Source organism: Pelobates fuscus, chromosome 3 (assembly GCF_036172605.1).
Source record: "Pelobates fuscus isolate aPelFus1 chromosome 3, aPelFus1.pri, whole genome shotgun sequence".
In the NCBI taxonomy this organism is placed as follows: Eukaryota; Metazoa; Chordata; class Amphibia; order Anura; family Pelobatidae; genus Pelobates; species Pelobates fuscus.
The window spans coordinates 333981939-334110135 of NC_086319.1; the positions used below are offsets into that span (position 1 = coordinate 333981939).

Here is a 128197-nt window from a genome sequence, read left to right on the forward strand (position 1 = left end):
CTGTGATCAAGCGCCGGATGCCGCCTCCTGCCCCTCCGCGTTGAGAAATGGGGAACATATGCAGTATTTACCATACTCCACCAATCCTGTGCTTCTTGTAGAGACGTATTGGATACGGTAGGTATCGTCATGCTGTGTGGGGTGATGTCAAACATGAACACATTATAAAAATTGAGGGTCTGAAGAAGGAAGGGACTGTCTAGACTAAAGGCATGCTCTTGGACAAATATAACCATTGACATTCTTAGATGATTACACGGTCCAAGGAAAGGTGTAACATATATGCACCAAAACATCTAGATTAAGGTGACCTTGCTGTCTCCTGGCTATTTGCTGTATGAATGGATAGATGTCAATTGATGGTTTGTCATTAAAGAGATACATCAATGCAAGTTCCAGCTATTTTCGAAATTAGGAATAAAACAAATACAATTTTAAATACCGTGTTGAAAAGGGTCTATAAAAGACCATAGGAAGGATTGTCTTCTAATAAGAATTTGAATATCCCTTATGTAGACTAGTACAGAATCTAGAAATGATTGTCCTTCACTTTACATAAAGCATAATGGACCTTGGAAATAGATGGCTTATAGAAAGAACTGTCCCCCCGGTACATTACTTGTGACAATCTATACATTTTCTAGCAACTGTATGTGCACATGGCAGTTGACAGACTTGTTTCATACACTGTCCTGTCTATTCCTGGTATGATGTACTGTTTTAGTAAAGGGATATTGAATATGTAATGATGATGCAAGGACTTCCCTGTCTCAAAAACACTTTGCCAAATTTGTTGCATCTGTAATCATACGGAAAGTTCTTATACCATGCTTGCCTTACCGCAGCATAGCTCGAAATATCTGAAATAATTATAAAAAAAAATGGAAAGAATCTATTTGCCAAACCCATAAGCTTTGGTGTGACTTCTATTTGCTTGCAGTGCAATTTCAAATACCTTCACCGTCTTGTCAGTAGCTTGGTACAAAACTCTAGCCACCGATATAAAAGTTCCAAGATGAGCACTCTCATAGGATTTACAATTCTTTGTTAAAGACAAAGTTACAGAGTGAAAAGTGCACTTGAACCTACTCACCTTCTTAAGTACTTTTCACTTTGTAAGTTTGTCTTGAAACATCGACTATTGTTTTCATGAATTTGCATCAACATCAACATCATACAGAAAAATAAACTAGCATTAGAGGAATCGTAAACCTCTGCTAAGCAGATGCTTATGGGTTGTCCATTTGACCACAATGGGGGCAGCAACACTGAGAACTCTGTCACTTCCTAACCCATGCATTAGTAGCAGAAAATTTGAGAACGCACAACGTGAATTTCATTTGTTTGTCCTTTTATTTTATTATTTTTAATTTAATTTTTGAATCCTCCCAATTGCTGGAGCCCAGTGTGTTCATTTACAATATATAAGGCAAAAGGTTTAAAAAAAACAAACACAATTCTCATTTGTCATGTAAGGTTTAAATAGTTGGTGTTTGTTTACACTGTTTGTATTGTTAATGGTCTTTTTAATCATGTGTTAGCCCCCTTGGGAACAATGATGTAATAAGTCATAACAAACCAGCTTTTAAAATTCATATATCAAAATAGAATGCCACACTTAACAAATGCATGACTGTACATATATGAAAAAGTAAAATAAACAGGACATTCTATACTTGCATAGGCTTTATACAGACCAGAATGTAGTCCTTAAATATTTCTGTATTTAGCTTTCAGTAACTGTCTGTATTTCGAACAAACACTTATAATTAACTGGGTGACGGTCTTTAAAATTTAATGCAAATATATCATTCTTAAACGTGGAAACTTAATACGTGAGCTGATACCAACCCATAAAAATATTAATAATTAACCCTTAGGCAGTCCTTCAAAAAGGTTCCATGCACTTAGTCAACACTGCTAGGAGCTATTGAGCTCTGTATGCCACACTGATCTATATACATAATTGATATCCTCTGTTCTTAGGCATATTAAAGGAGTCTGTGAGACCGGATCACTGACACTCCACATTTCAAAAGCACAAATACGTATAACTCGACCACTTCTACAAAACCCATCACTTAACAGAATATTTCTTCTCCACCCACTGTTTTTCTTCATTGATAGCCTGGAGTCAAAATACGTAGCGGAAACATGCTATTAAATGCTGAAATATAGTGACTAATTCCTTCCTAATTTACAGCACCTGTTTAATATAATTACCAGGGTTAGACAAGTTTGTGTGACAATTGTTAAAATAAATTGGTTCTGAATGAGGTTAATGACTTGTTTTTAACATAAATACAAAATAAGTTCACATATTCATGCATTTCTTGGCCTTTTCCATTCTAATCTTATATTTATTTCCTTAGAAGATACCATTTGCTGTTTCACATTGACTCATGCAGTTTCTGTAATGAGGCCTTAACACATTTTGCTTGTGGTTAAATTCTAGCAACGGGAATTGTAGATGTGAATTTATAGAAACCTACCTCAGACAATGCAGTTAAAACACACTTTGTTTACTGTAGCATTTAGACCATTAGGACTTAGAAATCAATAAGTCATTAAAGGACCATAACAACTACAACCTGGTCTAGTGGTTGTGGTTTTAGGAAGTTGCAGAGTGCTACAGAGGGTCCCCAAGATGTCACAGCCTGTGTTATTGCTTATGTGGAAGTTCCATTTCCACATTATTAGTCTCAGTTATGTCCAAATTCGGACAGCATTGATTGACTGAGTAGATCAGCTGACGCTCTCAGCCAATCAAAGGAGCCCACACATGCTCCACTTAAAAAAAGGAAGCACACGTACACCTGCAAGAACAAGGCATTGAACAACTACCAGCACAATACGAGTGGAGAAGTGAAACAAATCATAAGCAAGAAGGTAAAAAATACACATAAATCTGTAGATACTTTCCTGCAAACCTGATGACAATCAAAGGCTATCCCGAAAACCCCTTAATGATTTATAGAATGACTCAAAGTACAGCATAGGGGGCACCAGGGTATACACCTGTAAAGTTTCTGTTTACACTTGAAGTGAAAAATGTTCTAAGCTGGAGGACAGAATTCCAGAATGAATACTTTTGTTGTATAGGGGTCATTGTAAATCCTAAAACGAATCAAGTTACAATAAATTTCATTTTACTGTAATGCAATTTGATGTCTGCCAGCTCGGGGTTACAGAGTATGTTGAGAGTCTTTTCTTCCATATGCCTTCGCAGGAACAAGACCTTGTTGTCCCACTTTGTGAAGCATCTCATAACACCAGACGTATCCTAGACTTAATTGACCTAATGGAATTTAATCAGATATTGAAATTGACACAAGAGTGTGTTGGGTTAGAGGAATGAAAGGGTCCTCAGAAGTTGCCCCCCCAGTTGCCCCAGCCACGATATGTCAAAGGAGGATCATCTCTTCAGGAGAATGCAGATTTAAGATATTCTGACATGGCTTTCAGTTAAGGAGTCCCTGCCCCCAGCTATTTTAATGCCCAGGTATGTCTGGTGCTTAAAAATAATAATTTAGTGAGAGGTTTAAGAGTCAAAGGGGAATTGGTGGAAGGCAAATGGAAGTGTTTGAGTTTTACCGGTGTTGGTTTTATAAACGGAAATTCTGACATACTCATTTTTCAACGAGGAAGGAATGGACTCTTCACGTTTAGTTACAGTATACAGAGTGTTACGGAGGACCCAGAGTGGAAGTGAGGCAATGAACTTTCTGAGAGTTCAGTAACTTAAAAATGAGTTAAGCCAGTATGAAAATAAGTGATATTACTTGGTGAGAGCCAAGTGCTCTGAGAGGAACCCTGAGTTTAGTATTTTTTATGAGGAGGAAGTATATAAGCCGAGAAGGGCAAAAGGAAAAATATTTTTGTAGAAAGACAGTCTTTTTGGATTATGTCAATTAAGTCTGGGATACGTCTGGTGTTATGAGATGCTTCACAAAGTGGGACAACACGGTATTGTTCCCCAGAAGCTAATTGTGGTAAGGAGAGTGTTGACTATAGTTCAGGGTTCTTCAAATTCTGGACATCCAATTCTTGCTGAAACACAACTCCCATGATCTCTGGCTATCGAATTCACTAAAAGAATCATGAGAGTTGTAGTTCAGCAACATCTGGAGAGCCAGAGTTTGAAGAACCCTGTGCTAGATGCTAGCATTTTGACAAACATTTTCATATCCGAAAGAAGGTTTTGAAATTGGAGAAGAAGGTTGGGAGTTTTCCAAGTTTAGGGAGTTGTGTGTGGGCGGTTAGCATATTAGAGGGGATCATTCCAGTGACCTTAAACATATTAAAAGAGATGGGTAGCAAGGTGGTCAGTGACTATACTAGTAAATGTTTGACATGCCACCAAGCCGTGTGCTTGGGTAAGGATTGAATTGCTGGAAGGATTTCCTCTGAAGTGAACCGTGACTCTAAGAAACTAAAACATTAATTCAACTGCAAGAAACCTAGGAAAAAGAAGGCTACAAATAAAATGTTATATATATATATATATATATATATATATATATTCTTCATAGTAAATTTGTCATTCTATGTTTTTAACAAGATATTCCCCAATAAGTGGGATAACTGGGGCACAGGCTGTAGCCCCAATCAGTTATTATAACGGAAGAGCCCATATATGACCACCCACATAATGTGATACTAACAGAGTAATCGCTAATGTGAGAATTATCAGGAATTCAAAATGAATTTTAAATTCAAAGTCAAGCTTGCCAAAAATATAGCTGACTTCGAGATGGTGCAGAAATCTTTGTTGCATTTCACCATAGTTTCTGCCAACAGGGAAAGAAAGTTTGCGTGCAGCAAATATCACAAACTCCTTAAGAGCATCATAGCGAAGCCTTGTGATCACATCACAGGGAATATCAGAAGCAAGGTTAGGATATTCTGCAGGCTCTATGCAAGAGCCCGACTCAATCTTCCAGGCCAGCGTGAACTGCCTTGAAGGAGGACAATCGGTAAGAGGGTAGATCATCCTGGGAAACAGATTCTGGAACAACTCGATTGCAGACGTCCTTCTGCTAGGATCTATCCATGTCCACGACTCTCTGCACTAGGGCTAGATAGTTGGCCTCTAGAAAGGTGAGTTTGACCACCACTTTGTGGTGTGCTTCACATAGCTTGTCAAGCTTGGTTTGCAGATAATCCTGCAAATCTCATTGCAGATCAGTTGTGACTATGCAAAAACCCACCTGCAAAGTTGTACATGGCATGGATTTTATGTTCTAAAGCAGGGCAGGTCTCAGACAATTGAGCCAGGAGCTCTGATTCCAAAGCTGCAGCTGAATGCAGAGATACAACATTCATGTAAGCACCATCTTGGGTGTCCTCACAGACATTCTTTCCTGGGAGGAGTGGAGGTCCTCGCCGTCTATAATGTTCGGTGGAGTTTATCCAAACTCAGAACTATCATTACTTAATTGTAAATTGACCGATGAGCTCAGAACAGAAGCATTACATACGTCCGCTGTGTAATTTGTAGAACAGGCCCCCAACTTTTTTTTTTAATTGGTAGCAATGTGTAAAATGTACATGTAATGGTACACACTACTTTAGATAACATTAATTAATTTATGAATGGAAAGAAATGTATACATTGTGCTAGCATAATGTAGTTGTGACAATATAAACACGAAAGGTCTACATTGATGACAAGCATCTATGCTGACAGTGTGAGTGAAAAGCAGAATCCTTCTACAGGCAGATCTGACAGGTGACTCTCTGTTCAGACATTGGTGTGCTTGGGGTTTGAAAACAAATGATAAGTTTTCCCAAGCAAGGCCAGTCACATGGGAAGAAAAAGGGGCAGAAGTCCTCTCTCATGGCAGAGGTGTAAAAGCAGTAAGTACCAACATAAACAATCCTAAAATAATTATATATTTATAGCATTAAGACCAGTCAATCATAAAAGTAAAATTGTTTACTTTTTTGCCCATCATATGCTTGAATCCTGCACAAGCTGTTTTGTTTTCAGTCCTTTAAGCATATGAAGCACTACAAATTAGATTTACTACCCATTTGCTTAAAGGAACACAAATTAGATTCCTAACGCTATAGAGTCCTAGTCGCCCCATTCTGCAGCGAATAAATGGTTAACCATTTATTTGCTTACCTTAATCCAGCGCCGGGCTCACTCGGCACTGGTGATCTCTCCTCCTCCATCAACGTCAGCTTCGGAGTGGAGCCGAACGCGCACGTGTGGCCAGAGGCGCGTGCGCATTCAAACCCGCCCATAGGTGCGTGCGCATTCAAACCCACCCATAGGAAAGCATTACTGATTTCTAATGGGGATCTTTTTTGACACTGGACTCCGTGAGGTCGTTCAGCGTCAAATAAGTGCGATTTACCCCGTGTAATTTGCGGAATCGGCCTCTAGTGGCTGTCAGGGAGACAGCCTCTAAAGGCTGGAGTACTTCCAAATCTGATTGACAACTCAGTGTGTCAAGTAAAGCACTTTTTTAATTGTAATACGAAAGGCATCATATACCTATTGACCTGCATCTGTGGACTTAGGTATATTGGGAAAACCATACGCCCCTTCAAGAGGCGTGTTATGGAACATATACACTCAGTCAGGAACCTCAAAGACACCCCTGTTGCTAGACACATTAGGAACAATCATCAAGGCGACACAAGAGGGGTGAAATTTGCCGGGGTTGAGAAAGTGCTTTTGGGCCGGAGAGGTGGCGACCTAGATCGTACCCTCCTCAGAAGGGAATCCTTTTGGATATACAGTTTTAATACACTGGCCCCCAATGGTCTAAATGAGGGGTTTACATTCACTCCCTTCATCGAAAGATGAGTTACACTGGGAGCATTATTTTTCATCATCAGTAATGCATCTCGCCTTAGTTTGTATATACCTTGATTATTATTTTTGTAAATACTTTTGTTACAATTTAAATAACACTGATCACGAAAGTCTGTCCCTTTAAGAAGATCATACTACTGGTGAAGATTACCAGAAAAACTTTATTATACTCTTCCTAAGAGAATCAGATTGATTATGGACCTTATATATAAATATTTATTTATTTTTTTACTTTTTATATATAATTCTAGTTCATTTATTTTGATTTTTTCTTGTAGTTGTATATGACCTGGCTCTTTTTGTGTCAGTATCATCACCATAGAACGTTCATTATTCTTTACTATTTTACATTTGTAATCATTCAGGGTTTTGACGGTTCTTTAGTTCAACGTTTAGGTGATGAGACACTTTAGACAAATTAGCATGTCCTGTCAATCATTCAGTGACGAACCCAGAGGGGGCGGTACTGATTTGAACGCCGTTTTTCGGCGCGATCGAATCCGCCGGCTCGTCACATATAAAAGAGCCGTCAAGGGGACAGTCAGATGCTTTACCTCTGACGAAGGCGCATTTTAAAGCGCTGAAACGTACGTTAGGTAGTTGAGTCAGGAGTGGTTCCAGGTTTCGTTATCTTTAGTCAGCCTAGTTTATTTGCACTGATCCTGGGTTCTTCACAGTCTTTGGAGGTTTTTTTGCTGGGAGGGAACATATGGAGCTTATATTATTCAGCGTTTTCTTTTTCTAGTTCAACCATAATTCAAGTTTGAATCTTTTATTTGACGCTCTTTTGACAGCTGATTGAGATCATTTCCCCGCCTTAGGTGGGGGGGGGGGGGAGGGGGGGATTCCTGTATTTTATTATATATGGGAGGCTCGGCATTCTTTGGCTACATGATTTCATAGTGTTACTAGCTACCTGTGCAACATTGTAGCTTAAGAGCTACTTTCCAGCACTCCTATATAGATTTCTCCTTCCTTTCATGATATGTGAATGATCAGTGACTAGCTTTGACTTTAGATTTGAACCTTAGGTGGTTGTTAAGGACAACAAGTTGATTTTCTTCATTGGTGTAATTGTCCATTACCACAGCTATATAGGCACCACTCCTTATTATTTATTTTTTTATTTATTATTATTTTTTATTTTTTGTTTTCACTGTTATCACCATTATACATTTTTCTACAAGTATTTGCATTATTTTAATTTTACTTTATTAAAGGTTAAGTTTTAGCATTACAGCTAGGTAGGGGTGTCCAGTCCTGGTCGATCTGGAACAGAGATTAGGAGTACCCTATCTCTCTCTAGTTCTTCCTCCATTGTATTTTTCTCTATTCACGTATGTAAGGGTTACCCCCTTTTTTGGACTCCCTTGGACCCACTTATAGTCCGGTTGCCGTTGGCAACTGACTTTCTGTCTTTTTTCTAAAGGCTGGATTAACCCTGCAGTGTAAACATAGCAGTTTATCTAAAACTGTAATGTTTTCAGCTGCAGTTTTTTTAAACTAGGGAGACCTGGCACCCAGACCACTTCATTGAGCTGAAGTGGTATGGGTGCCTATAGTGGTCCTATAGGTCCAAAAAAATAAATAAATGAAAATTATGCAAAATATTAAAGGAACACTCCAAACGCCATGCCCTGTACCGCCCAATGGTTAGCACAGTTTGACATTTCACTTGGGTCCACACCGCATTTGCTCAAGTTGTGTGTCTCTACAGAATAAACCATGGGCAATTTAGCATCGCCCTATATGGCCCTGTACAGATAATCACATTCTTCTGCAGAAGAAGAAGCAGGGGCAATGGCCCATGATGCCCAGAGTAATTACCTGCATACTAAAAACTGTTTGACTACTTAACAAGACATAGTGCCAGGCCACCATAACCTCTACAGCGGTGTTCCTTTAAAATGAGACTCACCTCATCTCTGAGTTTACCATGGGATGGATCCACATCATCATACAGCAAGTGGATGGGCAATTGTATCCAATACATTTTTATTTATTTATTATTGCTATTTATAAAGCGCATTCAAACCCGCCCATAGGAAAGCATTACTGATTTCTAATGGGGATCTTTTTTGACACTGGACTCCGTGAGGTCGTTCAGCGTCAAATAAGTGCGATTTACCCCGTGTAATTTGCGGAATTTACGACTGGGGAGGGGAAAAGGAGAGTGGGGGGGGGGGGGGGAGGGGGCAGAGTAGGCATGTGTTATAGACTATTGAAAAGTTTAGCAACCAAATTCTATCACCCAAAATATTAATAACTGTCTACATGAAATATTGGTCGGAATCATTAAATGACAGTGGTACACACTGCATGCACATAACATTACAGTGGCAAACTACAGGTATAAATTGTAACAACTCTATAGTAACATATGAGAATATTGTAGCAATCCAGTAATACGGGGGGTGGAGTATCTTCCAAGCTTCAGTCAGTACCTGAGAGTGATGGGTGTTTCTGCAGGATGGTAAATGCAGTCTTCACTGAGTTGATTGTGAAGTAAGGCCTGAGAGTGATGGGTGTTTCTGCAGGATGGTAAATGCAGTCTTCACTGAGTTGATTGTGAAGTAAGGCCTGAGAGTGATGGGTGTTTCTGCAGGATGGTAAATGCAGTCTTCACTGAGTTGATTGTGAAGTAAGGCCTGAGAGTGATGGGTGTTTCTGCAGGATGGTAAATGCAGTCTTCACTGAGTTGATTGTGAAGTAAGGCCTGAGAGTGATGGGTGTTTCTGCAGGATGGTAAATGCAGTCTTCACTGAGTTGATTGTGAAGTAAGGCCTGAGAGTGATGGGTGTTTCTGCAGGATGGTAAATGCAGTCTTCACTGAGTTGATTGTGAAGTAAGGCCTGAGAGTGATGGGTGTTTCTGCAGGATGGTAAATGCAGTCTTCACTGAGTATGAACTGTACATGAACTTTATTCACTGAAGAAGCAGAATTAGTGAATGTACGTGCATGGCAGCACCTGTATAAATCCATACTAAGTCTAGATTTAGTGTAAATCCTTCATTACAACTTTTTTTTTTGTTAATAAATAGTATAATATATATTCTACACATAAAATGAGAAACACAAATACACACAAAAAAACATTCACTTCGATTATAGAATATTGTTACCTACCATGAATACCTACCTGCAAAATTAAAATCATTACAATTTTATGGAATGTTTGGGAAGATTATATTTATAGAGCTCATACGTTATATCTTCTGGTACAACATTTCAGACAAAAGACAAACTATTAACATATAAGCAGAAATACTTTATCTCCAACAGACAGTATATATGACAAAAATTGAAAAGTAAAAAATGGTCAAAAAAACCTTCATTTACTATTTTAAGCAATCGTGAAGGACTTCATTTTTGCTATGGAAATGCAGCTATGACTTAAAAAGACCATAGGAATATAAAAATATACTATATGTAACCATCATTAGTTTAAAAAATAAATAAAAAACAGTGCTTATATAGAAAATTGCAGGCAACTTGTCCATCAAATTTGAGTGGATCTAGGAAAATTATTAAAATATAAATTTTAAGACATTCATGAATAGATTGTCCCAACCATAGCTGTAAAAATTCTAAGCAATCTAAACGCAATGGTACTATCCGCAATTTGAAAAAAATGTGGCTAATTTTAAATGGCAACTCAATTCTTTTAAACAAATCATTTTCCATTCAGTGATTCACCATTTAATCCCTCGCCTCTGTAAGAAACATATAGCTTTTATTAAATATTAAATACACGCTTCCCTGTTTACATGTGTATATCATGTTACAGCTAGAAGAGAGGAAATATTGATGACTTGTTGATAATTTTGTTGATAATTTTCTGTGTGTAATATGTACCTTTTCCCCAAAAATATGATATTCATAAAGCTAGAAAGACTGGGAAAAAACAAACAAACAAATGAATCAAATTCATACACCGGAAACATACATCAATAATCTAGTACAAAATTATAGCTTTTTTTTTTCGCTCTTTAAAATAAAAAAAAAACAAACCAAAAAAAAAAAAACAGTTGTAGTGAAACGAAAACCAAACTGCACAATTAAGGCTAAAATATCCACTTTTGACTACAGCCGAGTTGAATAATATTTCCAGATGGCCGTTTTTTGCATAATTTCTGCAAAAGGTTTCTTTCTTACTTGCTAAATGACTTTGTATAAACACATACTAGCAGTAGATCAAATGTTCTAAGGCTAAAATGGGCAGTAATGACCATGTGCCTGCTGTTATGAAAACAAAGAGTTTCTGTTTATAGATCTGCAGAAGGTTCGACAATGTCCAAATAATTCTAATCATCATCTTGGACATCTTGGTCTAACTGGAACAGAAATTTAGAAATGTATCCAATCAGTTAACTACCCATAAAAGTGCAATGCAAAAATAAGGATAAAAAAATGGATGAAACCGTATTTACCCCTTTCACAATAAACTAAATAGATACAACAAGGATTCCTCAAAGTCCTCGAAAATTATAACAAACTCAAGGTATATCTATAAAAAAAAAAAAAGGGCAGACAAGCAAGTACAACAAATACGTGTAATTTAAGGATAAACTCACAAGTAATGGTGAGGTTATAAGGTGAAATTATATTGCATAAACCTCCGATATAAAAACCTCTCCTGAATGCTCAAAGGTGCATGTAAGGAGAATTCTAGAGATTTTAACTGTCCTGCATTTGCACTTTACCATCTGGACCAAATCCATCAGGCTTATGTTGATGGGCATTATCACCTTTTATCCTGTGTGTTACAATAAAGCAGTTATATGATTGTTTAATCGTGTTGCACTATGGATCTCTACTATTTTCCTTACACCCACCTCTGAGCATCCAGGAGACGTTTCATATCTGAGGTTTATGCAATATGAGGTGAGCCTACAATCTCACCATTGTGTGCTTAACCTTGAATTCCACATATTTTATGCACCTACTGTAGTGCCCCATTTGTTTTTGTTGTTTTAGTTTATTCTTTGTAGATGTACTTTTGAGTTTGTTTGTTAGATTTAGAAATGTGTTGCTAGTAAGTTATTGGTGCATATGAGTGGATAGAGCACAAACACTTATCAGGTATTTATGTGGATTGCTCCATATTTCTCCTAGCAAGAACTTTTGTGTGATGTGCTGATAAACATATGGAACATTGTATCCATGAGATATGTAGGACAATTGTGATAAAAGAATGCCTGTCCAAATACTATTTATAAGTTAACATATTTAATGCTGCATTTGCATCCAACATATCCAAATTATTGACTCAACTGATTTCACATGGGGATAAGTTTAGGCCAAAGTGGACAAAATTATTTTTAAACCTAGCTAATTTTTCAGTTTAGGTATTTTGAACCAAAGTGCCAATCCTTATCTGGTCCTGACAATTCCAGATTTGGTGAGTAATGCTCACATTTGTTTTTACATATTAATATGTAATATTTATATTCATATTTATACCGGTTAGCCTCTAAATTCTTGGCCTAAAATGCTCCTTTTTGTTCTCATAGTTGAAGACAATAAAACTATTAAACTACCGGTACCTTGAAACTATGTAGCGTTCAGTAGCTTTTATCGTAAACGGAAAGAAGCACTTCTTGAAAATTATTTATTATTATTAAAATTATTTATTTAGAAAAATATTTCACCAGGATGCAGTAATATTTCTCACGTTTTCAGATATGTTCTGGAAAGCCCATACAAATATATTGTTATATATAATAGGAAACATATGCAGTACAATCATATTATTACTGGCATTTATAAAGCGCCAACAAATTCCGCAGCGCTGTACAATTGGGAAAGAGACAAACACAATAAGAACAGACTGATTCAACTGGTAGAGGACCCTGATCATAGATATATTGTTACACTTGTAATATGCATATGCAATACAACTATTAAATTAGCAACGGGTGCAGTTACGTTTTAATTTAAGTTAGGTGGATGACATTTTTATGGTCTTCAAACTGGTGGCAAATGTGTTATTCTGGGACAGGTTATTCCATGTATATAGAAATCTATAGGAGAAAACGTTGGTCACCCACCCATTGGAGGTGGTGGATGCAAAGTATGGAACCAGAAGTAAAATGAAGGTCAGAAGGTGGACTTAGCAGGCTATGACCCAGACAAGAAAAAGGTGAAGTTAGCCAATTTGGTTGTTTAACAAATTACAATGATGGATGCTGTAGTTATGTTGAAGAAAATATTACACGTAACATTGTCTAAGTAACTCTTTTTAATGGATATGTATAAGTAAACTCTCAAGTGTATCTTGTGGCTTACCATTGCTTGCTGACTGAGTGGTGCTATCAGAAGACCATGCAAAGGTAGAATATATGAATCTGTAAAATAGTCCATTTGATTTAAATAGACTATGATTGTGCATGATGTCAAGGTTTGTTACTAGCTCTTGATGACCAGGCTAGTTTTTGGTCGATTACATGGGTTTTCTGACCCAAAAAGGACTTCGAGATTACCATCTGCCGGTACGGTAAGGGTACAGCAAGAAATGTAGTGAAAAGTATTTACATTTTGTGTAAGCATTATAAATTACACATCGTGGCTATGATAAAAATATATGACAGTTTTCCTCTACAGATGGGTTTACAATCATGTCACTTTGACTTAGTGCTTACGTAAATGGAAACAGTAATCCTAGCTTGTTAGTACTGATTAATGATCATATTGTAATTATCTTTTGTTTATATAACTACAATAGATTGTATAATGTTTGCATCAGTTAATTTTATCTTGCACTGAAGTATGTGGGAGGTAATTCTGCAAAACTCACAGGAAACTCTCATATATATATTTTTTGACATAAGCAAAGACTTTTTTTTAATAATATAGCTAAAGAAGATGGTAAAAGTATCACTCCTTCACTCGGTGTTCCATAACTATCAGCGTTATGGTTATTACTTTTGGTGGAGCTCAATTACTGGGTCATTTTCTATAGTGAGAATGTTTGGGTATTCCAAGTGAATTTCAAATTGAAAGGCAAATCGCTGAATAGGAAAAATTCTCCAATTTAGCTAAACTTTCAGTTCAAGTGGTCTACATTTTTAAATTTATTTTAAATGCCTACCAAATCTCGCTTTTGTGTAGATATATAAACTGAATGTATTTTGGAAGGAACAGGAGGGTGACCAACTTTACCTGCAAGTGGGTGGATTTAGCACCACAACAGTTACAATATACTGTATTAGTTATGTAGCTTGGAATATCCCTTTATCTATAGGTATCAAATGTTCGAGATTTCTGGTACTACATAAACCATAACAACAAAATAGAGCAATGGTGAAAAGCATCAGAAGATAATGTCAGATGGAAGCAGGAGCAGGTTGTATATCTGTATTTGTTATAAACATACATTCATCAAATTTTTGTTCTGTGGATTCCAGACAGAGCTTCGATATTTGTTGGATTATTAAATCACAAATAAATATGAGGTTTCCATGTAAAACAAAAATTACATTATGCGCCAACTTATTTTACAAGGTGGTAAATTAGTAGAATAAAAGGACTGTATAGCTGTGAATAAATCACAAGAAATACCAGGGGAGTGCAATGTAAATAGTAACAAAAAATAATACTTATAGCGTAGATTCAATGATTCCATGTATATCTATATAAAATACAATAAAAATACATACATAGGGCAATATTGTAAGAAATATCTATCAAATGAGTGTAATCTGCAATGGAACCACTCACATGAACCTTTAGCAGCATGTAGATACAATAGCTTGTGTCCTCTCAGGTAGTCTGGTCATCAATCCCAGGAAACAGACACGAGATGGCTTCTTGTAAGCAGAAAAAAACATTTTATTGGGTCACACAGCCATATTGTATTGTATACACAGAATCATTGAATGAACGCTATAAGTATTATTTATTGTTACTATTTATGTTGCACTCCCCTGGCATTTCTTGTTTACAGCTATACAGTCCTTTTATTCTATACATTTGTTTTGTTCTCCAGTGGGTGATCGGTGGCACTGGGGATTGTTGCATATATTTTGAAGCGCCAAGTCATACCTTATTGTTACGTGTATTTGGTAAATTAGTAGAATTGACATTGGCAACACTCATCTAAGTATAAGAATATCGATCAGTTTTGTTCCTGAATTAAAATTATCAAAACATGAGAGGCAACTAGCTTATACATCAAGAAGAACTACCTTGTTGTAGCAATTGCACAGAACAAAATATGTTTTTGTTGATATCTTTTTTTGGTGTGCAAAGTGCTGCATGCAATATACTGTAGGAGGCAGTTCGTATCCAATATCAAATAAAAAAATAAAAAACACTGTACTGTCTTAAAGTGTCACTATAAGCTTCATATCCACTACAACTCATTATGTTTATGGTGCTCAGACTCATGTGCTCCGAAGTTCTTATCAAATGGTTTTCGTGTGGCCCCTTATCTGTGGCACAGTTAATGCATAAAAGAACTTTCACATAAGCCCATCCATCTTTGGATAGCAGTAATAGGCTACAAGAGCAGATGGCGGTTAGCCCAGTACTCTCCCTGCTTATCGCTGTCAGCCAAATTTCCTGAAAGAAGGACTGTGCTTTATTCTCCTAAATACTGAATTAACATTAATCAAAGGGGAAGGACCTGTGGACATTTTGTACCATGAGCTGTAGTGGTTTTGGTACTGAGAGTGTCCTTTTAATTTCCGGAAAAGGTATACACAGAAAGATGCATCTTTTATACAGACCACATAACGCAAAACCAAACTATAACTTCCGCTTACACAATGGAGGGAATTTGTCAAAGTGTTGTCAACACTTTTACCTCTTTATAATCAGCAAATTATTGGTGCAATTTATTAAAGGAATACTTTAAGCACCATAACCACTGCACATAACACTGTAGTGGTTATGGGGCCAAGAATGTCATTGCAAAACCTTTTAACAATTTACCTGGAGTCTAGGTGCCAGTCGCCTCTACTGGTGAAGCCAGAAGCTCCTGTTAGCTTCACTGAGTTAATCCCTGCTGTGCATGGTTGGCTCAGAGGTGAACAGCACCGATCCTAGCCTAATCCTAGCTCAGTGCTGTAGCCTCTGAAGGAGGAGGCAAACAGTGCATTCAGGTCAGTTGTTAAAATGATTAAAATGGTTTGACTACTTCACCTCAGAGGGCACCAGGGCACTCAGGAGACTGTAGTGGTTATGAGGCTTGGAGTATTCCTTTAAATATGTTGCCTTTTTTTATACCAAGACCATTTTTATTTTTTTTTACATTTGGCATCTTTTTCGGTAATGCATTAGATTTATGAGATTTTCGGTGGACTGACTTTCTTTTTTCAGTTTTAAAACACTTTAATAAATACAAATCAAAATAATAATAACATTTAACCATCACTTTCAGAACCCTCTGATAAATATCCCCCCCATGTTTTGCGACCTGTACAAATAATCTCGAGTCAAAAGTAAACCGATTTAAACAGATCTCTCAATCATATATAGAGGTGCAGTCAGAGGCCATATTTCAGAAGCATTATCTTAATGCAAAGCAAATTGTAGCAAATGCACAACTATGTACTGTTTAATAAATCAACCTCTGGGTAATCATATATTTACATAGGAGATATGTGTTATATAGAATACAATATTGTGAGTATATAAACTATACTTCTCATGCCTAGTAACTGTTGTTACCAGAGTGATGACCCTCAGTGATAACTTGGGGCAGGAGTGCAGAACTAAAATTGGAAAAATTACTTTATGATAATGCACAGCAACATTCCACCATTGCTGACTGAACTGCTACTGTACAGCTGAATCATAAATCAGTGCAGCAATGACTGGAAATTTCCTGCAACATTAGAATACGTTTCAGGAAAATATTTCTCCACATTAAGTACATTTATAGATATTATTAAATGATACAAACTAAATATTAAAGTGGCACAGTGATATGAAAAGGCCTTTCCACTATAAAAAATAAAATTAAATATAAAATTAAACACTATAGCTTTAGGAATACAAATGTTTATTCCCAATGGTATAGTGCCATTTTAGCCATTCCAATCATTGGACTCCATCAGTAGGGTTGTAAAAAAAATAAAAATAAAAAATTAAATAGTTTGCTTATCTTTTCTCCTTCACAGCACTGGTCTGTGCACTGCCATCCCGCCTCCTCGATTGAGATCAAAATCGATGATTTCAGTCAATCCATAAGAAAGCATTGGGAGGCTATGGCGTGTGTGGCACAATGCTGCACCAGTCAGATGTTCTCTCTTAGATCATATAATTGAAATAGAGTTTTACTCTATATCTGAGGAAGCGTCCCTAGCGGCTGTCTGAGTGGCAGCCACTAAAGGTATTCAGACCCTGCAATGAAAATATTGCCGTACTGCAGAAGGCAATGTTTTCATTGCAGGGATTAAACTTGGAGTGGAGTCTGGTTACATATTGTGTCCCTTTAAGGCACAGATTAACAGGGTTTTAATCTACGCAAGCTATAGCAGGTTTAGTTAAAATTAATATCTTCAAGATCTATCAGTGTTTCAGTATAGTGAGGACATTTTCCATTACTCAGTAAAAGTTACTGACATAAGGGGCTATAGAAAACATGTGATGCCAGCAGCCAATTAAATTCCTTAATTTGCTAAACAGATCCCAGCTTTTCTAAAGAGACTTCTCTAAACGCTCAGATGTACACACACACACAAAAACAACAACCACGCACGAAAGAAATACGTAATTCTTTTAAAAATGATATATGCTAGTGAATATAATTTGTGATGACAAGGTTACTTTAAGTTTATATTTTAAAACTGAAAAAACTGAAAATAAAATTCCTTTGCAATGTACACAATAAGAAGATTTAAATAAGGCTGGTACAAGGGCTTTTGTTAGTGCATAAGACCTTAGCAGAGTTATTCAACTCTGTCCTTGAGTACCCCAAACAAGCATGGAGCCAACACACATGTTGGTCTATCCAAGGTACCTGGTAAACATGTCCTTATAAGAAGTGTACTATTGAGCATATATTTTGTCCAGAGCAAAAAAAAAAAAAAAATGCCAGTTATACTTTTACTGATGGACAAACATTATATTAAATTACTATATTCTATTAACCATTAGTGTAAAGGCATTGGGAAGACTGGAAAAAAAAAGATCTGGTGAGGCTAATGTAAACACATGACAAAGAAGTATGTCATCCCTGTTCAATATAGCCTATTCTTTTGAATTTCATGTACTATTTTATATTGCTGCAACTCAAGAGATTTAATCACACAATGTACATAGCAGGCCATGGACAATGCGAGTATCCCAGGTGCCACACAGCAGATGAATCAATGGTAGTTTCATTACAACTTTAAAAATGCAGTCTATCCCATTCGCTCACTTGTTCCTTTGCACAGCAATTGTAATACTAAAGAGGTCTGGTGCATAATCATGTATCAGTGCAGCAGGTCATCAAAGAGTACCCTCCATTAGGAGAATAACAAAAATAAAGTCGGTTACATTTATCTTACAGCAAAATATCAAAATAAAACCGCTCGTCTGTTTAAAAAACAAAACAAAACAGGAAAAAGTACTTCAATGAAAATCTGCAATCCACATTTCATCTTTGTTCGGAGTGTTTTTCATCCCGAACACGTTCTGGTTTGGGTCCAACCAAATATGCAGGGAGACTGCTTTATTGATGGTTTGGTGTGGTTTATCGATTGCAGTCGTCACTGTGGCACCCTGAACGATTCTAGTTCTCTTTGACACTGGTAGAGTAAACATTCTGGTAGATTAATACTTTGAGACCTGGACCACAAGGTCAATACTCCTTCCTGGAGGTGGCAGTGCAAAAGAGCAGGTAACGAGGGGAGCAGCTGGCAAGCAGCAAGTCCTTCATCACCTTCACACAAGGTTTAAAGAAAAAAAAAAAAAAAAAAAAAAAGAAGAATTATAGTAAACCTACAAGAAGTTATAAAATTCAACATAACAGCCAATATGCAGTGTAATGCCTGGTTTTATTTTTTACTCTGAAAGGTCTAAACAGCATCTCTCACAGTTCTACTTTTAGTATTTTATTTTATTGATGGTAGATACATTTCTGTTTTTGTCACGTCAGAATCAAAAGTTCTTTGATCTTAAGAAATATGATGCAATTATTTTTTTTCCTGGCTATTTCTACATCGTATAGCTGTACTATTTACAGTTTATCTGAAACTCATAAAATAACATTTGCAATTGTCAAAGCAGGAACTCTACCTGCAAAATCTACAAACATGGCATTTCTTTTAAACTACGTCAAATGTACATATTTCAGTGCTTTGTAGGTGTATTTAGCAACGCAACCTAGAGCTTTTGAGATTTTTAATTTAACGTAATTCTTCTTTATTCTTAATTTAGTGTATATGTTTAATGAAAGGGAGTGAATGGAGGAGAGGTTTCTTTATGTCACTACATTCCCACCACACCCCCTTTTAAAGTCATTACAATCAAATCAGATGCCTCAAAAAATAGCCAAACCTCATATAGGAAGAGAATAATGAAGTAGAACGTGTGACATAGATGGCAGCTTACGACGGGATACATATATTCTCTGAATTGAGGCTTCTTTATATTTAGGCAATCCAAAGCAAAACACGGTATACTTGGATTGCAGTCCATTGCTGTATATGTTTTATTGACACTGCAAGATCTATGCTACATTTCTTTACATACAACTATATATTTCAAAAGGAATTAGAGCAGCAGTTCTGCCCGTTTTGGAGTACAGACAGATTAAAACACAAGTTTCTGCTATCGAGTAAACTTAACAGGGCTTAGTACAAACAGTGTCTTGTTACTCCGGCAGCACATTTGCAGAGGAATTATGTAAGCAGGCAAAGCTGTATGTGTGCATGCATAGTAATTAGCTGACTGGCTACGTTGCATCGGCTTGTATGAGACTAAACACAAAGATAGTCATAAGTAATACACAGGGTAATCTTAATTATCTGCTTCCTGAATCACAACAAAAGTAGATGGAAAGGCATCAGTTGGAAAAGGATTTCAATAAAATGCAATCTGTCCAAACATGAATAGTGGTTTCATGCAGTATCTTTATAACATTCTACATGATAAAGTTTCCTCTAACCTAGGTTTAAAGAGTTAAATAGAAGTTCACTAGATTTGAGTTCATTTGTGTCTAGGCTCAATTCACTAAACATTTTATGGAGAAAACCCAGGGAAGTAATCCGCAGGAAAAAAATTAACCCAACAGAAAATGGTGCAAAGTACCCAACGTTTCAGAATCAGTGGTTCAGATTCTTGGAATTCTCCTTGAAAAAGCAAAAACTCAATAGAAATCCAAAACTTTGTCATTTATCCAAATCTGAATGGTCAGAAATTTGAAAATGTCAAAAACACTTACTAAGAGAATTTTTACCCCATTTCCTGAAAATGCACTCCAATGAAAAAGTTTAGACAAAGGTGCGACTGTAGTGAGTTACCCGAAGCGTTTTGGCACGGCCCAGGTCTAATTCCCAACCCAAATCCTTCTTTTAAAACATTGTAGCTGCAACAAATTCCTAAATCCAAGCCACTAGAGTTTACATTATTTTTTTTCAATTTGATTTTTATTTGGGGTTGTACACATAAGCATACATCCTTGTCAAAGTATGAAATATCAATTACATAAACATAAGGGCAAAGCACTACACGTGTTTGGAATTTTATAACCTAGGCGTTACTCAAATCATACTTATCACAAACCAAGATCCTCAAGCTCATAGGTTCAGCATGTTATAGTGCTCCTCAGTTAACACATGGTAAGGGTGATCTCTTACATCAACGGCAGGAGCTGCATAGGCTTATAGGCAGTTGGAAGGGACGGCAATACATTGGCCTGATACCCAAGTGGAGGGTCATCTGCAAAAGGCTGTAGCCTTGGGCAGCTTAGTGGAGGTCGAGATGTGCTTTCCCTCTGGTTTCTTTGTGGCATTTTTCTCCCCCTTTCAGTTTCGCACCCTCCCCCCCCCCTTGGGAATTTGGTAGGTTCAGCCTCCGCCATAGTATCTCCGGGTCTTCATTCGAGCATAGGGTAAGGACTAGGGATGTGCATGGGGTGAAATTTTGGTTCGGATCGGCATTCCGAAATTCGGGACTTCGGCAATTCGGAACTTTGACAACTTCAGAACTTATCTTGCAGCTGCTTAGTAGATAACTCCCTAATTCCCACGGTATTAGGGAGTTATCTACCAAAAGGCTGAAATACCTAAATTGGTCTTTCAGCCACATTTACTAATACTAAGTAAAAATTACTTAGTATTAGTACATTTTGCCCCTACTCGCTATACTGCGAGTAGGGGCATGTCATTTAAACAGTGAGCAGCCTGTGACCCATCGTCCTTCCCCCTGGCCCCCACCCCTGAGCGGCGGGTGGGGGCCCTAAATTAGAATAAGGGGGGGACCTATTGTCCTCCCCCCTGGCCCCCACCCCATAGCGTTTTTGTTTTGTTTGTTTTCTAACAGTGAGCAGCCACGGTATAGCAAGTAGGGGCATAATAATTTACTAATACTAAGTAACCCTTACTTAGTATTAGTAGATTTGGCTGAAAGACCAATTTAGATCTATAGGCCTTTTAGTAGATAGCTCCCTAATACCGTGGGAATTAGGGAGTTATCTAATTATTCATTCCTGTCATTCCATTGACAGGCTAAGTAACTTACATTTTATATGAATGTATGTTACTTGATTGTTGTAAGTGTTGCAAATGCTTACAGCTGAATCCTGGCTATGTTTGTATACTTTTTATTTAAACTTGTATACAGTGTAACATTCTTCATTCTTCCACTGGGTAAGTATATTAGTACTTAGGCAATACTGTGCTTAGGAACTTTGGCAATTCAGCTATTCGGACATTCGGATGTATCCGTATGTCCCAAATTACCCGAAATTCGTCCGAATTGCCATTCAGAACGAAACGAATTGCACATATCTAGTAAGGACTGCTTCTCCCTGTGGGACCACAAGTGCACCATCTGTATCCCAATGGTACCTGATGGAGTGATCTCTCAGCTTCTTGGCAACCGGGGCCAGCTTGTGTTTCTCCACCAGGACAGCAAAGGGTAGGTCCCTGAAAAGTGTTACTGAACTGCCTTAAAATGTTATGTTTCCCATCTCTTTGGAGTGTGCCATGATGGCGGAGCAAACCGTTATGTCTCTAGTTGCAATAATCGTGTCTCTGGGGGTTGCAGCTGGAGCCATAGCTGCTTTGCGCATTCAAAATGCTGATTGGCGCCACCTCTAAGGCCCATCTAGGAGTAAGGTAGAAGCATGTCCCCAATTACCTTCTCTGGTATTAAGCGCAGGTCGGATGTTCCGGCGCCTATGCCGTGATTCCATAGCGGTCATGGCTCGGTTTAGTTGTTTACCTGTTGGGTAAGTTCCCTCACTTGAGTCCTGGTATCCTGGAGCTGTTCGTCCCGTTCCCTCTCCTGCACTACTTTAATCTTCTGCTGGACCACTCGTAGATCACATTGAGTTTCCTGAAGATCTGCCTTCCACACTATCCAGAGGTCAAGTAGTAGCTTTTTTATATCTCCCTTGGTAGAGGGAGAAGAGTTTTCCTCCGGTTCAGAATCCTGAGATCTCTCACTCTGTTGAGGGGAGGAAAGTGACTCCACATCCTCCTGTGACTCCTCTAAGGCCTCTTCTTCAATCGGTGCCAGAGGCGCCATCTTAGGAGGCACATGCTGCCTAAGCCTCTTGAAGGAAAGCTGAATATCTGGCATTTTAGGGCTCTCTGGTGGGCAAAACATTTGTGCTTGTGCCCCATAATGTCATCTGGGGTGGGCTAGTTGGTAAGAGATTCTCCACAAAGCCTGCAGGAAGGGTAAAGTCGTCTTGTTTGCAAGTCAGGTGCAGAGCTCCACAGAATTGCGTCTATGCTGTAGCTTAGCCACGCCCCCAAAGTTTACATTTTTTTTAAAGTGCAAAAGCATATTTCCTTAATTAACAAGTACCTCATTTAATACTTTATGTGAATATGCATATTGATCCCAGATAAAGTGTATAGCACAGAATACAACTTACCTATGACTTCAACAATATAAAGGTTCAGTGTCTTCTGCAAACATTGAAGAATTCCCAGCAAGGCCTCGTCGGCACTATGAAGTTTTACTTTTTGTTTTGCATCATTAGAAAAAGACAGCCACATTTTGCCAAACTCATCTGTTGACATCCTCAATGGTCTGTATCAAAGAATGCAAAGTGTTCCATTTAGATTACCAAATATAGCTTGCAATTTCTTCAATTAATAATACCACACAATTAAAAAATGCATCATTTTTTTTGTCTTAAATTAACACAATACAATGAAGGTTAGAACACTGATGCAGCTGTAGTGGTTTTAAATGTTTGCCTAAATTAAACCACTTAGTCTAGCATTCTAACAAACTTTTTAAGTACGTGGTCACTGCCATCTTTACTGAAGTTCCAATTTGAGCAGTCATTCCCGACACAGGTCTATGGAAGAGACATGGGATTTTCCACGGAACTACTCATGCAATGCATGAGAAGAAGCATTTCCCACAGCCATCAATAGTGATGACTACTGGAAAAATCCCCTACTTGGCGAAACGTGTTATGTTTTAGATATTTGTTTTTAGCATTAAAAGTATATTTGGCATTTACATAATTTGTGTGCCTGACCATTTATTACACCTGGTGTGCTTTTAACACCCTTTTAACTTTATTGTTCCAAGCAGACCAATATCTTTGAAGAAATAATGTTACACCAACACCCTGGCCAGGGTCATTCCCTGGAGAACCTACTATACATTACATCCCTGGTCGGGTTCATACCACCCATATACTTGAGCAGTGCTACCAGTCTTTTAAATGTGAGTAGACTGTCATTTTTAATCTACTACTGTATTTATCACAGTGAGCATTATTGTCTGCTTTTATTTTTTTCTTACATATACATCAGTATGCTGAGAAACTGACTCATAGAGCTATATATCCATCACTGGGGATTGTACTGCTGTATACCGTTTTACTCAGAGCTGGTTTACAGCTCTATTAAATGTGAGTGCTAAATCCTATTTTTGTTGAGTGTCCTGTACCATAACTGGTTATTATGTGTTTTTTGCACATATCTTCAAATATCCAAAGTCTGGACGATTATCAGCAAGCAACTTCAAGAATTTTGGGATATATTGGACTTCATATTTGGCGGAACCCGTATTTGTGTTTTGTACAGTAAATATGTATATTTTGTAAAGATGTTATCTTTACAAAATACTCGAAAGTGACAGAGCAGCTTTAATAAATACTTGAATTTATAAACCCTATATTTAGCAAATAAACCCCTAGGTGCTCTTTGTAATTCCTTCAAAGTGACAGAAGGCTATAAGCATAGTACAACGCCATGCATGCAAGAGACTAGAACATACAGTTTCCGAGGTATCCGTCAATCAAACAGACATGTCATGGCACTTCTCTACTGCACCCCACTTAATTAATATAACTTGTAAACGTAAGATCATTTCCCCAAGAGTACAGTTTAATTAACTAGAACAAATTGGATATGTACTAGAACTGATTGTCTGTGGAAATATTTAAGATAAAGCAATTGTGAAACATCATAAAACCTTCAAAGCATTAAGCAGCGGGGGTGAAATTTGTAATGTACTAATTTGCAGTGACATTTGAATGATTACAGATACACACATATTTAAATAGACAGGCTTAAGGTTACATTTGTTTAAATAAAACTTGCACAAATTGTTGACAAGGTTTATATTATCCTAACAAATTAAAAGTGCTGCACTTTTTTTTCATGGGGGAGGCAAATGTAAGTTAAATACATATACAGCAGGAATGAACGGACTTTCATCAGGATTTAATGTAAAGAGGTCTCTGCAGATCTCAGACAGTCAGGTCATCATGGAAGATTTCCATCAGATCATATAACCTGTGGCCACATAACTGTAGTGAGTTTATCTGTAAATTCTACTTGAAGATCTGTAGCTCTTCAGTACAGAGATAGACTTCTACCATGTGTATCATAATTGTCAAGCTTTCAAGTTCTAAATCACATGAACATGTGATCATAGCAGCCATTAAAAACAGTTTAGCAGATTAACTCATAGGAAAGAAGTGCCGTGTTTTAACTGTCTTAGATACATAAATGAGAAAAGAAAAGTAAAACAAGGATTAGTTAGATTAAAAACAAAAGGAAGGAAGGTATGTAGAGGAGGATAAAGGTCTAGCTGACTGCCTCAATGAATATTTTTGTTCGGTATTTACAGATGAAAATGAAGGAAAGGGACCTCAGTTAAGAAAAAGGATAAATGAGTCATTTATTACACGTGAGTTTACAGAGGAAGAGGTTCTATTTCAACTGTCAAAAGTAAAGACAAATAAGTCAATGGGACCTGATGGAATACACCCAAAGCTATTAAAAGAGCTTAGTGGTGTACTAGCAAAGCCATTAACAGATTTATTTAACCAATCATTGATAACAGGAGTAGTCCCAGAAGATTGGAAGTTAGCGAATGTTGTGCCCATTCACAAGAAAGGTAATAGGGAGGAGTCGGGCAACTATAGGCCAGTAAGCCTTACTTCAGTAGTGGGGAAAGTGATGGAAACCATGTTAAAGGATAGGATTGTTGAACATCTAAAAACACATGGATTTCAAGATCAGAGACAACATGGGTTTACTTCAGGGAGATCATGCCAAACTAATCTTATTGATTTTTTTTGATTGGGTAACTAAAATTATAGATCAGGGTGGTGCAGTAGACATTGCTTACCTAGATTTCAATAAGGCTTTTGACACTGTTGCACATAGAAGGCTTATCAATAAACTACAATCTTTGAGTTTGGATTCCAATATTGTTGAATGGGTAAGGCAGTGGCTGAGTGACAGGCAACAGAGGGTTGTAGTCAATGGAGTATATTCATAGCTTGGGCTTGTCACCAGTGGGGTACCTCAGGGATGGGGTACCTCAGGGAATGGGTACTTGGACCCATTCTCTTTAATATTTTTATTAGTGATATTTCAGAAGGTCTTGATGGTAAGATGTGTCTTTTTGCTGATGATACTAAGATATGTAACAGGGTTGATGTTCAAGGAGGGATAAGCCAAATGGAAAATTATTTAGGTAAACTAGAAAAATGGTCAGAGTTGTGGCAACTGACATTTAATGTGGATAAGTGCAAGATAATGCATCTTGGACGTAAAAACCCAAGGGCAGAGTACAGAATATTTGATAGAGTCCTAACCTCAACATCTGAGGAACGGGATTTAGGGGTGATTATTTCTGAGGACTTAAAGGTAGGCAGACACTGTAATAGAGCAGCAGGAAATGCTAGCAGAATGCTGGGTTGTATAGGGAGAGGTATTAGCAGTAGAAAGAGGGAAGTGCTCATGCCATTGTACAGAACACTGGTGAGACCTCACTTGGAGTACTGTACACAGTACTGGAGACCCTATCTTCAGAAGGATATTGATACCTTAGAGAGAGTTCAAAGAAGGGCTACTAAACTGGTTCATGGATTGCAGGATAAAACTTACCAGGAAAGGTTAAAGGATCTTAACATGTATAGCTTGGAGGAAAGACGAGACAGGGGGGATATGATAGAAACATTTAAATACATAAAGGGAATCAACACAGTAAAGGAGGAGACTATATTTAAGCGAAGAAAAACTACCACAACAAGAGGACATAGTCTTAAAATAGAGGGACAAAGGTTTAAAAATAATATCAGGAAGTATTACTTTACTGAGAGGGTAGTGGATGCATGGAATAGCCTTCCAGCTGAAGTGGTAGAGGTTAACACAGTAAAGGAGTTTAAGCATGCGTGGGATAGGCATAAGGCTATCCTAACTATAAGATAAGGCCAGGGACTAATGAAAGTATTTAGACAACTGGGCAGACTAGATGGGCCGAATGGTTCTTATCTGCCGTCACATTCTATGTTTCTATGTCTGATGATGCACAATGGCAAGTGTATACAAATTAATTTAAGTAATTTTAAGCAGGACCGGCCTAGGGAATTTAAGTCCCAAGTGAAAAGTAGGAGTGACGCAACCTATTATGCCTGGTGTTATATTTTAATGTGAAAACAAATGAAGAATTGTGTTAATTGTAAAAGCCACTTATGACTTATACAGTAACTTTTAGACACACTTAAAATAAATTTATGTGAGAGTGTGTCTTAAGCATATGGATTAATAGTAGTTTATGAATTAATAAAAAATATTTGTAAATTCTTACTAAGACACACACACACCTTTGTGTAGTTTACGTAAACATTCACGGACACTCTTACAGACAGTTTCATAGTTGTACACACACTGCAATGTGTTTGCTCCCTTTGCAGTGCCATTTAAGTGGAAGAAATTGGGCTCAGATATCCGCTTATTCTGCAGATACCATCAGCAAAGTAAAAAATGTACAATACCTGATAAAATCCATCAGCACAAAATCGACAGAAAAGCCAAGTTGAAGAGACCTCTCTGGCTCAACGTCATAGGTGATGCAGCCAGTAAGTGCCCCTTTAGTGCATGGTTGGATCATCTGTATACTACCATTGCACTGATGCACACCATGTGCATCAAGATGTGAGATGTGACAAAGAAGATTCTGGGAAACCTAAAAGATACAGCAAATTAATACGTGACCACAAGAGGAAAAGAAAACTCTTGTACAGAAAAAAATGTAATCTTTACACAATGACTTACTGTAATGTTTTCACTGTCTTCCATTTTCAAGTTAATGTTTTTAATTCCACACGATTTCTTATTCACAAATGACAAGGAAAGTGTCAGGCTGTTGTCTTCCCATATTTTACATGAACACAGTCTTACAAAGTCACTGCCAGCAAGCTCTACGGTTGTCGAGTGAGGATACAGAGAAGTTATTGCAGGCATGGTTTCAAAAACAGGAGTAGTGATTTCTAATGGCAGAAAGACATCAAGGCTACTGTTTGCAAATATGGACTGAAGTTTACCATCATCTGTAACAGCCCCTGATGCGTCATGTTTTTGGGGAGAGTCTTTGGGGTCTAATACTAGTTTAGAACTTGCTGGGCGCATGCTATTCACAAGCATTTCTGACATGTTTTTCTCCCCAGCAGAGGAAGAATTAAAGGCGGCATACATAGATACTTCTTTGTCTGGGAATTTTTTTCCAACAATTTTTGATTTTCTCCTAAACTTTTGTGTGGTTTGTTCACCTTTATCCATCTGAAACATACAAAAATATGAGAATAAATTAATTAAAAAAACAAAACATGTTTGTATACACATGAAATGAAAAGGTGGACTAATAAATAAATGTATGTTAACCCCTTAATGCCATTATGGCATTTTATGCCGTCCTTTATGAAGTGGGCTTTAAAGCCTGAAGGGCGGCATAGAATGCCCTGCATATTGGGTGTGAGCAGGGCTAAATCACTGTTCATACCAGGGAGTCCCATGTTTCAATGGATACCTCTGTCAGCTGAGGCTAGTTTTAGTGGACCCAGACATTTTGATGAGCTGCATGCAGTGCTGAAAGCCAGTACTGCATGTAACCCTTTATATCCCTAGAGAACACTCTGATCAAGCTCACCCACAGTGATTCATTGACTGGCCCTAGCCGCAATGGTATTTTAATCAGTCCTGTGCTTTGTCAGTTGCCGAGCATCAATCTCAATGCACTGGGCATACTATATTCAGTGGAAAAGATAGGAAGATTCCATACCGATATGGTACTGTAATTTCACAGGATAGCACCAAAGTAATACATTGTGGGTTATTGTTTTATTCAGAAACGTTTGCTGAGCATAATTTAAGGGCCCTTGCTAATTAACAAGGGCCTAGTTGATTTGGTAACGCTCATCTGTTTTGTTTTGTTTGTTTTTTCCGTTTTTTTCATGTTAAGAAAATCGCAAAATAGTGAATGTACCTTACCAAATAACAGCTTAAAAGCATTAATGATAATGTCACTCGTATTATATTTGTGTACCATGCATTCACAATAAAAATGGTTTTGAAAAAAAATAAAAATTGCAACAATTCTTTTTACCACAAATTTGGTATAAACTGGTAAAAATAAATAAGGGCAACACGTTAGGACAAAATACACCATAGGAGATACCCTGGTGTGCCTACTTTTACAAATGGTAGGACTTTGTGGAGTCACTTGAACAATAAACTGCTATAATGCCCCAAAATGAGCAATAGCTCATCAAATTGATTTCTCAAATAAAAAAAATAAAAAACGTCAGGTCTCTTCTACGATACTGTAGCTTCAAAGGATAGCAGCAAAGACATTAATTGGGGGTATCGTTGTACACAGAAGATGTAGCTGAACACATTATGTGGTTTTGCACAGTAGTATACATCAGGTTTACGAAATACACATTAAAATGAAAACCTTGTTATATGTGTGTATATTAAAAATTTAGAAAAAATAAAGTTTACTTTAATATTTAGCAGAGATTGGCAGTTAAATGGCTACATAGTAAGTGTTAAATTACTCTTAGGTAAATAGCCTGTGATGTTTACTTTATATAAATATATACTTCTGTGTGGCAATTGTGTGTTATGTGATGGAAATTAAGCTGACAAGACAAACCTATCAAATTCTAAAATATGGCCACATTGAAATTAGATTATACTCCTTTTATTTTGTGACCTGAATTTATCAAAATAAACTGAAATCCTAGACTTATGTACTCTGTAAATTAGGAGAAACAAATGAATTTATTTTGAATTACTTTCAATGAGCTGCATTAATTATACGCGCATTATTACCTAAACTATGAAAAAAAAAGTGTGCTTTAGTATTTGTTACCCATTTTTCTGTTAGTTTTGTATAAGTTATATGTTTATGTCGCATCAAAAAAAAAAAAAAAAAAAAAAAAAAGCCCTTTCTGTCCTTTAGCAAACAATATATAATATGTATGGGGCCCATGAAGTGGAACTAACCTATAAGCTCAAATTTGTTTTAGTTCAGAACATGAACAATTACCTCTGTCCTTAAGGGGCTAAACAATTACCGTATATACTCGAGTATAAGCCGAGTTTTTCAGCCCATTTTTTGGGCTGAAAAACCCCAACTCGGCTTATACTCGAGTCAGAGTCTGTATTATGGCAATTTGCATTGCCATAATACAGACTGGGGGGAGAGGGGGGCTGGCAGAGCTGTACTTACCTTTCCTGCAGCTCCTGTCAGCGCTCTCCTCCTCCGCGCCGTCCGTTCAGCACCTCGGTCAGCTCCCAGTGTAAGTCTCGCGAGAGCCGCGGCTCTCGCGAGACTTACACTGGGAGCTGACAGAGGGAGCTGCACAGACCGCGCGGAGGAGGAGAGAGCTGACAGGAGCTGCAGGAAAGGTAAGTACAGCTCTGCCAGCCCCCCTCTCCCCCCCACTGAACTACCAATGCTGGACCACCAGGGAAGGAGAGCCCCCCTCCCTGCCATATATCAAGCAGGGAGGGGGGACGAAAAAAAAATATATAAATAAAATAAGAAATAAAATAATAATAAAAAAAAAAAAATAAAAAAAAAAAAAAGGGGTATAAGGACCACTATGGGAGGGGGGGGGGTATAAGGACCACTATGGGAGGGAGGGGGTGGGTTAAGGACCACTATGGGAGGGAGGGGGGTATAAGGACCGCTATGGGAGGGAGGGGGGGTATAAGGACCACTATGGGAGGGAGGGGGGGGGGGGGGTAAGGACCACTATGGGAGGGAGGGGGGGGTAAGGACCACTATGGGAGGGAGGGGGGGGGGTAAGGACCACTATGGGAGGGAGGGGGGGGGGGATAAGGACCACTATGGGAGGGAGGGGGGGGATAAGGACCACTATGGGAGGGAGGGGGGTATAAGGACCACTATGGGAGGGAGGGGGGGATAAGGACCACTATGGGAGGGAGGGGGATAAGGACCACTATTGGAGGGAGGGGGGGTATAAGGACCACTATGGGAGGGGGTGGGATAAGGACCACTATGGGAGGGAGGGGGGGTATAAGGACCATTATGGGAGGGAGGGGGGGGGGGTATAAGGACCATTATGGGAGGGAGGGGGGGGGGGTATATGGACCACTATGGGAGGGATGGGGGGGGATAAGGAACACTATGGGAGGGAGAAGGGGGATAAGGACCACTATGAGAGGTAGGGGGTGGGATAAGGACCACTATGGGAGGGGAGGGGGAAGTAAGGACCACTAGGGGAGGGGAGGGTAAGGACCACTAGGGGAGGGGTGAGTCAGGACCACTGGGGGGGGGGAGTGAAGGAACACGGGGGTGGGGAGGTAAGGACCACTGAGGGAGGAGGAGGGGAAGTCAGGACATATGGGGGGGGGAGGGGGCGGCAAAAAATGTTTTGCCTACGGCGGCAAATATCCTTGCACCGGCCCTGCACACACTGCATTCATACACACACACTCTGCATTCATGCACACACACACTGCATTCATGCACACACACACTGCATTCATGCACACACACACTGCATTCATGCACACACACACTGCACTCATACACACACTGCACTCATACACACACACATACGCACACACTGCATTCATTATACACACACTGTAAATAAATATTCAATTAATATATTTTTTTTAGGATCTAATTTTATTTAGAAATTTACCAGTAGCTGCTGCATTTCCCACCCTAGTCTTATACTCGAGTCAATAAGTTTTCCCAGTTTTTTGGGATAAAATTAGGGGCCTCGGCTTATATTCGGGTCGGCTTATACTCGAGTATATACGGTAAATAATCTGCAAAAATCATCATATATAAGGGTTTCAGGGCTACCCAACAGCATGGTTAAAATTATTATTATTGGCATTTATTTATATAGCACCAACTTATTCAGCAGGGCTTTATAATATTTTATAATATATACGGGAGAAAATTGGTCCATTGATACTGGCTTGAAACTGTATGCCTTTAGAACAAAATTGCAGGAGACCTACATGTGTCAGTTTCAGTGGAATAGCACATATTTCATGTTTACACCTTGTATATTTAAATTCTTATGCTCTGAGTGTATATTATAAACATTGCCAAATACTCAATACGCACAAAGCCTTACTTTAGAAGTTATGTCATTCAGAAACGAATTCCAGACTTATTAAAACAACATGATTACAGGTAGACTTTGCTAAAGCTTCACTCTACCTAAGCACATTAGCTCTTAATCTGCTAAAATGTCTTTGGGGATTTTAATTAATATAGTATTACATGTTATAAGAGACTTAAGACCTACCAAACTGACAGCGTTGGAACCAAGGCCAACAAACAACGAGGATGCCAACTGCTTCCGTTCTCTCTCTTCTTCAGACGAGGGAGCCAATTGCTGCTCAGCAGGATTTGCTGTGACATCTTCATCCTCATCACCCAATGAAATTCCACTCTCCAGTCGAGTTGAAATAGGTTCTAATTTACTCAATTTATTCTCCTTTTTCAAGAGGTATCCCTCCTTTCCCCAGAGCTTTTTCACGCCATCTAACTTAATGCGATTTTCTCTACGAAAGAAAAAAATATTTTATTTGATCCAGGTTTCTTAAAGTTAGTTTTCAAACAATTCATTTTCTGAATGTGACTTATACCAAGGTGACCAGTGGTTCCCAATGGTGTATCACTCCACAGACCCAATCTAGAACACTGAGACGTTGCCAGACATTCCATGACAGGGCAGTCGCTAACATATTTCCTGGAAGCTGGGCATATCACGGAAAGAAGAAACTGGAGTGTGAATATTTGTAAAGTTGTATATATTTCATTTATAACAAAAGAGCGTGTCTAGACATCTACTTAAGATGAATGCGTACTAGGGAACGACCAATTATCTGTCTGGCCGATATTCTGTATTTTCGGCAATATCGGTATCGGCAAATAGAGATACGGATATTGCCGATATCACATACCAGGACCGCCGGGCCCATAACAAGCCAGCAAGCGCTTACTTACCTTCCCAGCAGCTCCTTTCAGCTTCCCTGTCTAACTCTCGCGAGTCCTGTGGCCGTCAGAGCGTTGCCACAGGTTACCATGGCAACGCTCTGCGCGGTACACAGGCCGCGAGATTTAGACAGGGGAGCTGAAGGGAGCTGCTTGGAAGGTTAGTAAGCGCTTCCTGCGGGCCAGCACTGCACAGTCCATGCCACCGGACCACCAGGGAATGCCATATCCCCCCTCCCTGGCAAAGTAAGAAGCAGGGAGGGGGAACTAAAATAATACAAATAAAAAAAAATTATATTTTAAAAATATTTAAAATAAAAAATGCCCCCGCCCCCCATTTTACACAAATTACATACCTACACACACACACACACACACACTACACTCATTATACACACACACTACACACTGCATCCATTATGTACCCAAATACACACTGCATCCATTATGTACCCAAATACACACTGCATCCATTATGTACCCAAATACACACTGCATCCATTATGTACCCAAATACACACTGCATCCATTATGTACCCAAATACACACTGCATCCATTATATACACAAATACACACTGCATCCATTATGTACCCAAATACACACTGCATCCATTATATACCCAAATACACACTGCATCCATTATATACCCAAATACACACTGCATCCATTATATACACACACTGCATTCATTATATACACAAATACACACTGCATCCATTATATACACAAATACACACTGCATTCATTATATACACAAATACACACTGCATTCATTATATACACACTGCATTCATTATATACACACTGCATTCATTATATACACACTGCATTCATTATATACACACTGCATTCATTATATACACACACTGCATTCACTACATACACACACAGCTCCCCTGTGTAAACACACTGCATCCACTACATGTGGCATGTATATTTTGTGCATTTACCTTTAGAAATATTTTATTTTTTCAAAATGGTAAATGTACAGAATATTGGTAAGTTATCGGCTATCGGCCTTAAAAGTTCACAGATTATCGGTATCGGCTCTAAAAAAAAAAAAAGATCAATATAGGTCGGTCCCTAATGTGTACATGACAAGACTATGTCAGAATTAATAACTATAGTGAGATTTGTAGAGAATTGAAAGTGAATTTTAAATGTAAGGCCAAAACAGTTCAACTGGAAAAAGTCTCTAAGTGAAATATATATTTTTTAATAAAAAAATTATAAAACATTTTGAATTTCCAAGTATTCTCACTTCAGTGAATAATCCTGTATTTTTTACAGAGGTGCCAGATCATTATCAGGCAATTATCTAATTTTGTTAGGCCAAGATGACCGCTGTGTCAAAAAAAATAAAAAAAAAATACATTCAAGGACACTAAGAACATCTGCATGTTTAAGTTAATTGTTTTATCTAACAAAAGATAATGATATGGGATAGTTTCAGATTTCTAAATCCAGTTCTTTTGGAATATAAGGAATTTGCAGGTAACTTACTCTCTCTGTCCAGTGTCTGCACTGTTACCCGAGGTCCCTGACACAACAGAGATGGCAGAGGGAGAATGGCCATCAGCCACACCAGTAGAGGGCAGACTAGGTGAGAAACACAGCCCATAAGGTTCCATGTTCAGAGCTACGACAAACAAGACAAAAATCCCATGATATAAAATATATAAAAACTAATTGAAACATGCATTGCTATTTGCTTACATTTGCCAAAATATAAAGTAAATATTGCTATATGCTTACAAATAATTGTTTTAGAGATCTAGACCTGCATTACACTATATTATACAAATGTCAAAACAGTAGCAAAACACAATGCTGTTCTTTGCTTAAATGAATAATGGCTATAATCCACATCAGTGTGACTGGGTAGTCAGCAATATTTAGTTTCATTACCAATTTACTAAAATAGGCCTTGACAATGTTGACAATTCGTACAGGTGTTCAAACGTATATTACTTACAAACCCTATATGTAAAAAGCAGTGTTGTGACAGATGTGTTACTGCACCCTCTTCGGCATTATTTAGAGAATATTGTAGTGCATGAAGTTATATAGTGTTATCATAATGGCAATTAAAGGAAGACATACAGAACATTAGGAGCTTTGAAAGTCTGAGATTGTCCTTTAGAGATAGTGCAATGAATTCCAAGTTTTTAACAAGTACATTTCCCACATCATCAAAAGGCAGTTGAAAACTGGAGTAAACCGCAGATCCAGAGCCACAATAGAATAAGAAGGTTTCTGAAAGTCAACAGCTTGCATGCAGCTTAACACTGCACAAAGTAGCAAGATTCAGTTTTAACGTCAGGAGGCAGCGAGAAAAGAAATTGCTTCCAAGATGGCGAAATAAGAAGAAAGAAAAAATAAGCATTTTATGGCTTTATGGATGGATGAATCAAAATTTAAGATCTTCAGCCCTTGTTGCAGGATTTTTGGTTCTGGTGTTAAGAAGGGAAAATAATTGTTCCTTGTGTGAATGTCTTTGACTTTTGCTTGACCTGGAGTCAGCAACTTGCTCAGAGTGAGTGGCACCCAAAAACAAGAAGACTACCATAGCATTTTGCTACACTATGCAATACCTTCTGGTATACACCTAGTTGGCTAGGGGTGGATCGTACAACAAAGTAATGGCAAAAGACATCTTTAGGCTATGCCAGGATTACCTTAGATAGAAAAAGAAAAATGATATAAGAATAATAAAAAATAAAAATAAATAAATAAATAAAAAAGACGACAGTATGGAACGGTGAACATAGTCTCCAGACTTAAACCCTATTAAGCTGGTTTGGGATGAACTGGACAAAACGTTGAATGCAAGGTAGACTACAAGTTCAACACATTTGTGGGATCTTCAGCAACGTGTATTCAGCTGGTATATGTGCAAAAGTTACTTTGATGAATCAAAACTGTAGATGACATTTTGGTAATCTAAATATATATATATATATATATATATATATATATATATATATATATATATATATATATATAAAAACAAATACAGATTGGCACTCTCCTGAATAAATAAAGGTAATAATTGCTTAGGTGCTACCCGTTAAGCATATATCCAAATAATATCAGGGGTGCACTCATCGGTCTTGTGAAAATAATCGTGGATTAATGGAACAAAAAAAACAAAAACTATGGTTACATCTGTAATGCAATCGACGTTTCGACCCCTATGGTCTTGACCTGTGAGTGCACCCCTGATATTATTTGGAAATATATATATATATATATATATATATATATTCCAATTAATGTTATATTATGAAAACTTTTGCCTTATACAGTGCAATCTAAAAGTGTGAGAGTGGATGGATGAAGCAAACAGGACCAGTCTACACTGTATTAGAGATATAGTAACATCGCAAAAGCTTAAAGTGGCATTTTCTCACCGAACTTGCCTTTCTCCTAATGTTTCCTCTTCTCTTTCTCGCTCAGAATCTTTTTTTCCATTTCTGATGTAGTTTTCTTTGAAACCGAAGACAAAGTCGGAACTACTTTTTCCTATGCTTGACTTTCTTTGACCAAAGGAGGAGCTTAAGTCAGCTCCATTTCCTGTGTCGAAGAAAGTACTCACCCTTCTCCTTGACACAGGAAATGGGGCGGACTTAAGCTCCTCCTTTGGTCAGAGAAAGTAAAGCATAGGAAAAAATATATAAGACAAAGTAGTCCCTGTCTTTTGTTTTAAAGAAAACTAGATCAGAAATAAAGAAAAGAAGAACAGATTCTGAGAGAGGAAGAGAAGAGGAAACAATAGGAGAAAAGTAAATTTGGCATGACAGTGCCGCTTTAAGGACCATTTCTTAAGCTTTTTTGCAGCCTAGTTAAGAGATGTGTCAAAATAGGATTATGGTAAAAACTACAGATATGCATATTATATTTCATTCTAGAATTCATATATATGGATAATACAAATAGTTTGTAATATTCTTTTAACATACAGTTAACTTACAAAAAAAAAAAAAGCATGCCACCCAACAGTGTCCCAGTAGAGGTCACTACATAGATAACAACATATATTTTTATTTTGGTTCTGTGTAGGTCGTAGCAATGTTACAGTCACTTTATTAAGAGTCTATCCTCTTACACACAAATTGTTACCCTGATGAAATATCTGTTTTCCCATCTGGTCCGTGTGTAGGTTGTGGAGCTGGACCTTACATAAACTGTGGATTACCTCAGAGCTGGCCCAGTTTAGACATTAAACGCTTGGTGAGAGGAGTCACAATCTCCTCTTTTTACAATCCCTTTTAACTGAGCTCCCTGACCTAAGCACGTGCATTCTCCTGCAATAACCTGCCAGCATCCCTCAAGGGTCATCAGAGAAATGCTAAACAGCAAAACATAATAAAAGTTTCTCTCACAAAAGGAATAACTAAAACACATTGAACATTAAATGTGCTACAGCAAGTTTAAAACTTACAAAATCTGAAAAAGTATATGGGTTAAAATGAACAGGAAATGGTATGGTTTCAAAATATGTTAACATAAAATATTCAATATGCGCTGATAACAGGACACATCAAACAGACGTGAGAAAGTGGAAGTGCTCAGCTCCATGCTGCAAATAATGGCAGCTCTATATTGCGTTATGTAGTCTAGGCCTCAGACTAATCCGAATTGCTGGGAGCTTGGCATTAACAAATATTGATAGCAAATGATTACAACAAAAGGTCATATCGAGATGCTTCTGTTTTTGGTTTGTTTGTTGTGGTTTTTATTTTTTAAATATATCCACCTTTACTTGGTAGCAGATGTAATAATCAAAATGACTAATCATTTATTACACTAAAGTATTTATATAAACATAGTAATTACCCTTGTTGTTTGGGAAACACTCAGTGTTATTCACTAGACTCCAAATTGTAACAAGATAAAATATGAATGTTAAAACATAGGCAAAAGTAGACGATTTGGAGAAATTCTTCAAAGGTGCTATAGTCACAACATTTTAGCTAAAATGTGGTTATTCCGATTCCGGATCCCTACAGTAATAGTTTCTTGAATAACCCTAAAAGAATAAAAAATGAGCAGGATTTGGTTTCCTTTAACATTTCCTTAAAAGCGGGGTCCTTAATTATGATTTAAGCTTATTTATAAATAAAACAACCACAACATTTTTAAAACAATGCCAATGGAAAATGTACACTGCAATTCTAGATTAAAATTACTTTCTAAACCATGTGATGAATTTTACTTTATATATGGAAACCAATAAGTATCCCATTTCAGTCTTTCCTTATAAATCAGAATAACTCCCTATAAATACATGATAACTAATAGCATACAGTGACATTTATAATAAGCCGAGTGGTTAAAGGAACACTATAGTCACCTAAATTACTTTAGCTAAATAAAGCAGTTTTAGTGTATAGATCATTCCCCTGCAATTTCACTGCTCAATTCACTGTCATTTAGGAGTTAAATCACTTTGTTTCTGTTTATGCAGCCCTAGCCACACCTCCCCTGGCTATGATTGACAGAGCCTGCATGAAAAAAAGCTGGTTTCACTTTCAAACAGATGTAATTTACCTTAAATAATTGTATCTCAATCTCTAAATTGAACTTTAATCACATACAGGAGGCTCTTGCAGGGTCTAGCACGCTATTAACATAGCAGGGGATAAGAAAATCTTAATTAAACAGAACTTGCAATAAAGAAAGCCTAAATAGGGCTCTCTTTACAGGAAGTGTTTATGGAAGGCTGTGCAAGTCACATGCAGGGAGGTGTGACTAAGGTTCATAAACAAAGGGATTTAACTCCTAAATGGCAGAGGATTGAGCAGTGAGGCTGCAGGGGCATGTTCTATACACCAAAACTGCTTCATTAAGCTAAAGTTGTTCAGGTGACTATAGTGTCCCTTTAACCCCTTAAGGACACATGACATGTGTGACATGTCATGATTCCCTTTTATTCCAGAAGTTTGGTCCTTAAGGGGTTAAAGTGTACATACAGTATAATGTTTGGATTTGAGTTAAAAAAAAAAAAAAGAAAGGTTCCAGAATGGACGCATGGGAACCTTTTGCAAATCAATACTGAACGCTATGGGCTGTGCACATGTGTATTATTGCTTAATGCTTATTTTAGTACATGAATGTCCTGTAATTAAATATTGTATGTTCCCTCCTGTTTACACTGCTTCCCTTTGAATAGGCCAGCTGGTAGATTTTGGCACCTACCTGCACTGATAAGACAAAAAAATAAATAAAACAGGTGGTTTAATTGCAGCAGATGATGCAGGCATAAACACATAGAAAATAAAACAAATAGCACATCAACAGCAGCAAAGGGGAAAAAAATAAACAAAACAATGCACATCATAATTACAACTGGTGATATTATAAGTAATTTAAAAAGGCATTTTGTGGAAATTTTATTTAAAGAGATTACATTTGAGGAGTAAATGGATGCCACCACTAGTGTCTGCTTATTCACTTTATATACGCCAGGTGTAAGGGTACCATGATGTGGTGTTATCACAGTACTAAACGTCTCACACAAATTCTCCTCTGGAGCTCTTCACAGACTCAAATATCAGGGCAGACAATGAGGAGGTCTCACCATCAGTTAAAGTGGCTTCTCCCGCAACAAACATGCCATAAATCTTCAGTGTTTTCACTCCTGCTTAATGATCTGTCATGCTGTAGGTAGCATTCAAGGCATGGACTGTTTATATAACAAATATTTTAGTGAATATACTCATACCTTTTCCCTGAGACAATTTTTCTTCTTGCCGCTGGTGATGGGGCATGTAGGGTGCAGCTCCTTTGCCAAGAGCATCTGCTACAAATTCATCTAAGAATGAAAGAGAAGCATCTACCTAGAAACGCAGAAAATCATATCAGACTATTGCTTTTATTCCACACACACAAAAAAAAAAGAAGTTATATAGACCGTCTACACGATTCTACAATAGTTTATGCCCAAACTGAAAAGGCATCTCTTAGAAAAACACAGGTACTATAGTTATGCATACAGTGCTAATTGATTCAATTATTGAAATAACAGCTTCAACTCTTGTGGATTTCCCTCCAATTTATACCACACCCAGTAAAATAAACTAGTTTAGTGGAGCACTTTCATTTACTTTCCCTAACCATGTAAGGCTTCAGTAAGCTTGTGCCAGTGTATAAATAAAACAAAGAAATATATAGAGTAATACTGTACAACCCCACCCTTTATATTGATTTTTTATTTTTTTTTTGTATATCAGGATGGAGGAAATTTTCCACCTTCTCAACAAAACAAAACCTTAAATTTGAGCTATAGGTCTGTTTCACCGTAATTAAGGTGTTTCTCTTCAAATGCCCCCATACATATTATATATCATTTTTTTAAAGGACAGGGAGGGCTTTAATTTTACATCATATATGTGTACATAACACAACAAAAAAGGGGAGGGGGGGCCTGAGGTAGCCATTGATACTTGGGGTTCCCTGTTGTAAGCAGGGAATTTAACCCTGATCATGTCGCGATCTTTTAATAGGCATTTCAAATGCTTATTTAAAGAGCTGTTGGCCGCACTGGATTCCAGCTTGTCTGTTAAACAGTATTTCACTGCAGCCGAAGCCATATGTGACACTTCTCAGCTGATGGATTAACAACATATATTTGTTTTAAAAAAAATAAAGCGAGTATAAAGTCTGCATTTTTAAATCTTGTTTCTGCAGAATGAAAAGCTGTACAGCACAAGGCTTAGGAATAACCGTCTATGCAAAAAAAAAAAAGAGACTTATTTTTACCATTAAATCTTCACAGCTGGAGTTGACTGGAAAAAGTCTCTGCATGAGTACGACGTCCGCTAGGAGAGATTTTAATTCCCAGGCATGCTGCCTCATGCCTGTCTCCAGACAGGTGCTGTACTCTTGGATTAATTTATCAGCCAGTGAAGAATGTGGGCTGTGAACAGCCAATTTCTTTATTGCAGCCATAATCCAGGCTTTGGTTTCAGATGTAACAAAGCTGTGTTGCAGAAAGGTGTAAAGTCTTGCCATTACAGAGTCTGTAGGTACGTCTATTGCAAGGTAGGCATATTCACCCAACACCTTAAAAAAAATAGGATATGTATAACTTAAATAGTACATATTATTGAATTTATCCTTTGCCAATATACTAGTACATTCAGATTTACTTCAAACAGGGCTAGCCCTGTTAAATTTCTTTAATAAATACAAGAAATGTGTGCCTCAATGATGTGGAAAATTACACGAAAAAAAAGATGAAAGTATTATCGACTTTGTTTAAACAAGCCGCAAATAACCATTCAGCGCAAAAGGCCATCATATATTTAGCATAAGCAGATTTAAAAGTTGGAAATTTGCGTAATACAGGATGTAGCTGTGCTACTGTTAAATCCGCTGTTAGTATGTTAAGAATTGTATAATTAGAAATTAGTCGGTGTGGAACACTCAATTTACATGAACGCTGCGAGGCCGGCTCCAAAAAGACTAGGAACAGAAATGCTGAGATCCATTACTTATTCTCCAGCTCAAAGAGAGGCTTTTTTGCTTAATATATTTCTCACCCAGCTGATAACCTGCAGGAAGCGCTGAGGATAATATGCATTCTCCTTTTCCAGCAAGGCGAGATAAGACTGAACTGCGTAAAGCTTCAGCTGCCCATCTTCCTTTTCATCGTCAAATCCTGGCAAAATTAAAAATGGCAGGGTTGTTTTTGTTAAGTATTCAGGGCACATGATGAACAAAACTAAGATAAGGCTTCTTTTTATTAACAGGTAAAACAAAATTGAAAAAAATATAGGATATATATTCGTGCAAAATCATTTAGTTTCATAAATACATCAATAACAGTGTATATGTTCTAACCTTCAAAAGCACAATGGAATAGGGAGCAATCATTTTAACCTACTACCAATCTACTGAGCAGATGTATAAGATGAAAAAAAAAAAAAAAAAACAATACCTGTGACAAATCCCTGACAATATAACAAGATTAAAATATCCTATGTGTATACATGAATGATTTATGCTATTCCTGTTTTTTTACCTCTTTCTTTTAAGGTCAGAATGTTATACTATTGTGTTGTATAACATCCAGTATGCTAAGCATACAAACAGGAAAAAAATTATAATAAGCTTGCAAGGTGTACTAGCTATCTGTTTAGTGCACATCATATTTCAAATAAGCGTAGTGATAATGGATTGTCAACTGAAAGAAAAAATGAAAAAAAATATACAAAAAAAACCAAACAAACCACTTTTAAAACTGGTTTGGCATACGAGAATAACATCTTATTAAATAGCTCTCCCCCCATCCTCCACAAAATATGCTTTATTAGAATACCAGCACTGCGACTGAGTCCTTGACTTCTTATGGAGTACATTCTGGTCCCAAAAATGATTGGTGTGCACAGAACAGAGGCTGTGCACAATGGGCTTTGTTTTTTGTTAATAAGTCACTCCTCCTACACTTAAATCTTTGCAGTGCTGAATTAACCCCTTAAGGACCGGACTTTTTTTGCGATGTTGTACATTTGCGACCAGGCATCTTTTTGACACTTTTGTGGTGTTTGTGTTTAGCTGTAATTTTCCGCTCTCTCATTTACTGTTCCCATACAAATTATATATTGTTTTTTTCAGGACAAAAGGGGCTTTTCTTTACATACCATTATTTATATAATCTCATGTAATTTAATTTAAAAAAAAAATGAAAAAATATGATGAAAAATTGAAAAAAATACACGTTTTCTGAATTTTATGTGAAAAATCTTTTACTCATCTACAAAAGCGAATGAAAAAAACTGCTAAATAGATTCAAAATGTTGTCCTGAGTTCAAAAATACCCAGTGTTTACATGCTTTTTGCTATTTTTTTACATGTTATAGGGCTATAAGTACAAGTAGGATATTGCGGTTTCAAAACATACATTTTTAAAATGTATCAATAGTGACATTGTAACACTATTATCTGTCATAAATTGCTAAATAACACCCCACATGTACATATTTTTTTAAAAGTAGACAACCCAGGGTATTCAATATGGGGTATGTCCAGACTTTTTTAGTAGCCACTTAGTCGCAAACACTGGCCAAAGTTAGCGTTCATATTTGTTTGTGTGTGAAAAAAGTAAAAAACTAAATTGAACGCTAATTTTGGCCAGTGTTTGTGACTAAGTGGTTACTAAAAAAGACTGGACATACCCCATTTGCAATACCTTGGGTTGTCTTTTGCAAATGGTATGCCATCATGGGGGTAATTCTCATTCCTGGGCTACCAAACGGTCTCAAAGGCAACGTAACCAACCTGGCCATTTTCAATGTAAAAATATTTGACCCATATATTTGACCCTGTAACTTTCAAAAACGCTATAAAACCTGTACATGGGGGGTCCTGTTCTACTCAGGAGACTTTGCTGAACACAAATATTAGTGTTTCAAAACTGGAAAATGTATCACAACAATTATATCATCAGTAAAAGTGCTGTTTGTGTGTGAAAAATGCAAAAAAAGTCACTTTCACTGACAATATCATCGCTGTGATATGTTTTACTGTTTTGAATCACTAATATTTGTGTTCAGCGAAGTCTCCCGAGTAAAACAGTACCCCCCATGTACAGGTTTTAGGGTGTCGTAGAACGTTACAGGGTAAAATACAGTGATAGCAAATTAAATTCTCTGGACTTTCGGCCTGGGTTGGCAGGCAGGTCCCTTAAATTGCAATCAATAAAATAACTTCATTATGTAAAAATATTACATAAATACGCACGTAGAATTTAAATATGAAAACTGTAGAAAGATTGTGTAGATTGGGTAACTCCCCCTTTAAAAAAGAAAAAAAGGGGGGGACGCTCCCAATCAACCTGGTATTTGGAAAAGAACTCAAATTTAATAGATATGTACCTTGGATATGACCAAAAGCGGTATCACTAAAGAAAAAGCATATAGATATTGGAGACGCTAGACAGACATGTATCCTAACATAGGCAGTGAAACACTGTAACTTTATTTGACAAACTGTGGAGAGGATACAATGTGTCCGTGTCCAATAAATGCTTAATATCAGAACAGATCCTAACTGGATATATCTCAATACCCCAATACCAATGAAGGCAAATTATGCTGAAATGAAAATGTATGGTGGTAGAGTAGTCCACAGATGAAAGGAAAAGAAAATATGATACCTTTAAATCTTAAATAGAAGTTGGACAGATGTAACCGTTACAGCAGTGTAGTACAATATGAGGAGGGACACAAACTGTCCGTTTGAACAATAGCTTTAGAATTGCCCCGAAAGGCAAGTTGTATACTTAGGAGTAGTAGGATAGAGTGGTAAATAAAAAAGGTTCAAAGATCCCTGGTAGAGCACTATTCTAAATTCCTGTAAACTCCCCCCAACACCTTCGTGGGTGTTCTATTCTTAGTAGAAAGCTATGCTCTGTCCCCTTCAACTACTGTTACTAGACTAGTCCAGCTTCTAAAGAAAAATAATAGACATTCTGTTAACGAAAAAAAGGAAAAAATAATAAATAAATGAGTGTCAATAAAGGATTCCCTCGTGCATCGTGATGTGCTCAGTGAGTGAGGGAGATCCAAAAGAAAAAACCCGACGCGCGTTTCAGAGTACAAGACTCCTTCGTCAGGGGCTAAAAATTGCCGCCCGATCCCCCCCATTTTTAAATGTGAGCTAACCAATCAGAGCGATGAGACTGAATGTTGTCATTGATGACGTGTCGCTATTTTTTATATTATTAATATAAAAATACACTTAGCATGACATTATATATATGATATATAGACATATAATATATAGGTATAATATATGTCTATATATCATATATATACACATATATAATAATAATTTTTTTTTATTAACTTTAACTTTAATTTTTTTTTATGATTTTACACTGGCAGGGAGACTGCCTGTCAGCACAGACAGTCCCCCTGCAGGCAGACACATGGTCACAGGGGTCCTAAACCGCCATGGGGAGACTGTCTGGGCTGCAGGCAGTCTCCCCATGGCGGTAGCACCGCCGATCGCCGCCGGGGGAACGACGGCGATCGGGTAAGTACATTGGACGGTTAGGACGGTTCAGGACCGTCACCGGTCGGCAACGCAAAAATGCCGATGACGGTCCTGAACCGTCCTCCGTCCTTAAGGGGTTAAGAATGCCCAAAGGTTCAGACTCCATACACAAAAATAGAAAACTTCTGATGCAAAAGTACTTCTAGTGTGGACAAAACTCAAGCCTGATGGTGCAACGTGCTACACAAGACTAAGAGCTAATCAAAGCACCGAAACGACTTGCACTTAATGAAGTGGTGTTTCAATGTATAGATAGGAATGGGTAACCTTCGGCACTCCAGATATTGTGGACTATATCTCTCATGATGCTCTTACAGCCATAATGCTGGCAAAGAACCAGGGGAGATGTAGACCACAAACTAGTGCCAAAAGCTTGCCTAACCCTGGAATAGATCATGCACCCGTTAATGTCTTCTTCTGGAGCCATAGCCACACCTCCCCTAGCTGTGACTCCCATAGAGTTCCTCTACACTTGCTGAGAACATAGATCTATTTTGACACTATATTACATTCAGCTCAGCTTCATTAGTCTTTACTTTAAAACTTGCATGAAGGAAGCTTGTGGTCTCTCTTATCAGCCTACTCTGAGCTATGAAGCAGTTAACAGCATTTTAGGTGATGAGTGTGTTTACTTTAGAACTTGCAGGTTGTTGGAGGATCCTGCATGCTCCTGTGTGAGAGAAGGATAGAGTAAACTAATTCCAAGCAGACTGGAAATTCTAACATTTACTATAGCCATTTCCACTCTAAATACTGTCCTACCAACCGAACCTGTGCCATTTGGCCGGATGCATCTGGTGTCAACTTTAAAAACTCTGCTCTTCGCATATGACTTATAGGATCTGGGTGTTTTGTTTTTTCACTAATATTGACAGGTGTTTATAATAGATTACAATGTATTTGGTGTACGTTCACTAAACCGGTTATCTACATATGTGTGTATCTGCTCGGTGTCCACAATGCTTCTCTATGTGAAGTATTTACTTGGTCACTGTCCAACATTACCAAGGAAGTTTGTCCTGGACAAAAGAGTGGTGGCTCAAGTCAGCTGCAGAAAGCAAACACTGCAATTAAGGTAGGATTTTAAGCAGTTAGGAAGGAAGTTTTGAAAAACTTGTACTGCATTTTCATATTTATTAAAGAGACAATTTTTCACTGGAAAATTTAATTTTCCTTAAGATTAGAGGCAGTGCAACATTTGGGATTTCACAATCTCCTGTCAAAAAGCAAGCAGTACATTTATATAAATATTAAAAGATTAAGCCCCACCTCTTCATCCTACACCTTTGACTATAATCTCTCCCAATGGCAAAAATTCCTTAGAAAATATCCAAGCTGAAATTGTGCAAATAGGAATTATATTGCAAGGAAAATAAACGTTCACTGCCTCTAAACTTTAGGGGGGAAATTATGGCAGATCAGAGGCAGTGCAACATTAGGGATAAAAAACAATCCCACAGGAACATCTGCATTTTACTACTGCTTTGCACCCAAAAAGTATCATCAGAGACCTGAATGTCTAATCTGTAATAGTTTGAAAAGGCGAGAATCGAAGACCAAGTGGCAAGTTTGCCAATTTTGTGCTGGAGAATCAGAACCTGGTAGAATGAGCTGTAAGGTGCAGAGTAGGAGACAGGTTTGAGGCATTGTAGGTCAGAGAAATTGCTTCATTGACCCATTTGGCCAAGGATCCCTTGGAGGGGATACATCCTTCTATTCCAAGCAACAGAGAAGAGTTTTAGTATCCAAAAACTAAATAATTCTTTTGAGAGAAAAGTAGGGAAAAAATATTTATTGGTTAATGTTGTCAACTGAGGCCAGCTTAGGAGGTAATTATGGATGAAGCTTTAACACCGCCTTGTTAAAATTAAAAGTCAGATAAAGAGGATAGGCTGAAAGTGTGTGAAGTTCTCCTACACGTTTAGCTTATGTAATTGCTATCAGGAACACTGTTTTTGCGGTTATAATACCTAAATGGCAATCCTTTAAAGGCTTAAATGGAGGTTTGCAGAAGGCTGACAGAGTCAAATTAAGACCCCAAAGCGGAATGATTTCTCTAATTGTAGGAAGCAAGTTAGAGACTGATCTTGAGAATTTGGCCAGCAGATGATCAGAAGCTAGATCTCTAATTGAGTAAAACTGATTGCAGAGACTTGAACAATAAGAGAAGCACAATGTAAATCTAAGGAGATAAGGGACAGGAGTTTTGATGGGATTAAAGCGGCACTGTTATGGCCGAATCCAGTTTTGGTTTTTTTAACCCCTCTCCCGACTCCACTACATCTAATTGTCCCCCTAGTGATCCCCAAGTGCCCTTAAGCCCCCCATATTACCTATTTTGGCATCTTTATTTTATGCCCGGACCAAAGTCCTGGGGCCGCCTTCTTTGTGTGGGTAGATAAAGGCCCTGTGGGACACGTCATCTATCCACACTAGATAGCGCTGTGAAATTCCTGCGCATGCCCAGTTAAACACTTGGGCATGCGAACAGGAATTTCATCTATTCATTCGTCAGAAAGACGAATAAATTAATAGAAATTTCAAACGAATTAACGAAGACCTCTTCGTTAGTTTGTTTGGTTAATTACAACGAGGGAGCTACTAGAGCACAGCTCCCTCCTTGTAATATGTAAAAATAGAAGCGTCAGGGAGCAGTGCTCCCCGCCACTTCCTAAGCCCCCCCATGTCTCCCTCTATGGGAGATTGGCATAAGAGTGCCAATGCATTCGAGATTAAAATCTCCCGGGGGGCGGGGCCTGACCGCCATGCTGACCGGTCGCAGGCAGAGAGGCTCCTGATAAATCTGGTCCACTATGGCTAAAAACACAAGCAATAAAGCAAACTGAGTGACCTGAAGCTATATCAAGCATCCGGTCAGAAGCTGGAGCCACCGCAGACCCTGAGATCGGGAGTGCCGGAGCCCCCCGTGGGCGATATGGGACTTCGGGGTCTGCGGCCTATGAGGGTGGAGAGCGGGACGGACAGCCGCCGTCCTGTTTGCGAACCTGGCCGCCACGCAACAGCCTTGTGATGCACCTCACAGGAGCGCCAGGAGCTTCGTTAATGAGCGACCTCACCTTGAATACATGCTTAATTTCATGCCCTAGACTACCTGCCCGCTGGCAAGTTGTACAGAGCTCCTTGTTGCATTACCCAGCTTGAATCCTCGACACCTGTAATCATATCCAATAGGCAGCATATGGCAGTACACTAGTTTCCCTCCATAAGCAATGAATATACAGTAACCATCTCGTTAACAATTCTTGTCTTATATAAAAAATAAAAAAAAATGTGCAGCAATCTTAACATGTATAACGTTATTATTCATGATACTCTGTAACGCAAGCTAATAACATGTTCATGCCTAGCTATGTACTGAATAATGCACTACCAAAATAAAGAATGAAAAAAAAAAAAAATCTCCCGAATGCCCTTACTTGTTATGCCATGTGGGCAAGTCTACTAAACAGTGAGCAGGCAGCAGCTGTTCACTGTTGTAAAAAAGAAAAGAAAAAAACTCCTCCCTAACAAATGCCCCCATGGTGGTGCATCTATTAACTAGCCCACAACCATGCCCTGCGAGTGGGGACTATACAAGTAAACAGGGGACATAGGGTCCCCCTTGGCCCCCACCTATCACCCATGAGCAGCGGATGGGGGCCCTAAATAACAATAAGGGGGGGGACCTATTATCCTCCCCCCCCCCCCCGGCTCCCATCCCATCACATCGTGGGGGGGGGCATCTGGAACTGGAGTTAGAATATCCTTTACAGAAAAAAACCAAAAGAAAACATGAAGATTTTGCTTCAGGTTCAGGAGTAAAAGATGACTGGGCTGCCTGAATCACAGCTTCCCTGATGTCAATCACATAATATTAAAAAAAAAAAAAAAAAAAAAAAGGAGAAGGTTTGAAGACTGGATTGAAAACCAAGACAGAAAAATAAAAATCTGCTTTTTCACAGCCTCTTTAGTGCAAAGAGTACATGTTTGGTTTTAGTAACCGTCTGGCATGTTACTACAAGGTACTTCCTGTATGAATTTGGCGCCCAGAGCTAAGATCGCACTGCGCAACCAGTACAGCGTTCCAACTTAAGTACCTCCTAGCAATGCATCCAAGCGCAGCCACGCAACTTCAGGCACTCAGAAAAGATTGGAAGATACATAATAACGGAAAGCAGAGTCCACCAATAGACCTGGTCTTCAGACAAGCAGAGTCCTCGCCGGCCATTGCAGTCCTAGCTCACTTTAGAAAATAACACTGAGTCCTACCTAGCCTGTCTTTAGGTTATTTTATAGTCTGAAGAGGAGGGGGAAGAGGAGAGCCATAGCTTTTTAACATTTTATTTATAAAAAGTTTATTTTTGGCCTTTTGCCAAAAGAATATGCAATATCCCTAATGTTGCACTGCCTCCAAAATGGTGTGGGGAGAATGCATTCTGTAGCCTAGACATTCCTTTTAAATCAACCAGATGCAAGGTTATTCACTTATGTGTGAATTGTCAATAATTCCAAGTTCATTTCAAATTTTAGGCAGCAAAAGCTGAATTGAAAAAAGTTTCATGTTCCCAGTTCAGATATTTTGTCATAAAATCTGAAATTCACTTTGAAAATCTTGAAATCTGGATACGATGTGCTCCAAATAGAAGGAAGGATGAAAGAAAAACAAAAACATACATAAAAAGTGTAATTCCAGACATTTATATTTTTATACCCCATATCCCTTTAGTCATATCCCCTTAGGAACCCCTTTAGGTCAAGGTACAATTCTAGCTGCCCCTCACATACAGAATTGTTGTGACATATAAGACAAGTACCAGTTACTAATATTCTGTAACATATTACATACCTTCAGCCAGGAGCTTTAGGAAGTTGTTGGGAATATCTGGGTGCACCACATCTCCTCCAATAGAAAACACTACATTCATGGTCTGTATGAACCACTGGTTGTTTGGGGAATACGTGAGAATGATATTAAGGAAAACACCATACATTTCTTGCAGGTCACAAACATTATTTCAATTTAGAAACTTAAAATGTTTTACATTAATCCGACACCCTGTGTAGTGTAACATTAATTTTTAAACATTTAAGATATTGTTGCAACATTTGAATGTACATTAAATCTCTATCTGGTACTTTGCAGTTAGCCACCCGCCATACTGTGGTCCATGTTAATCATATTACACGCTGAGAAACCAGAACAAGACAGGCTAGTAGTTTGTCTCGGTGACTGGATCTTGCAAGACCACTGATCACAAATTGATCTTTTAACCGAGTGGCAATCAGATGATATTCAGCCTTCCAGACCATCAGTTACATGGAGTTAAAAACCATCTCTAATGTATGCCATTATTATACTAATGTTAAACATTGTTTCAAATGTGTTGGGATGAAGCCTACACTACTTTGTGGCATTTACATGGTTCTTTACCAAAAAGAGATTTGCCAGGAATTCAAAGTGAATTTCAAATTTGAGGCAGAACTAGCTGAAAAGAAGCAGATGACTTGGATAATTTTTTTTACAGGATTGTTTTACAGTTCATCTACTTTGGCCTTAAATTTGAAATGCACTTCTAACTTACGTAAATAACCATGTTAATGCAAATGCAAAGAGAGATCGTGTAATTACCGTGATTCTAAACACTAGAGGTAATTTTAGCAAGCTTGATTTAAAAGAGGCACAATCATATTCTTGCTCTGCAAGATGGAGCTCGAAACCATTCTGTGTAGGGCAGCGTTGATCCAATATCTGAACACCTGGCTAACGGGACGTGGATATGCTGCACAAAGCTAAAAAACGGTTTATAATAAAACAGAATTGATTGTGATAAAACATAATAAATATGAGGTAAAAACCTACCAAACGCTCTTGTGTTGTTGCCCAGAGTGTCCTCATAATGTTTTAATCTCAATAGAATGGCCCGTACGATGTGTACATCTAACTGTATTTCAACATATCAAATCGGAGGTTGATTAGCGTAACAGGATTTTAATCTACCTGCCAATAATATTACAGATACAGTAAAGTGACAATCTGCTACTCCACGTTGGACATGACTGATCTAGTCCACCTTCAGAAAATAATAAAACCAATTATAAACCCTTTATGCAAAATTAGCCACATGAGTTAGCAGCAAAGCACCCTACATTATATGAGTGCATTATCATTTACTACGTGCACATTCATTCAACGGTCAGCCTCGGCACTGCAAAATATATATTTAGAATGCAAAGGAACAATTTGGCTAGTTTTTAAGTCGGAGTATCGGAAAAACCTCCTTGGAAAAAGGTCCGTTCCAACTTCTATTTAACAGAGTATTAAATGGGATCTAATTAAGTTGATATTATTCTTACACGCACTTAAGCTTCCATGTTAGACTGTAAGCTCATTTGAGCAGGGTCCTCTTCAACCTATTGTTCCTGTAAGTTTTCTTGTAATTGTCTTATTTATTGTTACATCCCCCCCACCCCTCAAAATATTGTAAAGCGCTACGGAATCTGTTGGCGCTATATAAATGGCGATAATAATAATAATAATAATAATAAAATGTTAAATGCCTTCTTGGAGGTCACAAGCTACCCCAGTGATTGCCATCAGAAATAATTAACCAGTGGCATGATAAGATATTTCAGAGTATGTAAGATCCATGGTCAGTATTTGTGCACATAATGATACTCTGAGAAAAACACTGCAAGCACTGTAATTACTCAAACTCTATGTGGGATCTATTTTCACACACACCACCAGGACAGGGAAAAAACAAACAGAAGGTGCAATTGTTTCAGGTTATATGGAATATTGTAGGACACTACTGGCTAGAAAATCTCAGCCATGTCCTAAGCACTGTAGAATATCCAAGTTTAACTTTAAGTTTGTGCTTTTTGATTTGTAAATAGCTTTATTACATTAATCTTCTATAGTTCATAAAAAAAAAAAAAGGAGTTGCTCTTAAAAGGACACTCCAACACTAGTACCAACTTTAATGCACTTGATTTTAGCCTCATTAATTATGCTATATTTTATGCATCATTAAAGGGTTATTCCAACTCGCCGCAGTGGTTATGATGCCAGGAGTTTCCCAGTAATGGGCAAACCCGATGACACCCATATGACGCTGACAAAGGTAGAATTTCACCTCTGTTAGCAGAGGGGTTAAGTCCAGTATGTGCATGGTTTCAAAACAAACACTGTACATACAGACTCCAGGCATCATGACCACTTCAATTCACTGAAGTGGTCATGGTGCTTGGAGCAATGCTTTAATTATGGATAGTGCTTTCACCATTCCTTTTGTTTTAGGCTTTTGCTATTTAACGGATTTTGCATTTTAAAGTAATATGGTTTAAACTGGGCAACGGAATAAATTTCATCTGTTTTCTTTGACTCTTTATAATGAACAGAGCAATTCCAAAACATACTTACCATATCCCTTTTGGGTTGAATTTCTGCATTACAAGTTCAGATATTAAAGTCGCATATCCATTACAAAGCTTGCTGTGCCAGGTATTGTTTTATTTATGGGTAATATAAATAGAGAAAATGATGGCAGATTTAAAGTTTTACTGTTTCTTGGAAGTCCTTATGGCAGCATTTTGAAAATACATTTTGCAAGGACACCATAACTCTAGATAATATCAAAATCATGGGTTTAAAAAAATAAAATAATGGATAAAGTAAATGATTAGAAAAAGTCTTAACTATTTATTTATTCTTAGCACTATCATAAAGAAAAGAAAAAGGTGTTAAAACATGTACTTTAAACTGGAAATATACAAAAAAAAAAAATATTGTTATACGTTGCAGTATATTTTAATATATTTGTAAAGCTGTAATGGCCATTGTCTTTTAGATTAAAAGAGATTAGGGGTTGTATTCCCTTTAGCCTCTCGTTATGATTGGAAAAATAAGTTCAAGTAAGCATAGGTTACTTCACCTCCTTTAACCCCTTAAGGACCAAGCTTCTGGAATAAAAAGGAATCATGACATGTCACACATGTCATGTGTCCTTAAGGGGTTAAGTAGTACCCATCAGGCTGCTGCCAGTGCTCCAAAACAGTATAACAAGCCAACTCTACAGAATACATAGGGAACACAACTACTAAAACTGGATGAAGAATTAACAGAACAAAAACATTTGCAAAGCAGAAAATGTGAACATGTTAAAATATATTTGAAAAAAATAATTTTTTTTAGGATGCTTCCCTTTTAAAGTGTCAAATAAATGATAATTATATTGATATATATGAGGAGCGTTCAAAGCCACAAGTATAATAAAAAAAATATATATATATCACAAGGAAAAAAAAATGTATATGCATATCTACTAGGGCAGGAGTACCCAAAAAATAAATCCCCAGATATTTTTAAAACTACTACTTTGATGATGCTTTGTCATTTTAAAGACTGGTAAATCATTACAGGAGTTGAAGTTCTAGGGATCTGTCTTTTGGGAACCCGTGTACTAAAGTGAGACAGTTAGAAATGTATTGAAATCACATCAAGACACATGCATACTAGAATCCTTCACATGTATTAAGAAAATATCAATGAACAGTTAACTAGGTGAATGCAAGACATAATTCTTAATGTCATGATAGTTGTATATGTTTATGGGCTAGAGGCAATATGCACATTTAAGTTTAAAAAGCATGCTGAGCCTAGTTTTTCAAGTGCAAGGACTGATCAACATCTAACAGGTATATTATAGACAGGTAAGTGGGAGGAGTTACATGGTGCACACTCTAAAATAGGTACCAGAGCGTAACACTTAAGATTATGGTAAATCCCAATAAGTTACCAAGTATGATCATAATTGACTTCAACAGCGGATTACTCTTAATACATATATGGATATTATAATAAGATACTTTTCTTGACCTATTTTTACCAATAAACATTTTGTAAAGAGATCATACTCCAGGTACTTAACCCCCTTTCCGACCCTAGACAGAAAATTTCCGTAGTTTACCCCCGATCGCCGCTAACGCTCCTGCGGCGATTGCGGGGTTAACGCTTCTGCGTTCTGCCTCGATATCAGAGGCAGACCGGGAGCACCCGGTCGCACTGTCCCTGCAGCTGTTGTTGACAGGCTGTCAGAGCGAGCACATGTGCTGCAGGGACTCCTGGTCCGCGGTCAGTGTGAAATGCAGGGAGATGGATCAGTGTTGAACTTTGAAAAGTTAAAGTACACCCCCCTTTTACCCAGTAAAATTAACCCCTTCACTGCCATTTGATCACAGACTACAGTGATCAAAATACAGATCACAGTATTTTACTGTGATCTGATTTTTATTAATTAAAAAAAAATCTAATTATATATTTAGCTATCTGGGGTGGGTGGAAGTTAGTGGGGAATTGAGTGTTAGGCTAGCTAGAGGTTAACGTTAAATAGTTTTTAAAAAAAAAAAAGCTTTAAAATAATTTTTTATAACGTTTACAAAAGTAAAAAAAAAATCCCAACTCCTTTACCCAGTCCTAATAAAAATTAACCCCTTCCCTGCCAGTTGATCACTGCCTACAGTGATCAAAATACAAATCATAGTATTATACTGTGATCTGATTTTCTTTTTAACCCCTGATGGCTAACTTTTATTTATTTTTTAACCCTCAGGGGTTCAATGTATTTAATTAATTTTAATATTATAAAATGATATTTTGCTAGCTGGGGTGGATGGAAGTTACTGCTAGTTAGGGGTTAATGGTTAAAAAAAAAAAAAAAAAAAAAGGAAAAAAAAGTTTCAAAACAAATTTTAAAAAGTAAAAAAAACATTCAAAATTGCTCAGTTTAACTACACCTGGAACAAACTAGTGAAAAAATTATCCCACGCTAAGGTTCAAAATATGCCTTTTGAAATACCCCATGATGTATTCTTAAAAAAAATATGATATGTGTTTGTGGGGAAGTCTGAATAACAGACTAGCTAAACTACTCCAAAATGGAATATGGACGCAGCATAAAACTTCAAAGTTAGAAGAAAACTGAATATATGCATCTCAAATGTGCCCCTTCAACATCCACATATACCTGGGCAAAGGTATATATGGGGGTATTGCTGTACTCCGACAGCCTAGCTGAGCAACCTATGAAGTGTTATACTGCCATAGCACACATAAGGTTTGCAAAATATACAGTAGAAGCTCACTGTGTTGGTCAAAAATGCAGAAAAAATGCTTATTGCCACTACACTTGGTACAAATAGCGAAAAAATTGTCCCACACAAAAGTTCAAAATATGCATTTTGAATTACCCCAGGGTGTATTCTTTAATAAATAGTATGAATTTGTGGGGTAGTTTGAATAAGCAATAACAAACTAGCTAAACTACTCCAAAATGGAACGTAGACACAGAGTAAAACTTCAATGTTAGAAAAAGCTGAATGGCTACATGTACCTGGCAAAAGGTACATACAGGGGTATTGTGTTACTCAGATGACATGGCTAATCAACATATGAAATATTATACAGCCGTAGCACAGATAAGATTGGCAAAATATACTGTGCAAACTCACTTTGTGTGTTATTACCACTACACTTGGTACAAGCTAGCGAAAAAAATCATCCCATGCTAAGGTTTAAAATATGCCTTTTGAAATACCATTTCGTAAAGAAGACATCCCAGGGTATGCCTTTATGGTGTAGTTGGAATATGAGCCTGCTGAAGTGCTCTAAAGTGGGACACAGACTCATCAAAACCCTCCATAAAAATTCACACTTAAAAACCTGAACTTCTCTTTTACAGCACTGTAATCTCACAAAATACTGTCTAGGTCATACATTGGGCATATTGTTTTACTCAGAAGATGTAACAGAGCATAATTTGGGGAATTTTATGACAGTGGCACATATCAAGTGTAAGAAATACTCAGCAAAAATTCAACATGTATGTAAAAATGCAATTTCCCCCCCTTACCACAAACATTGACATAAATTGGTGAAAAATTAGTGACAAGTTAAGGCACAATATATGCCATATAATATACCCTGGGGTGTCTGCCTTATCAAATGAACAGTCAAACTGCTATAATACCCCAAAATGAGACATAGGTCCATCATATTCATCTATGAAAATTCTAACTATAGAAACTGAAATAGCCTGATCTCTTATATGGCATTGCAGCTTCACAGAATAGTGCCAAAGGCATACAATGGGGGTATCGTTATACTCAGCAGATGCAGCTGAACACAATATGGGGTTCTGTGCAGGAATAGCACCCACCAGCTTTACAAAATACACGTCACAAAAATCTTGTTATATGTGAACATGCAAAAATAGAGAAAAAAATATATATATATCACTCCAATATTTAGCAGAGATTCGCGATGAAGTGGCTACGTAAAAAGTGTCAAAATAACCTTAGGTAAATAGCCTGTGATGTCTACTTTATATAAATATATAATTTTGCATGGCAATTTTATTTTTCTGTGATGGCTACTAAACCTACAAGACAAACATATCAACTTCTAAAATTGTTTCACACTGAAAATTTATTTTAGCCCTTGTATTTTGTGATCTGTAACTTTCAAAAAAAGCTGAAATTCTATACATATTATGTACTCTATAAATCAAGACACAAATTCATTTTGAATTACCTTTTCTAAGCTGGACATATTATGCACACGCTATTATTGCCAAAACTGTGGAAAATAAATAAATAAAAAAAATGTGTGTGTATGTATATATATATATATATATATATATATATATATATATATATATATATAATTAATGAGAATTTATGTATGTATATGTGACCTCGAATTAAAGCCCTTTTTGCCCTCTACAAATTGTATTAAATTGTATTTAATATGTATTGGTGCAATAAATGACAATGTATTGAACACAAACAGCAAAAAGTACAAAAATGGCTTCTGTCCTTAAGGGTAAGACAAGCTTTTGAAGCGGTGTCCTTAAGGGGTTAATTATTTTTTGCATCATAAAATGTAAACAATCATGAATCTAGCATACACTGGCAAATTATTTCAGTTCACTGTAAAGAGCTAGGTAATTTCTTCATCCAACTGTTTTTACCATTTAATAATTGTTCAATATGAAAAAAACTCTAGTAACAAAATAATAAAAATAAAAAACTATCAGAACAAGGGTTTTTTGTGCAGTTTGCATCAAGATAATTTTATCAAATGCAATGTACTAAACATGATGGTTTCTACTATATTGTATTATAAACTTTTTTTTTGTTCATTACCACTTTTTGAACACATACACAAAAAGGATATTTTTCTGCCAAGTCTGCAATCTTCCCAGCCAAGGCAATTATTGTATATTCATCTTTACTTTGCTTCAGATAGTCTAACATTTTCTGAACTATCACTGTTATATTCTGGTCATTGGTGATTCGATAGAGCAGCTCCAGTGTCTGTTGAAGACAATAGAAGGACTGCATTAAAATAGTTTTAAGCTTTAGAGTACATTTTTTTTTTTATCAAAACAAGCAGATTCGATTTAATTTGATGTATGATGTAGATTGTATTTCTTTGCGTCTACTAGAGAGATTGAGATCAGTTCAATGCACACCGCATGCCAACACATGTTTATGATGCAAGCAGATGACAAAATCCGTTGTTTGGAGATACTATACTGGAAATACAACACCAGAAGAATGAAAATTGCAATATTCAGTTATTTTGTCGGATGCTCCACCACCCTGATTGCCAAGCTAATAAATGACACACATCCTGAAACTACAAATGTGGATCAGGCCCCTCTAAATTTGCAAAGACCCAATATAGACTAGTTCAATTTTAGACCTGTACTTGTTAGTGTCATTAAGAAACACCTTAATAATCTAAAAATGAAAAACCAGTCTGGACCTGATCAAATCCCAGCAATGCTGTTGAAGCTCAATGCGCCGGCAATTGCTAAACCTGTCACAAACCTAATTAACAAATCCTTGGTGTCTGGATTCATACCCAAACTTTGGAAGACTGCAAGAGTAGTGCCTATCCATAAAAGTGGTGACACTACTTTGGTTTCTAACTATCGCCCAATATCATTGCTTCCAGTATTGTCAAAAATCTGAGAAAAATGCGTCCATACGCAGCTAAGTGAGTATTACCAACAATCTAACTATCTCCACTACAACTGCCCTCCTAAAAGTTTGCAATGACATCCAAACTGGCATGGAACAAGGAGACCTAACTGGAGCCATTTTCCTTAATTTTGCAAAGGCCTTTGAAACAGTACATTCTACTGCACAAACTAAAACAACAAGTATTGGTGATTGTCCGCTAACCTGGTCTCGATCATATGTATCAGATCACTCACAACATGTGTCCATTTCTGACATTGACTCCCTCCCTCTCCCAGCCACGTGTGGTGTTCCCCAAGGTTCCATTCTTGGCCCCCTACTATTCACATAATTTATAAATAATCTGCAAATCCTCAAAAGTACACATGTACGAAGACGACACAGTAATCTATGCAAGCAAATCCAATCTATCGCAGCTTGAGGCTGTGCTCCAAGACCAGTTTACAGAGGTAGAAAAGTGGATCACAAAAAACAAACTCTTCCTAAACACTGACAAAACGGTCACAATGATATTCGGAACAGTACCTAAATTACACAATTCCCACCTATCCATCAAAACAAAATCAAATAGCATACTGACCGCAGTCCACTCTTTCAAATACTTGGGTATGTTAGACCCCAATCTATCTTTTGGCCTCCACATAGAAAAACTTGCATCTAAACAAATCCTGCCAACGCCCTACGGTAAAGGAAAAAAATGTACAGCAAATGCTGATGCCAATCATTGATTATGGGGATGTAATATATGCACCTGCGCCGCAAACCCACCTTAATAAACATAAGATATTGTATAACTCGGTCTGCCGATTTGTGCTATAATTTAATTACAGGACCCACCATTGAGACATGCTAAAAGAACTAAACTGTCTGTCGCTGGAATCCAGATGCACCCTTCATCTTTCCAGCTTTGTGTTTAAGAGCTTTTCTGGGAAGTTCCCACCCTACCTGAGCAGAATGCGCTCCACGGCTGTTCCCACCTCCTTTAACATCCGATCCAATGCCAGCACTTTATTTAGTCTACCTCAATACAAAAAGAAAGCAGCTCGATCCTCCTTTTCCTACAGAGCACCACAATTATGGAACGACCTCCCGCACACTTTCAAATCTTCCCCAAACCTAAAGTCCTTTAAGAAATCCCTCTCTACATACCTCAAGACAGAATGCACCTGTCATGGTTGATTATATATTTCCTACCTGTTCTACGTTAAATTTTGTATATTGTGTATTAATATTGTTTTTGTATTTTATTGCACCCTATTGTACCAATGCAATGTTTTGTTGACCCAGGACATACTTTTTATAAATAAATATTCAAAAAAACAATAAAATGCCATCAGTATCCTTTGCAAATATGAATTTAAACATGGGAAACAAACACAAATATGATTCCAATATGTTGCTCCGTTCAAAGAAAACTGTTCAGATTTTCATGGATATACTATTGTCTAAATTCTTCTGATTCCCTTCTAGCCCCACTAAGTATGTGAAAAGAGAGTCAGGTCCACACATATCCTTGGTGGCCACTATGCAATACCTGGGGATGCAAATAATTCCAAATTGTGCAACAACCTTTCGTTGAAGCCCTGATACGGTCTATAACGTGTGTCCTAAATCTCTTCTGATGTCCTACATAACAATTGCTGCATAGGCATTGGTGGGCATACTGCCATCACACCATTCACAGTCAGAATTCACTCAAACCCGGACAGACAGATATCTCCTAAACAATGTTCCTCCCATTGACTGCCTTTAAATAATAAAAAAAAAAAACACTATACTAACTAAAACATCAAATGTTTTTCAATTTTTTATGGTGTTTTTTTGTTTTTTTTTAGGATGCTTCCCTTTTAAAGTGTCATATAAATAATCATTATATTGATATATATGAGGAGCATCTAAAGCCACAAGTATAAGAAATATACTATTTAACAATCTCGTTCATCTATCTGATCAAATTACAACACAAGGATAGTATCAAGGGTTGCCTGGACTGTTCCTGGGTATTTTTTGACTATATAAAATGAAATTATCTATTCTATGACCTTTAAATGCTGAAATAATATTACTCCTCCTACAACTTGCAGTTTCCAACACAACGTTGAGAAACCCATTTAGAAATGTCATGTATAAGTTCTAAAATAAAAAATATAAAATATTTGGATTACTGATACAGAGGTACATACTTTACCTGCTTTGGGACATCTGGAGATCTGGCAAACAGCATGCCAAGTAAAGAATAATAATGATTAGAATTAATACCCTTATACACATAAATGGCGAAGGCTAGTTTTGGCAGTAAAGTAAGTGTGGCAGTAAGATGCCTAATCTTACACAAGAGCATCTAACCTCTCTTTTTATGATTGGATCAGTATGGTCTATGCACTCGATAATTGTCATTTGGTGCTGAAGTGCCAGGTTTGGATCCTGCTGAACAACAAACGTAAGTGCTTTGAGTCCTACAAAAACAAAAAAAAGAAACACAGCATCACAATAGTTCTACCACTGTGAAACATGCTCGGAGTATGGGAACAAACCTTACCTAAATACTTAAGGTTGATCTTTGGTGATAAAATGAACTTTCCGATACATTTTGCAGCCTTCTCAAATAAATCAGATTTGGGGTAGATTGTATAAATAGTTTGCACACACTCAAACAAGATGGCTGAAAAGAAAAGAAAGGAGTATTCAAATTAAATTAGATTTAGAAATGTGGGTTTTCAACTCTGTTATAATTGCACTCAAAAGAATTTATTTATAAAAACATTTTTTTTTTTTTTTTTTAAATGGCCTTTATAAACACCAAAACTACTTTAGCTTAGTGGATGGAGTAAGTCTCACGGCTCAATTCTCTCCTCCCTGCATGTAACCCACACAGCCTCCCTAAACAATTCTTGTAAAGAGAGATCGAATGTTTAAAGCTTCCTTTTCTTATCTCCTGCTTTGTTGACAGCCTATAGAATACATGTGTGATTAAAGTTTAATTAACAGAGCAGGAGATAAAAACGTCTAATTAAAAAATTACTGAATACATTTTTTATTTTTTTTAAAAATCACATTGGTTGTTTGAGGTGTGGCTCTGGCTTCATAAACAGAAACAAAAGTGATTTAACTCCTGAATGGCAGAGCATTGATTAGTGAGGCTGCAGGGGCATGATCTATACACCAAAACGGCTTCATTAAGCTAAAGTTGTTTTAGTGCTTAGAGTATCCCTTTTACGGTTATAGAGTAAAGTGAAGCACACTGTATGAAATGAAAGTGGCATTCTGAGCACCACAACTACAAGATGAAGTGCTATTTAACCTTAATTGATTTTTATTTGTACTAACAATAATGAAGATTAAAAAAATATATATATATAATTACATACCGTAGGTGACATTGTGATTAATTTCTGCCCGTCTTAAAGACTCATCAAGCACATCATACATTAACTCACTGGTCCTACAAAAATAATGAATAACAAATGGATATACATTTTGTTAAAAACAGAATTGTTTGTAAAACTGCTTCTGAAGTTCTGGTCAAACCATTTAGGATGAGTTTAACCTCCCCACCCAAAAAAAAATAAAAAATGACTACAGAGATTTTCAGATTAATTTAGAAGAGTAGTAGGAGTAGTACATGAAACAAAAGTAATCTTACATGTTTCACTCTTCTTAAGAGTACTTTCTCTTTAACCGAATTACTGCCATTCAAGAATATGAGTCAGATCGTGAAGAGGTATTCGTTTTTTTTTTTAAATCGCTAGTCAAACTGACGTTTGGAGAGTAAATAAATAAATGCTTATATTCTACTAAAATTAATTGATTAATAACACACAACACGACCTTACTAAAATGTTCTGATATTAAGACATTTACATATTACAAATATTTTGATACACAATTGCATAACTATGGTCAAAAGACTAAAAACATCCATTTTGGTTTTCAATTGCCATTAAGAAATGAAAAGGGCTATCTAATTTAGGTTGCTCACTTGGACATTAAAGAACATTGCTAAAATACTTTCATTATTAACAGCATATTTTATTGCCAACACAATTTGTCTGTCAACTTGTATATTTATGCATAAAGATAACTAAAGACAAAATAAATATAACATACTTTGGTCATCTTTAATCCTGACGTGTAACGTATTCTAGCTCATGATGATTTCCATATATTGGTATATGGCGCCACCTAGAGCCCACATTGTGATGTGAAGCCCTAAACCAGTTACCTGAGATCATCTTTTCCCAGCAGCCTCAGGATCCTCAAGAGCTGAATTTGGAGCCAAGGAGCTGGGACACTATGATAATTAAAATCAGCTGGAAGCTTTCCTCCAACAACCTGCTTCAAAATGGTAACAAATGAACCTGTCAGGTCCTTGTATCCCAATGGGTTGTCCTGTACAAAGCAAATATAGTAGTTAAGTTTAGCCTTTGAATAATTTCATTGAGGATTGTTTGACGCTGTTAAAACCGCATAAAGCAAATTTTTGTTTATTTCCTTTTTATAAATCTTAGATAATGCAGCTAATTTAGATCATATATGCCGTGTAATGTGATCTATAAAAAGAGTGGAACTTTGCCTTTACCTTGATCACCTGTAGATAAATGTGTAACGATGCAGCCATGACACCCACATCTCTGTCACACAGCGCTTTCCTGAATTTCTCATGGATATGCTGCACTTGATTGGGTGCCATCAAGTAGAATTTATACAATGCCAAGACAGCTTTTCTTCTTACAATTTCCCTAGAAAGACATTTGGTAAAGCATATATCATTATTAATAGCAAGTTTGATTTAAGTATGGTACACAGGACATAAAATCACAATCATATACTTTTTTGCACAGTAATAATACATCAGTGTGGTAAAGGTGTCAGGAGAGAGACGATCGGATTCTGAATAGTTTGGATTTTCAGGAGGAGATGCTTTAAATGGACAGAAAGAAGACCCAGAATGTGTGCATAAACAAGGTAGAAACAGTCATGATTTACAAATCCTTTAAGCTCTTTGTGACAAGCAGGCCTGTTTGACAGCTCTGAGGATCTAATAGTGTAGATTATGAGCTTGTTTGGGCAGGGGCTTGTTCAACTACATGTTTTTGTTAGAATTGTTAGTTTGGTTTACCTATTGTACAGTGCAGCAGAATATGTTGGAACTATATGAATATTTGTAATGATTTATGGTTGCGTTAAAGCCCTGTTGCCAGACACATGTTGATCATATTTTAGAGATATTAAAATGTATTGTGTTATAGGCATGGCCAATTTGGCTGCTTAGTCACTATTTAGATATTTAGGGGAAAGTGTTTCTATAATTTCATAACAGGGTATGAAATGTTAGAAGGTTATGGTGAAGATAGGGTGACGTGATTATTAAGCATGTGCACTTCAGGAGGTGGGGCCGGGCACGTGCCGAGCGGTAGCAGCAGGACCTGGGAGATTCAGAAACTGACATTAAAACACAGAATTTAAGGATAAACCCTGCTTAAGCGGTCGCTACAAGCGAGAGCTAGAACACAGTGGAGCATGCAAACGATATAAAATTGCCTGTAGCAGACAAGTAGTAAGGATAATCAAGATTACTGAGATGTTTTCATCAATCAGCAACAGCAATCTAGTCCTTAATGCACAAAAAAAAGTAAGTAACTTTTTTTTTATAGCTTTTTTCTTCGTTATTTTCTGTTTTGAACTCCACAAGATCTGACAATACACTCGGAGTATGTGGCCCCGTCCAAAGAGTATATAATGCAATTAAAAACATTTAAGCAAGATCTTCCACCATGGACATTAAACAAGAAATCAAACATGTAATAAAGGGAGAAAAAAAAAAAAAAACAAGTAGCAAGAGAGGTGAGAACGGACAACAGCTCAATTAGCCTGCCCTTCGGTTGGTACCCGCTCAGATCTCAAGCTGGTGTTAGCTCATCTAGAGAGAACATATCTGAAGCATATCAGACTGGTCCCACCCGTATCGGCAGTCCAGATCCAAAATGCCAGCAAGTTCCCTCTGCACAAGAGATACAGTAACCCGAGACGATCGTTTCAACCTTGTAAGGTATCATCAGTGAGGTATAGCCAATATCCCTCTAGGCACCGTGAGCAAGGGATCCACATCTAGATTGCCCTTCATAAGGGCAGGCTAATTGAGCTGTTGTTCGCTCTCGCCTCTCTTGCCACTTGTTTTTCTCTCATGAAATAAAGAGAGTAACAAACTCAATATTGAAGATAAATGTAATATTGAAGATAAATGTAATAGTTTGGTTCCTTGAAAGCAGGCTTCACTGATATGTCTCAGAAAATGGTTACATTTGAATTCAGGTTGAATGATTTGGAGGAAAGTTCTAGAGCAAACATATGTATTCCTAATATTCCGAAAAAGGTCACTCAGGATGTCTTGTGGGATTTTCTACTGGATTTTTTGATACATTATATTCTGGATTTAATGGATCACGATTGTATGTTAGAACGTTAACATCGGATTTACAAACCCTCGTCAGTTCCAGATTCTTTTCCAAGAGACGTCATGGTAAAATATCATTGTTTTAGGCAAAAGATAGAATCTTAAAAGGGACACTGTAGGCATCAAGACCACTTCAGCCCATTGAAGTAGTCTGGGTGCCAACTCCCATCACCCTTAAGAGTAATTATTGCAGTTTTAATAAAAAAAAAAAAAATTCTGAGGCATTGTTAGATATTATTCCATATTGTATAACCAATTTTATTTAGAAATAATAAAAAACCACAGAACTAAACAAAAATTGCTAACAAATAATTAGCAAGGCTGGTCTTGGCTTTCCTTTGATTAAAAGATATTTCACCATGACAATTTACCATCTGCATACAATGCATCTGAATGAAACTAAAAATTAAGGTTGATACAAGATATGAAACAAGTTACGTATTAAAAATGGATTTTGCGGTGGTCTCTTAATTAGGAAAACATCTCAGATAGTTGAAAAAAAAAATGTGGATTTATAGATAAGATTCCATCTCATCTTAGATTAAACCAACTTGATAAAAGTATGAGAAACCTAGAATTAAAGAATTGACAGTCAAGAGGAATCAGGTGCATCGAAATTTATTGTCTAAAGATAGAATTAAAGTTTTTCCGCAGATAGCACAAGAATTTCAGTTATCAAATAGGAAACTATTTAATTACCTTTGGGTTAAAAACATTTTGCTGAAGCATTAAACCTTCAGAGATAGTTATTAAATGCTTTGCTTTTTTAATTTTAAGGAGACAGATAACGTTATCTCAAGGAGGATAGAAATTCTCAGATTATTGGAGAAGATGTACGATCTATCCATCTATCAGGCAGGCCTGGCGAAAAGAACTCCGGATAGATATTAATTTGGAAGCTTGGGTCTCTGCTTTTCTTAAGGTAATCAGGCAAAACAATGCTTAACCCCTTAAGGACCAAACTTCTGGAATAAAATGGAATCATGACGTGTCACACACGTCATGTGTCCTTAAGGGGTTAAATATAGTCGACATGCAGTATAAGAGAAAAAGTACAGGTGATACTCGAAAGATTTTAATATCGTGCAAAAGTGAATTTATTTCAGTAATGCAACGTAAAAAGGAATAGGAGATAAACGCATAACATGCAAAGCAAGATAGTTCAAGCCGTGATTTGTCACAAGTGCGATGATTATGGTTTACAGCGCATGAAAACCCCAAATCCACAATCTCGATAAATTAGAATATTACATGCAATCAATAAAACAAGGAGTGTACATAGAACAATATCGGACCTCTGAAAAGTATAAGCATGCATATGGACTCAGTACTTGGATTGGGCCCCTTTTGCAGCAATTACTGCCTCAATGAGGCGTGGCATGGAAGCTATCAGCCTGTGGCACTGCTGAGGTGTTATGGAAGACCAGGATGCTTCAATAGCGGCCTTCAGCTCTTCTGCATTGTTCGGTCTCATGTCTCTCATCTTTCTCTTGGTAATGCCTTATAGATTCTCTATGGGGTTCAGCTCAGGCGAGTTTGCTGGCCAATCAAGCACAGTAATCCCACGGTCATTGAACCAGGCTTTGATGCTTTTGGCAGTGTGGGCAGGTGCCAAGTCCTGCTGGAAAATGAAGTCAGCATCCCCATAAAGCTCGTCTGTGGAAGGAAGCATGAAGTGCTCCAAAATCTCCTGGTAGGCGGCTGCGTTGACCCTGGCCTAATGAAGCACAGTGGACCAACACCAGCAGATGACATGGCTCTCCAAATCAACACAGACTGTGGAAACTTCACACTGGACTTTAAGCATCTTGTAGTGTGTACCTCTCCAGGTGCCTATAAAGACTCCTCTAATTTGTATTGACTACAAATTATTCGGATTCAGGTGTTTAGAACATATTGGATACTTGAGAAATGTTTTGGACAAAAGGATTTTGAAGGGTTTTAACCCCTTCACAAGCAATTACATTTCAAACCTTTTTGAATAATAAGGGTTTTTTCCTCTTGTAGTAGACAGACACTAAATGAGATGCTGTCATCACTGTGGAAGCAAAATATATTTTTGCTCTGGGAGTATCATAAGTTTAACATTAATTTGGAATCCATAGCAGATGTATGATTTTGTGACGATAAAGTAACATGTTTCCAATATTTTCCCACGCTTGGGAATATTATTGGAAATTAACTGATTGAAACCTTCACAGTCTCTACAGGATAGGTTTGCAGGAAAACTGAGTTTTGTTTTCTTTACATTGTTTTGAACTCCTAAAGACCTTTGGAGATATTACATATGTTAATGTACTTTATAAACAGGAAAGAACCAGGAGGGGCGACTGCTTTATCATTATTAATCTGCACAAATATGCTTTGAAAGTCTAGGATGGTTTACCCTTAAAAAAAAAAAAAAAAAAGATATTTAGATATTCTGCATGTAAAATACTAAAGAAGCAAGGTTTTAAAACAGGTCACCATGACTTGATATTTGTGTTTCATTATGATGTCATATAGTAACCCAAACTAGAGAGGATATTACAAAACAAAATAAAACTTCACAAATAATTCCTTTGGAACGTTCAGTTAATTTGCGTAGCTTGCCCGCCTACAATTTTTGGACATGACTTTCTAAATTTTCTCTCAGCAACTTTTACGTAATTTAGCAAAATGTAATGCAATTAAAAATCCAAGGCACAATCCCAGCAGTTATTTCCCATAATTAATTACTTAGAACTGTTGGCTTCGAAGTCTTATACCATATGCTTAAAAGTAATGCCTGACTAACCACTCTGTATTTTCAGCACTCACTAACTGTTTATCTTCACTTTCTGAAGTGATGTAATGAGCAGGAAAATAACCTATGTTAAGCCCTTACAAGCATGCAGAGCCAGAAAAATGCACAACAGCACAGAAAACATGTTTTGAATGCACACAGCAAAGGGATTCAACTTAAAGCGCACTTTTTGCTTACTTTGAATGTTGCAGTTTGTCTTCGATCAGTGGAAGAGCAGCTGGAATCATTTCCCGTGGAAAGATCTGACTAACTACAGTGAGAGCCATGCACACTTCAACCAGATTGGTACTCTGGAGATCCTGCCAAAACAAGCATTACTGAGTTGTCTTTATACAAAACGTATTTCCATTCCCTCTACCTAAGAGGTACAACATATTCTAATATAGGTGCTGCACAGCGCCAATAAAGGTAATTTTTACATGAAACATAATGGCCGAAAGGTAATGAGTGACTAGTGAATTAATTAAGAATTACATTCTATCTCACCACTTTTGGCAAAAGGATTAGCAAGGCAGTACAGGGTGTGAAAAGTGGAACCTGGTAATCTGACTTGGTAACTTGTGAGTTACTTAACATAAAGTCATAAAGAGGCATTGTGGCAGATTTGCACAAAAATAGCTGCAGGTGAATTTGAACAAGTGTTTACTTAACAGTTTGCAGCATTTCCAGAAATTTTAAAAAAAATAATTTTATATAGAAAGATAAAAAATAAAATAAAAAAAACACAGAACTAAACAAAAATTGCTAACAATTTTTTTTTTTATATATATATATATATATATATATATATATATATAAATAAAATACAAAATAATAATGAAAACTAATACCAGCAGTGTTTTATTGATAACTGTCAGTACATTAACAGAGTTCGGAAGACTGAATCACTAAAATTAACAACATAAGTGGCTCTCTAAATTTAGGTTTGTTTACAAGGTATATTTAATCACTTGATCATGCTGTGTTAATAGGAATGACACAAGTGGACAATATTTTAGGTGTTGCAATGAACAGGCAGTTGTGATTTCGAATGAGTCATCATCTATATGCTTAGTTAAAAGCACTGCAGCTGGCAACTGGATGCCAACTTTGTTTCAATCTCTCTAATGCAAAACCCATTTACTTACGCAGGCAAATGTGGATTAAAAAAGAGCTGATGTGATGTTAAGAGATAGGATGAATTTGAAATTAAAACAGATGGAGACATTTTTATTTTACCTTTAGTACTGTATTCACCAGCAAGAGCAGCAATTCATGATTTTCATGTAAGAATAAGGACACCGCCAAGTATCCTAGGGAAAGGGGGGGAAACATCCTTAAATAAGAGTTTTTAACTTTATTCTCTAAAGTGAAAATTGCCAGGAATTCTAATTGAATTATACCAGGGCTTGAAAAATTGGCCTTAAATCAAGGAAAAAGTTAGGAGCCAGTTTTTTGTTTTGTTTTTAAACTTACAAAGCTTTATTTTAAATGATAAAAAAAAAAACAATTCTTAAAGGGACACTATAGCCACCAGAACCACTATAGCTTAATCTATAGCTTGTCCTGTTCAGAGAAAATGCAGTGTTTACGTTGGTGCCTATTAACACTTCTAGTGGCTGTCACTCAGATGGCCACTAAAATTCAATTTAAGTTGGGCCTTCAGTCATCTTCAAGATCTTCTTGCTCTGCTCCGTTGTGCACTGTCTAGTAATGCCAGGACCAAAGTGATGTCATATTCCAGCTCCTGGCATCAGTGCAGGACGCATGAGGTAACAGAGCGAGAAGATTACAGCTCCCATGTCAGCCACCTACACTCTCCCTCAGCCGTCCACCTTGGCCGAAATGGGATGACAAATACCCAGATGCTAGGACAAAAATTATAGCGACCTGGTGCCTAGGATTTGTGGGGTCCTGAATTACACACTTCAGACAAAAATGGTTGAAAAGAAATCTGAGATGTTTTTCCCCCAATACAGTTATTTGGTGAAACTTTTGAGATACTTTGAACTTCCAACAATTCAAATGTTGGTAAATAACAAAATACACTGTTATAATGCTGAAAGTACTTGCCATTGGCCTCCACATTAAAGGATCACAATAGTGTCAGGAAAACAAACTCGTTTTCCTTACACTATATATACACACCTTAAGTCCCCTCTCTCGCTGGACTGAAGGGGTTAAAACCCATTCAGCCACTTATCTTTGTCCAGCGCGGGTGACCTCTCCTCCCTAGACAATACCAGGGAGGAATATTCTTATTCCTAACCAAAGCTGCATGTTGCTGGTACTCTGGGGTTTTAGGTTACATTGAATACAGCTTAATTTCAAATCAAATTAACACCAACAGGTAATAAACTAATAGCAAAGCACTTCTGCAATGAAAGGCAATTTGCTGTGGCTATGAAGGTAAAAATACTCCACAAAAAAGCTCCACAACATTTACACATGGGAACTAATCAAAGTTTTTTTACATGCCAAAAACTCACTTCAGGCACCAACACAACTTTAATGCATTTAAAATATAAATGTTTTGCAGAATGCACTACCATAAGCCTTTCTCCTAAGTCACACCCCCTCATGCCAAATATACTTCCTTATCAGTGTATGTCCATAGATCAGCCCCTAGCCGCACTGAGTGAATTGCTTTTAAATCACACTATGGCTGGCGACAGTCACTATGAACAGGTAGTGATATCCTTAATATAGGTCTCCCTGGGTGTTATTGCCGATTGATTTGTAGTTCAGATCAAGTGAGGCGTGTAGCTCAAAAAGGCAGACTTATGGTGCAAGATACGGCAAAATATTAGTTTTCTTTAGGCTTTTAACGGTTTGGCACACATGCACTGTAGCTGCCTTAGAAGCCACAGTATCAGAGCATTGCTGATTATTCATAAACTCATGGAGCGGTGGCATCACAATGTGAACACACGGCCAGGCAAAGTAAAGTGATTGCTTAAAATGTCAGTGCTCAGGGAGGACACATTGGACTATAGCACTAATGGCTATTTAATGTCTTACTACTAGATGAATATATATATAGAATACTTACCTACTCTTTTCTCAAGTAAGTTTCCTTGTTGGGCTAATTTGATAGCATGGATGTAGCCAAAGGAAGCCTCATACCCCAGCATTTCGCAGTAGATGAGCCTCACCATACATTCTTTCATCTGCCTCTGGGTCATAAAGATAGAAAAATGAGTATACAAAGAAGACTAAATGTGAGAAACACTGGAAACTAGGGGGTACTGTGGGGAAGAGAGTGGGGGCATTACCCGCAGTTTAACAGGAGCAGCAATATTTCATTACAGGAGTAACACGTCTCCAGTGGCTGTGGTGAAGACAGCCACCAGAGTCGCTTCGCAGCTATATCTGCTCAAATTACTCACTCACATTTGATTGGCACAGCTGTTTTGCCATGCAGATGCACTAGCCTCCCAATTCTTCCCTATAAGGAAGCATTGGATTGGCAGAAATCATCGAGAACGAGGATCTCATCCACAGAGATGGAGTGTCATCATGGAGATCAGTGCGTCCCACAGAATGAAAACTAAGTAAATCTTACCATTTAAACACCTGCGGGGAGAGGGTAAATGGACACCTACATAGGTAGAGGATCACTATAGTGTTGTGAATACATGTTTGTATTCCCAAAATGTCTGTATTCCTGTGAATCCTGGGATTAATGATGTAATATAAGGATGTAAAAGAGTTAAGTGATAATATAAATGAAAGAGGTGTGAGAGGATCATAGTATTTACAATATATATTTACAATTTGCAGCACTGATTCACCAGTAATATGCTGTGTTCCTAACCTCAAAACAGAGATGTTACACATTAACCATAATTAAAAACAAAGTAATACCCTAGGAAGAATCAGTGCTGCAAATCGTAATAGTGTGCAAACTCCCGCGTCAGGGGAATATCATCTAAGGTAGTGAAAAAGGTCTTCCCCAAAGTGAAAATATAAATGAAAGAGGTGTGAGAGGATCATAGTATTTACAATATATACACTATTTACACTGTCCATCACATAATATATCACAAAGCACATGAGTATGAGGCAAATTCTCAACTACTCAAGTAGAAATACATCTGCTTATGACGGATTCAAACTAAGCAATAAAAGTAAATTATATGTAAAAGTGAATAAAAAAAAAAAATCTACCAAATTAAGAGTGGTCAAATAAGCTCTACAAAAATATAAATTCAATGGCAGCATAGGCGGGAGCTGCCTCCACATTAAGGGGGAGAGTAATAGAAAGCCAACTACTCCATATATAAACCGTAGTTTCTTAGACATGATTTTTAAACATGAACATTCAAGCATTATCATAAGCCTAAGCATACATTTCAAACATATAAACAGTGCCAAAGGAAGACGACATATAAGCAGAGTTTGATGCTATGCCATTATATATTTTTTACATTTAAACATATTCAAAGAAGATGTACACATACAAAATTTGTTTGCTGAAAATCCCTAGTATTAGCAGCTTGCTGCACTGAACTGAGTTAGCAGACATCTGTCAAGCAGTCATAGCCTTCACATGGTTTTCAATAGGAGTGCTGACCATAACCCATTAATTCCTTGTTCAGGATTAGTTCATGGGATGTGTTACGGTTTTATGAATGGAGCTACAGACACAACTTGGCATGTGCACAGCTGCTACCCTGGTTTCCTTACAGCAATCTGAACAGGTGAGGTCAGGACTTGTATAGCTTGCAATGTACTATGATGGGTATGGGATGCATTGCTTTAACCCCTTAAGGACCAAACTTCTGTAATAAAAGGGAATCATGACATGTCACACATGTCATGTGTCCTTAAGGGGTTAAACAATTATATGAATTTTTGGATCGTGTACTTTATTGCATTTGACATTGCTCTAATGTTTTACATTGGTTCTTTCCTTTTTTGTTTTAGGTCTCCGGGGTTCATGCTCACTCTGCTTTTTTGACCCCATTTGAGATTGTTCACTACCTAATTTAATGTTGTTTATTGAGATGATGACAGAAAAATACATATCTGTGCTTAAATATCAGTACTTAAATATTTTCTTGGGAGCTTAAAGGGACACTATAGTCACCTGAACAACTTTAGCTTAATGAAGCAGTTTTGGTGTATAGAACATGCCCCTACAGCCTCACTGCTCAATCCTATGCCATTTAGGAGTTAAATCCCTTTGTTTATGAACCCTAGTCACACCTCCCTGCATGTGACTTGCACAGCCTTCCATAAACACTTCCTGTAAAGAGAGATCCAATTTAGGCTTTCTTTACTGCAAGTTCTGTTTAAGATTTTCTTATGCCCTGCTATGTTAATAGCTTGCTAGACCCTGCAAGAGCCTCCTGTATGTGATTAAAGTTCAATTTAGAGATTGAGATACAATTATTTAAGGTAAATTACATCTGTTTGAAAGTGAAACCAGTTTTTTTTTTCATGCAGGCTCTGTCAATCATAGCCAGGGGAGGTGTGGCTAGGGCTGCATAAACAGAAACAAAGTGATTTAACTCCTAAATGACAGTGAATTGAGCAGTGAAATTGCAAGGGAATGATCTATGCACTAAAACTGCTTTATTTAGCTAAAATAATTTACAGTTTTTTTCGCTCCATAAGACGCACTTTTTTTTCCCCTCAAAAGTGAGGGGAAATGTCTGTGCGTCTTATGGAGCGAATGTGAAGCTTTACTTACCTGTCTTGTAGCGTGGGGGCAGCACAGCGCGCACCGCGGTACAGGAACTTCAATTTCAGGTTCCGGTTTCCGGTGGGACTGAAAGGAAGTGCGAACTCAGTGTGCGCACTTCCTTTTAGTCCCGCCGGAAACCGGAACCTGAAATTGAAGTTCCTGTACCGTGGTGCGCGCTGTGAAGCCGGCCCACGCTACAACACAGGTAAGTAATTATGGGACACTATGGGACAAGGGGAGTGGGGGTACTATGGGAGGGAAAGTGCACTATGGGACAAGGGGAGGGGGGGGAGAACACTATGGGAGGAGGGGAGGGAGGGAACACTATTTGACAAGGAGGAGGGGGTTAAAGAACACTTGGGCAAGGGGAGGAGGGGGTTAAAGAACACTTGGACAAGGGGATGGGGGTTAAAGATCTCTATGGGACAGGGGAGGGGGGTTAAAAGATCTCTATGGGACAGGGGAGGGGGGTTAAAAGATCTCTATGGGACAGGGGAGGGGGGTTAAAAGATCTCTATGGGACAGGGGAGGGGGGTTAAAAGATCTCTATGGGACAGGGGAGGGGGGGTTAAAAGATCTCTATGGGACAGGGGAGGGGGGGTTAAAAGATCTCTATAGGACAGGGGAGGGGGTTAAAAGATCTATATGGGACAGGGGAGGGGGGTTAAAAGATCTCTATGGGACAGGGGAGGGGGGTTAAAAGATCTCTATGGGACAGGGGAGGGGGGTTAAAAGATCTCTATGGGACAGGGGAGGGGGTTAAAAGATCTCTATGGGACAGGGGAGGGGGTTAAAAGATCTCTATGGGACAGGGGAGGGGGGTTAAAAGATCTCTATGGGACAGGGGAGGGGGTTAAAATAACTCTATGGGACAGGGGAGGGGGTTAAAAGATCTCTATGGGACAGGGGAGGGGGGTTAAAAGATCTCTATGGGACAAGGGAGAGGGGTTAAAGATCATTATGGGACAGGAGAGGGGGGGGGTCAAAGATCATTATGGGACAGGAGAGGGGAGTGGGTAGTAAGTAACACTATGGGACAGGGGAGAAAAAAAAATATTCTGAACAAACTTTCCCATAGTAAGAAACACTATGGGACAGTTTGTTAAAAATATTTTTTTTTCTGGGTTTCCTCATCTAAAAACTAGGTGCGTCTTATGGAGCGAAAAATACAGTAGGTGAATATAGTGTTCCTTTAAACAAATTTACATTAGGGTTGCATTATAGCATTTAAATGTACAATCACAACAAAAAAAAAGTAACAAAACAGCATAAAATTAGACGTTTACTTACAAGAGAGGTATTTGGAGAAGAAACTGTGATTTTCAAACTGGCAAGCTCCTGCTGAATTAATTTTTCTTCCTCCTGAAAAACAAACACTCTTCGTTAATAAATCAGTATTTAAACATGAAGAAGGTTCTTTGCTCTTGTAATTGAATTATAAAGATCTAGAGATCTACCCACTTTAATAGCATACACTTATTTCCTGGCTTGACAATTTTCTGAATTTAGGATAAAAAAAAAAAAAATAATAAAGGAGTCAGGCAAATTTTTTACGCAATCATGCCACACCTGTCATTATCGTGCATATATCAAACACAGTCACACATAGACATTATTCGGTAATTATACATAGAAGAGACACATGTATGTAAATAGCCTGTCACTCACTTTTGCATACAGATACATTTTCCAGCTCAACTACAGTACTTGACCATTCTACCCTCCTAGTGGTCAACTGTAATGGTGATAGGATAGCAGCTACTTCTCTGCTGTTAGTGGTTGAGTGTGTAGGATGATTCTGCATGATGTAACAGGGACAACTTTCGTGCTCCTCTTGAACATCTAAGAACGGTATTCAAGCAGTTCACACAGAGAATTATAAAATCCCTTCCTGCTGATATCTGTGCTATTCCATCATGGAGAGATTACCACTCTCCCACTAAAACCATGGATTCCATTGTAGAGCTCACATATCCTCTCCCTTCTCAGCTTTAACCACAATAACCCAAAGGGAGGAGAGAGACCATAATTAAACTAAACAACTGTGCAGGTGAGAGGAGATCTTTTAATAAGGAGACAAATTGGGGGCATTGGATCTATTGTTGTGTTGCCACAGAAAGCTGAATTTGTACAGTCCTGACCTGGCTATTTAATATGACTAGATATATACTGATTACAAAACAGGTAAAGGTGAATTAGTAAACTACAGTGGGAAGCAAAAAGCAGAGTGAAGTACTCTTGCAAGGTTAAAGTCATTATGTTACTTTGGAAACATAAAATGCAGTATGTATAGATGTATTATGCTTTAACTAAATACACCTTTGAATACTACATTAACCCCTTAAGGACACATGACATGTGTCACATGTCATGATTCCCTTTTATTCCAGAAGTTTGGTCCTTAAGGGGTTAAAGGGACACTATAGTCATCTGAACAACTTTAGCTTAATGAAGCAGTTTTGGTGTATAGAACATGCCCCTGCAGCCTCACCGCTCAATCCTCTGCCATTTAGGAGTTAAATCAATTTGTTTATGAATCCTAGTCACACCTCCCTGCATGTGACTTGCACAGCCTTCCATAAACACTTCCTGTAAAGAGAGCCCTATTTAGGCTTTCTTTATTGCAAGTTCTGTTTAATTAAGATTTTCTTATCCCCTGCTATGTTAATAGCTTGCTAGACCCTGCAAGAGCCTCCTGTATGTGATTAAAGTTCAATTTAGAGAGTGAGATACAATTATTTAAGGTAAGTTACATCTGTTTGAAAGTGAAACCAGTTTTTTTTTTTCATGCAGGCTCTGTCAATCATAGCCAGGGGAGGTGTGGCTAGGGCTGCATAAACAGAAACAAAGTGATTTAACTCCTAAATGACAATGAACTGAGCAGTGAAATTGCAGGGGAATGATCTATACACTAAAACAGCTTTATTTAGCTAAAGTAATTTAGGTGACTATGGTGTTCCTTTAAATAAAATGGAACAAAAGTCAGATATGTTAAGAACACGGGCACAGCCATCTTCCTCCGTCTGCTCCTTTTCAGCTCGGAGCCAACGTCACTGCTGTATGACAATTCCCTAGTGACAGCTGTATTCTTTCTGTATAAAATACATTTTTTTTCAGAGGAGAGTGGGAGGGGGGAGGCGGAGAGGAGGTTACAGTGCTGCTTTAAAGGGACATTAAAGTCACCAGACCAACTACAGCTTAATGTAGTTATTCTGGTGAGTATAGTCAGTCCCTTCAGGCGTTTTGCAGCAAACTTTTTCAGAGAAAAGGCAGGATTTACATTACAGCCTAGGGACACCTCCAGTGGCCACTATTGAGATGGCTACTAGAAGTGCTTTTGCTGACATTCAGTGTCTCCACCCTTTGCATGGAGGCACTGAAAATTCCTTAGAGATGAATTAATTCAGTGAATCTCTAGTAGGAGATGAGGATTGGCCAGGGTGGCATTTGGCTCCGCCCACGGCACACCTCCTTGGCAGAGATCATCAGAATTGATCATCTCAGCATATCCAATGGGAAAACATTGTGATTGGCTGAGATTACCACTTCTGATGTCAGCCAAGGAGGCAGATCAAGCACCAGCAGACTAAAATAAAAGTAAGATTTGACTGTATATAAGGAGGAAGGGGGTATTGTGTTTTTAACACTATAAGGTCAGGAATACAGGTTAACGTGTTTTGAAACTACAACAAATGTGTTTATAAAAGAGTCTGTGTAAATAAGATACATTGTTCTTGAATTACATTTTAGTTGCATAAATTGTTATTAGGAAGTCACCTTTAAATGTTTCAGAACAGCCACACCTACACTCACACCTCTATAATTAAAGTGCCCATCTTTGTCCATTTGAAACGTTGGGAGGTACGCTACAATTCTGTGTTTAAAACGGATAAACCCAAGTGGTGGCAGCACTGAAAAAACTGCTCAATTCATTTGGAGAGTGACAGGAAGAAATGTGCAGCCACATACACACAAAGTGACAGTAAATAAAAACAAAAGAAGTACCACATTCAGCCATGCAGAATGACAGCAAGTAATACGCACAGAGTGACAGCACTTAATGAGCTAATGTACTATTATAATAGTTACCCCAACAGTGCTAATATTTATATATTTTAGGGTCTGGCTGTGCAGTATAGTATTATTTCTCTTTAGGAAAGCTTATGGCCTCCCAGAGTAACCTCTACCTTACATACTTGCTCTCTCCTAAAGAGCAGCCCACCTTATTTGACTGCAAATTCCTGTCCTAATGTGTCTTACACCCCACCTCCTATAGAATGTAAGCTTGTTTGAGCAGGGTCCTCTTCAACCTATCGTTCCTGTAAGTTTTTTTTGTAAATGTCCAATTTATAGTTAAATCCCCCCTCTCATAATATTGTAAAGCGCTATGGATTATGCTGGCGCTATATAAATGGCAACAATGATAATAATTATTATAAGTTGTAACATTGTATTTACAAACATTTAAAAATAAAATGTATCACCATTGGCTGGATTTTGTATCCCTAGCTCATGTCACAGGTAATAACACAATATTATATTATTATTGTTATATTATATATTATATAGAGCCCCCCACCTGTCTGGAGCCCAGGGCAGTGATGCTGCGGATTAGGGCCCCCAGCCTGGAGCCGGCCCCTGGCGGCGGGTCCTGGAGGAGCAGCCCAGGCAGAGCGCTCAGGGTCCGCTCCACGATCTCAGTCATGCTCCAGGTCCCCTCCTGTCAACATGGGGAAAAACAACATCAACAACAACCGGCATCACCAGCAACTTCCGGCTTCATTCAATGGCCCAAAACTTTATCCAGCGACAATGCGTGCGGCGTGAAGTTAGCGCCGTCCGACACCAGGGGGCGCGCGTTCCCCACCTAAAGGTCACACAGCAATCATGCTCATTGCACTAAGATAATATAGCTAGTACTTGGTGTTGCAGACAAACATTATTTAAACAGAGTGAACTTTACCTGAAATAACTATTCACTTCAGATTTACCTCTTGAATAACTTGTCTTCTAGTGAAATTTACATGAATATGTATTATATTTATTTGGGATGCCTGGGGCAAATCAACAACATTGAGCTCCCCCAGCCCATGTACCAGTTCCCATCCTCCCTGTCCCTCTGGTTGTACGGCTAATTCAATGTAAAGACTATAGAATTTGTTAATAAAGAGCATTACAATTTTTATGAATACAGACTTTTTAATGCAATAAAAAAACAATAGCTGGTGATTAATTGAAGCATGTTTTGTATGTATGTATTTGTGTGTAGTGTTGGCATTTGAATGCAGTTGTGTGTTTGTATGCAGTGGTGTACTTGTGTTTAGTGTTTGTGTTTTAATGTGTTTGTATGTGCAGTTGGCGTTTGATTGCTGGGTGCAAATAGACACTGCCCTGCACACACACACACACTGAAACACACACACAGATACACACTGACTCAGACACACACACACACTCACTGACAGACACACTCTCACTGATTTGAAAGACTTTCTGACAGACACACACATACACACTGACACACACTGTTAATGACAAACACACAAGCTCAATGACGGGAGTTAAATCACTTTTGTTTCTGTTTATGCAGCTTTAGCTGCCCCTCTCCTGGCTATGAATGACACATCCTGCATGAAAACTAAATGGTTTGAAACACACTCACTGACACACACATACATACACTGATATTATCCTTGGGGGTCCAGTGGGGGTCTTCTCCCTAGGGTCCAGTGGCTCCTGCAATCTTCCAGTTTTTTTCAGTTGCTCCCTCGCACGCTGTTTAGTGATGCCAGGGCTGGAGTGATGTCACATACCAGCTGTCGGCCTCACCTCACCGGAATGAGAGCAGATAGGAACTGGAAGAACATTGGGGCTATCAGTGCTCCCTCTCTACTGCCACCTGCCTCCTCTCTCCCCCCGTATATTTTGGCAGAGTAGGCACCTGCCATTCAGGTAAGCAGGTGCCTACTCTGCCTCACTGAATAAGCGCCAGCTTCAGTGGTCCCCTGTGACAGGCCATTGGCCGCTCCTCTCAGTGCAGCTTAGAATTGAGCAGCAAGACTGCAGGGGCATGATCTATACACCAAAACTGCTTCATTATGCTAAAGTTGTTTTGGTGTCTATAGTGTCCCTTTAAATAACTTTGTTTATGCAGCCCTAGTCACACCTCTCCTGCAAGTGATTTACACAATCTTCCTATACACTTCCTGAGAGAGTTTAAATTTTGCACCTTCCATTAATGCACAGTGTGTTTAATTTATAAATCCTTATCTCCTGCTGTTAATAGCCTGCTAGATCCTGCTGCAGCTTCTAGTGTGCCATTAGAGTTTTAGTAACAGAGCAGGCGATAAGAACTTCTAAAGTAAACACACAGTGCTGTAAGATCTGATTTAAAAATGAAAAATGTTTTCATGTAGGCTGTGTAAGTTACAGCCAGGGGGGTTGTGGTTACGGCTGCATAAACAGAATCAAAAGTAATTTCACTCCTAAATTGTAAAGAATGGAGCAGTGAGACTGCAGGGCAGTGTCGGAACTACCGCGGTCGAAGGGGTTGCAGCTGATACCAGGCCCGTCACTCCAGGGGGCCCAGCCGCCCTGTGGACCCCTGCGACCGCGGTGCCCACCGTGTAATCAACACGGCCCCGGACCGTGCGATGTAACCATTGAAGGGGCCCATCGTGTGGCTCATGCTGTTAGGGCCACCCAATGGTAATGAATTTCCAGGGGGCCTGGTCAGCGCTGCAGCGCTTTAACAGCGTGACCGGGCCCCGTGGATGACATCAGACGCTAGGAGGAAGTAACTTCCCTGGTAACTTCCTCCCAGCATCCACCAGGAGCCGCGCAGGAGGAAGGAGAGGAGGGAGTCAGAGTGGGAACTCTGACTCCCATCAGCCTGAGCCACCACTGGACCACAGGAAAGTCACCCTCCTGTATCTAAAAGGTAGGAAACAGGAGGGTGACTAAAACATTTTGTATATGTATGTGTGTGTGTGTTTGTGTGTTTGTGTATGTGTGTCTGTATAAATGTTTCTCTGTATGTGTGTATGTATGGGTGTCTGTATGTATGTGTGTGTATGTCTGTCTGTGTGTGTGTGTGTTTGTATGTATGTGTAACGTATGGAGGGGTGGCCGGGGGGGAACGTATAAGAGGGGGAGGATAGACGTATGGAGGGATGGCGGAGGGTAGACTATGGGGGGGCCCAGGGCAATTTTCGCACTGTGGCCCCGTGGTTTCTAGTTACGCCTCTGCAGCAGGGGCATGAGCTACACACTAAAACTAATTCATTAAGCTAAAGTTGCTTTGGTGCTTTTAATTGCACTTTTAATTATCCTTTTAATTGCACTCTTCCTTTTCTTTGCTCTGTTTAACTGGTAATGCGTACGTGACACATGCTATCTGATATACAAAGAACTTTTTTTTAAAAAAAGCACATTTTTTATATACCCACATATAAAGCATTAAATGTGGGTGATAAATCCACATCATCTTACAAAGTTCAAAAAAAATAAAAATACTAATTTCAGCCTGGCTACCTCTGATCTACATTGCCTAATGTAATCTTAATGATATGAGTAGAGTAGTTACCATGGTGATTCTATGATGCAATACCTGCACTTCTCACACATTCTTACCATTATCACATGCAAAGTAGTTGATGTGGAAGCTCATCTGCAACTTTCTTCACATTCTTCTCCTCAAATAATATAAAGGTATTATTTAATTTAAAAATATAATTATATATATAATATATGTAAACATAACAATTTATTATTTTATTACACCTGCAATAAAAAAATTACCAACACATTGGGGCTATTTACTAAACTTAAATTACAGAGGCCAAAATTGCCAAATGCCAAACTACAGCTGAGTTGAGGAATTCTACCATTTTTATTTCCAATTTATATTTTTGTTTACATTTTTATAATTTGGCGTTTAATTTACTGCAATGTGGTGTTTAGTGAAAAAATCCCCAAATCATTATGATTTTCTAGAGTATGATAACAAAAACACCGGACAGAGTTGTTCATTTAATGCCGACATTTTGGCAAATGAACTTGTGATATGACAGTTACTTCAGCCTTCGGTACCCTGGGGAGGCTCATCGTGCAGCGGTTTGCTACTTACCAGCGTCCTGGAAAAATGATCGCTTTAAGCTATGTTTATAGTTTGGCTACTCTGGCCTTACATTTTAAATTCATTTTGACTTCTCAGTTTAGTAAATAATCTTGTAAATATCTCGGTGTATGCAGCATTTCTTAGTGAAATATTGTACATACAGGATTTCAAATGCTGAAGTGGTTATGGTACTTGGAGTAAACCCTTAAAATAAAATGTGTGACAGGCTATCTGTATTGTGCAATTTATACTTATAACTAAATACCTTTTTTTGTGTGTGTGTGCTTTCCCTTGTTCTATGTGGGCAGCCAACGTTTAGTCCTCTTGGTTAGACGTATAATTATCCACCCAAAAACTGTTCACAAATCCTGGCATCATGTACAAGTGCCAGATGTTTCGGAATTGCACTATGTGACAGTTTTAGACCTTAAATTGTGTAGTGATACTAGTGGATATTAAGTGACGCTTTTGACCAAAGAGTGCTAATGTTGGAATCCCCTTATAGCAAAAGAGATTCACTAAATGTAGTTATTAAGTAACGCTTCAAGCACCATAACCAATACAGCTCACTGTAGTCAGAGCGCCCTCCCAGAGTAGCAATTCAAACTGTTTAAAGTAATGAGTGCGGCCCAGTGCTTAGCACTGTCGAGCTAACTGGGAAATCCTTGAAGGAGGCAGCAGCTGGCATCTGGCGGACCCCAGGTAAGTTTTCAAACTATTTCTAAAATGTTAGATTACATACTCTATATTCTGACAAGAATGAGCTGTATTGGTTACAGTGCTTGGCGTGTTTCTTTAACTTCGTATTTATTACAAAGTAATATATTTTTATTTGAAATTATAATAAAGGCCATAAGACAATTTTCCTTTAACAAATAGCAGATGCCAAAGAGCAGTGGGTTCAAAATGTTAGTATTGATGCACTTTTTGTATGAATAATATGGGAATGCTGGTTGGAATAAATCCCCAATCCATAACAGCTCTTTTCTACATCCTACTGCCCGGAACTAACATGGCTGCTTCCTCCTGACCTCTGTGGGGATTACGTTCTTGGTTACTCCTTCTGCTCAGGATATTTGGTGAATCTTGCAAACCCAGATCACCTTTCACAAAAATCCACCATTCCCAAGTGTCCCTATTTAGGAGGTGTGACGGACCGCCTGGCACCCCGACCGGGTACCTCCGTCATTTGCTTCTTCCTAGTACTTGCGAGCACCATAAGCATTGTACTGAAACACCATAACCACCGCAAACCCCACGAACCGCCGCAGCTTGGTTGGAGTCTCGCCGTCCTCCACCCAAGACCAGGATCCAGCTTCCAGTGGGTGAACCTCTCCTAGTCTAGAGAGCGAAGCAGGAACAGGTCTTATAAGAGCTAGTGATTATATTGTATTGGGGAGTATTGTGATATAGCAATCCCCAGACTGAATGTAGTTCTCCAATCCCCCAAACATGAGCCAAGATTCATGAAGGGGTAAAAGAATCTCAGTTTAATGGGAGCCACACTTGGCCTTGTATGACAATCCCCATGCCCACATAGACCTTATTGGGGACTGCAATACAAAATTATAAACCAATAACAACAGGGTTAATGCATGACGCTCCCATATACAAATACACAATCCCTCCCCTCTACCTGGGAGATAATTGGATTAGGAACGGTACTAATCTAATCCAATTATCTCCAAGCACAGAAAAAAACATATATTTTTACAAACACCCCAGAAGTACCTTAAAACACACAAAATCCCCACAAAAGTTACATCTCCTGATAGCCCTGATCTGGGTGACCAACATATCCAAAAATCACCCAGATCAGTTCAGGGGTTCAGGAATTTCCTGGAAGTCTTATTTTTGACTGACCATGCACATGGTCCCATACCCAAAACAGTTCCAGGGAATCAGGGCTAAAGTTAGGTCTCGCTCTCTGAAGTTCAACAGTACATGTCTCACATGAACAGAGCTTTTTCAAGTGCATTGGCCAAGGTATATTGCAGGGCCCATAGTCCTGAGGCAAGAGGCTGGCCAGCACGCCGCTCCATGAACCCGTGATGAGGTTCAGTTCGTCACAGGAGGGACAGTCTCTATTTTGGGTCAAAATCCCTCTGTCCCTCTTTTCTATCCTAATGCTCCTCTTTTCTAGGAGCTCCATATTGTTGGTGTGTTTGAGTGTATAAGAGAGCTGCACAGTAGCTTGTTTTTAAATGGCAATAAATGTGTTTGGAAACCAGTCCGAGTAAATAAGATGCATTGTTCTTCTTCTAAATTGCATTTTCCCCTGTATTTTGCTTATGTTTGCACAGGATCATGCATGTAAAGTAAGTTTTCCTTTTGTTATAATAATAATGAGATCCTACAAAAGAGGATGGAAAAGAGGGACAGAGGGATTTGGGCTCTGCTTCCTAAATAGGGACATTTGAGATGTATGACTGAATACGAAATTCTACAACTGTATTTCAACTTCTGTATTAAATATCATCCTATGAATCTAACTCTGTGTTCTAAACTGCACAGATTGATATTGATATATGTAGGTATAGTCATCAGTTGGTACTCTCCACACTGCCATAATATGTTTTTGCGTGCCACTGAACCCTTTTCTCAGTATCTTGCAAAGTATATGTCAATTGCTTTATTATAACATATACCTTTTTTTTTTTTACTATTTACAATGACACTCACTGAACTTTCTTTTGAGTACCATTCACACATAAAATGCTCATCATATCAGCTTTGTCCACTAGAGGGTACTAGATTCTGTGCATTAAAGGGACACTTTTTTTAATTTTTGCACAACTCAATAGCTAACTAATATTTAGCTATAATGTTAATTTAGTTTGTATGTCTTGCTGTCCTGACACAGACATATCATACCATGTCATACCATACCATGCAGATAAAATTAACCCCCACGATGCCAAATGCAGCAGAAGAAATGGGAAGGTGGTGGCTCTGCTCACAGAAGAGGTGTGTGGGCAGCTGTCCCATACACAGAAGACCATACACTGCTGAAGTTCTCTGAGCGTGGTCCTTGTGCCCTCAGCAGAGTGAGTGGGCATCTAATAATGTGCTTATGCTTTACTGCCTGGGTAAGTTCCTGCTGTCCTTGGATGCTGGACACCAGTTAACAAAACTCGAACAGCAGGACAAGATCCTGCAATAGGCTCTGTCCTGCCAAAGGCAGGAGAGTTGGGAAGCTTTTAACAAAGTGAGGTTCATACAGATATGATTTTCAGAGATTAGTGTGGAAGGCTTTTGACCTGCATCAAAATATAAATTCAGCCCCATCAACCACTTTGACTATTGTTGGGATATACTAGAATGCATATTGTGTAATATATCTAATCACCTTTTTATCGTCACTTGATTATTTATTATCACCAGCGTCGCTATCAGAGTGTGACAGCCTGTACTCCTCTAAGGGGCCCAGTCAAGCTAAATGCCCCGGATGGAGCTGACCACATTAAGGGGACTCCAGCAGGCCGGGCCACTTAGTGGACTGACTGCCTGCCCCCTCCTTTCTCCTGTGCAGTAGCACTAGAAGGAAGAGATGTGATGGCTATGAATGTGCATTTCTCTCTGGGAGCTTCTGTTGGAGTATCCCTGTCTGTCCGCAGCCTGTGCATACTTCCCAACTCCGGTCTCCTGAGAATTGGGACGCTGGTGGGAGGGAGGTAAAAGTTGTGAGCCAGTGAAGCAATCGCATCACTAGCTCGGCCCCCACATAAGGCAGACCCACCCGAGTTAATGGAAGGTCAGGCTGGTGTGAATACACGCCAGGCTGCCTGTCCATCACTCAGATCAGCCCACTGAGAGCACTGTGGGCATGCCTCCACTCATGGGTTCTCCTTGCCCAAATGGCAACTCAGTGTAAATTCCTTCTTAAAGTATCTTGGCTAATCTGGCTCTGACAGCCTTGAGTTTTAATCAGGAATGAAGCCTTCATCCCCAATGCCCCTGAAGCCAGCTTTACTTAACTAAAATAGTCCCAAGCAAAAATACTTCATAGTTATTATATTTAAACCAATTACAGCGACATACGAAATTATGTTTTTCCTAAATAGATCCAACAAATATAAATATTGAAACGTTTTATCACCTGCTATTTCACTTGTCTTCTCTATACTAATTTATTACATCATGCTGATTTTTACATTGCTGCATGTATTAGGTCAGGCTATCTTCGATGTGATGTAATAAATGGGCCAAGACATCATCTGGAAGAAAACCAGTCGAAACCTGGCAAGATGGACTTTGAAACAACATACAAGATGAATTTTAACCGTCACAATGTAAAGCCCGTGACATTATTGCGTCCAGTGGAAAGGCAACAGGATGTTGGAAAGTTTTGTGGAACTCCTACATATAAAAGTAAATATAATTATCTTTAAATGGAAACTCCTGGCTGTAGTTGATTAAAATTTTCTTCATGCATTACAGTGATAATGCAGTAAGTAAAAGTAAAAATGTAATTCAACATTCTAAATATAAAAATTAAGAAAATTCTCATTTTGATTTTAATGTTTCAGCATTTGTTCACATTAAGCGTCATACATAAAAAACAACAATCAAACAATTTCTCGAAGACCTGGGAGCAAATAAATCAGTTTTTGTACTTTACGAATGGAAATAGACGTAAAATAGTTAAGTCTGACATGGGTTGTACAGTTTTCCACTAAAAGCTGTGTAGCATGTGGCAGACTGAGCCGCAAGTAGCTTCATTAACCCCTTAAGGACCAAACTTCTGGAATAAAAGGGAATCATGACATGTCACACATGTCATGTGTCCTTAAGGGGTTAAAGGACCACTCTAGGCACCCAGACCACTTCAGCTTATTGAAGTGGTCTGGGTGCCAGGTCCCTCTAGGATTAACCCTTTTTTTTATAAACATAGCAGTTTCAGAGAAACTGCTATGTTTATAAAAGGGTTAATCCAGCCTTCAAATCCTCTAGTGGCTGTCTCATTGAGAGCCGCTAGAGGCGCTTGCGTGATTCTCACTGTGAAAATCACAGTGAGAGCACGCAAGCGTCCATAGGAAAGCGTTGTAAAGGGAGGATCGGAGGCAGAGAGGAGGAGGAGAGCTCCCCGCCCGGCGCTGGAATAAAGGTAAGTTTTAACCCTTTACTCTCCCCAGAGCCCAGCGGGAGGGGGTCCCTGAGGGTGGGGGCACCCTCAGGGCACTATAGTGCCAGGAAAACAAGTATGTTTTCCTGGCACTATAGTGGTCCTTTAATGAAAAGTAACAATTCATTCATTTTTGCAAGGTTATATGAGATGCACTACTTATTTTTCCAGTTTTTTTTCCAGCTATATCTTACAAAACAAGTTATACAAAGTTGTTGTATTAAATTATTTATGTTATCTTTGTGTTGCAGATATTGTAAGTCTATGCACTGTATCAATTTTCAGGATAATGTAAAGAGAACCTCTGAGCACAACAAAAACTCTATTGGAATGATGTATGGTATGGTGCTTAGAGGACCCAGGTGCCAGCTTACCTTTAGGGGTTAAACCAGGCTTTCCCAAACTCCGTCCCTCCCTATGTTGCTGAACTACAACTCCCATGATTTTATGAATGAAATAGACAGGCTGAGAATCATGGGAGTTGTAGTTCAGCAACATCTGGAGGGACAGAATTTGGGGAAGCCTGATTTAAACAGTTAATGAATGGTATAGCCACCAGAATCTCTGCCCCATTCTCTGCCCCATTCTGCTGCTCTCAGATTCCTCAAACTGAAAGCCTTGGATTGCAGCAGACAGGGGTGCCACTGATTGGCTTAAAGAGTCAACTGATGGTCCCAGTTAATCAGTAGCTCCCCATTCACAAGTCAGCTTACATCTTAATACATATAAGTGTTTCCTTCAAATTCACGATAAAATGTAAAAATTCATAGATGATCAGAATTTCTGCTTATTAGAAATATATTATGATAGGAGGTGACAAGCCTTGATGTACCTCTATTGATTATAGATATATGTTTTTGTTTGTTGGTTTTAGGTGATTTCAAACAATGGGATATCCAAAAAAGAGAACTTATTAAACAACCCAATATTTACCAGCCCCCGGTCCTGAGGTTTGGTCATTCAACTACTTCCCAAAATGATTATTATCTTAAGAAGCTTACATTGAATAAGAGCCTTAAGCCTGAAGACAAAACCAAACGTTCCAGCCTCCCTTTCGATCATACCACCAGCTATAGCATTTCCTATGTACCTCACAAATTGGCGCCTAAGTTTGAAACACAAATAGAGGAGTATAAGCCTAGTGGCCAACGCTTTGAGCATCAGACGACACATCGTCTTACTTACAAGGGTGCACTGGGTGAGAAAGCAAAAAGCTTTAAACCAGAGCAAACGACAATTACCAACAATGACAAATTTGAGGGTACCTCCGAGACCAAAGACAGCTTTCTGCCACAGTTGCTGCCATCTGGTCATGATGTTAAGACTGAGGAGGATAGGCCAACTACCTTTAAACACAAAGACAACTTTCTTCCAAAGTTGCTTCCATTTTGCCGTCTTGTTAAGACTGAGGAGGATAAGCCTACTAATGCTCCAACGGAATTAGAGAGTACAGTGCCCTCAGATTATGTTCCAAGCCAGCTAAGTCTTGTGAAAACAGAGTCTCCTGCAAAAGGAAGCAAAGCATCCATCAAAGGAAATTGCAACACGAAAGATTTTAAATCCGGAAAAGTCCAAGGCCAAGAACGCAAGAAGAGCATTCATCTTCCAAAGATAAGTGCAACATTTAATGGATTAACAACATCCCAAACATACTAAAACTTTAAACTTCACAAGATAAATAAAACCTAAAACTGTAAGCCAACCAATGGGACCTCCAGAAGTTCTGTTCCATTTGAGAATGAAACCATCTATCATGCAGATTATACTGGCAAAAACAATTCAATCTCTCCATCATTTCATCCAGCTACGTAAGGCTACAATTATGGCCTGTGTTTAGTATCATTTCAGGAACTATGGGGCACTCAATTTGAACATTGGTTATACTTGGTCTTTTGATTCAATAAAAACTATGCATTCAATAACTTGTGGATTGCATCTTTCTTGAAATTCAATATAAAATGAATGTGTGTTAACAACAAATGACCCACCCTAAATTGATATATTCTTTAAAAATAAAAAGGGGTGCCTTCAAAGATGGATAGCTTGAACTCACACAAATTAAAGATAAACTGCTATGTTTACCTGTGGGTTAATCCAACCTCGAGTGGTTTTCTCATTGATTTTCACAGTGAGAAGACGCCAGCGTCCATAGGAAAGCATTGAGAATGCTTTCCTATGAGACTGGCTGAATGTGCGCGCGGCTCTTGCCGCGCATGCGCATTCAGCCAGGGACGTCAGAAGAGGGAGGAGAGTCCCTCGGCGCTGGAAAAAAGGTAGGGATTAACCCCTTCCTCCCCCCTCAGCTCCACGGGAGTGGGACCCTGAGGGTGGGGGCACCCTCAAGGCACTATAGTGACAAGGAAAACGGGTATGTTTTCCTGGCACTATAGTGCTCCTTTAAAGAGAACTGCTTTGGACCTGAAAGAGGAGACAATGCTTCCTCCATAATGTCAGAGAGGTAGGTAGCGCTAAAATAACCTCAGTTCTGGAAAAACATAAGTAAATCCTTTATTTTATTTTTTTGTAGACATGGGACACATAATGGTTAGAAATACAGGTTTTGTATTCATAACAATAAGTGTTCCTTTAACAATGTCAGTGGAACATACTAGCACGGTTATTCACTTGAGTGAGAATAGAAAGTGAATTCAATGAGAATTAAAAATGTTAGACCAAAATTGCCAAATTGTAAGCATAGCTGACTTTGAGAATTTTTCCTATATGGTGGTTTTTAGCTTTACCTTTAAAAATTTAATTTGAATTCACTTTAAATTCTTACTTTAATGAATAACCTGTTAGGGATAAAAATGGTTTAATAATATATATAAACTACAAGGAGTGTAGTATTAGAAACAATAAAATATCCCATTCTATACCGTCAAGAGAAACTGTCAGCACTGATTTGTATCAGGAATGGTTTCCAAGTATGATAACACAAATCAAAAGGGTTTTTCCAGTCTGGTATTTTAATTATGAAACTGTGACATTATTGATTTGTGTCAGCAATGGTTTCCAAGTATAATAACACAAATTAAAAGTGTTTTCTAAACTGGTATTCTAATTATTTTTAGATTAATACAAATGCCAATTAAAAGGACACATGGCGGTAATATTCCGTCATGATTCCCTTTTATTTCTGAAACTGTGTCCTTAATGGGTTAATGCTAATTTAAAACACAATATACCGGTAATTTAGCCCATGATTTTCACACCAACGCATTAGGAAAACACTAAAGGCACCAGTGAAGCCAATAGTGAATAAGCACATAGAATCAAAGGTAGGAATCTATTTCCACACAGAAGCCAGCACTGGTTGAAACAAACACATTTTTGCCTGGATAATATTGTATTAGGGACTCGTCAGGAGATGCACAATTACATTCTAGCACCTTCCTAAAAGATGGCTGGCAGTAGAAATCGGCCAACAGGCCCACAAATATGTCTACCAGATTGTGTACAACAGCCTTGTGTGAGCTGGTATGGTCAATTAGTTTTTTTTTATGTAGCCTTCAGCTGCCCCACCTGTGTTTTTTATATTTGTTGAGTAAAATTTGAGGGTACCTGTGAAGCCAAAGACAGTTTTCTGCCACAGTTGCATGACATTCCATCACGTCTAAAATGTAGGTGTAGTTGAATGACCCTGCTTCCCTTGTTCCAGACATTTTCTTCTATCTCCATGGTAATATGGGTCCCACACGCTGCACTACTAACAATGTTAGAGTAGATCTGTCACTTTCCGGTAGACATGCGGTGCAGTGGAAGGTAAATTTACCTGAAGCTGTCCCTCACAATTGAAGCCATTTTCTGGAGGTTCTCTTCACATCAGTGCTGTAGTCTCGCACATGCACAAGAGTACACCACTGAGGTCTTTGGACAACAGAACAACAGAACAAGTTTGATCCCCGGCGCCACTCTGTCTGGGCTGATAGGTCAGTTTAGAGTTACTAGTCAGTTTAGAGTTAATGGTTTGCCCTCTGCTGTGTCCACTCCAGACTGGGAAGTCTGAGCCCTAAAAGTCCCTCTTCCCAACAGTGGCAATAGTCCTTTTTTGATTCTTTAGGGGCTCTCTGTACTTGGGATATCTATCTATCTATCTATCTATCTATCTATTCTCTCTCTCTCTCTCTTTCTCTCTCTCTCTATATATATATATATATATTTATCTATCTTCTTTTCCAGAAAAGGTGTTATGAATATTTCTTTGGTGATATGGTTTCCCTTTTAATATAAAATGACACCTGTCACATGGCATCACTACATTGGCCATCTGCAACACACATTTGCACTTTGCTGCTTTGGAATACTATGATATTCTAGAAATAAATGATAATCATTTTAGCACAATGTTTGCTTATTCTTCAGCACCCAGTTTAACATGCCACGTGCTCCCTTTTTCTTCCCTTATAATGATCATTGTTAATCACAAGTTGGAGTTGGAATACCTAGTCTTATAATGACATGGCTCCTAAAATGCAATTAAGTAAATTTGTTTTCCTTGAGCCCAGTAATGACTCACCGCTTGTTAACAATGAGTTTTCATATCTTTTTTTAAGAGATTGGAATTTTATCTTGTCTTTGATGAACGTCATTGGCTAATTTAATTGTAACCAAACAAACTGAGCTACAAATAGATTTTCTAGAACAAAGCAATGGTTATGGTTGGCAAATAATATCTGATGCTCTTAGCAACTGGTATAGACCACAAGGTATATTTATCATTTTTACTTGCTGTAATTAAAAACTGTTTATATGGTAATAAAACTAAAACTGAAATTGGGATTGAGGGAGAGGAGGGTTGTTTTACTTTTAGCTTTCTTTAAATTGCTCAATTTTTTACAAATCTGCTAGTATCTTTCATAAATGATGCTTGCCTTTTACAGCGAATATGTGGCAAAAGTGCCTATGCCACAAGCTCCTGGAGGAGCCTGCTAGCTAGCCTCCTGCCTAAGGACTATGGGCCATATACAAAGACATTGTTTGGGAGTTAAACCTCCCATGCCACCATTAGTAACTTGCCCTGGGTCGGGTGACCCTGGTTCAGCCACTTTCCCTCTATGCGAATGGAACTGAACGTTGGTTCTGTGTAGGCTGTTCGAAAGGAACCAAACCCACGAATAGTCCTCAGCAGTACTTAGCTGCGATCGCTGTGGAACTAATTTTGTCATGAGGACTTTGTGGGTTCCCGGTCACCTCAGCGGGACTTAGCCGCGAATGTTATGGAACTGTTTTCGGCATGAGGTGACCGCACGGTTCCCGGACAACTTGGTCCGGGATTTTAAATGACTTTGCAACCTGCCAGGAGAGCGCTTTTTGGAGGGAAGCTGCCTGAGACAAAGGGGAACAAACGTTACCAGAGACCCAGGCAGAGCACGCTGTATTACGGCCGCAAGAGCTCCTAAAAGTTGACCAGCCAAAGCACCAAACGCCCTGGAACTGTTTTAGGCATAGGACCACGTGTGCGTACGGTCAGAACTTTAACACGGTGGCGTTTCCCCTACACTGCACGGATCTGAGTGCTATTTGGAGAACTTGGGCGCTCAGATCAGGGTTATTGGGGGATGTATTATTTGTGGTGTTATTATATATTTTTATGATGTTTTGGGGTATTTTGATGTTTTTATATATTTATGTTAGCCTCTCTGTTCCTGGGAGATACTTAGCTTACCGGTCTTTAACGCAATTATTTCCCAGGTACAGAGATCTCAGGGAGGAGCTTGTCTTGTATTGAATGGAGACCCCATGCTAGGGGCTGTGTATATAAGCAGGCAACTTGGCCATAAACCAGTTCCTTTACACCCTTTACTCTGTCTGGGCTAGTGTTTGGGTGGATCAGCTATACTCTCTGCAGGAGAGCTTACTTACTTGAAGCTGTATCTAGGACCCTGTTACAGGGCGGGAAGCAATGGAGAAACCCCAGCCAAGTTTCGGCGGCTCTAGGGTTAAGGCACTCATGTGTACCGGAGGAGAGTAAGGACAGAGCTTGACAGAGGTACCCAGTCGGGGTGCCAGGTGGTCCGTCACAGTCTATTTCAAGTTTTTGTAGTGTTTTAATTCCTAAATGCACTAAAATCAAAATTTACTTATAAAATAATACAGGGTATTCAACTAGGAAGATCACACTCTTACTGAGTGACAAATATAGTATCTCTGTAAATGAAGATCCAGTTTAGAGGGAACATTTTTGACCGCTATTTGTATGTTCCTGAACACTTATACTGTAAATGAGCATCCTACATCCTAACTATAATGGGTGTGATGAAGTGCCCTTCGCCACTTTGTCCTGGAGAGGCCTGATTGCCTGCCTCCTCCCCTGCGACTATGGCCCCGGGGAGATTGTACCCTCTTAAATCAGCATTTGGGCATATTGTATTTTATTATGCTGTGTATGGCCCTTTAAGAACCGTCGGTGGGCACATTGTGACTTTGAGAACAATGCCCCTTTAAGACCATGGCCCCTGGAAGAGATTGCCTGTTAAAGACTGTTTTAGCAGATTGGATTTTAAAAGACTCTTGCTGCCCCTTTCAATTGTATTGGAGCAGTTCTGCAGCTTTAAATTGGCACTTCGGATGCAGCCGAAGTGCCGAAGTAGTCGAAGTGGCCGCCATTCGACAAACGAACACATGGCAGCGGCCATCTTTGTTCATTCAAACGAGGTCAGCGGTATGTGTAGCCAAATCCATGGAACTGAAATCGGCTACACATTTCAACGAACACCGCTGGCCCTTACCTTCTCCTGCACTGAGTTTTCAGCCACAGAGACTAAGTCCCGTTCGAAGATTCGAACGCACATTCGAATGGGACTTACTAATTTTTTCAGTGTAAAATCACCGACCGCACAGCCCAAATCTATGAAACTGTTTTGGGCAGGAAAATGTGCCTGCAGTCGGTCACAAAGGACTTCCGACTAACTTTTGAACTGATGGAAGGATCTGCATGAAGATTGGATGTATGGTTTTAAAGTTACAGTACATGTATAAAAACTGTATTTTTCCTGCTTGTGATAATTATGTTAACCTATTATGTACCATAATTATATCACAGGCAGAGGGGGAGGATTTTGTATATAATTGAGTGTTTTCTGTAATGTACATGTGTTATTGGTTGTTCTGTAAAACCCTGTGGGTGGTCCTATGTAGGGAAAGCCTGCATAAAAGAAGGCCCTTTGGTGCCAAGTAAAAGAGATCCTGTTTGACCCTCAATACGTAGCCTTGTCTCGTTATTGGAGGGAGCTGCTATAATCAAACTGGGGATTGCTATGCTCTGCATACTCCCCTGAGCTTGAATCACTTAGCTCTTTTAAGAGCTTGTTCCTGATACGCTCTCCTGGAGGCAGGGCCGGCGCATCCATAAGGCGGCACAGGTGGCCTTAGGGCGCACCGGCCCGGGGGCGCAAATGTCCGGGTGACCGGAAGGAGGGAAGCGCACAGCTCCCCTCTCCTGCCGGTCACTTCTTGTAGCGTGGCCGAGCGCCAACCTGCAGTGCCGTGGACTGTGTGGAGGGGGCGGGGATATGAACATGTCATATCCCTGCTCCCTCTGTAGCACACAGCGGGGCTGGCGCCCAGCAGGGGCGGAGCTACCACCGGCCCTCTTCTCATCAGCATGGGAGGACTTCCTCCCAAGAAGACTGGAGCATGAGAGCAGGAGAAGGCAAAGAGGAGGGGGGCTGGGCAGGACCAGCTCCTCCAACTCCCAACTACCTCAGGCAGCACTTTGTCAGGTAAGCCACCCTCTTGAACCTGTCTGTCAGTGTGTCTGTGTGTGTATATGTCTGTCTGTCAGTGTGTGTGTGTATATGTCTGTCTGTCAGTGTGTGTGTGTGTGTATATGTCTGTCTGTCAGTGTGTGTGTGTGTGTCAGTGTGTGTGTGTCTGTGTGTGTGTATATATGTCTGTCTGTCAGTGTGTGTGTGTGTGTGTATATGTCTGTCTGTCAGTGTGTGTGTGTGTGTCAGTGTGTGTGTGTCTGTGTGTGTGTATATGTCTGTCTGTCAGTGTGTGTGTGTGTGTGTATGTATGTCTGCCAGTGTGTGTGTGTGTGTGTGTATATATGTCTGTCTGTCAGTGTGTGTGTGTGTGTGTGTGTATATGTCTGTCTGTCAGTGTGTCTGTGTGTATATGTCTGTCTGTCAGTGTGTGTGTATATGTATGTCTGTCTGTGTGTGTATATGTCTGTCTGTTAGTGTGTCTGTGTGTCTGTCTGTCTGTGTGTATGTCTGTCTGTTAGTGTGTCTTTGTGTGTTTGTGTATGTCTATCATTGTGTATGTGTGTATCTGTATGTCTGTCAGTGTTTATCTGTGTGTCTGTATGTCAGTGTGTGTTTATCTGTATGTCTGTCAGTGTTTGTGTGTATCTGTATATGTGTGTGTATCTGTGTGTCTGTCTATCTGAATGTGTATCAGTTTGTGTATATGTGTATCTGCATGTGTGTCAGTGTGTGTATCTTTGTGCATGTGTATCACAGTGTGAGTGTGTGTGGCAGTGTATGTGTGTATGTGTATATGTGCATATTTCTCAGCATTCAAACACCAACACTACACACAAATAAACACCTGCATGCAAACGTCAACACAACATACAAACACACCCCTGCATTCAAATGTCAACACTACATACAAACACACCTCTGTATCAGACACCAAAATTATATATAAACACACACCTGCGTTCAAAAACCAACACTACACATAAATGCATGCTTGCATTCAAACGCAAACACTACATACAAACACACCCCTACAATCATACAAACATACTCCATACAAACACATGCGTACAGTCAAACACACAAATACTGCTCCATGCTAAATACAATCCTGCAAGCATGGGGAATCGTTGAAGTTGCACGACAGATGGGGATCTATCTTTTAGCCATCCTGTGTACATACACAGACCGTCATACAGAGACATACAGTCTGTATGTCTCTGTATGACGATCTGTGTATGTATTCAAAAGGAATAAATGCAGGCAACACTCCAATAGTAAGGATGGTATATTTATTGATAGGTGAACCACCCTAAAGAAAGTGCGACGTTTCGGCTCAGCAGAGCCTTATTGCATGAGCTGAAACGTCACACTTTCTATGGGGTGGTTCACCTACCAATAAATATACCATCCTTACTATTGGAGTGTTGCCTGCGTTTATTCCTTTTGAAGACTTTACTGGTGGATCCAGCGATGTCCGCCTGACACGGAGCATCCACCACTGTGAAGAGGGGTGTAAGGCACAAATGAGTGGATATGCAACACTAATGGGGGTTAGAAATTCGAAGGGGGGCTACGAGACACAGAGGGGAAGATGCATTGTTTATTTTTGTTTTCGGGGGAGGTGTCAAACTGCATCTTCGCCTGTGTAGTCAAAAATCCTGGCACTGGCCCTGCCTGGAGGAGAGGTCTTCCCCACACAGTCCTGGAGGACAGAAGCGTATCCAAGGAGGACAGAAGTCGACAAGGCTCCAGTTCCGTTACAATGGGCTTTAATGTCTTTAGGATGTAATGACACATTCTACAGATGTGGTGTGACTACGAGTAAATCCCTGCTCACACCATGGAGTCCCAGGCATCTACGGATCAATGTGTTTGCTGGGAAGCCAACACTGCATGTGGCTCTTTAAATAGGCATTTAAATGCATTCAAAGAGATTGCGGAGTGCACAAGGTTAAATAGATACCTGGGTTCCTGTTAGTCAGATGGGGCTATTTTTAGTGGCCCCAAACTGACCAATGAGCTCTGTGCAGCGCTGGAAGGATGTTGTAACATATTCTTCCTCGCCTTGCGGTCTCTGCAGCCAGCGGCCGTGCGTTTGCATGAATGACACTTGCGGCATGTTAATGGACGCCGGCCGCTGCAGTCCATGGCCAAATATACCCCCACGTCCGTTCACGTGATTGACGACATGGGCGCATGCGTGACATCACGCACGCGCCGCGCACGTACGTTTTGGGCTCAAAGACCGATTTCGGCTAATTGGAAGACTTGAACAGATATTTAAACCTGACACTCATTGCCCTGTCGTGGTTTCCCTAGTGGTTGTCCGAGAACGCATTATTGATTCTGATTATTTTAGTTATTTGACTTTGGCATTGATTTTGACCCCTGTTTTCTGGCATCCCTAAACCCTGGCTTTCCTTTATCGTTGTGTCCCTTTCTGTATCCCCTGACCTCGGCTATTCCTGACTATTCTTTGGTACGTTAGTCCAGCCATTCTAAGGCCTGGTATACGTTACCTATCAGTCACCTGTGTTACACAATTCTACGTGCTGGATCATACTGTAATCCTGACAGGCCCAAACTGACCAATGAGCTCTGTGCAAAGCTGGAAAGCTTACTTTAAAGCTCTGTGTAGCGGAGCTCCCTGTACACTGGCTGGGTACCTCCGCCAAGGACCTAGCTGGAACAGGGGAAAACGTCAGCGCTACTGCCCCAGTCACCGTGGTTTGACTAGATCCTCCTGGAGCCTCTCCGTCTTGGAGCAGGATAGGGGACTAGCTCCATTCCCTCCCAGGGACTGGATGGCACACAGTCATTGGAGCTATAGTCCTTACAAGGGCTTTCCCCGCCGAATCCTCCACGAGATGGAACAAGGTACTTAGCAGTGATTAGCCCTTTCCCCTCCCAGTAACTAGACGACACAGTGTCTCTGAGAGTACAACTCATTTTAATGAGCCAAACTTGGCCTTTTATGCACAGACCCCAGCAGGGGGACTCCATTGTATTCAGCACAAGCCCCTCCCAGGAATCTCTGGGCCTGGGAGACAATTGCGTTAAAGACCGGTAATTATCTCCCAGGAACAGAGAGGCAAACACAAAAACCTAAAACATAAAAATATACAATAACCCCACAAATAATACATCCCAAAATAGCCCTGATCTGAGCGCCCAAGTTCTCCAAATAGCGCTCATATCCATGCAGTGTAGGAGAAATGCCACCGTGTTAAATTTCTGTCCGCATATGTGGTCCTATGCCCAAAATAGTTCTAGGGCACTTGGTGCTTTTGGCGGTCAACATTTGGGAGCTCCTGCGGCCTAAATATGGGGTGCTTTGCCTGGCTCTAAGGTGGCGTTTGTTCCCCTCAGTCTCAGACACCTTCCCTCCAAAAAGCGCTCTCCTGGCAGATTTCAAAGTGGTTCAAAACCGCAAACCAAGTTGTCCGGGAAACGCGCGGTCTCCTCATGCCGAAAACAGTTCCATAATATTTGCGGCTAAGTCTCGCTGAGGCAGGGTGACCAGATGTACTGGTATTACTGGGATTACTGCCAGGAAAGAAAATATTAAAAGTGTAGAAAAAATAAATAAATAAATATAAGTGGCACAATTATCTAGCCTAACTTAATTTATTATTTAAAATACATAATTAAAACCATTAACGCGTTTCACCACTGGGGTTTTATCAAAATGGAATAACATTAAAACCTGGCAAGAATAGAATATTTATAGGGGCACTGGTACTTTAAAAATTGCGCCAAAAATAGCATCAAGGAGCATTAGCCAATCAGAGTGGAGCATAATACACATAAATAGCAAAACTTTTAGTAACAAATAAAACAAAAGTTATAATAAATATAATACAAGTATATCATGTTGCAATCATAATACATTACATACAGATAAAAAACGGGGGCTCCAACTTAAATTATACTTTGTTGAATATATATATATATATTTAGCGCATCACGTGTATGTGTATCACAGTGTGTGTGTGTGTGTGGCAGTGTATGTGTGTATGTGTATATGTGCATATATCTGTGTGTATGTGTATATGTGCACCTGTTACCCCTGAGCTGGTCCTAGCTCATGAAAATGTGAGTGTAATATATCTTATTATTCTACAACTACTCAATTTTAAACATTCTGCACGATTGGTCCTTTCCCTTTGTGTTTTCCATATCACGAGACGATTTGAAGTATTACAGACAGAGGAAACACCAGTGGAACTTGTGGAACAGACATTCTATTTTCTGATATATATTGGGACTAATTTTATTTATTTATTTTGCTTTAATTTTGGCGCAGCCTTTCTCCTTTTTCTTGTTGTACATTCTTATCTAAGAGGGCAAGAGGGTTGCCCTCTGTATAGGCCGCTGCCTACCCATTGTATTATTAGTGCTAACCTATTTTTTACTTATTAGGATCTGCTGTGTGCCTTCTCGGGCCAGTGGGCAGATCAAAGATCTCCCTCACTGGCCCCAAGGCAGTTTGCAGCTGCATGGAGATGAAGGGAGCTGGGCCTGGGAGGCAAAACGCTCCTTCCATTATCAGGCAGGTCAGAGAGTTGCGGTGCGTTACCATGGCAATGCTCCAACACTGCACTTTACTTGCGGGAGGAGAGAGTAGTCAGCATGCAGAAAGAGGAGATGCCGTTGGAACTGTGAGTGCCACCACTGGAAAACAAGGGATTGAAATGTCCCTTCCTTCCTCCCTGGCCAATAGTAAGAAAAAGGGAGGGGGAGGGGGTAATATAAATTAGTATATTAGTTAAAAATAAAAGATGCTTCTTTAAGCCCCCCCCCCCACACACTGAACCTCTACTCACACTACCCCCACACACACAGCATCCCTAAAACAAAAACACACACTGAACCCTTATACACACTACACGCCCCCCAAACATCACCCCTTCCACACACACTGAACTCACACTACCCCACACACACAGACACAGCACCCCCCCCACACACACACACACTGAACCTCTACACACACACTACACCCCCATACACAGACAGAGCCTCTTACACACACATTGAACCCACTACACCTTCCCACAAACACAGCACTACCTCCACACACACACACACACACACAGCACCCCCTCCACAAGCACACAGCACCTTCCCACACACACTGATTCCCTACACACACTACAACCCCTATACATGCACCACCCCCTCTACACACTCAGCACCCCCTCCACACTCACACACCATACTCCCTGCACACACACACTGCACCCCTCCACACAAACACACACACAGAGCACCCCCTCCACACACACGTCACCCCCTCCCTACAAATACACACAGCACCCCCTCCACACACTCACTCACCTCACACACACTGCACGCCACATACACTGCACCCCTCACTGCAGTCTGTCTGTCTGTCTGTCTGTGTGTGTGTGTGTGCGTGTGTATTCAACAGTCTGTGCATATTCGGCTGTCTATGTGTGTGTATTCAGCAGTCTGTCTGTGTGTATTCAACAGCCTGTCTGTATGTATTGAACAGTCTGTATGTATTCAGCTGTCTGTATGTATTCAGCTGTCTGTATGTATTCAGCTGTCTGTGTGTGTTTATTCAGCAGTTTGTTTGTGTGTGTGTGTATTCACCAGTCTGTGTGTGTGTATGTATTCAGCAGTCTGTGTGTGTGTGTGTGTATTGAGCAGCCTGTGTGTATGTATTGAGCAGCCTGTCTGTATGTATTCAGCAGCCTGTGTGTGTGTATTCAGCAGTCTGTGTGTATGTTTTTAGCAGTCTATGTGTAACAGTCTGTGTATTCAGCTGTTTGTGTTTGTGTATTCAGCAGCCTGTGTATATGTATTCAGCAGTGTGTGTGTATGTATTCAGCAGTGTATGAGTGTGTATTCAGCAGTCTGTGTGTATTCAGCAGTCTGTGTGTATGTTTTTAGCAGTCTGTGTATTCACCAGTCTGTGATTGTGTATTCAGCTGCCTGTGTGTATGCATTCAGCAGTATGTGAGTGTATTCAGCAGTCTGTCTGTGTGTGTACTCAGCAGTCTGTGTGTATTCAGCTATGTGTGTGTATTCAGCAGTCTATGTGTATTCAAATGTCTCTGTGTGTGTTCAAATGTCTGTGTGTATTCAGCAGTCTATGTATTCAGCAGTCTGTCTTTGTGTGTATTCAGCGTTTTGTCTGTGTGTGTATTCAGCAGTTTGTCTGTGTGTTTATTCAGCAGCCTCGGTGCGTATGTTTTTAGCAGTCTGTGTGTAACAGTCTTTGTGTATTCAGCAGTCTGTGTTTGTGTATTCAGCAGTCTGTGTGTGTATTCAGCAGTCTGTCTGTCTGTGTACTCAGCAGTCTGTGTGTATGTATTGTATTTGTTGGAGGTGCCAATAAATATAAGCTTTTCCCGGGGGCCTATAATGCTGTTAAGATAGCCCTGGTCTAGGGTATATGTGTGCTCTGATCATTCTCCTACAAAATGTAAATGAAAAGACACTCATTTGAGTACCAGTAAGGGGATGAGCTGTAACAGCCACTTCTGGCCAGGAATAGGTTAAAGACTTCTAATGTGTATGTATTTCTCTGTTTTTTTATTTTATTTTAATTGTATTAAGAGATTTCTGTATCACTAATGGGTGTCCCGGCTTTTTATTTTCAAAATCTGGTCACCCTGCGCTGAGGTGACTCGGAACCCACAAAGTCCTCATGCCGAAATGAGTTCCATAGCGGTCGCGGCTAAGTACCGCTGAGGACTATTCGTGGTTTTGGTTCATGCCAGAGAGCTAGCGTTTGGTTTAATTCGCATGAAGGGAATGTGCTGAACCAGGGGCAAAGCTACTAATGGCGGCTGGGCAGGGTAACTCCCAAATGGTGTATCAGACCTGGACCATAGTCGGTAAGCAGGAGACCGGCTTCCACACTCCTCCAGGAGTCCGTGGCAAATGTACGTGGGAAGGAGCATTTGTCACTCTCTGGATTTTCCCTGTTTACCTAGACCTCATTGGAATACAAACTGAGAGTAATGTGCTGTTTATCCATTTACCACTGACCTCCACAGCAACAAACAACCCCCACAGTACTATGCGGTGGGTACCAGTGTCCCACAGAACTCAACACAACAATAAAACTCACATTAATGTGCTGTGTATGAATATGTCACAGAGGTCCACAATACAACTACCAATAATGTGCCTGTAATTGTATCACAGAGCTCCCCAACTATAAAAGAGTAATGTGCATTTTGTATGCCAGAGCTCCACTGTAATAAGTCTCACAATAATATGATGTAATGTGTATGTCTGTGTGTGATTGGTATGCTATATGTTGGCTGTGTGTGATATTTGTAATTGCTGTATTAACTGTGTGTGATATATTATTATTATTATTATTATTATATAATAAGTTTGACGCAAAGAAACAGAGGGGTTGAGGGCCCTGCTCAATGAGCTTACATGCTAGAAGGAGTGGGGTAAAGTGACACAAAAGGTAAGGGAAGTATTAGGGAAGTAGATTGATAGAATAGTATTCAATGAAGACTTAGTGAGGTTTTTTTTGAGCCATTAACAATTTAATTGATATGCTTTAGTGAAAAAGTGAGTTTTTAATGATTTTTCATCTAATGGAAAAGGGAAGGGAGTTCCACAAGAAGGGAGGATAGATAGGTGGGAGTTGTGGAGTATGGATCATTATTTAATGTGCAGTTTGCAATATATATGTGTATTATATGGTGTGGCGCATACATATATATATATAGATATATATATATATGTATATATATATTTAATACTAATGTACATTTGGTTGTATGAAATACTGACTGAATGACTATTGACTGAAATAGGCTTCTTAACTTAGCTTAGATTTGAAAAACGTTACACTTTCAATGACATTTCCACAAGGTTAAAGTTAAATTAGAACAAACACATGTGCTGTCAGTTAAATGTATACAAAAACACTTCGTAAGCTAATTACAGGCAAGAGCCATTTAGGGAATATCCCAAACTTAGATATGCAATACATTACATCATGTAACAAGTTAGAAAACCTTTTTGGGAAAATCACACAGGTGGGGGTTGCTTTATAGAGGACAAAATGCCTATTTAACTGAAGGAGAAAGGATAGGATGTTGTCATTCAAACATTATTCCATTCTCACTTGCACGCAGAGCATCATACACAAGAACATATGCTGTAATACTTTGGTAAGATTAATTATTTACTGACTATTTTTGCATTCTGTTACATTCATCCAATACACTTTTATCTTATATTTATTTGAGTCATTGTTTCATTTATTACAATATTATTACAGTGCCTTCTGGGTCTGCAGACACTGAACTATTTTTAGTGATAAATCAAAAATATCATCTAGAATGGTTAAAGAAAACAGTATTTATAAGTAATTTGGAAACGGAAAGGTCTACTCCGTATATAGCTATAGATTGCATAAAGACACGCTAAGCTTAGAATGACCCGGAGTGACCTTTTGTCGGTAAAGGTCCACATCATACCTGAAGCGAGCCATAACTATCAAAATTGAAGTATCACCGAAACCGACAGGAGTATCATTATGTATAGATTTGAAAGCAAGAACCAGAATTTTATATTGAGCCCTATATCTTATGGGAAGCCAATGCAGGGACTGACAGAAAGGTGAGGCGTGACAGGTGCGGGCGGACAGGAAGATGAGCCTCGCCGCTGCATTTATTATAGACTGCAATGGGGCGAGTTGGGAGCACGTAAGACCACTGAGAAGTGGATTGCAGTAGTCAAGGTGAGAGAGCACAGTTTCATGGACCAGCACCTTAGCCGCATCTGGCGTTAACTAGGGGTGGACGCGCGCAATGTTTTTGAAATGGAAGTGGCAGGATTTGGTGTTCAACTGGACATGAGTGGTGAAGGAGAGGTCGGAGTCAAAGATAACATAAATTCAGCGAGCCTGCGTGGTGGTGTTGATCGTGGCACCATTAATGTGGAGGGAGACAGAAACGGGAGTAGCAACACTTGAGGGAGGAATGACTAGAAGTTCTGTTTTGGACAAGTTGAGCTTAAGGAAGTGGGCAGCCAATTAGAAAAAGCAGAGAGGCAGTCAGAAACATTAGTCAAGAGGGGCGGGGAGAGATCAGGGGAGGACAGATAGATTTGCGTGTCATCTGTATAGAAGTAATATTGGAAGCCAAAAAAGCTGATAAGTTTACCATGGGAGGCAGTATATATCGAGAACAGTAAGGGACCAAGGACTGAACCTTGAGGGGCACCAAGAGAGAGAGGTGTGTGTATTTACTGTGTGTGATTGACTGTGTGTGATATTTGTGTGTATTGGCTGTGTATTGGCTGTGTGATATATGTGTGTATTGACTGTGTGTGATATATGTGTGTATTGGCTGTGTGTGATATTCGTGCTTGGTTTATTGACTGTGTGTGATGGGCATTGAATTCAAATAAAATTATGCATGTAGGCCCAGGTGTACAGCAAGTGTATGTTTTTGTAGAGTTACAGGCAGACAATGACAGCACACACAGGTACAGGCAAAAAGTCACATACATACAGCCATACAGACAGTCACACAAAAACACAGCCACAGGCAGAAAAACACACATAGTTACAGGCAGACAGTTACACACACACAGTTATAGGCAGTCAGTTACACACACAGTTACAGGCAGACAATGACAACACACACATGTACAGACAGACAGTCATTTACAGACAGTCACACACACACACACACACACAGTTAGAGGCAGAAACCCCACAGACACACACACAGTTACAGGCAGACCCACACACATAATAGCTGGCAGACAAACACACACACACACAGGCACAGGCAAACAGACACAGGTACAGGCAGACAGCCACACACACACACACACATAGTTACAGGCAGACAGTCACACACAGTTAAAGGCTGTATCACGTACAGACAGTCACACACATACACACACTCACACACCCAGTTACAGGCAGACAGTCACACACACACAGTAGCAAGCAGAGAGATGCACACAGTCACAGGCCGACAGACAGAGGTACAGACAGACAGTCAAATACACACACATTCACAAACAGTTACAGTCAGACAGTCACACACAATTACATAATTATATACTGTCACACACACAGTTACAGGCAGACACACATGCACACACACACACACACTCACACACTCACACACACAGGCAGTTACCTCTTTCTATCACAGGCTGGGGGGGGCAGGGACCATGCAGTTCCTGGAGGCTGATAGTTGTTGGTTGATGCAGGGACTCCTTCCTGCTTTACCCTTAGAGTGCAGAAGTTACCAGGCAGCAGGTTCTGTGTGCTTTTAGCCCCGCCCCAGTTCCCCACCGCACGTTAAGCTCCACCCCTCCTGCCTGATGTTATGTTCTTTGCTAGTCCGGGTGCAGATTATGAAATCCTCCACCCGGGTGGCCGGACCTGCTTTATAGGAGTACCCCTTACACCTGTTATTTAGGGCATGTGTGAGTTATGTCGGCTGCATGGCGCACCCTACTAGTGTGGTGGAATCTCAGTAAAAATAAATTTACTAGGACAAGATTGCCATGTGGCATATGTGTAAATGGTGTATCAGTTAGTTAGTTACACGTAGCTAAGATACTGTCATCACTGTATTGAGCAAATGCAGGAATGTAGAAACTGAAAACACTTCCCCTCCTCCATTGTTCTGGGTGAGCCATGTGGTCTAACAGGTAAGGGAAGTTAGGCTTTGTTCAGCTGATTGTGGGTAGAGTTAACTATAGGAGGAGCTATATGTCTATATCATGCATTTACACAGTCAGTTCTGGGCTCAGATCTTGTTGTATTTTGGTGACATAAGTCCCTCTGAGCCCCGGTCGGTGAATCGAATAAAGAATCTCTTCCTTCCTGAAGAAACCTGTGTCCACTTCTCTGTGCTTGGCTTCCGTCAGTTTCTCCGGTATCATTTGGTGCATTGGCCGGGAAGCTCATCGTTCAACGGTAGCTGAGAAGCAGAGGCGTGAGACGGTCTATCTTTGCCCACATTCTCTACGGCTGCACCCCTGAACTTCTGCGTGGACCTCCTTTCGTCTCGGCGCCACTGGTCTGTTGTCCAGGAGATCATCGGCCTCTACGTAGTAAGTGCTGGGGTGCCCCCGTCGATGAGTGTGAACCCAGGTTCAGGAACGAGGAGGTAAGACGACTGTTTTAGGCGGACCCACTAGGGGTATACCGATTGTGCGGTAGGCCCATAAGGGGTTAAATCTGTGTATGGAATCTGCCCCCTCTGTCGGAGGGAAGGAGCGAAGGCGCACCGCTCAATCGAACGCTCTTTAGTAAGACCGTTTGATTTGGTTTGGAGTCAGGCGGGGTTCTGTGTAAATAGCCCTAGCCGGACACCGGTGTCTTGTCTAGATTAGCGTTCTAGGGTGTATATTTTGTTTGCTAGGTCGGAGGGACCAGGAGACTAAGCAGACTCTGGTGTACATTATCGTTTGCTAGATCTCAACCTATCTTGGCTAAGTGGGAAGGCGTGTAAATTTGGAACCCACTAGACTATTGATAGAGTAGAAAGACTAAAAGGGTTCTGTTGTAAATTCCGCCCTCTAGTTCGCTATATGTGGTGCTTGGGCAGTGTGGCTAACCAAAACGGATGTAGATAGTTTTAGGTAGTCCATCAAGGTACTGGCCAATAGTTTAGTTGGGATTGTATATGTGTTAAAGATTGTTAGTAACGTGTATATCTCGTTAGATAGCGCGAGCTCAGCCGTCTAGCGAGAGTGTTAATAGTGTGTAACTGTATTATAGCGCACGGTACCATAACCATGTATAATTACTGATATTGTAAATAACTACTAATAACTGTCGTCTATGTTGTATGTTTAACACCATAACCACTACTAATTGAACTGTGACTTTAAATTGTACTCTAACCAATGCTAACCGTACTATAACTACTGTTTGTAAAGACGATGTTACTGGGGTATGTTATAGACGGGTAATTCAGATATAGGGAATTATAGCATCGGTGACTGTATAGTTTCACCAAAGGGCACAGTATTAGTTACTTAGTGACTGGTGTAACAGCTGTGTGTGTACGGGAATTCCCTGTATGTTTTGTTGTATGAGTTTGACCTAGTAACTGTGCCACATGGTGCTGTTGCCAGGGAAACGAGTATGACTGTTGGAGGCAGGGGCGTATTAGCCGCAAGGCAAACAAGGCATTTGTCTTGGGCGGCATTTTCCAGGGGGCGGCAAAAAAAGCCGCCCCCAAATGCCCAAGGCAAATGTCTTGTTAGCCGGCCGGCGAGGGAGCACTTCCCCTGAGCTGTCTGCTCAGCTCCCTCGCCAGCCGCAGAGTGAGGCTGGGAGGCGGAGCCGGAATATGACGTCATATTCCGGCTCCCAGCCTCACTCTGAGGCTGGCGAGGGAGCTGAGCAGACAGCTCAGGGGAAGTGCTCCCTCGCCGGCCAGCCGCCCGCCCGCCAGGCAGTGCCGCCCGATCACCCAGCAGCCACTGGACCACCAGGGAGGAAGAGACACCCCCCCTCCCCAGCATTCCCAAAGGTAAGGAGGCTGGGGGGGGGGGGAGGGTTTAAATAAAAAAAAAACATGTGTTAAAAATTAATTTAAAAAAAAAGTGTTAGAAATAAATTTTTAAAAAACGTGTTAAAAAAAAATTACAAAAAATAAAAATGTGTTAAAAAAAAAAAAAAAAAAAAAGGGTTAATGTGGGTGGGTGAGTGTGTGTCTGTGTCTGTTAGTGTGTGTGTCTGTTAGTGTGTGTCTGTGTCTGTTAGTGTGTGTGTCTGTTAGTGTGTGTGTGTGTTAGTGTGTGTCTGTGTCTGTTAGTGTGTGTGTCTGTTAGTGTGTGTGTCTGTTAGTGTGTGTGTCTGTTAGTGTGTGTCTGTGTCTGTTAGTGTGTGTCTGTTAGTGTTTGTGTCTGTTAGTGTTTGTGTCTGTTAGTGTGTGTGTGTGTGTCTGTTAGTGTGTGTGTGTCTGTTAGTGTGTGTGTGTCTGTTAGTGTGTGTGTGTGTGTCTGTTAGTGTGTGTGTCTGTTAGTGTGTGTTTGCCTGTGAGTGTGTGTGTATGTTAGTTTGTGTCTGCTAGTGAGTGAGTGTGTTTGTCTGTTAGTGTGTGTGTGTTTCTGTTAGCGAGTGTGTGTGTGTGTATTTAGAATGCGGGGCGGGGGGAAAGGTTGGGTGGGGGTGGCGCGGGGGGAGGGGGGGCGCCTGAGTTTTGTCCTGCCTAGGGCAGCACAAAACCAGGATACACCACTGGTTGGAGGTGTGTTTGTTGTGTTTCTTTGAATTAGACGCTCCGTTGCTAAGTATGGCAGCGCCAAAATTTAAAGATTGTTGATCCCTTAAAATGTATGCTAAATAACTTTAAAAAGGGATATAATGTGTGTGATTTTGGGGACTACCTTATGTAGTAGAGAATGACCAGTTTCCATATTTTGACTGTTAACACAGTTTGTGTTACTAGATGGTTATCAAAACTGGTCTGTCCATCCCCAATGGAATCTGACCCATCTGACCATCCCTCAACTAAATTCTTTAGCAAGAACTGGTGCAGCTGGTATGTCCAGTCCACCTGTGCTCTAATTGTCTCTGGCTCTCAGATGCCTGTCCCCTCCTATTTCTGTGCCTACCTACCCCCCCAACTGGCTCTTTGTATTTAGTTTTATTATTAGCAGTCAAAATTGTGAGGAGAATTCTTAATAACAGTAACTGAATCCACTGAAATCAGATAATTCTCAGCAATTACAAAATACCATAACCACTGGCAATACCATAACCACTGACAATACCATAATCACTGAAAACACCATAACCACTGGCAATACCATAACCACTGAAAACACCATAACCACTGAAAACACCATAACCACTGACAATACCATAACCACTGATAATACCATAACCACTGACAATACCATAACCACTGATAATACCATAACCACTGAAAACACCATAACCACTGACAATACCATAATCACTGACAACACCATAACCACTGACATAACACTATAATTACTGAGCCTTGTGTGCCTTTAGTAACAGTAAATTAGTTTTGAAATACAACTGGATGAAATGGTCAATGGTATAGGACGCTGGAATACACTTTTACCATTTTTGGTTACTGGTCAGGCTCCTCCTAGCCCTGTCCGAAACATTTTGTTAACCAAGTTACTGACCAGTAAAATTAATTTATCCATTTCCACCTACCTCACCACTCCCCGACGGGAATCTATGACTAAACAACCCTATCTAAGTCCCACCCTAACCTGACAAATGACCGGTGCCCTCCAACTTTGACATTTCCAAATGCCACTGCAGCTTACCCCTGGTCCCCCACACATTGATATTAATGGTCAATTACAGTTGGCAGACCCTGTATTTGTTTATGTCCCGTTCGCCATGACTGATCTGTTTAATTGGAAGACCCATAATTCCTTTACGAAAGCAGACGAGTCACCTAGTGCTTTCTATGAGAGATTGCTGGAGTCATATAGATTATATACTCCTTTTAATCCAGAGGCCCCTGAGAACTCTCGAATGAACAACTCAGCATTTGTCAGCCAGACCCAAGGTGATATCAAAAGAAAATTGCTAAAGTTAAAGGGATTTGTAGGAATGTCCATATCACAGTTAATGGAAATTGCAAGTCATGTGTATATGAACAGGGAGGTGAATAGAGGAGTTGAGAATAGGCTGAGTAAGGGAGGAAGTAGGAATTACTGTGTGTATTGTAGAGAGGAAGGATATTGGAAAAGTGACTGCCCACAGAGGGAATATAAAGCAAGTTATAGATAAGACAAGAGAGAAGGTTACGAGATGGTTACAGAGGTGGCTATAGAGAAAGTCTTGGAGGGAATGACAGTAGTAACAGAGGAGGTGTTCAGGGAAGTAGATACTATTCCCCTACCCAGAGATTAAGGGATAGAGAAGATAGAGATTTTGTCGGTCTGGCTGACACTGTCATGGAAGACTATTGATACCGACTGGGCTCCATCCCCCTTTAGCCGAGTGCAGCCTATGGTCGATGTATCAATAGAGGGAAAGAGGAGCTCTTTCATGATTGACACTGGTGCTGAGTACTCTGTGGTAACTAACCTAGTTGCTCCTCCTTCAGGAAGACTATAATTATGATAGGAGCTACTGGGAAAAGCGCTGCTAGACCAATTCTCAGGAGTCATACTTGTATTCTAGGTAGGGATCGACCGATATTGATTTTTTAGAGCCGATACCGATACCGATATTCTGTGAACTTTCAGGCCGATAGCCGATATAATTTGCCGATATTCTGTACATTTACCATTTTGGAAAATAATTTAAAAAAAATTCTAAAGGTAAATGCACAAAATATACATGCCACGTGTAGTGGATGCAGTGTGTTTAGACAGGGGAGCTGTGTATGTGTGTGTAGTGGATGCAGTGTTTGTGCAGTGTGTGTGTAGTGGATGCAGTGTTTGTATAGTGTGTGTTTGTATAGTGTGTGTATATAATGCAGTGTGTGTTTGTATAGTGTGTGTGTATAAAATGCAGTGTGTGTTTGTATAGTGTGTGTGTATATAATGCAGTGTGTGTTTGTATAGTGTGTGTGTATATAATGCAGTGTGTGTTTGTATAGTGTGTGTGTATAAAATGCAGTGTGTGTTTGTATAGTTTGTGTGTATATAATGCAGTGTGTGTTTGTATAGTGTGTGTGTATAAAATGCAGTGTGTGTTTGTATAGTGTGTGTGTATAAAATGCAGTGTGTGTTTGTAAAGTGTGTGTGTATAAAATGCAGTGTGTGTTTGTATAGTGTGTGTGTGTGTATATAATGCAGTGTGTGTTTGTATAGTGTGTGTGTATAAAATGCAGTGTGTGTTTGTATAGTGTGTGTGTATAAAATGCAGTGTGTGTTTGTAAAGTGTGTGTGTATAAAATGCAGTGTGTGTTTGTATAGTGTGTGTGTGTGTATATAATGCAGTGTGTGTTTGTATAGTGTGTGTGTATATAATGTAGTGTGTGCGTATATAATGCAGTGTGTGTTTGTATAGTGTGTGTGTATATAATGTAGTGTGTGTGTATAATGCAGTGTGTGTGTATAATGCAGTGTGTATATATAATGCAGTGTGTGTGTGTGTATATAATACAGTGTGTTTGTGTAGTGTGCATTATATATACACACACTATACAAACACACTGAATTATATACACAGTGTGTTTGTGTAGTGTATGCGTATAATAATAGTGTGTGTGTGAGGGGGCATTTTTTATTAAAATGTTTTTTTTTAATTTTTATATTAATTTTTTTTATATATATTTAATTATTATCATTTATTTTTTTTGTTGTCCCCCCTCCCTGCTTGTTGCCTTGCCAGGGAGGGGGGATATGTTAATCCCTGGTGGTCCAGTGGCATTGGCTTAGCTGGGGGAGGGAAGGGAACTGGGGCGGGCAGCAAGCGTTTACTCACCTCCCAGCAGCTCCTCCAGCTCCCCAGTGTAAATCTCGCGAGACCCGCGGCCGTCAGAGCTTGTAATGAGCCTGGCGGTCCTGGGAGGTATTATCGGCAATATCGGTATCCCTATTGGCCGATACCGATATTGCCGAAAATACCGAATATCGGACGATTATATCGGTAAAACCGATAATCGGTCGATCCCTAATTCTAGGAGGCCATTTGGTTAAGCACCAGTTCCTGTATATGCTGGAGTGTCCAGTTCAGCTTCTAGGACGAGATCTATTATTAAAGCTTCAAGCCCAGGTAACTTTTAAACCCAACGGATCAACGTCTCTGAAGTTTAATAGATCACCAGGCATCACCAGGCATATCAGTATCGGTGCAAAGGGAAGAAGAATGGCACTTCTACTCTATAATAACAAATACAGACCCTAAGAGAGATGAATCCTTATTTGACATTTCAAGAATATGGACAGAGAATAATCCTCCAGGACTTGCTCGCAATATTCCACCAATACACATTGAATTAAAGCTTGGAGCGTATCCTGTTAGCCTTAGTTAGTACCATATATTATAGAGGGCTAAGGAAAATATACAAACCTATGTGGATAAGTGTGTAAAGTACCTGTGAATATTTATCCACCTGTTCATTCTTACCATCCAGGGGATCAAGTGTGGATAAAAGAATGGAACACTGTTCCATTAGGTTCCAAGTGGAGAGGTCCCTATGTTGTTCTTTTATCTACCCCAACAGTTGTAAAGGTTGTAGAAGTGACTCCGTGGATTCATCACTCTAGGGTAAAAAAAAAAAAACAACCAGCGGCAGATTCCTGACAAGCTACCATAGATCCAGAGAATCCTTGCAAGATCCGGTTAAAGCGCACGACTCAGTCAGAGTGACGAGGAAACCTTGTGGATTACAATTATTGTTGTTTCAGAGATTAGTACGTGAGTGTTTTGACGGCCATAATAAAGCCTGACCACTCACCCACGTGTCATAGCAGGGTGTCTCGAAGGGACCTCTGTGAAGACGAGCAGAACTCCATTCCCTGCAGCCCTTACATCCTGAAAGCTGAGGTGCCATCGCACGGACGAAGACTGAGGATGCAGCCGATGAAAGATGTGCTAATGATAATGTTTATTTATATGTCTTTTTATATTCAGGAAGGTAGAGGTACCGACACTCCTAGCTGTGAGGTTTGCATTAAGACTACTAAGACAGGTAATCATATTTCCCAGAACCTAATTTGGCGTTCACAATATGAGTGTAAAGGTGATGTGTCTAGGTGTATATATCTAGGTATAGAATATAGTGTATGCCATTTAGGAGTAGGAGAACCTAAGTGCTTCAATCCGGAGTATCAACCCCGTACAATTTGGTTGACCCTCAGGAATGGAGATCCACAGGGGACCTTAATAAATAAAACTGTATTAGAAACCGTACATTCTTCGGGTGTTCTGCTATTTGATGCATGTAAAGCGATATCAAGTGGTAGAAAGCCGTGGAATGTATTTGGGGATCTTAAGTGGGAGAGAACGTGTGGGTCTAACGATAAATATATTTGTCCCAGTAGTAAGAACAAGTACGTAAGTCCAAAATGCCCAGATAGGGAATATAACTTTTGCCCATATTAGTCTTGTGTGGGGTGGGCAACTTGGGGACAGACAGTAGATAAGGATATGATTGTTACTAAGTTGCCTACAAAGCCATATTGTAAGTCTAGGGAATGCAACCCAATCCATATACTCATAAATAATACTGAACAATTTTTAGATTTGGTTCGGTAACTTATTTGGGTTCCAAATATATGGGACGGGTTTAGATCCTGGGACAATATTATTTATAGGGATAGAGACCGATACCGTAGCATCCCAAAGTCATCAGGTTTTCCATTCTTTTTATGAAGAGATGAGTGTAGAAAATAAGATCCCCCATAACGCTAAAAACGTATTTATAGATCTAGCCGAAAACATTGCTGGTAGTCTTAATGTAACCAACTGCTATGTGTGTGGAGGTACTAACATGGGAGACCAATGGCCCTGGGAAGCAAAGGAGGTAATGTATTCCGGTTCTGAGACAGTTGAACAGTTAATATCTTCTCAAACTGATTATCAAGTGAGTGTTAGAGGTAAATCTGAGTGGCGATTAAAGACCTCCATTATAGGTTATGTTTGCATAGCAAGGGAAGGAATAATGTTTAATACATCTGTAGGAGAATTGACTAGTCTAGGGCAAAACGTTTATAATGATAGTACAAAAGATACAACTTGGTGGTCGGCTTCAAATGTCTCAGAACCACCTAATCCGTTTGCAAGTTATACCAATTTAAAGGATGTGTGGTTTGACCTATCTGCTACATCTAGTTGGAAAGCCCCAGCAAATTTGTACTGGATCTGTGGTAAGAAAGCCTATTCGGAGTTACCACAGGACTGGAAAGGGGCATGTGTATTAGGTATGCTCAAACCATCCTTCTTCTTGTTGCCAATTGAAACAGGAGAGACCTTGAGAGTTAAAGTGTATGATGTGAATCATAAAAAGAAGCTAGCATCCTTGAATGTAGGTAGCTGGGAAGATAATGAGTGGCACTGGCTACCTTAGCGCGCTTCATTGCCAATAGGAGGAATGTAATATGTGAGGGAACTGGTTAACAGCCAAACTGTATGCCCATGAAGTGTTATTGTATTCTAATACAGGGATTCAAGTCTCATTCTACCATCAGGCAATTATGGATTCCTCTGTAAAGCACATAGCCTTCTTACCAGGTAAACCAGTTGGGCTGTTGATAAAGTCCTCCATTCACTTCCAGTGCAAATAGAAGGAGGTGTATGTGGAAAGTTCAATCTCAGCAACTGTTGTCTGCACATAGATGATGAAGGGCAGGCAGTGGCTGATCTCACAAGCCACATGGCTAAACTGACGCATGTACCGACTTAAGCCTGGAACGGGTACAATTCTAGTAGTTGGTTTGGAAGTAGGTACGAGCAGCTTGGAGGGATCAAGACATTGGTAGGAGGAGTCATGTTGATTATAGTGTGTCTCTTTCTACCATGTTTGGTTCCATTGGTAATTAGGTCCATACAGAGTGTCATAGAGAGCACGACAGAAAGGAAACCAGCTGCGCATGTAATGGCTGTTTGCAAGTATGAACCCTTAGCCCAGAGAGAATATATTCAGAATGAGGAGTGCTGAAGGAATTTGTAAGGATGCTAAGATGCTTATGAGGTCTGTTCTGATTCATGGCAACCTGAGGTGTAAGCAAACTATGGTTAAGTGATGCATCTGGAATTGTGAAATATCAGAAGCATCAAAGGGGGGAATGTGGTGGAATCTCAGTAAAAATAAATTTACTAGGACAAGATTGCCATGTGGCATATGTGTAAATGGTGTATCAGTTAGTTAGTTACACGTAGCTAAGATACTGTCATCACTGTATTGAGCAAATGCAGGAATGTCGAAACTGAAAACACTTCCCCTCCTCCATTGTTCTGGGTGAGCCATGTGGTCTAACAGGTAAGGGAAGTTAGGCTTTGTTCAGCTGATTGTGGGTAGAGTTAACTATAGGAGGAGCTATATGCAGGGGCGTATTAGCCGCGAGGCAAACAAGGCATTTGCCTTGGGCGGCATTTTCCAGGGGGCGGCAAAAAAAGCCGCCCCCAAATGCCCAAGGCAAATGTCTTGTTAGCCTTGCGGCTAACAGACATGCCGGCGGTCGGGCGGCGCGGGCGGCGCTGGCGGGCAGGCGGTCGGCGAGGGAGCACTGTTAATAATAAATTTTAAAAAAGTGTTCAAAATAAATTAAAAAAATGTGTTCAAAATAAATAAATAAAAAAACGTGTTAATAATAAATTAAAAAAAAATGTGTTCAAAATAAATGTAAAAAAAATGTGTTCAAAATAAATGTAAAAAAAATGTGTTCAAAATAAATTTAAAAAAATGTGTTAATGTGGGTGGGTGAGTGTGTGTCTGTTAGTGTGTGTGTGTGTGCCTGTTAGTGTCTGTGTCTGTTAGTGTGTGTCTGTTAGTGTTTGTGTGTGTCTGTTAGTGTGTGTGTTTGCCTGTGAGTGTGTGTGTATGTTAGTGAGTGTGTGTGTATGTTAGTGAGTGTGTGTCTGCTAGTTTGTGTCTGCTAGTGAGTGTGTGTCTGTGAGTGTGTGTCTGTTAGTGTGTGTGTGTTTCTGTTAGCGAGTGTGTGTTTCTGTTAGCTAGTGTATGCGTATCTGTCAGTGAATGTGTGTGTGTGTATTTAGAATGCGGGGCGGGGGGAAAGCTTGGGTGGGGGTGGCGCGGGGGGGAAAGGGGGGGGGCGCCTGAGTTTTGTCCTGCCTAGGGCAGCACAAAACCAGGATACACCACTGGCTATATGTCTATATCATGCATTTACACAGTCAGTTCTGGGCTCAGATCTTGTTGTATTTTGGTGACATAAGTCCCTCTGAGCCCCGGTCGGTGAATCGAATAAAGAATCTCTTCCTTCCTGAAGAAACCTGTGTCCACTTCTCTGTGCTTGGCTTCCGTCAGTTTCTCCCGTATCACTAGCATGGCGCACCGGCCCTGTATCCTATTTACACAGACTGATTTCTAAACACTTTTTTTATAGATGAAAGGCACATTACTGTGAGTATTATTGCTGTGGAGCATTGTTACACATTCAAACACACCAACGCTATGGAACTCCTAGAATAGTGGGACATCAGGATAGAAAAGACGAACAGAAAGATTTGGACTCAAAACAGGGACTGTCACTGCAAAATAGAGACACCTGGGAGGTATGCTACACTGCTAGCAAAAAGGTGATTAATCATTAATTGTTTACTCTAACTCACTTTGAATTCCTTGCAATTCTCATTTTAACAAATAACCCTGTAAAATGTGAATTGTTAAAATTGCAAAGAGATTTAAAACTAAATGTAAACTTTATTTCACAATCAGCCTTTTCACAGCCCAGTTTACAAGTTTGCTGCCACATTTGTGGCTCTTTCTTCAAGTCAAAGAGGGCCAGAAAAAGATGTTCATCCAAGTCGAAGGATATTGATACCTTAGAGAGAGTTCAGAGAAGGGCTACTAAACTGGTTCATGGATTGCAGGATAAAACTTACCAGGAAAGGTTAAAGGATCTTAACATGTATAGCTTGGAGGAAAGACGAGACAGGGGGGATATGATAGAAACATTTAAATACATAAAGGGACTCAACACAGTAAAGGAGGAGACCATAGTTAAAAGAAGAAAAACTACAACAACAAGAGGACATAGTCTTAAATTAGAGAGGCAAAGGTTTAAAAATAATATCAGAAAGTATTACTTTACTGAGAGAGTAGTGGATGCACGGAATAGCCTTCCAGCTGAAGTGGTAGAGGTTAATACAGTAAAGGAGTTTAAGCATGCATGGGATAGTCATAAGGCTATCCTAACTATAAGATAAGGCCAATGACTTATGAAAGTATTTAGAAAATTGGGAAGACTAAATGGGCCAAATGGTTCTTATCTGCCGTCACATTCTATGTTTCTATGTTTCTAAGTTTAGCATTTAAACTTCACATGCGCAAGGTGAACAGATCTTGATCATTTAAAGGGTTACTTCAACCACCATGTCCCCTTCTGCTTTTTGAAGTGATCATGGTGGCAGCAATCTGTATGTTCAGCATGAATTTCTTCAAACACTGCACATACTCATATTTGCACCTTTGTGCCTGGGGCTATTTGCACCCCAGCACACATCGATTAGGCAGCCCAAAAAAGGGTTAATGTCAATTCTGTACAAAAAATAAGACTGCCATCGGCGCACACGAGTACTCTGTGGTATCCCCCTACCCAACTAAGGGTGTGCGCATGTGTTCTGAGCCAATAGAACTGTCCATTCAAATGTTTCTCTATGAGAAGCATTTGGTTGTTCCACAAGTGGGCAATAATGGCATAGACGACGCTGTGGAAACAAGCTGTGGGATCTTTACCCGGTGTAGGAATACAGGTAAGTTTAATGGCAGGTTTCCAAGGTGGTGGACCTAGTTTATAATGCCCTGTAGGCGTTTTTAACTGAATTAAAATTATTTAAACAAAGTGTTAGAGTAACCCTTTATAAACCACTAAAAGCACTAAGACCACTTCATCTCAGTTAAGTGGTCTGGGTGCAGTGGGCCATTAATTTTAACCCTACAATGTTAAACACCGCAGTTTTGTAAAAAACTGCAAAGTTTCTATTGGAGAGTTAACACACCTCTAGCGGCTGTCTTTATGCCACCAGAAGAGCAGGTCTCAATCAATTGCTGCTTTTAGTGATCATTTGACTGGTGTAGCGTGACGATTTGCCCCTCATGTGCACTGGCTTAATGATCTCAGTGACGGAGGTGGAGCAGCCGCAGCGAAACCAGTGTGGCGAGGGAAGAATGATAAGTAAAACTCACCTTTCAAACATCACGGGGGGAACATCTAAATAGATAAGGAAACATATAGCATTAGGAATACAAACATGTATAATGTACAGAGTTCCTTTAGGGAGAAAATCCCAATTTTGACATCACTGATCAAGGGAGGGGGGGGATTCTTCTAGCTGTTGTGATTTTTGCAAACGGGTGCAGTGATATGCTATTATAGGAAGAAAGACAAGGAGACAGGTACTCACTACATCATATTCTTAGCCGTAAGTTTTTATGAGGCTTGTAGTGACCAGATTATACTTTTTGCAAAAATGTATTTATAAATTCCTAATAACATGGTATTTTCAAATGAGAATTTCTAAGAATTTTGTTTTGCCCTTCTATGTTGCTATTTCTAGATTTTATGTGAAATTAGCTGTATTTTCTCTTCGGTCCTCTGCATGGCCAGATTAAGAGCCCAGAGGGCCTGGAGCTGACAATTATGATGGGCCTAATTACGGAATCTTATCGACCAAAAACACTAAAACATACCTCCCAAGCGTCATGTATCTGATGGAGATGGCGTTGGAGGGAAACTCAAAGGATGCAGCTATATGAAAACACATACTCTATGCTTATCTCTCTCTAATTTATGCTTTCATCTTTCAAGTAAATCCAGAACCCCTAACAGCAGTGTCCAGTGAAGCAGGAAGTCAAAGGGAAGGGTAAAAGGGTGTGCCACTGACGCAAATCACGTGACCAGACCTGCCAAAAGGGGTGAACATGCCCAAAAAGGGGGCATGTCTGTCCAAAGAATTGGAAGGCCAGCCTGACATGAATGCTTTCCAACTAAGGGCATACTATGCAGGCAGCAGCCAGAGCTTGACATAAATGCATCAAATGATGCGCCTACCCCACGCTTTCTAAGGACTGTCCCCTAGCACTCACATGTCCACTTGTCTCCTTATCATCTTACTAGCAGGCAGACGTTCCTGGTATATAGTCTGGGACAGAGTAAAGGTGTATATAGTGAGTGTAGAAGAAAGAGGACATGTCACAGTGTTAGAGAAACTAAAGTCTGCATTACCTAATTACCTAATTTTATTGTCAGCCAGTCCACACAAGTTTTGTTGCCATACATCCCTCTTAAACAAATTTAAAGGGACACTATAGTCAACACAACAACTACAGATTATTGTATTTGTTCTGGTAAGTAGAATCATTCCCTTTAGGCTTTTTGCAGTAAACAATGTATTTTCAGAGAAAATAACTCCACTGGCCACTCCTTAGATGGCAGCTAGAGGTGCTTCCTGGGGCAGTACTGCCTAGTGTGCAGCACTGCCATTCAGTGTCTCCACCCTCTGCATGCAGACACTGAACTTTCCTCATAGAGATGCATTGATTCAATTTATCTTTATGAGGAGATGCTGATTGGCCAGGGCTATGTTTGACTTGTGCTGGCTCTGCCCCTGATTTGCCTAGTTGACAGTCTCAGCCAATCCTACAGGGAAGCATTGCAATTTGCTCAGACCACCACTTCTGATGATGTCAGCAGACAGAGTCAGTTCAGAGGCAGAGCCAGCAGCTGTAGACTACAGAATACAAGTAAGATTTTACTATATTTAGGGAGGCAAGAAGGGGCCAGGTGGGCTAGATGGTGTTTTTTATATTATAGGGTCAGAAATACATGATTGTGTTCCTGCCCCTATGGTGTTCCTTTAAGCAAGAGTATGTGAAGAGTAGTTAGGGTTTCCACCTTTCTTGGAAAAAAAAAAATACCAGCCTTAATCATTTGTATAATTAATTAGTTATGCGTGACATCACATGATGTAAATCACAAGGAGTGACATAAGAAAGAAATTCTGTAAAATCACCAACAAACTACTCACAGTTTGATTCTGCTGTATAGAGGAATTGCTCCCAGTGTCTCCCTGTCTCACAGTCTCGCAAGTCACCCAGTGTCTCAGTGTCCCTATGTATTACAGTGTCAGTGTCCCCATGTAGCCCAGTCCCCTAGTCTCCCAGTGTCTGTGTCCCCATTTCTCCCATTGTCCCCATGTCTCAGTGTTTCACTAGGATACTAGGGGACACAGTGAGACATGGGGACACAGTCACCTGGGGACACAGAGACCTGGGGACACATGGGGGCACATGTGAATACAGACATGGGGACAGAGACATGGGGACACAGAGACATGGGGACACTGAAACATTTGGGGAAATTAAGACACTAGGGACACTGAGAGACATGGGAACACAGACAGTGGGAGACTAGGGGACACTGGGAGACTAGGGGATACTGAGACACTATGGACACTGGCTGGGAGACAGGCACTTGGGGACACTAGGAGACATGGGGACACTTGTGTACATAGACATGGGAGACATGGGGACACTGGAAGACATGTGGACACTGAGAGACATGGGGACACAGACACTGGGAGACTTGTGGACACTGGGAGACATGGGGACACTGAGGACACTGGCTGGGAGACATGGGGACACTGGGAGACATAGGGACTCTGAGTCAATATGGACACAGAGATATGGGGACACAGACACTGGGAGACTAGGGGAAACGTAGAGCCATGGGGACACTGGCTGGGGGACATGGGGACACTGTGTCCCTAGAATCTCTGTGTCCCAATGTCTCAGCTTCTCCCAATGTCCCTATGTCTCACACTGTCCCCATGTGTCTCAGCGTCCCCATGTCTCACAGTGCCCCCTAGTGTCTCAGTGTCACCATGTTTTCCAGTGTCCTCAAGTATCTCAGTGTCCCCAGGTCTCCCAGTGTCCCCTAGTGTATGTGTCCCCATGTGTCCTCTAGTGTCTCAGTGTCCCCATGTCTCCCTGCAGCCTTTCACCCTATCCCTCACTTACCTGAGCTGTAGAGCTGCTGTCTGGACTCTCTGTGCTGTGTAGCTGCTCCCCCACGGATCAGTGAGTAGTAGAGAGAGGCAGTAACTTCCTATCCCTGCCTCTCTCCACACACAGTGACCCCTACTGGCCGATGCTGGTATTGCAGAGTAATGTCCGTTTATACTAAGAAAATGACCTGCATTTGTATTGCCGGTATTACTGCAATACCGTCTGTGCCAGGCAGTCTCAAATACCGGCTGTGCAATTAAAATACCAGCCAGGTGGCAAACCTAAGAGTAGTGTGTTAAAAAAAAAATAAAAAAAAATTTTTTTTAAATGGGCCTATTCCATGGGCCTGGGCCTGGAGCTGCAGCTCCATCAGCCCCTATGTTAATCCGGCCCTGGTCCTCTGTGCATGGTTTCTATTGCTATACAAGAGTTTTGTGCAGCAGTAAAATGCATAGCAATCAGATCTAAGCCTCGTACGCAGATTCTGAAATTTGTCTTAGTGTGTAAATTCATTTAAATCTATATTAAGGCATTAAACTTCTTTAATAATACCAATTATAGCACAATTATGATATCAATCCTTTTTTAGCTGCCCTTTATCTGTTAAACAGTGGGAGAATTGCTGAGATTATATTAAAGCATTTAAAGTAATTTCTATTGAACTCACACTTTCCATTCTTGACAGCTTCCAATAATATTATGAACAGCGGCTTGATTCGATAACCCATGAACTATTGGCAGGACTCGAGTGTTTTGTTAAAATGTGAAAGTATTCCAACCCCTTAAAGGGACACTCCAGGCAGAAATTGTCCAAATTATTTTAATACATTATACAGGTAGCATAAAAATATTCAAAAACAACATATCAAAAATAATAAAAGATGAAAAGATTCTAGATTACAGATTTTATTAATTTTGTGCAAATCATTAGAAATTACAACCATCATCACTCTTGCGCTTTGCCCATTGCAGTAATTAGCTTGGCCAGTTAATAGCCTCTTATTGTGGTCTATGGAAAATTAACTATTGGATGTTGAATCCAACACTTAAAGTAATAGAGCGTAGGGGGAGGAGCTGATTAGTACACAGCCTTAGTTCTGCTCACAGCAGAGGTTTTAGTGTAGTTATTATTTTCTATGTATAAAAGCTGTTAGCTTAACTACAATTCCAAAAATGCTTCGGGGGGCAGAAATTGACATGTACACATGTACAGTAACTGGAAAGAAGAAGCATGTATTTTAAGTGTCGATCTTTATTATATTCAGCGTAAGAATAATACAGGTACAATAACATAGACAATTTGCAATTATAATAGCAGGAGATCTGAGTTAACACAGAACGACAATGGTCATGTTAAGAAATGATACGGCATAAAAATAGCATAGGAGTCATGTAAACGGTAGATGGCACAGACAGTGGCGTGCACACAACCCATGTGGCCCCGATGCGAAAACTGATCCGTGCCCCCCCCGCGGGCTTACTCTGCGCGGGCTGGGACCGCAACACATGGCGGCGGGCACCTGGTCACAGGGCTGCGACCCTTGTGACCGCGATATGTAGGGCAGTGCATGCAGATACACATACACTTAAAGGACCACTACAGACATCCAGATCACATCAGCTCAATGAAGTGATCTGGGTGCCAGGTCCCTCTAGTTTTAACCCTGCAGCTGAAAGCATAGCAGTTTCAGAAAAACTGCTATGTTTCACTGAGGGTTAATCCAGCCTCTAGTGGCTGTCATTGACAGCCGCTAGAGGAGTTTCCGTGATTCACACTGTGAAAATCACAGTGAGAAGATGCTGAACGTCCATAGCAAAGCATTGAGCAATGCTTTCCTATGGGCGGTTTGAATGCGCGCGCGCGCGGCTCTTGCCACGCATGCGCATTTGGAACTGAGAGGCAGATCAGGGCGGAGAGATCCCCAGCGCCGAGGGAGTCCGGTGCTGGAGAAAGGTAAGTGCTTAAGACACACACACACACTCTCACGAACAGACGCATACACACTAGCTAACAGACACACACATTTACTGACAGACAAACACTCAGTGACAGACATACATACACACTCACTGACAGACAGACACACACTCACTCACTTACAAAGCACACACTCAGACTAATAGACGCACACAAACTAACACACTCAATAACAGACACACAGTAATACACTCACTGACACTCTAAGACTAACACACACACACTAACACACACGCACACTCTAACACTAACACACACACACTCTAACACACACACTCACACACACACTCACACACACACACACTCTAACACACACTCTAACACACACACTCACACACACACACTCACACACTCACACACACACACTCACACACTCTAACACACACACACTCACACACTCTAACACACACACTCACACACTCTAACACACACACTCACACACTCTAACACACACACTCACACACATTCTAACACACACAATCGGAGGGGATTCCCTTGGGTCCAGTGGCGTTGCTGGCCCTGGTGTCACACGGTGGGCAGGCTGGTGGACGCGCAAGGGAGCACATTCCCTGGCTGAGTGCTTCCTGTTCAGCTCCCTCGCACCCCACGTACTGATGCCGGAGCCGGAAGATGACGTTCTGCTGACTTTCCACACTTAGTGATCTCTGCCATTTTATGCTCTGCAGCTACAGTGAGGAAATTTAGTATTTCATCCCCTGCTGATTGTGAATGTTTGCCCACTGACAAAGAAATTATCAGTCTATAATTTTAATGGTAGGTGTATTTTAACAGTGAGAGACAGAATAACAAAAAAACAAAAAATCAAGAAAACTCATGTAAAAAAAAAATATGAATTGATTTGTATGTCAATTAGTGAAATAAGTATTTGACCCCTTCGACTTAGTAGTTGGTGGCAAAACAAGACGTTTCTTGTAGTTGGCCACCAGGTTTGCACACATCTCAGGATGGATTTTGTCCCACTCCTCTTTGCAGATCCTCTCCAAGTTAAAGGGCCACTTTAGTCATCAGAACCACTACAGCTTAATGAATTTGTTCTGGTGAGTAGAATTATTACCTCGGGCTTTTTGCTGAAAATGCAGTGTTTACATTACAGCCTAGTGATAACTTCACTGGCCACTCCTCAGGTGGCTGTTAGAGATCCTTTCTGGGTCATGGCTGCCTAAAATACATCCAAACATTCAGTGTCTCCTCCCTCTGCATGCAGACACTGAACTTTCCTCATAGAGATTCGTTGATTCAATTCACCTCTATAAGGAGATGCTGATTGGTCAGGGCTGTGTTTGAATCATGCTGGCTCTGCCCCTAATCTGCCTCTTTGTCAGTCTCAGCCAATCCTATTGGGGAAGCATTGTGATTGGATCAGGCCACCACTTCTGATGATGTCAGAGGTCAGAGGAAGTTCACAGGCAGAGGCAGCAGCTTCAGACTTGAATACAAGTAAGATTTTACTATATTTAGGGAGGCAAAGGGGGCCAAGGGGGCTAGATAGTGTTTTTAAAACTATAGGGTCAGGAATACATGTTTGTGTTCCTGACCCTATAGTGCTCCTTTAAGGTTTCGAGGCTGACGTTTGGCAACTCGAACTTTAAGCTCCCTCCACAGATTTTCTATGGGATTAAGGTCTGGAGACTGGCTACACCACTCCAGGACCTTAATGTGCTTCTTCTTGAGCCACTCCTTTATTGCCTTGGCTATGTGTTTTTGGTCATTTCCATGCTGGAATACCCAGCCACGACCCATTTTCAATACCTTGGCTGAGGCAAGGAGGATCTCACCCAAGATTTGACGGTACATGGCCCCATCCATCATCGCTTTGATGCGGTGCAGTTGTCCTGTCCCCTTAGCAGAAATACACCCCCAAAGCTAATGTTTCCACCTCCATGTCAGTGTGGTAAATGAAAGACACCTGGGAGATTACATGTCATTAACCACTTAAGGATCCTGGGATTCAATAACACTAAGCACTTTAAGCGAAAAGGGGCAGATCATTGAAATGTTGTATACCACATAGTGGTATAAACAGATAAACTCATATAATACATACAAAAATAAAATGGAAATAAAAATACAAATGATAATGAATAAAAAACATAGCCAGACAAAAGTGGTGTGAATACAAAAAAGCACACACATAATTCAGCACATGAACATGTGTATCTCAAAGCAATAAACTCATACTCATAAACAAAAACATTCACGCATAAAAATGCAAACACGCAGTAATCCAAAAGCCTAAAATAATTTTCTTTGATATTCAGAATCAACTGAGCACACAGTATGGGATCATGCATTAGCGAATTATCACACGGAATTAACCAACCTCAAAATCTTCATGTAGGGTGTCATATGAGACAAAAGGAAAACCATTAAAAAAAAAAAAATGTACACAGGCAAAAAATGGTTTTAGTACACATTGACAATCAAAGGCATTGCTCTTCAATTATATACATCACTTCTCCGAAGAAACCAAATGGATAGATTTAGACAACATTTAAATGTATACAGTCTGCATTTAGCAAAGGACTGTTATACAGCTTACCAGGACCACCATGAGGAAACAACGCCATCTCTAAATAGACTCATGAAAACATGGTACTGGATCAATTTAAAAGGGAACCCCACTAATCCTACTCTGAAAGTAACATAATAATAAAAAACAAACAAACAAGGGGGTCCTTAATAAGATAATGAAACGTCCCTCACTACCTGCAATCACCACTTTGCGTTAGCAGATATCTGTTAGGTCCCACTGGGACACCTGATAGGCCAGAGCCTGTTTGGCTCTGGCAGCCTTGAGTGTCACGCAAAGGCACGTGAAACACCATGTTCAGCACACGTGACATAGATTGCTGACACCTGGCCTAGAAAATTTATTTGGAAGACCTGTTTTGAGGTCTTTATTATTTATTTTATTTATTATTTATTAAAAATTCTTAAGAAAACGCAGTCTTATTACCCATAGGGTCTCGATGCGCATACCAGCAATAAAAACAGACAAAACAATATCCAGCAAAACCACAGCATTATAATCACATGCATTTGAACCAAGTTAAAAATTTCATGTCATCCCATACGCCTGAGCAAATAAAACAGTTTTTAAGCTCCGGCGGAATTTCAGTAGATCATTCTCAAGTCTTAATGTCAGAGGCAGGGAGTTCCAAAATTGCGCTCCCTGAACATCACTCGTTCTCCCTCCGCACTTTTTCTTTTTAAAATTTGGAATCTTCAATAAGGCTAAATCAGCCGATCTCAAGGATCGACTGGGAGCATAGCGTGTGAATTTATCCTTCAGATAGTCTGGTCCCATACCATGGATTGCCTTATATACCAAACAACCATTTTTGAACAGAACCCGTTCACGAACGGGCAGCCAGTGCAAGGCTCTTAATGATGGAGTGATATGGTCATTGCAGGCCACACCCGTAAGTAGCCTTGCAGCTGCGTTCTGTATCAACTGTAGCTTGTGTATGATGTTCTGAGGCAGTCCAAGGTACAGAGCATTGCAGTAGTCCAATCGGCTACCGATGATGGCGTTGACCACCGAGATTTGATCGGAGGGGGTAATGAATCTAAAAATAGACCTCAGAAGCTTCAGGTGGTAGTGGCAAGAGCTTACCACCTGATTAATCTGGGGCTTCAGTGTCAACCTGGAGTCGAAAATGACTCCCAGATCTCTGACCTTGGTGGCAGGACTCGGAGATGGAGAAAACGAGTCCGGCCATGAGGGAAAGATACTACTCACCTCCTGGTTACTGAAGATGATGCATTCAGTTTTGGAGCCATTAAGTTTTAGATAATTGGCTCCCATCCACGACTGGATATCCTGTAGGCAGGAAGAAAGATTGATTTGATCCTCCTTTTTCTTGGCCAGGCGAAAGTACAACTGGGTATCGTCGGCATAGATATGATAGGGAAGCATGTGGCGGCAGATGATATGGGTCAGTGGCCTCATATAGATGTTAAACAGGATTGGAGATAAAGCCGAACCCTGGGGGACTCCACACGTCAGGGAGATGTTAGAGGAGTAAAATGTCCCCAATTTTACCCTTTGAACCCTGTCGTGGAGAAACGAGGTCACCCAAGCCAGCGCCCTGTCATCCACACCAGCCACAGTAAGTAGCCTCTCTGTCAATCTGTCATGATCGATGGTATCGAAGGCCGCCGATAAATCCAGGAGTACCAGGGCAATTTCCTCCCCTCTGTCCAAGGCCCACAGGAGATCGTCGTGGACTTTAACCAGGGCAGTCTCTGTCCCTCTACCAGGTCGAAATCCCGATTGGAAGTCATCCAGAATGTGATTAGATTCCAGGTGAGGCTGAATTTGCCATACCGCCGCTCTCTCGATGATCTTGGCCAAAAAAGGCAAGGTGGAGATAGGTCGATTGTTGCTCAACTCGGAGAGTGGCACAGTTGGTGTCTTCAGCAGAGGAATAACCACAGCCTGCTTCAGAATGTCAGGAACAACTCCGGTGGCAAATGACATACTAACAATGTCTGCAATATAGGGGGCCAAAGCATCAGCGGCATCCTTCACCAGCTGAGCAGTGCAGGGATCCAGCGATGAGGACGATGCCCTGAGAGACTTGAGGATGATCAAGATCTCAGATGTACTGACGGGTTTAAAATTCGAGAACATCTGCATCAGGTTCCACCACTATGTTGCTCCTAATTAGATAAATTTTTTGTTTAAAAAAGTGAGAAAGGGATTCACAAAACTTTTGAGATGTTTCTTCTTGAGGAAGCGAACAGTTAGGATTTGCTAAGAGGTTTGTTGTGCGAAAAAGCTCTGCCGCTGAGTTTTTCGCTTTTGTAATCTTATCTGTAAAATATTGTTTTTTCGTATTTTTAATACTAGATTTATATAATTTTAAAGATTTTAAATATTCCAATTTAAGGTCGGTATTGTAATCTTTCCTCCACCGTTTTTCAGCTGCTCGACATCGCCATTTCATCTCCCTGGTCATCTGATTAAACCAGGGAGGGTTTTTATCTACTTGTCTTACTAGACAAGTTTTTTTCATCGGGGCTAGAAGTTCTATTGATTCTACAATCACTGAATTAAACAGTAAGATTTTCTCTTCTACTGTGTGGGAATCATGAAATTTAATAGGGTCCATTTTGCTGGAAAAAGTTGTGCTAAGAAGAGGTCCGGTGACTTTGGAAATATCTCGAGACCATAAGCAGATATTATTTCTTTTTGGGATGTGGGGGATTTTCTTCATTTCAACACCTACTGCCTCAAACTTGATCAAGTTATGATCACTCCAGGCCATGGGTTGAGGAGTGGCAGTCGAGCAAATCAACCCATTGTGGAAAATCCAATCTAGTGTATGTCCGGTTCTATGTGTAGGGCCGGATACTACTTGGTTATACCCTATGGTTTTAGCATAGAGTATTAAACTCTGGGCATGAGAGTCCATAGGAGAATCAGCCCATAAGTTAAAGTCTCCCAAAATAATGGAGGAGGTAAACTTAAGACTTCTAGTAGTTAGCAGTTCAGATATCTCCTCCATAAAGACGGGGGTACTAGTATTAGGCGGATGATAAATAAGAGCTAGACCTGCCGTTTCCCTCTCAGTGCGCTGCCATAGGAGAGAGAGATATTCAAATGTGGTGAAGGATGTCACCTCCATCTCAATTTCACTGATTTTAAGATATTTTTTAAAAATAATCGCAATCCCCCCGCCTCTTCTTGTGGCCCGATTACACATAAGTATGTGATATCCAGGGGGGGGCCAGTTCATCAAGACGAGGTGGGGTTGAGGGAGAAAACCATGTTTCTGTTAAAAACAAAAAATCAAGGTTGTTATCCTTAATTAAGATATTGATAGCCTCAGCGTTCTTAATTGCTGAGCGGGCATTCAATAGAGCACCCTTAAAAGACGGGCCATGATTACTCTTTAAAGTATTATTAGTCTTGCTAAGGTTGCTAGCCAAATTAAGAATAGTTTTAATCTGTGAGCTTCCATAGTGAGATAATATTTTATTTTTCTTTAATTTGAGGGCAGTACGAATATCTATTGGGCCATTAGTATTTAGAGCCTTCAAATCAGAGGCAGAGTAATTCAAGTTACTCATGTTGCTACAAAGTTTCAACAACTGATGCACAATCTGCAGATTATATATAACAATAACAGATAACGACCAGGTTTACCAATTGTCAAAAATATGCGATCTTAACTTTTAGCAAAAATGATCAATAGCGAAAAATGCGAAGAGTAACACTTACAGTTGAAGACAGGCTAAAATTACCAAAATAAAAATAAAAATAACAGCATTAAAAAATAAATAATAAATAGATAAACAATAAGAAAATAAAAATAGGGGGGAAAATTAATAAAAACAAATAAGAGGTAATTAAATTGTCGTTGGTCCGTCCGTCCCGCCCGTCCGGGGCACGGACGGGCACAGACGGGCTTCCCTCTGGCGCGCCTCTGGCGCGCCGCCGGAGTGCCGCCTGCGCCCGCTGCGCTCCGCGCAGCGCGCGGCAGCAAATAAGGGGATACCAAGCCCCTCCTCCTGGTAACAGGGATTGGCTCCGCCCACAGTGGTGCTGTCAATCAAGATGGCCACCAAGTGGAAAAATAGGTGGTTTATGCAAATATAAGCAGTGATGCCCGCGGTCTTCCCCGCCTGGGCAGAGTGCAAGTTCAAAGTGCAAAATGATGATGATGATAAAAGTGCTGAGGTGCAGTGGTCACGGCCACGTTTGAAAAGCTGGAGCTGGAGCTATTGTTCATGCGCAGCGCGCGGCAGCAAATAAGGGGATACCAAGCCCCTCCTCCTGGTAACAGGGATTGGCTCCGCCCACAGTGGTGCTGTCAATCAAGATGGCCACCAAGTGGAAAAAT

The 128197-nt window shown here is 39.7% G+C and overlaps 2 protein-coding genes across 2 annotated transcripts; one reads left to right on the plus strand and one right to left on the minus strand.

Annotated features, from left to right (window-relative positions):
- Positions 1 to 17532: 17532 nt before the first annotated feature.
- Positions 17533 to 77512, minus strand: AP4E1 (adaptor related protein complex 4 subunit epsilon 1). Its single transcript, XM_063449041.1, has 21 exons — positions 77349 to 77512; positions 74060 to 74131; positions 70130 to 70253; positions 68317 to 68390; positions 67276 to 67397; positions 62439 to 62598; positions 62082 to 62248; positions 61228 to 61301; positions 60399 to 60521; positions 60206 to 60315; positions 57048 to 57187; positions 49659 to 49771; positions 41296 to 41414; positions 40514 to 40816; positions 39477 to 39591; positions 34253 to 34388; positions 32056 to 32314; positions 27530 to 28033; positions 27250 to 27440; positions 22870 to 23027; positions 17533 to 18702 (listed from the first exon to the last, which is right to left on the minus strand). Exons 1-21 carry the CDS (start codon positions 77472 to 77474, stop codon positions 18530 to 18532), a joined length of 3363 nt encoding a protein of 1120 aa, XP_063305111.1. The 5' UTR covers positions 77475 to 77512; the 3' UTR covers positions 17533 to 18529.
- A 2889-nt stretch (positions 77513 to 80401) lies between these two features.
- On the plus strand, positions 80402 to 87918 carry LOC134601225 (stabilizer of axonemal microtubules 2-like). Its single transcript, XM_063445694.1, has 3 exons — positions 80402 to 80479; positions 85060 to 85259; positions 86888 to 87918. The coding sequence occupies exons 2-3, from the start codon at positions 85136 to 85138 to the stop codon at positions 87667 to 87669; spliced, it is 906 nt and encodes a 301-aa protein (XP_063301764.1). The 5' UTR covers positions 80402 to 80479; positions 85060 to 85135; the 3' UTR covers positions 87670 to 87918.
- Positions 87919 to 128197: the final 40279 nt, after the last annotated feature.

What these genes read in the sequence shown, in the direction of transcription:
- AP4E1 (XM_063449041.1), bottom strand. Translation starts at nt 77,474, where the DNA reads ATGACTGAGATCGTGGAGCGGACCCTGAGCGCTCTGCCTGGGCTGCTC. An exon ending in TTTATCTACAGGTGATCAAG is followed by an intron (nt 62,249 to 62,438) that starts GTAAAGGCAAAG and finishes TGCTTTGTACAG; the next exon opens with GACAACCCATTGGGATACAA. An exon ending in TTATATTGTTGAAGTCATAG is followed by an intron (nt 18,703 to 22,869) that starts GTAAGTTGTATT and finishes CCTTGTGTGAAG; the next exon opens with GTGATGAAGGACTTGCTGCT.
- LOC134601225 (XM_063445694.1), top strand. Translation starts at nt 85,136, where the DNA reads ATGGACTTTGAAACAACATACAAGATGAATTTTAACCGTCACAATGTA. An exon ending in TGGAACTCCTACATATAAAA is followed by an intron (nt 85,260 to 86,887) that starts GTAAATATAATT and finishes TGTTGGTTTTAG; the next exon opens with GTGATTTCAAACAATGGGAT.